At 36.1% G+C, this 144,179-nt stretch overlaps 3 protein-coding genes and 1 pseudogene across 3 annotated transcripts; 3 read left to right on the forward strand and 1 right to left on the reverse strand.

The window, feature by feature from the left end:
- Positions 1-25,383: 25,383 nt before the first annotated feature.
- Positions 25,384-26,566, reverse strand: LOC131166968 (metalloendoproteinase 4-MMP). Its single transcript, XM_058125667.1, has one exon. The coding sequence runs from the start codon at positions 26,476-26,478 to the stop codon at positions 25,579-25,581; it is 900 nt and encodes a 299-aa protein (XP_057981650.1). The 5' UTR covers positions 26,479-26,566; the 3' UTR covers positions 25,384-25,578.
- Positions 26,567-45,717: 19,151 nt separating this feature from the next.
- On the forward strand, positions 45,718-46,172 carry LOC131166969 (histone H2AX-like; annotated as a pseudogene).
- Positions 46,173-54,613: 8,441 nt separating this feature from the next.
- On the forward strand, positions 54,614-80,622 carry LOC131166632 (uncharacterized). The gene is made up of 2 exons (XM_058125214.1): positions 54,614-54,785; positions 80,393-80,622. The coding sequence occupies exons 1-2, from the start codon at positions 54,614-54,616 to the stop codon at positions 80,620-80,622; spliced, it is 402 nt and encodes a 133-aa protein (XP_057981197.1).
- Positions 80,623-81,248: 626 nt separating this feature from the next.
- Positions 81,249-109,263, forward strand: LOC131166970 (prohibitin-1, mitochondrial). Its single transcript, XM_058125668.1, has 6 exons — positions 81,249-81,521; positions 81,933-82,142; positions 103,691-103,807; positions 107,478-107,648; positions 108,036-108,248; positions 108,820-109,263. The coding sequence occupies exons 2-6, from the start codon at positions 81,966-81,968 to the stop codon at positions 109,018-109,020; spliced, it is 879 nt and encodes a 292-aa protein (XP_057981651.1). The 5' UTR covers positions 81,249-81,521; positions 81,933-81,965; the 3' UTR covers positions 109,021-109,263.
- The last annotated feature ends 34,916 nt before the right edge of the window (positions 109,264-144,179 follow it).

A 144,179-nucleotide genomic window follows, 5' to 3' on the forward strand; every position in this document is an offset into this window, starting at 1 on the left:
AGAAACACAGGTTGGTCTTTGATTTAGTCTCTACGCTTTGAATTTCCCAAAGTTGCTGATTATATGATATTCATAAACACAAAGTCTCTCAAGTACTGAAGACAGAAGGGGTCTTCATTTACTCTTAAACAGAGCAGCTCACTTATAACTGTATAAAATGATTTGTTGGCAAACAATATACTTTGTGATTTGGTATTTTGACTGGCAGAGCAATTTGTCATTTACACAGAATAAAGCAAATTCTAACACAAACCATTGAACCTAACACCTCATTTGGCATTGAAAGCATAATCAGAGAAGGAATCTTGGACTTCTTGAGAAAAATAACTTGTTGGCTTTCCCATTCTTTGTCATTTTTTAATGAAAAAAAATATAAACACAGTAGCAGACTTGATCTTCCCATAATCAAAATCTGGTTCAAACATTTAAATTTAAACGCATTAGCTTACGTTGAAAGCAGAGTACTACTTATAGCATTCAATTTTTGTTTTAATATGTGGAGAAAGTTCATTTTCTAGATCATATGCATATAATTTTTCTGGTATTATGATTCTATTTGCAGTGTTTTTATCTGCTTGCCAATCCTTCATAATGTTTTTGGATCATCAAGGGTGGAAAATAAGTACTCAGTGTTCAGTTAACCATTAAAAGCTATATAAAATTCAGAAAGAACCATTAAAAACTTTATAGAATTCATATGGTTCATTTCTACCTTGGGCCTCAGGATTTACAGATGTTGTAGAATTGTTTAGTAGTGAGGAAGCAACAAACACTAAGCTAAACCCTCTGAATGTGAGGAAATAGGCCAAGGACAAAAAGAAGAGGGTATATGCATTATAGGCAGCAATGCTTCTATAATCTGCTTCTATATAATCGAAGCATTATCTTGATATCACGTGTGTGTGTCCCATTATCTAAATTTCTTTAATGCTTCTAATAGTTGCAGGAATTAGAACAATGAACAAGTGAAAAAAAAAAAAAAACAATTGCAAACTATAGTGATGCTCCCTCCAAATACTTACATGAAAAAATTTAAAGCATTGGGAATGATCTTTTATGGTGTATATTTTAAATATTTTTGAAGATTTCATTTTCATTTCAGTGAAATTAGAGATTTTCCATGCTTAGCAGTTCTCTTTGTCTCTTTTGTGAAAAGGCTCCTAATTTCTAAACCCCAGTCCTGGGCTGGGCATATGTAGTTATCTAAGACCTGCAATAGTTCGAAGAATGGATCCGGTGCCTTCTCGTCTACTCCTCGGCTTGTAGTTGCAATTCAATTAATTAAATTCGTATATAACTCAAAAATTTTCTATCTAGTTCCATGAACTTTTGTATTTAGTTCCATGGCATGTTGCTGTGCTATCAGCTCATTCTCTATCTCCTCCCTTTGTCAGTTCTAGTTAACAGTCGAAGCATATATGTAGATTTTCCCTGAAGAAGTAAATGGCATATGAAGTAAAATGCAAAATTAATTACTACCATTTCATGTATTCATTGAAGCTTAGACACGTCCAAGAACGGTTACTATACATTCATTCCTAATCGTACATGTGAGACAAATCAATTGTTATATTTCAATTGATTATTAGTCATACTATGTTGACTAATAATCACTTGAACATGTTAATTATTTGTTTCACTTACGATTAGTAATGTGAGTATTTCCACCATTCTTGAATTGTCCAATGTGGACAGTTCAGGAAGTTGTATTTACATTGTTGTCATCGTTCACGCTTTGTCAATTATCATTATATATTTCGAGCGCGTCTCTACTTGTGTTTTCTGGGTGCATAGTGGGGTGTCGTGACAATTTGTTAGTGATGGAATACTAGCCAAATTTTCAGTTCCCCCATATCGTGTACTCGTAGAGCCATGGGGAGATGCTGCCAAAATTTATAATGACTACAACGAAGGAATTTAAGCGATTGATCGCAATGTAAATGCAACATTCCTGAATGGGATAGGATCTGTACCCTTTAGAGTATGATGGTTGATTATAGGATTCACGATGCATGCATGATATCCAGTATGAGAATATAATGAACACCATTTACTTGAACATATTATAGGGTAATTAATGAACATGGATAAGAGTTGGATGAATACTCGGGGTAGGTTTTTGCCAGAATACGTGAAAGGGGTACATGATTTCATAGAGTTCGTGCGTCCTCGTGCAGACAGAGCCAGTAGAATAAGGTGTCCTTGCAAGAAATGTCAAAACATAACATTCAAACACATTAATCTGGTCCATTCACATTTGTTAGACTTTGGAATGGAGAAAAGGTACACAAGATGGGTGTTCCACGGTGAAGATTATGTAGTTCAGACCGATAATTTAAATGACACTGAAGATGAGGGGGTGAATATAGTAGGTGGTGATACACGTTCTGAAAGGTTAATCGAAATGTTAGGTGAATTGCAATGGGGGATTGCAGTGGACACGAGTGATGTCAGTGTGTCGCGTACTGGTGATGAAACTACTTCAGCGGGTACCATATCTTACAATCCTAGTACGTTGAATCAACTCGGTAAACCATTTGTTAATCTCATGAGCGATGCAAGGGTGCCCCTATATCCAAACTGTAAAAAGTTCTCAAAATTAGAGTTTCTGATAAAGTTGCTTCATGCAAGGACAATACATGGGTTATCTTAGAGTGCATTCAACATGCATTTAAGCCTCATTAAGGCAGCACTGCCAGAGGGTGAAACACTTCCCAAGTCTTTTTATGAGGCGAAGACCTACATACGTGAATTGGGTCTCGATTACACTCTAATACATGCGTGTAGGTATGATTGTGTACTCTTTTATGGTGAACATGAAAATGCGAACGAGTGCCCAAAATGTGGTGAACCGAGGTATAGAACTAATCAGAAGAAGGGTAAAAAGATTCCCAAAAAAGTTTTGCGATATTGTCCATTAATCCTGCGGCTGCAACGATTGTATATGTGCAAAAAGACTGCTACAGATATGAGATGGCATCAAGAGAAACATCTTCAAGATGGAGACACCCTTAGCCATCCAGCGGATTCCGAAGCTTGGGCCGAATTTGATAAAATGCATCCGTGGTTTGCTAGTGATCCTCGCAACATCAGACTTGACCTTGCTTAAGATGGGTTCAATCCTTTCGGTCACATGACCAACCCATATAGCATGTGGCCAGTTATGATAATGCCATACAATATGTCGTCATGGCGATGTATGAAAGAACCTTTCATTTATATGTCTCTGCTGATTCCAAGACCGAGAGCACTTGGTAATGATATTGATGTTTACCTGCGTCCGTTAATTGACGAATTGAAAGAATTGTGGGAAAAAGGAGTGGAGACATTCGATGTGCAAACCGGAACAACATTTCGGATGCATGCTGCAATCTTGTGGACAATTAATGATTTTCCCACATATGGCAACCTGTCAGGTTGTAGCACAAAAGGTTACTTAGCATGCCCAGTCTGTAATAAGGATGTTAGGTCCTTATCCTTAAAGCATGGACGCAAGTTATGTTTTATGTGTCATCGCCGTTTTCTACGAACTGGACATCCTTGGAGGACTCGTGGCGTTAGAAGCTTCAATGGAAAACCTGAACAAAGGTCACCGCCAAAGTGGCTAAGTAGGGAAGAGATATTAAACCATCTAAGGTTGATCGGAGATGTGAAATTTGGGAAACCACCAACCAGTAGATAAAGAAAACGCGCTGAGTGGGAGTTGAATTGGACAAAAAGAAGCATCTTCTTCAAGTTGCCATATTGGAAAGATCTTCTACTATGCCACAACTTGGATGTCATGCACATTGAAAAGAACATTTGTGAGAATGTCATTGGTACATTGCTTGATATAAATGGGAAGACAAAGGACATTGCAAATGCTCGCCGAGATATGGAAGACATGGGAATGCAACTTGAGCTACACCTGTTTCGTGATGGGGACAAAATTCTGATGCCATCAGCTTGTTACACATTCTCGAAGGATGAGAAGAATAAATTCTTCGACTGGTTGAAATCAGTGAAGTTCCCCGATGGATATGCATCGAACATAACTCGGTGCATAAACACGAAGGAATGGAAGATGCTAGGAATGAAAAGTCATGGCTGTTGCGTCCTTCTACAACGAGTTCTACCCGTTTTCCTTCGTGGACACTTGACTGAAGATGTTCGCTCGGTTCTGATTGAATTGGGAATCTTTTTTCGGCAGTCGTGCTAAAAAAAATTGAGCCTAAACGTACTTGAATGGTTAAAGGATGACATCATGATCATACTATGCAAGCTAGAGAAAATTTTTCCTCCAACATTCTTCGATGTGATGGTCCACCTAGTTGTCCATTTACCAAGGGAGGCCATAATTGGAGGACTGGTTCAATATCGTTGGATGTATCCTATTTGGAGGTAAAGTATAAAGTCCTTGTATAATGGTGATGTGATTTGGGAGTTTGAATTTTTTTTTTTCTTCATTGTGTCTACAAGTCTATAATGCTATGTAAAATGCATAGGTTCTTGGCAACTTTGAAGGGGTTCGTGCGCAATAAGGCACGACCGGAAAGTTCAATCATTGAGGCGTACATTGACAGTGAATGTCTTGCATTTTGCTCAGTGTATCTACATGATAGTGACACAATGTTCACTCGTGATAAGCAAAATGCAGACGTTCATGCTAATAATGTCGAAGATGAAGAATCGAGGAGCTTTATATTTCGAGAAAATGTTCGCCCTCTCGGTGCACGAGTTTACGATTTCATTGACATGGACAACCTAGAAAAGGCTCATTTTTACGTCCTCAACAATTGTGATGAAACTGTTCCATATATCGAGTACGTTGTTCCAAACTCCTTACTTTGCATTGTATTTACATATGCATATTTATATACTTTCTTGACATTAACATGTACTACTGTTGCATACAGCGAACATAAAGCTGAACTCCTGGCCCAAAATGAACGGAATGTTGACGAAAGACATAAGAAGGAGTTTATCAATCGGTTTGGGAGTCGTGTAAGTAACAAAAAATGCTTCAGTTAGAAGCAATGTATGATTTCATTATTGACGGTATTCTTCTAAACTCTTGTTTATTTTATAGATGAAAGTCATGTTTTACAATAAGGAACCAACGGCAAGTAAAGATTTGTACGCGTTGGCATGTGGCCCCGATCAACGAGTTAACCGCTACAATGGTTGCATTGTTAATGGGTTACGATTTCATACAAACTCCCTCGAACTGCATAGAAGAATCCAAAATTCTAGGGTTACGGTGCTAGGCACTGAAGGAGATGAAGATATTGACTACTTCGGTGTGTTGGACGACATTATAGAGCTTAGTTATGGAGCAAACAGTGTCGTCCACCTATTCAAGTGTACCTGGTGGGACATCGGCAATAAAAAGACTGGGATAAACACCGAAGCCTACTTCACCAGTGTCAATTTTAGCAAAACCTGGTATCAAAATGACCCTTTCGTGCTTGCGACGTAGGCAGAACAAGTGTTTTACCTTAAACACCAAATTGAAGGGTGAATGGCATGTGGCCCAAAAGATTCCTCCTCGAAGTTTGTACGCAATTGCAGCAGTGGCAGATAGTGAGATGAGTGGCAGTGAGGTTGCATTCCAAGAAGATGAGCCATCTGTCCACGTAGCAGCGCAAGCTAAAACAGATGTTGTCAAAGAAGGCGCTGATCCTATACCATTGCATAGGGATGGTGCTAGGGCAGAACACGTAGGAGCTGCTGACATTACAATTGAACCTTCTATAGACGTTCACTTCATCGATGATGAGGAAACTAATGGGGAAGATGAAATAGGAATTGAGTACTGTAGTGAAGAGGAAGACACTTTAAAAGTGAGGATGATACGGATATTGAGGACGTATAAGGGTGGTAAGCATGTCATTTTTGTCACTATGTATCTGACATGTGTAAATAACTTAAGAGTTCATGTCTGCTGCATCCATCTAATATTCGTACTTCATATATGTACTTGTCTATTTTTGTCACTATGTATCTGACATGTGTAAATAATTAAAAATTCATTCTTCTTATATTGACTTGTATAATTATTTGCAGATATGGCACCAGGAGGTCGACATTGGAGACTTTCTTTCAGGCCCACTACTACATCGCATGAGGATGATCTGACATCCTCGAGACCGGCGGAGCCCGTCGGTACTAATATGGCTACACCATTGTCTGAGCCATTGGCACCTCGGCCAGACATGAATACCACTGATGCGACTGACACGCAAGGTGAGTTTCCAACCGTCATGAGCAATGTTGGTATGGATACGATTCATTTATTTACATATCAACTGTTGATGATAGTTATTCACATGTACGATTATAATGTTGTTTTTAAATTAACTATACTTTCAGCATCTACGTCCACGGTCAGGTCAGGTCGTGGTGCAGCAAAGAACATGTTGTTGAAGAAGCACCTGGATAGGACTAAATAGCGGATTCGGATCGACATTCCTCCAAGATACACCGCCCTGCTAAGGAGCAGCACATGGTCCTTTACATGCGTATTTTGGTAAGTTCCCTAACCTTATATAGCTGTTTTTAATTTCAATTTTTTTTTACTTTTAATATACTAGCCAATTAACAACTGTCTAACATTGTAATTGTATTACCTATATATGCAGGAGGAGTTTGATATGGACACCCTCGAGGATGACCATGTGTGGAGGGCGGTCGACGTCCAATTGTGTAATAAATTTAAGAGCTATCACTCGAAAATGCACTCCCATTTTCAAGCGATAGGAGATGAAGTTGAAGCGCGGCCATACGATAAGATATCCCAAGAAGATTGGGACGTGGTCTGTCGCCATTTCCGCGACCCGCGCTATCAAGTGATGTGTTTGTATTCTAATCACTAATTTTTCAGAATGATGTCCCTAATATGTCAGCATGACATCTTCCCTGTAGGCCATATGTGAAATAAATGCTGCGAACCGCAGCAAACTCCCTACGACGCATTGCGGTGGATCGAGGCTATTTGTAAATCATCGCCACGTAATTACTATATATAAAATTATCTGACCATTACATGACATAATAGTAATGATGACTTATATGATAATGCAGTGTGATCCCGAGACTAGCACAGAGGAGTTGCTGCCAGATTTGTATTAAAGAGCACACCAACGGTGATCGGGGGAGTGGTGCGAGGGTGCGCAGGATCGACATGTAAGTGAAGCAAAAGATTTAGTTTATTACTTTATTCAAAACATCAAAGTTGTACTCTTACTTATTCCTTTTTATCATTTTCATGATTGAAATTAGGCACGGATGGTTGAGGTGAGGGATGCACCTATTTCAGAGGGGAGTCCGCACATGACAAATTTCGAGATCACTTCCCAGGTGCTTGCGCAACGAGGGGGGACTGGGTGAAAGGTCTTGGAAGTGGATACATCGCCCCAACAGCATCATCATCCATGGGTCCGGCGGCTCGTGCAAAGATGGAATGACAGCGTCGAGAGGCTGAGTGTGATAAGCAGGAGATGGCTCAATAGATGCAGAGGATCAATATGGAGAATGCGGAACTGAGATCGGACCTCTCCACTGTTCGAGCCCAGATGCAAGCCATGATGGATAGGCAGGCGCGGTTAGAGGAAAGGATGCGCCGATCTAGAAAAGATGATGCAGGTGGCTCCTCTGATTGATTATAAGGTATTATGATCACAAATTGAGTTTCATGTTAAATCATGCTAGTCTAGAATGCCTCCTGCATGGCGGATGTAGTTGATGTGTATTGCATGCTGGTAGTTGATATACTTTCTCGTGTGCTTTCAACTTCTTATAAATGCTCTATTTGAACTTATCAACTCATTATATGCTATGCTCATTTGGCAGGCACTTACGTGTGGGAATATATGAAGTTTGAAGATGCTTAAGTTTCCATTTGTTGGATGAGGAGAAGATAAGGCAGTGTAATCAATGAGGAAGGAGAGAATGAAGTGGAATTGGGCTTGTGGGTTAATGGGTATTTCTGAAAATGTGACAGATTTGAATTCAGCTTATGTAAAAACGTCTTTTTTTGTCAACTCATGATATGCTATGGTCATTAATTTGGCAGTCACTCAGGTGGGACAATTCATGAAGTTTGAAGAAGCATCGGAAACATCTTCGAGACATGGTGGGATGACAACTGCAGGGGCAATTCCTGTCCCTCAGTTGCCAAAATTATAAGAAAATGTGTGCAACTTCATCTTTTTGGGGGGGGGGGGTGTTGGGGGTTAAACTAACTGAGCACAACCTGCATGGCTTCTGTATAGTTGCTGGATTTTGTTCCATGTGTTGGACAAGTTGAATATTTAGAAGTAATAGTCAAGGTAGTAGTGGTGATAAACAGTAAAATCTTAATTATGTTCAGTTTTTCCAAAACAACTTACTATAACTAAGATTTTACTACTTATCACCACTACTACCTCGACTATTACTTCTAAGGATTCAAGTTGTCCAACACACGGAACAAAATCCAACAACTATACAGAAGCCATGTAGGCTATGCTCAGTTAGTTTAACCCCCAACCCCCCCCCCCCCCCCCAAAAAAAGATGAAGTTGCACACATTTTCTTATAATTTTGGCAACTGAGGGATAGGAACTGCCCCTGCAGTTGTCATCCCACCAAGTCTCGAAGATGTTTTCGATGCTTCTTCAAACTTCATGAATTGTCCCACCTGAGTGACTACCAAATTAATGACCATAGCATATCATGAGTTGACAAAAAAAGACGTTTTTACATAAGCTGAATTCAAACCTGTCACATTTTCAGAAATACCCAATAACCCACAAGTCCAATTCCACTCCATTCTCTCCTTCCCCATTGATTACACTGCCTTATCTTCTCTTCGTCCAATAAATGGAAACTTAAGCACTGTTCTCTACTATTTAATTATATGCTGAATTTAAGATATGGTTGGCATGTATTACTATTGTGAATATGATAGATGGTTGCATGCTAGTCTAGAATGCCTCCTGCATGGCGGATGCAGTTGATGTGTATTGCATGCTGGTAGTGGATATAGGTTCTCGTGTGCCTTGAACTTGTTATAAATGCTCTATTTGAACCTATCAGGTGCAGGTTTTATGGGAAACCGTCCAATTTACAGACGGCATGCTACCGAAATTGCGTTAAAATTTGACCAAACAAAAAGAAAAGATAGGCTTAGTCGTTTAATGTTAAAATATTTTTGAAATGATGAGTGAATCTTAGGAATCATAATAAATAAGGCAACGTAGACTTAGTTAATTTAGAATGGACATTCATTAGATATTGCAATCCATATTAGTGGTTCACAAAAGCATTAGATAAACAGCCCTCTGTCCAATTCCTCCACGTAACACCTGACCCCCTTCCTCAAAGGCACTCTATCCAAGAACTCACAACTAGCTCAATTACACGCCTTCTCAAAATCAAAAAATCTAATTTGAACACAATGCCCTTTTTCTCTGTACGACGAACATCCTACCACTTAAATGTCTACTAAAAATAACATACACAATCTGCCTCTCTTCAACAAAAAACACTTTGTGCAAAAGAAATAGTATTAGTAAGGAGGAGGTTAGACTTCACGTTCAGACTCCAAAATCTGGCATCACATTTTTTAACTCATCAAAAATCTCCTCAACATCATTTGGGAACACAAATTGCATCTTACACTCCTTTTGAAGAAGGATGTAACCCAACCCACTTTCATTTTTTCAGCAAAACCCTTCTTATTTAGGAGCAGGTGAATAGCCATTTTCTCACCGTCCTTAATAAAAAAATGAATAAGTGTTCTTGATACCATCATGGATTGTGCCTCTATCATATTGCCAAGGCCACTCAAGAAGAATACGACATGCATCCATAGGAGCCACAACACAATAAACAGATTTCATCAAGGAACCGATTGAGAAATTGACAAGGCATCTCAAAGAGACAATTGCCTCATTTCCTTTGTTGAACCATAGAATGTGGTATGGCTGTTGATGTCTCTCTTTTTTCAATCCCAGCTTGTCTACCTTCTCTTGACAAACCATGTTCTCACTGCTCTCACTATCAATTATCAAGTTACAAAGCTTTCCACCCGTTGTGCCTCTAGTTCAAATGATATTTTTATGTTGCCATGTGTCGCTACTGGCTAGAGGAGAAAGTAATGACCTTCAAATGACTAAAGACTCACCAAGGACATCACCCTCAATCTCTTATTTTGCCACATCATTTTCAGCTTGTAGTTGCTGCTTTTGGTCCTTAAGAATTGCAGTTTTTTCTTCACAGGCAGCCTCTTGATCCTCATCAAGGCTAACTCTGCCTTCAGCCTTCTTTGGACACTCATTGGACTCGTGGCCCATATTGAAGCATCTATAGCATTTCAGGTTTACTTGGGGCTATTTTACCCTTCTTATCGCTAGCTGGTTGGTTAGCACGCAGAAGGGCTGCTGTCCTAGTTGGTGCACCACTGTTGTGTTCTTCAAAATGGAACAATGGTCTCATCAACATATAGGTGAACAAGTTCTGTCCTCTGAGGTAGGGCATGATTTGTGCCTTCCATAAAAGATAACTTTCATGGTTTAATTTGACAGTAATGAAGTTTGTGGGGGAATAATTTGTTCAGGATTTTTAGCCATGGAAGAAAAGTTTAATAAGCTTTGGACTGAAAGACCTGGAACGATGGACTGTCCTAGCTAGCTTTGATACCATGACAAAAACAGAGAAAATAAAATAACATTGAGAGGAATTGTATCATTCTCATATATGTAATATTTGATACAGACATGGTATTTATATACATCAAGAAGGAATATTTTGTAGCATATCTCAGTATTTAACTGAAAATTATTTTGGAGGATTCTGGCTGTAACAAAAAATATTTGATGATGAGCTGTCATTTGAGGTCTGATCATGTGTGGCACCCTTATTGCTAATAAAGTGTAATAGAATTGAACTCATTCCATTTTAAAATCCAATATGGTTACTTGGCATGAATAGAAGTGTAAGTGAATCTAATATTTTCTTATTTTAATCAATTGTTCGTATTTAAATGAAAAATTATAAACAAAGGGCAATAACAGTACTTCTTTCCAAATGCTTATAGATTCTCACCAAATTTGACAACCACCTTTGGTACAAAATGTATTTTTATTTTTATTTTTAAAATTGTGAATCTGGTTAATCCTATTTCTTTGTATATTTTTCCAAGTATAATATTTAAACTAAAAATAGAACTACAAAAATGTGATTTACAAATCCCTCTACCAGGCACTGCCTCTATGCATTTCTAAAAAAATCAATTTAGAATTTTTTTCTTAAAGCATATAATAATCTAGTTTACAATGTGCTGAAGAAGGATACATATTTGAGGCAAACAAGTGATTCAAGTAAAGGATCAGAGCAAAACAAACAGTAATTATTAATCAGTTCAGCTGTTCAAAATTTTATTTATTTAGTATTATTAATCAGAAACTGTATTGATGCTGCCTAAAATAAAATAAATAAGGCCCATCTCTTTGGGGAGAGATCCATTAATTATTAAGGAGATGGAAGGGCAAACACAATATGTGTGTCTCCCCATCCCAATAATCCTAGTGATGTGATTTATTTTTTATGCCTGTATATGTGGTAGGTAGTGATTTATTTTCAAAAACCGTATACTAATTTTTTCAACTTTCTTATTTTGTAGAGTTTGTAACTATGACAATGTTAGGACGATGTCATGCAGCTCGAATGCAGCTTTCCACTTTTTTTTTTATCTGAACAAATAAAATGTATTTAAATTTGAATTTTTATAATGTATTTGTATTTAAATTTGAATTTGTATAATATATTTGAATTTGAATTTGAATTTGAATTTGAATTTTTATAATAAATGTATTTAAATTTGAATTAGAATTTTGAATAATTTAAGAATTTTATTGCAATTATGGTTTAATGTAAATGTAATTTAATTATAGATTTTTACAGGAATTAATCATTGGAAAAAAAAAATTAACATCACTATTAATTGTGCAATCTAAGTATTAGTGACGATTTCAAAATTGTCACTAATACACTTTAGTGACGGTTTAAAACCGTCACTAAATCCTAAGGCAGAGCAATAGTGACGGTTCTAAAATCGTCACTACTAATAGACCAATAATGACGGTTTTAAAAATCGTCACTAACAATAAATCAATAGTGACGATTTTGAAATTGTCACTATTAATGAGTAATTGTGACGGTTTCAAAATCGTCACTAATAGTTGAGCAATAATGACGAATTTAGCACCGTCACTAATAATGGATAATTAGTGACGGTTTTGAAACCGTCACTAATACTATGACTTTAGTGACAATTTTTGTCGATCTGGTGCAGAATCTATAGTGACGAACCTAGATCTTTAGTGACGGTTTTATTCCGTCACTAATACTCCATTATTAGTGACGATTTTAATCCGTCACTAATACTCTTTTATCAGTGACGGTTTGAAAAATTCGTCACTAATATGTATTAGTAACGGTAGGCATAGCGACAAATTGAAAACCATCACTAACACTCACAGAACCGTTACTAATACTAATAGTGACGGTTTTGTGAGTATTAGTGACAGTTTAAAACCGTCACTACTAACCTTATTTTTGGTAGTGACAACACTATTAGTGACGGTTTATGTAGTAACCCAGGAAAAAAAATTTATTAATTAAATAATAAATTAAAAATTATTAAATTAAATTAACTAAATAAATAATATGATGGATATAAAAGTATACATGTATATATATATATATATATATATATATATATATATATAATGGTAATATAATATAATAAAGTAAAGTAATAAGTATTATATATATTTATAAGCTTAACACTTAAGCTTTGCTGGGGATTGAAATCTGATTCAATCCAGGGAGCCATCTGCCCCTCTCTGTCCTCGTCTTCCCTCTTTCTCTCATCGATTTCCACGGCCAAACGTGCGCTGATCAAAGAACGAAAAATACCCTTGAATTCCAAATTCGGCCACCAACATTTTAATCGAAATGGATTTGTCATAGGAACGTTGTAGGCACCACTTCTGGGATAAGGTAAACTCTCTCTCTCTCTCTCTCTCTCTCTCTCTCTCTCTCTCTCTCTCACTTCAATTTTTCCCAAATCTTCAACCAAATTGACGATCGGACACAACCACAGGGTCTCAGCTTCAATTCTGAGTAAGTTAATCGGAGTAAATTTTTTATTTGGGAATCTTAGGCACCACTCCAAGGTTAAGGTGAGGAGTACAAAATATGTTTGTTGTTTTAAAAATTTAACCGATTAAATTGTAGTATTTGATTATATTAGATTTTTGAAAATATTCTTGAGATTAAATTAAACTACATAATTGGATTATATTAGATTTTTGGAAATATTCCTGGGATTAAATTAAACTGCATAATTGGATTATATTAGATTTTCAAAAATATTCCTGTGATTAAATTAAACTGCAAAGATTTGATTAAATTAGATTTCTGAAAATATTTTGGAATTAGATTAAACTGCATGGATTTGATCATATTGGTGTTTTTAAATATGTTAGAAATTAAATTTAAATATGGAAAGTGGATCATACATGTGTTTTTAAAATTTAATCGATTAGTGGGAGCATATGAGTGATAGTAATTATTCCAGAATTTAGCTGACTAAGCTAAAATATATGAATATAAGGATTTGTGCGAATGCCACAGGCACTGCCTTAGGATCTATGCAGGTATTTCTCTAGGAATCAGGTAAGGGAAATATATTATGTCAACTTTTTAAAGATTTTGATCTGGTTAAATTTAAGTATTATACATATTTGGGAATAACCCAGAGGGTGGTCTGTGTGCCTCCATTTTAGGAAAAGTTGCAAGTTTAAAATTAAATAGAATTTTTGGAAAACAATCAGACTAGATTTTAGAAATACACACTTTTTCCCGGTAGATTTCTTAAATTAAAATTTTAATGTATAACCGTGTGGCATGAGATTAATTAACAAATAATTTTATATGAATTTGTTGAAATTGTTATGGTATGATATTGAGTATGTTGTGTAATACTAGTTTATGGATATATGTATATAGTGGGATTACTGTGAAATTTTAAAATGACAGGTTTAATATAGATATGGAGATATGACAGTTTAATTCCATTAATCATGAAATAGTAAGTTAGATTTGCGTTTGATTGAAAAATATGAAGTGGTGATGCTCAGTATAGAAACTCTGTGTGAAGTCTATACTGATGTTGAAGGTCTGTGTGGCGTATAAATTGAAGTGGTGATGCTCAGTATAGATGTAGAGACCCGAAGAATTATAATAATTAAATAATAAAATAAAGGAGAGGAAAGGAATTTTAAAAAGGGGTTTCATTAGGGTCTCGTCGACGACTGCAGAGTGCTTATCAACGAGCATCAATGGGGACGCGTGTGTACTGGAAATGATGAAACATGTGATATGTAATACATTTTCATACATACATTCATATATATATGCATATTACTATGAAATGAAACTGGAATTGAAATACTGAGAATTTATCATTAGACAAATGTGAAAAATCTGGGAATATTGATTGGTAAATACTGAATTGTGAATGGTGATTGTGAATATTGGGAATGTGAACATTGCAACTAACAACTGCAATCAATATTGAATTTGGAAATGTTGATGTGGAAAAGTAAAATAGTGGAAAAGAAAACCCTGATGGAATGGATTATGTAAACCCCAATGATGGGTTGTGATATCGAGCACGACACTGATGCTAGCGGATGCAAAGTACAACCACATGGACTCGTGGAGCGTGTGGCGAGGTAGTACGAATAGACTAGAGAAGGGTTGTATATTGCCCCTAGAATTCAAAATTAGGGTATTTGTAGGCCATTCGTTACTATAGACAGGTATATGGTATTATTTGATCTAATAGGGTCGGCCAATCACAGTTAGATCTAACCTTTGGGCCGCACAACCCTGACAATGGGGGGAAGCATAGCATGAAGAAAGATCCTCAGGGCAGCCATGAGTTACGGACATAGGTGTGTGTGGGTTACCGAGGATACTCATGTGCTAGATATGGAAATGGAAATGGAAAATGGAAAGGAAGTGGGAATATGGAAACGAAATGAAAACGACAAATGATATTGTGTGAGTTAATAATTAATTAAAGCGAAGTAAGACACACCATCTGAGGGCTTACTGAGTAAGGTGAGTGCTCTGATAAGTATCAGATGTAGCTGAACCTGGGTTAATTGGGTTAAGCTGCAAACGATTTCAGGGCAGAAGGAAGCTGCTAGTGTGGGCGCGTAAGTTTCCCTATTCTCTGGAACTTCACGGGAAAACTTGGATTGTGAATGAATGATTTTGGAAATGGGAGTAAAAGCTTATGAAAGCTTGTGTTATATATCTCTATGATTATGATTATGGAAATGAAATATTTTCTCAAAAGATACTATCACTGATATGTTATATGCTACAAAACAATGAATCTCATATTGTCACACACTATAAATAATTTATTCCATCTTACTAAGATGTGTCTCACTTAATCATTTAAATATTTCAGGAAACCGAGATCGAGCTAGTGATAGAGCTCCCAGATATGGTGGAGCTGGTATCCTGATATACAGGGCGAGTGAGTAAACTAGGGATGGATGATTCCCCTAGAGTTTTTGTTATTTTGGGATGTATGTTGATGTATAAACTTCTAGTTAGTTGACACTCTGGTATGTGCATTCACTGTGATGTATATATATATTGTGACTCTCGCTTATAGGAATACTGGTATGACCGTTTTATTCGGTACCCACCCCAGGCCGGGTTATGTTTAAATGATATCAGGGTGGTGACGTGGTCGATATGTTTTGTATGCTAATATGTGAAAAAAAAAAATTGTAAGAAAAATTGGGGCATCACATTTTCCCATTAGTTTGATTCTTTAAGTTGACATCAAGGTTGTGCGACGTCAGAGCACCAGTAAAGTCATCTCTTGTTAAGAAAACACAAAAACCATAAAAATAGACAGGTTTTAGTATTTCATGAGATTGTGTTATCTATTTGCATATTTATTTATTTAGCTTCAAAGTGACTTAAATATTAAGAGTATAGTTTTTAAAGCAGTGTCGTAGGTCAAGCTGCAAACTTGAGTAACTTGGTCCCAAATGGCCTAGGGCAAATGTCATGCCAACCTTCGACATACTTGTAAAAACCAAGAGTTAGAGGTAGTGAATCAGACAATATTGGTTTCCTTGAAAGTTGTTAATAGGGGTTTTATTAGCAAATCATGAACCCTCTTCCCCATAGATTGGAATTTGAAAACTGTTAAAGTGAAGATATGGCAAATATTGGTTTCAGAATCTAATTTGTTGATTGGATATACATTCTTCCACAAGCACAGTTGAAGAGGATATTTGTGCATATTCATGCATTGCATGCATAGAATCAATAGTGATAAGAAGAATTCCATATGCATTCTGTAAAGTTTTATCATTGCATAAGTTAAGATTTATCCTCATGTCATGCATCATAATGTTTATATCATACAATTTTCTTTCATAAATTGTGTGAATAGTGTTCATTCCACTTCTCACACCTTTAATTTATTGCCTTTCGTAGATCATAATGGTCTATGATCTACTTTGGGTATAGGGATTGATTCTCCTCAATCCAAGTAGTTATTTTCTCAAATTTTATTTGTCTATCTCAGAAATCTAGGCAATCGATTTTCAAGTTGTGATTTCTACCTTGGAGATCCAGGTAGTCACTTTTCAAGTTGTGATATTTTGTAGAGGCATATGTCATAGTTCCCAAATCCGAGTAGTCGCTTTTAGGTTGTGATATTTTTTCTACCTTGGAGGCATGTGACATTATTTCCCAAATTTGGGTGGTCTTTTTCAAGTTGTGAAGGGGACTAATAGCCAATTTTCTACAATTATTCAAACACTTGGAATGTGACCTTCATCAACTATTACATTTTTATCTGGGTATTTGATCAATGGATATAAGTTTCAACCAGAATCACTTGATAGAGGAAAAGCATATCAGAATAATGGGGTAGTTGTGGTTGCAAATACACCTTCATATGAAAATGTAAGGATAGAAATTGAGTAAGAGGGGATGTCCAATATTATGGGAGAACTAAGCAAATCGTTCAAATTAAGTATGCAAAGGAATTGAATTTTGTAGTATTTCGTTGTCATTGGTTAGAGCCACAGGTTGGTGTTAAGAAAGAGAATTATGGATATACTCTCATTATTTCTAACAAAGCATGTGATACAAGAGAGAAAGATGAGGACAAGCTATTTGTACTTGCTAACCAAGTCCAACAAGTATTTTTTATACTCCTGATGATTTAAACCCTAGATGGCATATAGGGCATTGCTTAAGGCCTCGTGATTTATATGATGTTGGAGTTGATCAATCTGAAGAGGGAGGAGTTTATCGAGATGGTGCACCAGTTTTCTCCATCTTTACAAGGGAGAACATCTCCTTCAAGGAAAGTATTGATTGGGTTAGAGAACATAGGTGTAGTGATCCCAAAAAATAAATAAATAAAAATTTAAAAAATTAATTAAAAAATTATTATTATTTAAATTATATAATATAATATATTATATTATAATATAAGAATATATATATAGTTAGGTAAACTTCTTTCAGCTTAAGGAAGAAGAAATTTTTTTTAAACAGAAGCCCCCCCCCCCACTGCGCTTTCGTCTCTCCATCTCTGTCCTTCTCTCTCTCTCTCCTAGTTTCTCAACGGATATTCGGCTGATCGAGAAATGGAAGGTACTGTTGAGTTCCTAACTCCACCACCGACATTTCTATCAGAGCGAAGCGTAGGCACCATTCTTGGGTAAGGTAACTTTTCCTTATTTTCTCAATTTCTCTTTAAATCTGTCGCTAAATCAACGATCGGGTACCACCAGGGGGTCCTAGTCGTGATCGACTTCATTTTGGTTGGAGTAAATTTCCAATTTGGGTTTCCTAAGCCCCACTCTAAAGTGAGAGTGAGATTTGGAGAATTAAGTAAATTGGTTATATTTGAGGGTATAATTATTTATTTGGAATTTAAAAGCCTAGGAAATATTAAAATATTATTTTATTTATGGTTGATTTAATGGAACTGAGATTTTTTTTTCAGGGCTCAGGTGAGCGCCACAAGTATCTTTTCGAGGTCCCTGTTGGTGTAGTTCAAGAAATCAGATAAGGGGAAAAATATATATTAAACCAGAATTTTTATGAATTCAATGGAAAATGAATTGTGTTATATATACAAGTATATGTTTCGGTATGGGTTTTAAATGTCAACTATTTAAATTATGTTTTTCGAGCTTAGGGCTGTTTATTTGATATGTATATGCGAAAATGAACTGATAAAAGTGAAAGATATTTTTAGGATAATTATGTAAGATAAAAAAGGTATATTTTGAGTATATGAATGTTAAATGCAGGTTGGCTTATTTTATGGGGATATATATATGAATTTTACTGCTAAATAGTGTGGTATGAGTAAATTGAACCTTGTATGGGATTAGGTTATATGTATGACATGCATGTTATGCAGGAAATGCACTAAAATGAAATGTTATATGGAATATGATGCATGTGTTTGTTAATGTAAATCAAGTTTACGACAACCAAAAGGGAGTTTTGGATCACATTTATGACAGTCAAAAGGGTGCTATGGATCATGCTCATGATAGCCAAAAGGGAGTTGTAGATCATGTTAATGACAGCCAAAAGGGCGTTGTAGAAATAATAGTCAAAAGGGAGCTGTGGTAATTAAAAGACAATGCGAATGATAAGGAAATATGAAATGCGAACAATGTGAAATGGAATGAGAGCCACGTAAAGTGAAATGCTATGAAATGGTTAAGGTAAGAATATGAACAATTAAGAATTACAGGATAACAACTGGCAGAATAATGTATTATGATATTATCAATATGTATGCTAGTAGAACGTGTTACATTTGGGTAGGGCAAACTCTTCGATGGAGGGCTTGCTGAGAAAAGCGAGTGCTCTAATAAGTATCAAATATGACACTAGATTGCATAACGTGTTAAGGCAGAGGGAAACTATTTGTATGGGCGGGTAGATTTCCTTATTCTCGGGGTCTTCGCTGGTAAACCTTTGTGTGAATTGTGTGAGCATGAGATTACATCACCACCTAGGGGCTTACTGAGCAAGGTGAGTGTTTTGGTATGCTTCAGTTGTGACATTTGAGTTACCTAAAGTATCATAGTAGAGGGGTGCTACTTGTATGGGGAGAAATCACCCTTATCTTTGGGTAATCTCGTGGGAAAATGTCTTGCATGTGTTTGATTAGGAACATGAAATGATTTCAGAAATTATGCTAATGATTTGCAAATGATGAAAATGTATACTTATGTTATTTTTAAACCTCATGTTAGCCACACACTGTTTTAATATATTGTTTCTTCCCATACTAAGATGTGTCTCACCCGAATATGAACTTATCTTTTTCAGGACCTCCATAAGATTGAGCTTAGAGAGCTCGAGGTGTTTGTAGCATTTTTGGGATATAGAAAAGAAAGGGTATATACTTAACTGATATTTAGGGTTGTATGTAAGTTATGTATTATGCTTTATGTTTTAAGTCTTCTGAGATATGGATGACTGTGAAATATACTGGTGTTTGTGACTACTGAATGTTTTTGGAGATATGTGTACATATAAGAATACAGGTGATGAATAGTTATTCTGGATTATAGATAGAAATAGTAAACTCTGGTATTATATTTGTGGAGATTATATTTATGTTTTTTGCTGCGTACATGATATTAGAATGTTGATTATCAGGCAAATGAATGGGTTAGTAGCACTCCGGGCCCACGTAGAGTGTTAGGTCGTTACAATAGGGATGCAGAGGTGGTTGATATTCCTAATGAGATCACACATTTGAGTGATTCAGTAGAAGAGGAAGAGGAATTCATAAATGATCTATTTAATGAAGAGGAAGCACATGAATGTAAAGATTTTGATGAGAGTAAGGAGTAAAACTTTATATTTTATCATACAAGTGATGTAATTCAGTTGTCATATTGTTTCTCCTTGATTCTTAGTTTAATATTGTTAACATGCTATTAAACTTGAATTGAGTTGATGTAGGACATGGTATCATGAATGCAATGCAGTTGACTTTTGTTATACAACTAACTTTATGCAGAGAGACTGTGAGTATATATTTTTCTATAAGTTCACTTTCTAAAAAATAGGTTTTTTTTTTTTAATTTTAAAACAATGATTATATATATATATATATATATATATTCCTTTTTTTATTAAGGATAAGTGGCGAATGCTTCCCTCAGATTCCGTGTAAGAATCTGAACCGTAATATGTGGATTAAATATTCGAAAGAAGGGTAAGTGGTAATTTGGGCAAACTTCGTTGACGAAGCAGAGTTCGTCAACAAATTCCCTTTTGTTCTCGGCAATGAAATTCAGTGTCTCGTCGACGAGGAGATCCCAAGGGATTTTAGAAAATCTGGAACCTCGGGCTCGTCGACGAGGCCACCGTCTCATCGACGAAAGTAATGGCGGACTCATCGACGAGGACGCCAATTCGTCGACGAATCCACTTGAGTCAAAGGGCTATAAATATCCAAACAAGTTGCTTCCAAGCTAAGTTAGCTTAATATCTTCTCTCTCTCTCTCTCTCTCTCTCTCTCTCTCTCTCTCTCTCTCTCTCTCTCTCTCTCTCTTTTGATTTTTTCGCCATTCGTCGCCTGATTCATAAATTTGATGTTACCGCGAGGATCAGGGAAGGATTCTCTACATTTCTAAAGGATCGAAATCTCGTTTCGAGCAGTTTCGGGTTTCGAACTAAAATTGAGGTAAGGCTTAGTTTTCCTTTCTGATTTGAAATATGTGTAGTGGTATGAGTTGTAAGGAAGTATTGTACTGTGATTTATAGGTTTTGGAGTCTCGGTTAGTAGTTTTGGAGACTGTAGAGTTCGTAATTGAAATTCAGGTTAAGGTAAGGGAATTCAGTTTATATCAGTTATTTTTTAAGTTGAGATTGGTAAGCTTGTTGGTTACGATCATATGTATGTTTTAGTAACTTATTTGGGGAAATCTATTAGGTAAAGTACGGAATTTTCGAGTTACAGTTTTTGAGAAAATTGGGGATTTCGGGTATCATCTCTGCTTTGTTTGGAAAATCGTTTATTTTGTTTAAACTGTATTATTGAGATGACTGATATCCATATTTGTATAAAACTGTATATTTGAATTGGAAAATGATATGATTTGTTGTAAACCAAATATGTGTGGAATGTATGGTCGTATGTAATTATTCCAGGTATTTTGTAAAACAGTTATGTGGCGGCTAATTACCGTACGTTGATGAGTATAGAAACATGAGTTTCAAAATGATTCCAAGTTTTGTGAAATCGGCTAGGGGTGGTTAATTACCGTACGCCGAAACAACTATGTGGCGGCTAATTATCGTACGCTGCACCATGTACCAGTGTCAAAATCGTGGACGAGAGTGTCCGACTCTATATCCGAGGGTGTGAAATATCACCTGTGTGTTCCGACTGGTCACCGAGGGGTGCGAGCTACACTGTATTGGCAATGTAATCGCTGTGAAGCTTTGGGTTTCATAAAGTAGTTGCGTATTAGTGTGAACTACACTATATTGGCAACGTAATCGCTGTGAAGTTTCGGGTTTCATAGAATAGTTGCGTGTTAGTGTGACGACACTGACCGTATGTTTGGGTATCGTATGTACTGGAATGGATTTGTGAAAATACTAGAACTGTATGGACATGTTTTTGAATTGTATCGTATTATATAGGGTTATATTTTACATGAAATAACATTAGTATGTAACATACTGATATAACTTGTTTTCTTCCTTACTAAGAGGTATCTCACCCTGAATGTACATACAAATTTTTTTAGGTCCTTCAGGTAGCCGTAATTAGCATCCTAGCAATCGGAAGAGGGGGTGTCGTTAGCTACTTTTAGTGCCTGTTTAGGTACAAGTTTTTGTAACCGGGTTGTCGTGATGGTTTTTGTAGACACTCGGGGTATGCTTTGTAATTATAGGAATGTATATCCTAACTTTGTATAGACTCGGGTATGGTATTGTACATGTATAGAAAGACTGTATTTCACTGTGTATTTGATGAGTATAAATGTATATATGTTTGTGTATAGGGCATCCGTATACCCCACGGGGTCGGACCCTCTTATTGTATTGTATCATGTATGTTTTAATTGATACAAAGACATGTCAGGTTACTATATTCACACCTGGGGCCCATCTGCAGGTTCAGGGCGTGACATCCCGATTATAGCATGTAGTAGAAGAAATTATATGCATTTAGTTTTTGAAAAACAATTTGATCATGTATGGTATATTTACATTATTATGGATAATGAAAAAAATGTTAGTTATAAATGATATTATTTACTCTATAGGTAGTTAATTTTATAAGTATAATAATTTATTTAAAATTTTTGGATTTTAATTTGAGTTTTGGATGATCAATTTTGTAGATATCCAATAGGTTTAATTTTTAATTGAAAAATTAGCTTGAAATAAAGATATTATTAAAAATGGGAACATGCTTTTTAGTAACATCACCAGTATGGTGTTACCAAATTATTTTATTGTAAACAGTTTATCGTTACATCAAGTATTTTTAGTAACATCACTACGACATTACCAAAATTGTTTTCCACCGTTACCGAACCTATTCCAAAATCCCATAGTGCTGCTGAAATGTGGACCTACTCTAAAGTCACCCGGATGTAACCATGTTCTCACATTTAATATTATCAAAAGATACGGTTAGATATACATTATTTATATCATAAATATTATGATTAAATGGTATTTGCTCATATGTTAGACATTTACATATTGTTGTGGTCACATGTTGTGTAATTATAATCCAAACAAATCACTTTACCTAAGTAGTCCAAGTAAGAAAATTAAAATTTTATGAACTAGCATATATAAATTATATTATAAAATTTGAGTTACAATAAAATCGGACCCTTTTAATTAAAGTACCAAAATAAAATATTAGTGATGGTGATTAAGTAACTATGTACCATATTTTCTATTGGGCCATTTGCGCTGTAATGCATAGAATTAAATTAATTGGGGTAGGCCTCGCATGTCTTCAATCAGGCCGTGTGGAAAGGGTTTATTTGCCTAGAACATAATAAAGAGGTCCTTTGCTCACTTGTCTGCATTTGAATTGTTCCACATCAAGAACTGATTTAAGGAATAAAAAAAGGTATTCAATGTCTACGCATGTACACAAACATAACATCCCACGTCTTGAATACAAATTGTTTTATTATACAAAGTGTCCTGTCATAATTTTATTTGTAAAAATTCTATTGGGATGTTTGTTTTTCTTTAGGATAAAAGATATTCATCTTTTCTTTTCTTGAGGTATGACAAAAGAAATAATAATAAAGATTTTTTTATGAACTTTTAAAAATGCCACAAATTTTCAATGAGATTTTAAAAATATTATAAATTTTTTTTTGAGATTTATCAAAAAGAAACAAACGTTCTCTAAAAAAAAATTTACCTTTTTATAAAATATAATAAAAGTTATGTGTCTTTTTAATAAATCTCAAAGAAATATCTAAATCTTTTAAAATTTTAGGAAAGATTATTGTCGGAGGTTAATGCCTTTTATCTTATTATTAATTATTACGGGTAGACGCATGAATTAGAGGGTGTGCAAAATATGATCCTTTTTTTTCTAATAATAATAATAAATTATCAGCTTTCGATTAGATCAAATAAAGCTAGGGATTTGAAGGAGTTTTTTCCCATTTGGGAAAAAAATTTTCGTTTTGAGACTTACGTAAATATTATAGTAAATAAAGCCAGGGATTTGAAGAAGAAGAGTTATTTTGATTAATTAATTAATTAATTACCTTTCCAAAATAAAACTTCCTCTCCGAACCAAACTACTCCCCAACACAAAGACAGTGCACCACCAATGCCTCTCACTCTCACACATCACATCACTTCAGGGTTTATATCCTAAATCACTGGGGGAGCTGTCAATTTAAGGTGCCAGACCCAAATCCCAGCCGTCCAAGAAGTCAAACAAGTAATAGAAATCGAGGGCGGAGGCAACCCATATTGATCACCAACCGGTGGGCGCGTTGACTGGTATGCATGTAATGCATATATAGAATCAACTCCGGTGTCTCTGACCGATGTTGACCGCCCTAATTAGTTACCATACGTTGCATGACTTTCTTTGAAAGCAGTTGCATCGTATAAGGAACGTCGCAGTTCGGGGAATTCCACAAAGAAATTTTATCAGTAAAAATAACAAACCATGCACATATATATGTACATATAAGAGAGATGAATGATTAAGGTTGGTGCTCCGTGGCCTTCTATTCTACCTACCCAGCTTGTCATTGGTAGTGTTCGATGGTTGTAGGAGGCTAGGGCTCTGGGTTCTGCATCCATATTTGTCCCACAACCACCCCTGGCAGCCCCTCATCCATGACCCATCCTACCAACTCCGTGCCATAGTTAGTTACTCTCCTTAGAAAATTCTTTATGTGTGATTATATCCTAGCAAATCATCAACCACCTATTTTGTTGGTTTCACCATAAAAAATAAGACTCAAATATATTAGGCATATATATGTGTGTGCTTGTGTGTGTGTGTGTGTGCATGCACACTCGTGCGTGCGTGCGCATCAATTGTTTGAAGTGAGACACCTAGTAAATAGGTCCTGCTCATGATTACGGGTGACAAAACGGATCGAAACCTAATAGGTGTCCCATTACCCTCCCATTTAATTGTTTGATGTGAGACATCTAGTAAATAGGTCTTGCTCATGATTACGGGTGACAAAACGAATCGAAACTTGACGGGTGTCCCATTACCCACCCGTTTAAACCGAGTTTGGGTTTAATACAAGTTGACTGGTTTATAAATTGATCAACTTAAGTCTGACCCATTTATTTAATTGGTTAGGCGGGTTCGGATTGGGTCACCTGATTTATGACTTGTTCAAAAATAAAATGAAGAAGTTTTTTTTTTAATATCATTTTATATTAAATATTTAAAAAAATTAAAATAAATAAATTATATATTTTAAACGGATAACCCATTTATTAAACAAACATATTTAAATTTACATAATAATCACACATTAATAAACGGGTACAATCCTATTTATTGTTACAATTTTGTGGGCAAGCACCATCCAATTTATCGTTACAATTTTTTTATGAGGAGCATACATCATTGGTCCCAATTTGGTTTGGGTCAAATCGTTTGGTTTGGCTTGCCAAAGCTGACACAAGGTTGACCCAGTCAATATTATTGTAATTAGTATTGCATATGTGGATTTGAAAGCAAAATAAAGTTAATCAAGTCCATCCATGCAATAGATATCACAAATTTAATTAGTAAACAAAGTTAATTAATTTAAGAATTCCTGCACACTTCCTTTGCATGAGTTTTAAACATCATATCTCTATACACGTAATTTTAAAATTTCAAAATGCACGTGAAGTTGAACCAAAAAAAAATGACCACAAATTTATAATACAATTAATCTTAATTTCTAAAAATTGTACGTCCATGCATGTAAAATTACATGCACATACGCAATATCAAAAGCAGAATCGATGCGACGCCCCATTGACACGATCTGATCCTTAAATCAACGGCACGACTGGAAGAAAGATCAGACTCCATGGAAGAACCCAGCTTGAAATTAGGGTTTGATCCATACAGAGCCTGCACCCCTTCAATGTCATCAACCGCCAGCTCCACCTTCCTCGTCCTGGGCTTCAAGCTAGGGTACATAATCGCCCCTTTCACCGGCGTGTGCCACAACCCTAGCACGTGCCCAATTTCGTGCGTCGCCACCGACTCCAAGTCCACGGCCACCTTTGACTTCTCCGACTCGAAGTCCACGGCCCACCTCTCCGCCGCGTCCAGGTGGAACCTCCCGCTCTCCGGCGAGAACGCGTGGGCCAGCACCCCCAGCACCCCATCGAACGGCTGTCCGTCGCCGTGATCTCCGTTATAGAACCCTATTTTGATATCGGCGTACCCGTAATCTTCTGTCTCCGAGAATGTCACCGGAATAACCGCCGCCCACCTCTCGAAAGACCGCCTGAAGGCGCCTCTAATCTCCGGCGAGCTCAAGTACCCAACCGTGTGCTCCGGAGAGAACGCATACGTGAGAGTCATGGGCGAGTCGCGGGCCCACCTGGGCCTCCCGGAAAAGTACACGTAATGCATCGACGAAGACGACGACGACGCTGCCTGCATTTGTTTCGGGACGACGTCCGGTGCGCCGCATCGCGGCGACAGTATCTGAGATATGGTGTCGACATCGAGCCTGCGGGTGACTGGGAGGCCTAGCCGTGCTTGGTACCGGGCGACGGCGGACTCGAACCTGGCGTCGAATTTATCGGTGAAATTATCGGGTTGTGTCATTGGGATATAACCGAAACGATGAAAGTACTTCTTCAGCTCCGACATGCCGTCGATGCGGCTGCCTCGTGTGGCTCCGACAAACCTCTCGAGCGTGGGCCATTTATCGTTGTAGTTTTGGACTGGAATCCCTTTCGAGTTTCGCTCCGGGGTCGTTTTTGCGGGAACGCGGGGAGGGGAGAGGAGGAAGAGGAAGAAGAAGGGAAGAAGGTAAGTGGAATTAGAAGGAAGCATTGTAGTTAGGGTTGAATAGTGAGGGTAGAGGCATGGGAGGGAAGCTAGCTTTGCTATAAAGGAATTGAATGGTGGGATTTGAGAGAAATACCGTGTTAAATAAATAAAAGTGTTACATAGGATGGATTATGGAGGCCTGAAAATGGTAAAGCATGCAGAGTATATGATTAGGGTAAGACCGATGACGTTGATATGATGGTTGGGATGGATGGAGAGGAATGAAGTGATGGGAGGATTGGAAGAATGTTCATTTATATATAATAAGCTAGGCGTATGGTATGGAGGAGTAGAGAGGGTATAGGTAGCAAGCAGGCGATGGTCTTTTTCGTTGGTCGATTCTGACTTTCCATGGATTTGAAATATTAATTAACGGTGGGGTTTTACTTATAAACCTCTTTAATTAATTATTTTAGTTAACTTGTTGCGTGTTTCGTTTGGTGTAGGCTGCTAAAAATGGTGCACAATTAGGTTTCAATTAATTTGTTGCTGTCTATTAAGCCGGCTAGATCCCACCAAAAAAGGTCACCTCGCTGCATAAGTACTGGCACGAGGTCAAATCAAATGTAAAGAAATTCTTCAATACTTTCAACAGTTTTATTATTTAGAAGTTGATTTGGATAGTCATGTCCTTCATATAACACATGCAACACATGCAAGCACATAATTAATATATACATTTTTTGAGAAAACTATCTTTAATTATGTGTTAATGAAAAAAATTAGGCCAACTGGGTGCACATTTAATTGAAACTATAAATACATATGTATAAATAAAACTAAAGAGAGGAGTATAAATTAGCTAATCTCCTGTTTTACATATTTTTTTAATTCGCTGTTAAGGTTTGAATTTGAAATTTCAAAGTTAACTAAATGGGATCATGTGTCTAGCAGATTAATAAAAGAGAAGAAAGAAATGGTGTGATCGTGTCAATTAATTGTGAAAGGAGAATGAGTATAAGTCTGCTGTCTGGTGCATAATGAAATGGGGGAAGTTGCGTAAATATTGAATCTGCGTTTGGCGGCGGCTGAAAAAGCAATGCACAGCACTATTGCTGGCGACAGGCGTAACAACTAAAAAAGTTAAACATAGTTTCTTTCTTTCTTAGAAAAACAGAGGATGAGTGGTTTCTGCTTGAAGCAAGTACAGCTACTTGGTGGTTAGATGTCATGATTGCTGTTCTGGTTAGCGATGTGAGGACCTAATATTTTCATAGCATCCAATGAAAGTATATGGAATTGCAAATGAAGTCTGAATATATTTTATTGGATAAAATGAGAAGACCTAATATTTTCTTCAAGACTCCAAGTGTCATATGTTTAGCAGCTTCTCTCACTCTCATAACTCAAATCTAATCTATTTATTTAATTAGTTAAGTGGGCATGAGTTGTGGAGTACCTATTTAACCATAGATGTTATTCTTTTAAAATAATAATAATAATAATAATAATAATTTATATATGTTAAAACTTCAAGGACAAAAAATATAAACAATTTGTCAAAATATGTGTCGTTACATAATATTTTAATACAAATTTGTTGAAATATTAATTAGAAAATTTGAAAGTACCTGATACTTTTTAAAATATTTTAACTCATATTCGTTGAAATAATAAAAAAATATTTAAATAAAAATATTATATATTTAGTAAAAGATACTTTTTAACAATCTACTAACTAATTCGGCTTATTCATGTTTTTATTTTATACACCTATTAATAGACGGGTTAATTCGAATCCAATCCGCTAAGTCTCACCCATTAATGATCAAATCGAATCCAAACCATTGACCCGTCTTGTCACCCTTAAGAGCACATAATCAGAGATTTAATCTTAATAGTTGGATCCACTAAAATAATGTGGGATAAACACCAAATTATATCTTTTACTTGTATGAGTTCAAGTGTTAATGTGACATAATGTAATATTTGACTTTCAAACAACGCATAAAAGAACTGTTCATTTCAAATATTCTTAGCATAAGATATTGATTTTGTTAGCTATATTATTTTCTTTCTATTGGAAATTAAGTCACACTAATACGTATGTAGACACCCCAATTTTAGTCAGGAATAAAAGTCGACTTTAAATCCCAGGAATGGGAGGATCCGATTGACTCCCAATTTATTTCAAAATTGAGTCATATTATTTCAAATATTTAGTCCTGGTTATCCTTAATTTCGAGTCTCAGATGTTTTAAAAAAAATGGGTTATGGTCAAGTTAAAATTTAAGTCTAAGCTATTTTCATTTTTAAATTTGAGTCATTTAATTTTTAAAATGAGTCTTTCAATTTTTAAATTGAGTCTTTTAATTTTTAGATTGAGTCTTTCAATTTTTAAATTGAGTCTTTCAATTTTTAAATTGAATCTTTTAATTTTTAGATTGAGTCTTTCAATTAAGTATTTTATTGAGTCGTTTTTATCGAGTCCGGGTTCGTTTGTTTCCAGGAATTAAAGTTCACTTTCTTTTTACCGGGCCTCTCAGCTATTGAGCATTTAAATACATGGGCCATTACAAATTAAAGCCCATGCAAATGCATAAGAGAGGAGGGGCAGCACACTAGGGTTTCATTTAGATCTTTAGGGGTCTTATAAGTTACAAGGAGGTGCTCCTTGTGGTATTTATGGGATTTTTGGGAGCAGTTGATTGGTTTATTGGAGGGAGTAGACTTTTCAATTAAACATTGGTATAGAGAAGGAAATAAAGTGGCAGATGCCTTGGCTCGTTAAGGTGCTAGGGGGAGGAATAGGTTGTTTACAAATAGTAGTCATCTTCCTAGAGTTATCAAGGGGTTATATAAATTGAAGAAGATGGGTACGGCTTATTTGAGGTATGTTTAGCTGATTTCCTGTTGGTTTTGGTCTATACTTTATGTTATTTATCTTTTGTTTGTTTTGTTGAATGATATTTGGCTTGTAGGTCCTTATTTTGTTTTTGTTTTGTAATCTTTTTTTTTTTTTGGCTGGATGTTGATGTTGTTTTTGAGAGGCCTTTAAAGGTTTGTCTTTTGTCTCTCCCTTTAAATATCTTATAACCACGGTTCTCTTCCGCCAAAAGTGAGAATTTATCAATAAATAAATGAAGGTCCCGCCCTTCTTAGAAAAAAAAACCCAAAGGACGGCCGCACAGCCTCCATTCCCTCTCTTCTCTCCACTCTCCCTCTCTTTCTCTCTCTCTCAGTTTCACGAAAAGAACAGCGGCAACCCTTGTTCCTCTCCATTTTTCCATTGTTCATATAGCCTGCTCACAAATCATTCTCACGCTCCCTTTCCATCTTAGCTTCTCATTGTCCTGTAGGATTTATATCCTAAAGGATATGTCCCACATGAATGATATGGGTCCCACATAAAGGTATATGTCTCATATGATAAGGATATGAATGGTTATATGAGTTAACTAAAGGGTTAGCTTATTTAATATAAGAAATGAATTGTGGAAGTTTGAAGAGATTCTTATACATAAATTAGCTACTATTATATTATAGGGAGTAGCTGAAAGGGTATGCTAACATTAGGCTAAATAAAAAAAAAAGAGCTAAAAGAGAAAGAAGGGAAGAACTCAAAAAAGTTAGTTGTATGGTAACTTCTCACATGCTTTAACTATATGTGATGTTAGCTGCAAAGAAAAGATAGGAAGAAAGGAATTGTCTTCTCTCTGTCTTTACTTCTCTAATCATCAGGAGATCACATAGATCTGGTGAAGGAAGGAAAGAGATGGAGGAAAAATGGGAGAAACAATTTCTTCGACTTTTCCGAGTGTTCTTCTTCATAGGTTTGATATAGCTGATTCCGGTATGTAAAGTTTATAATTTATGATTTGTTTATTTTTCCGCATAAAGTTATTGACATGAAATTCATGATAATCGAAGATTTGTTGGCTATTATTCATAAGAAAAAAAAAATCTTTCATGTGGTATCAGAGCCAAGTTGAAATTATCATGAACTTCCTTCAAAACAAAGATCGTTTATGGTAATATTTTTCTGATCTGATTACGGTCTTATGGGTAAAATTTATGGTTATGTTGGTTTTTTGGAATCAAACTGAAAATATATGTGTAATTTGCTAGATTTTTGGGATAGTAGTGACTAAAAATTATGTTTCTAAAATACTAAGGTTGTTGTTCGAACAAAACCGTTGACAATTTTGTTGAACTCTCAGAAAACCATCGACGAATTGAAATACCGAAAGCAGATTTTTTGAGCTTCAGAAAACCGTCGACGGTCTGTTTGAAGCAGCTTGTGTAGAGACTCAAAGAATTTTAGTAATTAAATAATAAAAGAAAGGAGAGAAAAGAGATTTTAGCAGGGTCTTGTCGACGAGTGAAGAAGTGCTCGTCGACGAGCAGGGCAATGGGGCTCGTTGACGGGGACGCGCGTCTCGTCGATAAGAGATTACCGAGAGGACTATTTACCGAACCTAAAACTTGTCGACGAGGAGAAGGTGTTCGTCAACGAGCTCCCTACATTGACCCGTCAACAGGGTGACATATCTCGTTGACGAGGCCACACTGACAAGCTTTCTATATAAGCTCAAGAACTCATTTTTCCTGCGAAAAACTTTTAGAAACCCTCTCTCTCTCTCTCTCTCTCTCTCTCTCTCTCTCTCTCTCTCTCTCTCTCTCTCTCTCTCTCTCTCTCTCTCTCTCTCCTATGACTCTCTCTCCTTCTCTTTAGAAATTCGGCCTCATTTCACATTGGTTCGATGATCTGAAGCCGCCACGTTACTCCTAGGAAGATTCTCTACAAATCTGTTTGAGTAATTTGTTGGTTAGGCCAACTTGGGCATCATCTCAAAATTTGGATAAGTTAGTTATTTTAATATTTATTAAGATATTTGGTATTTTTGAGTTGAGAAAAGGTATTAGATGAGTTTATACTGAAGTTTTGTTTAGAGAAATATATTGAGCTAGGAACACCATGGGTGTAATTTTGGAGTAATTTGTTGGTTTTTCCATAAGTCAGGTAAAGGGGTGAACTAAGTCAGTATTTTTCATGAAATTATTTACCATATTACAGTATTTAATTTTAGAAATTATGTATATATTAGCACAGTATTTGGAAATACTGCATGTCACACCCCGAACCCAAAAATGGGACCTAGGGGTGAAAAAGTAATCTAACATGTCTCTATATCATACAAAACATCCAAAGATACAGGACAAAGGATGAGGGTCTGACTCTGTGGGGTTCCCTGTCACCCTAATCACATCCAAACATAATTGAATATACGCAGTAGAAAAAGGTCTTTCTATATATACACAGTACCATACCAGAGTCTATACAAGAGCAGAATCAAGGTTCCATCAAAAACATACAACTAGGTGCCCAACACATCTCAAAACGGCAACCCACCAAAACACAGTCCTAACACTTACCTAAGCGCTAATCGCAGTACACCGGCTACTACGCTCCCTACACCAGGACGCTAGTTTCGGTTACTCGAAGGACCTGTAAAAATGTATGTACAATAGGGGTGAGACACCTCTCAGTAAGGAAGAAAAAAGGTTATATCGGTGTGTGGCATTTGAGTGTTATCATGATGCAATATACACGCAGTTAAATGCAGTCCAGTACTAATTTTACACAGTGCATACACGTACACGCACGCATACACACACCCATGATCTACCCGGTGTCGTCACACCCCTCGGCCCGAAGCCAGTGCACGACAATTCGGTGTTGGCCCATAGCCAACCCGCGAAGCACGGCGCCATCGGCACATGGCTAGTCCCAGACTCCCATGACATCGTACCGGCGCTAACTGGTGGATCCACACCCTTTGGTGATCAGCCAGTATAGGCTCACGCCCTCAGATATAGAGCCGGACACTCTTGCATATATGGCAAGTGATAAACACACACCCTCGAATATAGAACAGGACACTGTCAGTACCTGGAACAAGTTTGGAACCCCGTTCCTACTAGCAATTTGACCAATCATACACACATGCATGTTCATATAACAAAGCAAGTCACACCCATTTGGTAATCTTAAATCATGGTTTTCCAAACAAATGCAGTCTAGACAAGTCAAGGCACGGCCATCCCAATAACAAAGTATAAATCAACATATATGCTCAGTTTTCAACAAAACTAGGGATGCAGCCCGTCGCCTCCTTTTTCCCGAAAACTGTAATCATGAAAAACCCATAGTTTTTCCCGTTAGATCCCCCCAAATGAGTAGCCAAAACACACACAGGACCGTGAACTACAGTTCTACCGAGTCCGATTTCAAAAATGACCAATATAAACACAGTTCCCCTTACCTTTTCCCCAAATAACAAATCCCAAACTCCAAGGCCCCTAAACAGCGAACCGAGTTCCAAAACCTACAATCAACGGTATAAAATATACTTACAACACTGTTCCCTACAAAACTACCAAATCAGAATTGAAAATCGAGCCTTACCTCGATTTTACGCCAAAACCCAAAAATCTCTGAAACAAGATTCTGATCCATAGAAATTGTAAAGAATCCTTCCATGATCCTCGTGGTAACTTCAGATTTATGATTCTAACGACGATCGGCGAAGAAATCTAGAGAGAGGAAGTGTAGGGAGAGTTCTAGAGAGAGAGAGAGAGAGATAGGATTTGAGTTTCTTAATGGTTAGGCAATGAAAAATGATATTTATAGCCCTTTGACTTGGGCAAACTTGTCGATGAAATGGTGTCCTTGTCGATAAGGCTCAATAGACTTCTCGTCGACGAGACGATGGATTCGTCGACGAATCCTGATATCACCGGTTTCTCGAAACCCCTCGTCGACGAGCCTCTGAACTTCATCGACGAGAGATGCATGGCCTTCGTCGACGAACTCTGGCTTCGTCATCGAAGCCTGTTCAAATTCTAATTTTACCCCTCTCTTATTTATTTAACCCATTTATCGCAGTTCGGGTTCTTACAATCTCTCATCCTTACAAAAATTTCGTCCTCAAAATTTGTCATCTCTCATTCACAACTCACACTTACAGTTGAATACATATACACAACTCCATAGTAAACAGGCGACTACTACAGCGTAGCCCCTTCATACACATACACAAACATACCCTCACTTGTGGCGGAGGAATACCGTGGTTACATATACAATTGTCTCAGGAGTTCACAATATACATACACACTCTCGACGACTAATCACCTATCCCAACCAAAAGTAGGATAATATACAAATACTTAAAACAACTGTGGATACTTTCGACATATCTCCATTTCTAGTTCCCAAGAAGCTTCCTCAATCTCGTGGTTTCGCCACAATACCTTCACTAATGGTATATCTTTAGTACGAAGCTTCTGAACTTTACGGTCCAGAACCTGAACAGGTTTCTCCTCATATGTTATAGTATCCCCAATTTCCAATTCATCATAACTGATAACATGTGATGGATCCAGCACATACCTCCTCAACATGGATACGTGAAACACATCAAGGACCCCCGAAAGTGCTGGAGGTAATGCAATCTTGTAGGCTACTGAACCCACTCGCTCAAGAACCTCAAATGGTCGAATATACCTCGGGCTTAGTTTGCCCTTGCTCCCAAATCTCATCACCCCTTTCATTGGATCGATACACAGAAATACCTTACCCCCCACCTCGAATTCTAAATCACGGTGGCGAACATCTGCATAACTCTTCTGCCGACTCTGAGCCGATCTAATCCTCTCCCGGATTAAACCTACCTTCTCAGACGCCTGCTGCACGAGTTCAAGTCCTAAAACATGACGTTCACCGACCTCATTCCAATACAAAGGAGATCGACACCTCCGACCATGCAAAGCCTCGAACGGTGCCATCCCTATACTAACTTGAAAGCTATTGTTATAGGCAAATTCCACTAGTGGCAAAAACTTAATCCAACTACCACTGAAGTCTAATACACAAGCCCATAACGTATCTTCCAATATCTGTATCGTCCTCTCCGACTGTCCACCAGTCTAGGGGTGGAACAATGTACTGAAAGTAAGCTTCGTCCCCAATGCCTCTTGTAAGCTCATCCAAAATCGAGAAGTAAACCTCAAATCCCGATCTAAAACAATTGACACCGGTACTCCGTGCATTTTCACAACCTCATGCACATACAAATCGGCTAACCTATTCAAAGGATAACCAACCTTAATCGATATGAAATGAGCAGATTTCGTCAATCTATCCACGATCACCCAAATAGCATTCTGCTCGTGAAGCGCTGGTGGCAATTTGGTCATAAAATCCATGGAAATATACTCCCATTTCCACACCGGAATAGGCAAAGGCTGCAACGGCCCTGCCAGCCTCTAATGTTCGGCTTTCACTTGCTAACACGTCAGACATTGCTCCATGAATTAAGCAATCTGCCTCTTCATACCAAACCACCAGAAGGACTCGCGCAAATCCTGATTCATCTTTGTACTACTTGGATGTACCATATACAAAGAACGATGCACTTCCTCCAAAATTGTCCTTCTGATTTCGTCGTCATTCGAAACACACAGCCTGGTCCCAAACCTCAACACACCCCTATTAGAGATGTTAAACTCTATAGCCAGTCCCTGTTGTACCTTCTCCCTAACCTCTATCAACTCTGCATCACTAATCTGCGCAGCCTTTATACGCTCAAACAAAGTCAGCTGGACCACCAAACTAGCATGATAAGCCTGATGATCACCAACTACCAACTCTATACCCAAGCTCTCCAAATCTCATCTAGTATGACGCTGAGTTACAACCACAGATACAGCCGCAGGCTCCGACTTCCGAATCAACGCATCAGCCACCACATTGGCTTTCCCAGAGTGATAATTGATCGTCCAATCGTAGTCCTTAATCAACTTAAGCCACCATCTCTGCCTCATGTTCAACTCCTTCTGTGTGAAGAAATACCTGAGGCTCTTATGGTCAGTAAAGATCTCACACTGCATACCATACAAATAGTGTCGCCAGATCTTCAGTGCGTATACAACAACAGCTAACTCCAAATCGTGCGTAGGGTAATTCTTCTCGTATTCTTTCTATTGTCGAGAAGCATAAGCTACTACCTTACCTTGCTGCATAAGCACACACCCTAGACCTTTCAAAGAAGCGTCACTATAAATCACCAACCACCATCTCCCGAAGGAATGGTCAACACTAGAGTAGTAACCAACCAGTGCTTTAATTCCTGAAAACACTGCTCGCAATCACTAGTCCAGTCAAACTACACCCCCTCTTTGATCAATCGAGTCAAAGGCCCAGACAGTTTAGAGAACCCCTCTACGAACCGACGATAATAACCCGCCAGTCCTAGAAAACTCCGAACCTCCTGCACATTCTTCGGCCTCACCTAGTCAACCATAGCTTCAATCTTGCTAGGATCATCCCCCGTAACCACATGGCCTAAGAACGCAATCTGACTCAACCAGAATTCACACTTCTTCAGTTTAGCATACAACTTCTTTTCCCACAGAATCTGTAATACTAACCTCAAATGTTCCACGTGCTTTTCCATACTCCTCGAGTATACCAGAATGTCGTCAATGAATACCACCACGAACCGATCTAGGTATTTATGGAAAACTCTGTTCATAAGGTCCATAAATACCACCAAAGCATTCGTCAACCCAAAAGGCATGACTAAAAACTCGTAGTGGCCATATCTAGTTCAGAAAGCCATCTTCACCACATCCTCAGCTCTAACTCTTACCTGATGATATTCTGACTGCAAGTCGATCTTCGAAAAGACTCGCATCCCCTGCAACTGGTCAAAAAGATCATCGATACGAGGTAAAGGATAGCGATTTTTCACAGTTACCTTGTTAATCTCACGGTAATCAATGCACATCCGCATCGACCCGTCCTTCTTCTTCACAAACAATACGGGAGCTCCCAGGGCGAAACACTAGGTCGAATGAAGTAATTCCTGCAATTGCTCCTTCAACTCTCGAAGTTCCACTAGAGCCATCTGGTACAGAGCTTTAAAGATTGGTGCCTTGCCAAGCAGCAACTCTATCGCAAACTCCACCTCACGATCCGGAGGTAAACTAGGTAAATCATCTGGAAACACATACAGGAACTCGCTGACTACCCGAATATCCTCGAGTCTCAACTCATCCCACGGCGGTTCCTTCATACAAGCTAGGTACTCCTGACATCCATCCAAGAGTAGCCTCCTCGCATGCAATGCCGATAGAATCTGTGGCGTCAAACGCACACACGATCCCACGAATTCATATTCCTGCTTCCCAAGAGGTCCAAACACCACTACCTTCCTACGATAGTTGATCACAGCGTAACTAGAGAACAACAAATCCGTCCCCAGAATAACTTCGAACCCCAACATGTCGTATACAACAAGATTCGCCGGTAGCAGCTTCCCCTGAATTACCACTGGACAGTCTTTCAACATCTTCCTATAAAAAGATACACTCCTAGATGGCATAGTAACAAATAACACCTCATTCATAACTTAGGTCTCAACCCCACATCGTTGCACAAAACTCACAGATACAAAAGAATGGGTTGCACCAGAATCAAATAAAACAGAAGCCTTATTCAAAAGCAAAAATAAGGTACCTGTCACCACGTTCTCTGTATGCTCAGCGTCCGCTAAAGTAAGAGAGTATACTCTGGATGGAGCTGTATTCATCTGAACGATTCACCGAGGTATCTGATTGCTCCCTCAGTTCCTAGTGGATGCAGGCACGTCTCGCTTCAGTGCACGACAATCACGAGCCATGTGACCTGGTTGGCCACAGTTGTAGCAGTTACCCTCAAAAGATCGGCACTCACCCTCGTGTCGTCTCTGGCATCTGACACAACGATCCCTAGTTTGGCTCCCCTGGGAACTCTGGCGCTTAATATTCTGACGATAACCCAAGCCCTTGTTCCTCTTCTTCCATGATCCCTAACAAGATCCTATCTGAGAACCATAAGGTACTGTCCTCTTTCTTGATTCTTGATCCACCTCATTCTCTCTGATACTGGTCTCAATCACCGTGGCTTTATCCACCAACAGCGAGAACTCGCAAATCTTAAGCATACCCACCAGTCTGCGGATATCCTTCCTCAAGCTCTTCTCAAACCTCCGAGTCTTCTCATACTCGCTCGAGATCAAACAAGGTGCAAACAGAGACAGCTCTATGTACCTAGCCGCATACCCCTGCACCATTATACCCTCCTGAGTCAGAGTAGAAAACTCATCTGCCTTTGCATCATGTACTGAAGCCGAGAAGTATCTGTCGAAGAACACCTCCTTGAAACAGCTCCATGACATCTCCTCAGAACCGCCCCTCTGCTTTTCCAGCAGATTCACTGCAGTCCACCACCGACCCGCCTCCCCAGATAGCTGGAAGCTGGCATAAAGAACTCGCTGCCTATCCGTGCAGTACAGGATCTCCAAGATCCTCTCAGTCTTTTCCACCCAATCCTCTACCATCGTCGGGTTAGGTCCTCCAGAGAACGTCGGAGGATGCATGCGTGTGAACCTTTCAATGGTGCACCCCGCAGCAATAGGAGAGCACTCGCGTCTCCTCACACTCCACCCGATCTCCCGTAATACCTGCCTCGTCAAACCTTGAAGCATAGAGGGAGACTCATCACTCGCAGTCTCCTCGGAGCCACTTCCCAGGTCATTATCCTTGGGCTCCATTCTGCAACATAATAGGAATCTAGCAGTATCCCTACAACACATACAGTTAACATAATGATCTACACTAATCGTGTTAACTACTCCCTGCCAGGTCCAGGTCTGTCCTATCACACCGACACAAAAGTCATTAATAATCTACCCTACTTTTACTAGAATTGTCATCCCAGGAAACACACGGAATACCATCGACAATTCTTGGTCTAGCAACCGAACAATCATCAACCAACTCTACCCATATCCAACATCCTATACTCTGATATGTACTCACAGCTAAGCCTAACCAAATCTACAAAACCTAACAACCTGGTTAGCTCTGATACCAAGTTGTCATGCCCTGAACTCGAAAATGGGACCCAAGGGTGAAAAAGTAATCTAACCTGTCCCTGTATCATACAAAACATCCAAAGATACAGGACAAAGGATGAGGGTCCAACCCCGTGGGGTTCCTAGGCAGCCTAATCACATCCAAACATAACAGAATATACGCATTGGAAAAAGGTATTTCTATATATATATAGTACCATACTAGAGTCTATACAATAGCAGAATCAAGGTTCCATAAAAAATGTACAACTGGGTGCCCAACACATCTCAAAACGAAAACCCACCAAACACAATCCTAGCACTTACCCAAGCGCTAACCGTAGTACACCGACCACTACGCTCCCTACACCAAGATGCTAGTTCTGGTTACTCAAAGGACCTGTAAAAATGTACGTACAATAGGGGTGAGACACCTCTCAGTAAAGAAGAACTCAGGTTATATCAGTGTGTGGCATTTGACTGTTATCATGATGCAACATACACGCAGTTAAATGCAGTCTAGTACTAATTTTACAAAGTGCATACACGCACACGCACGCATACGCACACCCACGATCTACCCAGTGTCGTCACACCCCTCGGCCTGAAGCCGGTCCGCGACAATTCAGCATTGGCCCATAGCCAACCCACGAAGCACGGCGCCACCGGCACATGGCTAGTCTCAGACTCACATGGCATCGTACCGGCGCTAACTAGTGGATCCACACCCTTCGATGATCAGCCGGTATAGGCTCACGCCCTCGAATATAGAGCCGAATACTCTTGCCTACATGGCAGGCGATAAACACACGCCCTCGAATATAGAGTCGGACACCCTCAGTACCTGGAACAAGTTCTGAACCCTATTCCTACTAGTAATTTAACCAATCACACACACATGCATGTTCATATAACCAAACAAACCACACCCATTTGGTAATCTAAAATCATGGTTTTCCAAACAAATACAGTCTAAACAAGTCAGGGCCGGTCATCCCAATAACAAAGTATAAATCAACATATACGCTCGATTTTCAACAAAACCAGAAATGCAACCCGTCGCCTCCTTTTTCCCAAAACTGTAATCATGAAAAACCCATAGTTTTTCCCATTAAATTCCCCCAAATGAGTAACCAAAACACACATAGGACCGTAAACTACAGTTCTACCGAGTCCAATTTCAAAAATAACCAATATAAACATAGTTCCCCTTACCTTTTCCCCAAATAACAAATCCTGAACTCCAAGGCCCCTAAACAACGAACTGAGTTCCAAAACCTACAATCAACAGTATAGAATATACTCACAACACTATTCTCTATAAAACTACCGGATCAGAATTTAAAACTGAGTCTTACCTCGATTTTACGTCAAAACCCAAAAATCTCCGAAACAATATTAGGATCCATAGAAATTGTAGAGAATCCTTCCACAATCCTCATGGTAACTTCAAATTTATGATTCTAACGACGATCAGCGAAGAAATCTAAAGAGAGGAAGTGTAGGGAGAGTTCTAGAAAGAGAGAGAGATAGGATTTGAGTTTCTTAATGGTTAAGCAATGAAAAAAATGATATTTATAGCCCTTTGACCCAGGAAAACTCATCGACGAAATGGTGTCCTCGTCGACGAGGCTTTATAGTCTTCTCGTCGCCGAGACTATGGATTCGTTGACGAATCCTAATATCACTGGTTTCCCAAAACTCATCGGCTTCTCCTCGTCAACGAGCCTCTAAACTTCATCGACGAGAGATGCATGGCCTTCATCAACGAACTCTGGCTTCATCGACGAAGCCTATTCAAATTCCAATTTTACCCCTCTCTCATTTATTTAACCAATTTATCGTAGTTCGGGTTCTTACACTGCAGTTGAACAAGAAAATGGATTTAATGTTGTTTATCAGGAAATATGCTTTCAGATCAGGTTTTATAGTTGAAATATTATTCATATTTGTGTGGCATGAGTATAATTTTCATGGAATTATGTTATATCAAAATATTATAATTTCCCCATAATAAGTATGTTTTTCTCAATTTTCAGGAAAATTATTAAACAGTATAGAAACTATGTTTTACAGGTATTATATAAAACAGTACAAGAATTCCATGTTCAGTATATTATGATACGCCGGTGTAGATGCCGTGATTTTCATGTTATGATATGCTGACACAGATGTCGTTATTCATGCTGGCTCAAATGCCGTTATTATGTATGATATGCAATATTTCATGAAATATTAACATGTCAGATATTATTATGATTATGAAACAGTCATGTAGAAGTATATGAAACATACATATGTTATTAGAATCCGGATGTCTTAGTTTAGTTTCACGATGCACGGTACCTAGTTATTATATTAAGTGTATTGAAACTAAACTGCACAATAGTCATCTCCTATTTTGTAATCATTTATATCTCTTCCATAATATTTAGTACTTGAAACATCTAATATGAAACTTGAAACTAGGTACATCATAATGATGTATCACTTTGTAATGAAAAATATCACCATTGAGCCAATTGCAAAACAATCACAAGAAATAGTATTAAGGAGATCTCAAAGAGTAAGGAAACCATCTATTTCTGATGATTATCTAATATATATGCAAGAGGCTGATTATGATTTAGGAACATGTAAGGATCTAGTTACGTTTTCACAAGCCATTAAAAGTGATGATTTTTAAAAGTGGATCAATGCCATAAATGATGAGTTGAAATCTATGGAACAAAATAAAGTCTGAGACATCGTTGATTTTCCTGAAGGGTTTAACATAGTGGTCTTTAAGACCAAACACGACTATAATGGCAACATTGAATGATATAAAGGTAGACTTGTGGTAAAGGGTTTCACTCAGAGGGAAGGTATTGATTCTAAAGAGACGTATTTTCCTATGTCTGAAAAGGACTCTCTTAGAATCATAATGGCTTTAGTGGCTCATTTTGATTTAGAGTTGCACCAAATGGATGTGAAAACTACTTTTTTAAATGGGAATTTAGATGAAGAGGTATATATGGATCTTCCCGAAGGTTTGACGATTGAACGAAAGCAGCATATGGTTTGAAAATTAAAGAAATCAATATATGAACTTTAACAAGCTTCCAGGCAATGGTATTTTAAGTTTCATGATACCATCATGACTTTTGGTTTTAAGGAAGATGCCGTTAATCGGTGTATATACCTAAAGGTCAGTGGGAGCAAGTTTATCTTTCTGATTCTATATGTTAATGATATTTTACTTGCCAATAATGATCTTGGCTTATTAAAGGATACCAAGAGATTTCTTTTGATGAACTTTGAAATGAAAGATATGAGTAAGGCAATTTATGATATTGGAATTGAAATATTCCGGGACAGATAACTTGGACTGTTAAGGTTGTCTTATAAAGGATATATCAATAAAGTTTTAGAAAGATTTCATATGACTAATTGTAAACCAACTCCTACTCCTATTTGTAAAGGGGACTAGTTCAGTGCAAAGGATTATCCACAGAATGAATTAGAAAAGAAAAGTATGAAAAATATTCTTTTTGCGTCTATTGTTGGGAGTTTGATGTATGTGTAGACTTGTACGAGACCAGATATTATTTTTGCAGTTGGGATGCTCGGGAGGTACCAAAGTAATCCCGGAATAGAGCACTAGAAAGCTACAAAGAAAGTCTTGAGGTACTTAAAAGGAACCAGACATTGTATGTTCACATATACGAGAACAGATCAGTTGGAGGTGGTTGGAGACTCTTACTCAGATTTTTCTAGATGCGTTGATTGTCGAAAGTCAACGTATGGTTATTTGTTCCTATAAGATGAAGGAGCAATATCACGGACGAGCTCCAAACAGACTATCATAGCAGCATCTACTATGGAAGCTGAATTTGTGGCGTGCTTTGAGGCCACGATTTAAGCTTTGTGGTTGTGGAACTTTATCTCAGGACTTGGGATTGTCGACAGTATAGCCAAGCCACTGAGAATTTATTGTGATAATTCCACAACAGTCTTTTTCTCCAAAAACGAAAAATACTCTAATGGCGCTAAGCATAGGGAGTTCAAGTATTTGGTCGTTAAGGAGGAAGCTCGGAAACAAACAGTGCTTATAAAACATATAAAAATTGAGCTCATGATAGCAGATCCTTTAACGAAGGGATTGACACCAAAGGCATTTAAAGAACATGCTGATCACATAGGTCTTTGTTGTAATCCTTGATGTATGACAGTGGATCTTTATAGTTTGTTCTATAGCATGTATAATGATATCAATAAAAGTGTTTTTAAACATTATTTATGTTCACCATCAATCACGTGATTATAGAGATGATTTACTGTTAAATAGATATGGTCCCTGACAAAGGCATTACAGGGACAATATGGTAACTTCCTATTATGGATCATGGTTAAGTAGTTTATTAGTATTGTCGTACATAGAAGGGAAGATGCCGCTCTAATGATATTTACCGCCATGACTCATGCTAATGGGTTGCTTAATTATGATATTATGGTAATCTCATTGAAAAGTATAACCCAACTAATGTTTTGTACACATTATGGTTATTTTTTAATCCATATTAATATCATTCATATGGGTCAAGTGGGAGAATGTAGGATTTATATCCCAAAGGATATGTCCCACATGAATGATATGGATCTCACATGAAGGGTATATGTCCCATATAATAAGGATATGAATGGTTATAAGGGTTAACTAAAGGGTTAGTATATTTAATATGATAAATTAATAGTGGAAGTTTGAAGAAATTTCTATACATAAATTAGCTACTATTGTGGGGAGTAGCTGAAAAGGTATGCTAACATTAGGCTAAAGAAAGAAAATAGAGCTAAGAGAGAAAGAAAGGAAAAACTCAAAAGAGTTAGTTGTATTGTAACTTCTTATATGTTCTAACTGTATGTGATGTTAGCTGCAAAGAAAAGATAGGAAGAAATGAATTGTCCTCTTTTTGCCTCTATTTCTTTAATAATCGGGAGATTCGATAGATCTGGTGAAGGAAGAAAAATGGGAGAAACAATTTCTTTGATTTTTCCGGGTGTTCTTCTTGATAGGTTTGATATTGCTGATTTTGGTATGTAAAGTTTATAGTTTATGATTTGTTTATTTTTCTGCATAAAATTATTAACGTGAAGTTCATGATAATCGAAGATCGGTTGGCTGTTATTCATAAGAAAAAAAAATTTTCTTTCATGTCTCTCTTGCCCTTGTTCCTCCATCTCCGCACCGGTGTTAAGTCGAACCAGCAAATCCCCATCCCATCACCATCGCAGCCACGATCACACCATATCACGCCCAGCCCGGGCGACGCTCCAACGAGGAGCTCACACGCATAGCAGCAGAACACACACAGCAGCCCCGGCATTAACGATGCTACCAGATAGCCGCGAACTCTATTCGCGACCAATTCCATCAGACCTCTGCCAACAGACTCTCCTCCATCATCAAACCACCATTCGTTGTTGTCGCTCACACCGTCGTTCATGCTCCTCACCTTCGACATCTCCCTTGTCTCACTCTCTCGTCGGCAAACACCACCATTATTATCACCATTGCCGCCTCCACCCTCAGCATCTCCCATCTCTCCATCTTCGGCCACCCAGCATCACCAGTTTCGGCGACAACTCGTGGTTAGCTCCTCACATGCATGCCACACTCTCACACATGCATGTGTTGGTTGTTTTCTATTTCCTTTTATTATCATTACTTGCTTAGTATTGTTTTATAGTGTTTATGATTTTTCTTTTTATTTATTATTTATTGTTATAAATTATTTTTTTATTATTGCCATGAAATATATGTGTTTAAATTTTTATTTACTTCAATAGTTAATATTCATATTTTCTTGTTGTTATTGTTGTATTGTAATTAATATTCGTGTTGTATGATCTCTAATGCTAGAATATTTGTTTTAAATGTTGATCTTCATTATAACATATTTGTTGTATTTATTGCCAAATGATTATTATTATTATTGTTGAATTTTTGCCGTTTTAATATTTAAAGTTTGAACTTTTGTTGTTATTGTTGTAAATATTAAATGATATGGTAGGATTTTTATCATATGATGTACTTATTCAATATCTAATGTTTAAGGGTTTTCGTAATTATCGTTTAATACTCATATTGTAAGGAATGTTTTTGCTCACTTCTTCATCCCAAAGAAATTCAAAAACAAAAACCTCCCAAGTTTCCTTCAAAATATATTTTTCCTTACTTAGAAAAATCCTACAAATTTTAAAAGACCTAGGAGCTATTTTTGTAAAAACATATTTTTCCGTTTTTCCATCCTTATGATTGTAACAAAAAAGGTACGGGCTTTTTAAGCCTTACCCCCAGTTCTGATGGAATATATATATATATATATATATATATATATTGTACATTTTTGTGTGATTTATTTCTTTACATGTGCATTTCATGAATTCACGAAAGGGAGTAATTTTAAAGACTTATTAAATTTAATTGGTGAGATAATTTTCAATTAATTAGGTATCATTTTTAGAATGGATGCGTCAGAGATGCTAATACCTTCCCCTTGCGTAACCGAACTCTCGATCCCTACTTTGGTAACACAGACCAATTCTACCCTTAATTGGGTAGTAACCAAGTGTTATAACTACACTAAAAGGTTAGTAATGACTTCATTATAACATTTTGCCCGAAAATTCAAAATTTATTTTTATTTCGCCACCCCGGGGCACCCTCACTCACAGGACGTCGCGACAATGTACATGAGTTGCTTCTATACATACACATACGCGCGCGTGCACACACACATAGATATATATATATATATATATATATATATATATATATATATATATATATATATAGAGGCGAGCATAATTCAGGGAAACCCAAATTAACTGATTTAACCAACATAAATTGGTCAGTTCGGTTCGGATAAAAAAATCGGTTCGGTCAGTTCGGTTAAGCTTCACCAAAATTCGGTGAATCGGTTTTCGGTTCGGTGAATAGGAAATAAAAATTCGATTAACCGATTAACCAATTTAATAATTAATTAAATTTAAAATATAAATTAATATATGTTAAATAATTAAGCTTCACCACCATCATTCGACACTGCTCCCTCCAAATTTCTGTTTAATTTTGATTCTCTATCAACTTCGAATCTCTCCGAACCAGACAGCCATGGATGTCCAAGCTTCATCCAAGGGTGGCCGAGGCCGAACCAAGTCTTCCAAGACCGTCTCAAGGTCTCAGAAAGCCGGTCTACAGTTTCCCGTCGGCCGAGTCGCCCGGTACCTGAAAGTCTGAAACTCGGTCGGTACGCTCAGAGGGTCGGCTCCGGTTCGCCCGTCTACCTCTCCGCGGTTCTCGAATACCTCGCTGCTGAGGTTTTGGAGCTCGCTGGGAACGCTGCGAGGGACAATAAGAAGACCAGGATTGTTCCGAGGCACATACAGCTAGCAGTGAGGAATGATGACGAGTTTAGCAAGCTTTTGGGGTCGGTTACGATTGCAAATGGTGGAGTTTTGCCGAACATTCATCAGAATCTGTTGCCGAAGAAGCATGGGAAGGGAAAGGGCGAGATTGGAACCGTATCTCAGGAGTTTTAGGGGTTTTGCGTTAGGTTTTCTGGCAAGATAGGCAATAGGGATAGGGGCTTTCCCGATCTTGTTCGTTTGTGTTGAACCATGACGTTAATAGCATATGATGAAGTTGGGTTTTGACATGTAAATCTTCGCATTTCGGAAACATCCAGTTTTCTTTTCAGATCAGAACACTCTGTTTTGAGTTCTGTAATGGGTTTCCCTGAGCTCTTTTAATGGAACATGGATTTTTTTTTCCCTCGGCAAGGGAAAAAAAAAATGTTTTACCTAAAATTTTTTTTTAATAATTAGTTTTAAATATTTTCAGTTAAATTCGGTCGGTGAGGTTCGGTTAATACCCCTTCTTCGGTCGATTTGATTAATAGAAATGATTAATCGAAATTTTAAATTAATTCAGTTAATTAATCGAATTTCATTGAACCGACCGTTTGCTCACCCCTATATATATATATATATATATATATATATATATATATAAAACGATGTGTGTGCTCTGTGTTTAGATATTTGTTTTTATTAAAAATTAAAATCAGAAGTTAAAAAAAACCAAAGGATATGGGACTGGTCAGACTGGAGGATTTTATAGTTGCAAGGACCGAGGTAACAACATTTATGTTATAGTAATGATAAATAGAAAATAAAGATAAAAAAAATGACCTAAGATATTTAACTAACTATTGCATATTTGATTTTTGTTTTAGAATGATTTTGAAGTAAGTAGAAGGAGTTAATTTTGAGGCTTCACCGGACTCCACACTCCAGATCGCCTTCGCCTTCGCCTTCACGGTTTTAAGGGTTGAAGCTTCACCAGTAATCACCGAAGAGTTTTCCACTTTGGCTGTTTGTTGTTCGCAACCTCGTGTCTTCGTCGATCTTCGTCTACTGCACAGTAGGCCTACAACTACCCCCGCTCAACAAAGGCGGCAGACCGCCAGTCGCCTGATCGCAGTGCCGCAGCCACCGCACCACTTATTCCGATGAAGAGGTGTGTCTCGTGACCTTTAAAATTTGATTTCAACTCATATATTTTGAATTTAGGGATTTATTTTGTAAATTAATGATTGTTTGTGTCTTTCCAGTTTGATTTTTTAAAAATAATAAGAATACTAATAAAATAATATTAGTATATATAACCTAATATAACCTAAATCTACTACATAGCCCAAAACATATTCGCAACCACAAAAAATGTTCCAAAACCACAAACCAGATTTTCAACTCAAACTATGAACCTGACTTTCTCGTCGTGCACACTTGGTTTTCATCCTTACCCTTCATGGGCTCCCTCTAGTGACCCTTGTTCCCTTCTATCTCACAAATAATATCAGATCAGGGTTTCAAATATGTTAAGTAAGATAAATCAAACAAACACAATAGGATATTTCAATGTATAAAGTACAATGGAGTTGTTTGAAAGACTAACTTTTTGAGAAAAGAATTTTGCACACAAAATCTAGGTTTAGATAACTTGTAATAATAATGCAAGAACCAAAAACCCTCAAAGTCTTTCCACACTAGATTTATCAAATGAAATCGGTGGAAGAACTTTATAGGTTATACTCTCAAGTAAAATCAATTAATCAATATATCAAGAAAGAGTATTAGCTAGAGAAGTTTAAGTACAATAGCCTTAAAGAAATACTCACAATACTTAGAGAAAGAGAATGAGGAGTATATGAGTGTTTGCAAGAAATATTTGGCTAATATAGGGTTTTTAGTGTTTTGAGAGTTGAGAGAATTTTTACCCTAATCAAGTTTGTTAATTAAGACAAATGAACTGGTATATATAGGCAAGGAGGATTTTTTTGACCGTTGGGGATACAATGGGTATAATTAGAATTGTTTAAAATATCATTAAGAAAAATAACCTAGTTTACCCTATTTAAAAATCAGTAAAAATTATTTTAACCTGCAAGGTTCGAGTGCCCGGCCTGAGGTTCAAGTGGCCGAACAAACACAGTCAAAAATTCAATTTTAAGAGGTTCAGGTGCCCGAGTTGAGGACCGGTTGGCTGAAACAAAGTCAGTAGTCAAATGTCCGAGGTTCCGGTGCCCGAAGCTGAGTTCGGTTAACCGAACCAGGCAGTTCGGTCGCCCGAGTTGAGGACCGGTTGGCTGAAACAAAGTCAGTAGTCAAATGTTCGAGGTTCCGGTGCCAGAAGCTGAGTTTGGTTAACCGAACCAGGCAGTTCGGTCGCCCGAGCCTCTATTTAAACGTAAACATACGGTCGCCCGAGTAGTTGAAAAGTGCTCTGAAGAGCATTCAGGTGCCCGAGGAAGATACGTTCAAAAGAGGTTCGGTCGCCCGAAGCTAAGTCAACATGTTGACTTGTTCGGTCGCTCGAGCCGCTTTACACGGCATTGGTTCAGTCGCTCGAACCCTCTCAACCTTTTCAATTTTCAATCCAATTTTAACCAATTGTAATTCCCTTGATATGAAGATGATAATAGGGACTTTTTGTACATTTGTTTAGAGACCTAAGGACTTTCTATCCTAACGGGAAAAATCCCTAAGGTCTATGTAGGTACCTAAAGTCCAACTATGGTCGTTTTGAGCATACCTACCTACCATGCATGATGCAAATTATTACAAGTCATACACGCACACAGTTCATAATAAATTACATTCCAGAATGAAGGGATAATCAAGTGAATACAAAATACAACATATATATCTTCATTCTTTGGCATGAACACCTCACGCCATCATGATATGTCTTTCAGTCCTAAAGTGCGCACAAGATGAACCTGCATGCAATTCTCAGTACAACCATAAGTACCAAGAGTATTTGTCATAATCAAAACTGGGTGTGACCAACAAGGTCAACACTCTCTAAACAATCTACTAGAGCATTACCTTATTTAAGCTAGCTTATTTCTAAGGAGATATCAAACGAAGAAAATGATAAATTGGTCAAAGATCTTTCGGAAATGGAGCTTAAAATAGCTCTAAATTCTATCCCAAAAGATAGTAGTCCAGGATCTGATGGTTTTGGTTTAGGATTTTAAAAATCTTGTTGGGACTTTGTTAAAGATGATTTGTTCCAAGTTGCCAAGGAATTTTTTAGTGTAGTGCCTCTCCCCAGATTTTTCACTTCTTCTTGTTTTGTTAATATCCCTAAAATGAAGGATCCAAGAAGCTTTGAAAAGTTTAGACCAATTACCATGTGTTTTGTCGCCTACAAATTTTTTTTCAAAGATTATTGTAGGTCGATTGACGTGATGTCTGAATAGAATTATCTTTCCAGAGCAAGGAGCTTTTCTCCCCAGTAGAAGTATTTTTGAAAATATCACTCTAGCGCAGAAAATGGTTCACTCAATAAAAAGAAAGAGTAAAGTGGGAAATGTAGTATTACAAGTGGATATGGCAAAGGTTTATGATCGGGTTGGCTAGAGATTTTTTATTTGGGTCTTGAAGGGTTTTGGCTTTTCTAGTCAAGTTTGTAACTTAATAGAAAAATGTATTAAGATCCCATGGTTTTCAATCATGATGAATGGTACGTATAGGGGTTTTTTCAAGTTCCAACGGGGCCTTCGGCAAGGTGATCCACTATCTCCATATTTATTTATTTTGATGAAAGAGATTCTTTCTAGATTATTAAAAATAAATAAATTGAGGAAGGCATGATTTGAAATTTTTATCTTCCAAAGGAAGCTCCTTTAATTACCCATTTATTATATGTAGATGACTTGCTTGTCTTTGCTAAAGGAGAAATGAGATCTTTAAAGATACTTTTGAAGACAGTGGATTTGTATAAAAGTTGGTTTGGCCAATTAATCAACAAGGAAAAATCAGCTCTCTTTTTGTCCAATAAGATCAACATTTCCAAAACAAGGGGGCTATTTCGATTGATAGGTTTTGCGGAAGAAAAATTTCCAACAATGTACCTTGGGGCACCTTTGATTTCTGGATGCCTTACAGCTAGAATGCTTGAACATCGGGTCTCAAAAATTTGAAATAAGGTGGCGAGTTGGAAGATGAGGTTGCTGTCTCAAGGAGGTCGTCTCATCCTTATTCGACATGTTTTATCATGCATGGTGACACATACGCTAGTGGTTCTCCAGTTCCTTTGGTGGTGATCAGAAATATTAATTTCATTCTCTCTTCTTTTCTCTAGAGGGGGAGAGTAATGGTAGGGCGAAAATGAAATGATGTGCTTGGTCAAAGGTTTGTAAACCCTTAGATGAAGGGGGTGGTGGCGTAAAGGACCTTAATGACGTTCAAAGATCTATTCACATGAGGTTTGCTTGGAGACTTATGACGTTAGATAATCTTAAGACCCACTTCTTTAAGTCTAAATATGTTAAATCAGGTCACATGGCTTTAAATAATTCTACTCCTGTGGGCTCTCGGTTTTGGAAGACAATCTTAAAGGTTTTTCTAGAGGTTTATGAGAATCTTTATGTGAAGGTTAGAGAAGGAAAAACTTATTTTTGGTTTGACAAGTGGTTGAGTAGTGGTCCCCTTGTTGAGTGTTCTTACACGGTTCATCATCCTGAGTTAAAGATTCAAGATGGCTGGGAGTATGAGAATTGGGATACTGATATGCTAAAAGAATTGGTAGGGGTTTCCAAAACGAATGAGATTTTTTTATCATCTATAAAGAACAAAGCGGGGTCTGATGTGTTTATTTGGAAGCTTTCCATAAATGGAAAATCTTCAATCGCCTCGGCTTGGGAGGTGATAAGAATTAAAGAAGAGTAGTGCCCATGGATAAAGTGGGTCTGGCTTAAACTACTTCCTAAGAAAATATTGTTGTGTATGTGGAAAGTCATGTTCTAATGTCTTCGTGTAGATGGGAGAGTGCAGAACTAGGATTTGATATGGTCTCATGCTGCAACTGTTGTGTGGATAAAAAAGAGGAGTCTCTCGATCATGTTCAGAGTTCGGGATCCATCGCAAGTATGGTATGAAAAAGAGCATCGTCTATCTTGGGGATTCTAAATTTTGATGCTAAACTATGGAGGGTGAAAATTAGTAGATGGTTTACATGTGCCAAAAATCAACCCCAAAAGTTACAATCATTGGTTCGTTACCTACTATAATTTCTTGGAGACTATGGCTTGGATGTTGTAAAGCCCGCATGAAAGATAAGTATGATTCGGGGAATGCAGTTTGGTTATCTGTGAGGTTTTGGCTCGAAAAAATTGCAGAATGTGTGAAGGGTTCTCTACCCTCTATAGATAAGAATTTATTGGAAGAGTTTCAAGTTAAAATAAAAATTCCGAAGTTTAGAACTCCTCGAAAAGTAGTCTGAGAAAAGCCTCCAATAGGTTGGTTGAAGTTAAATGTATTTATGGTTCTTGTAGAGGAAATTCGGGTTCTTGTGGTAGTGGTGGTGTAGAGACCCAAAGAATAATATTATTTAAATAAAGATGAGGGAGATAAATGGAAACAAAAACAAAAGGAGGCAGTAGACGAATACAGGGGTTCGCCAACGAGTGCATAAGGAAACTCGTCGACGAATACAGGGGTTCGTCGACGATTGCATAAGGAAATTTGTCGACGAAGATATGTCTCGTCGATGAGAAAATACCGAGAGACGGATTTGGGCTACTCTGAATTTCGTCAATGAATACAGGGGTTCGTCGACGAATTTACTGAAGGACTCATCGATGAGGTGATGTGTCTTGTCGACGAATCTGGGCCTATAAATAGAGAAAACTTGGATTTTTATTCAAATTTCAGTCTCCTCTCTCTCTCTCTCTCCTACGGATTCTCTTAATTCTCTCTTCGATTTCGGCCCCACCAGTCGCCGGATCGACAATCCAAAGTCACCACGGCACTCTTGGCGAAGTTCTCTATAAGTCTGCCGAAGCGGATCATTGGTAAAATGAAATTGGATTTCATTCCAAATTCAGGGTAAGGTCTTTTATCCTATTTTTGGCCTTCTGACAGTTATAGGAAATGATGTAGGCGAAGAAATAGTGATATTCTATTCTGAAAAATGTTGTTTTCAGGGTGTTATGTAGAAGGCCCTGCGGGTGTTAGGCTAGTAAACCATAGGGGCTTTCTAGTAGTCAGGTAAAGGAAATATGCTAGGCTAGTTAATTTTAAAATATTATACAGTTTATTAAATTATGAATATTATGTATTAAAGCGTGGTGTGGCTTGAGAATATGTATATAGTATGAGATATATTTTACGAATTTCAGTACCATGATTTTATGAATTTCAGTATCATGATTATATGAATCTTAGTACCATAATTATACGAATCTTAGTACCATGATTATACGAATTCCAGTACAATGATTATGCAGTTATCAGTGTTATGATTATACAGTTCTCAGTACCATGACGTATGTATTACAGTTATAGTTTATTTAGTATCATGGTTATTACAATTATTTCAGAATCATGGTAAATCAGATAGTGGTATATAGAGATATATTGTATGGTATCAGACCCTATTAGACTATGCAGTTACAGAGCACGGTACCATAGCTACAGATATTTATGTTATGAGTGCAACCACCTATTTAGATAATACGTGGTAGTAGGTCGATCACCCTACCCTTGACGTGGACAAGCTCCCCATCAGATATGGGTTGAGGTGGGCAAATCAAACAGATGAAGTATAGTGATTTATTCCTGATTGGCCAGTGAGGGTAAATCCTGCCTACGGGCTGCACAACCCTGTCATGAGGGGTTAAATCATGACACACAGTTATCTATAGGAAAAATTTTCAATTACTATTACGTACGTACAGATTTATAGAAACAGGGAACATACTTACGTATAATAGAAGTATCTTGAATAGCAACTTATAATACTATTATGTTAAGCAATATGAAAAGGGGGTGAATTTTATTACTTATACTGCATTTACATATTCAATTATACATGTTTATATGAAAACGGGTTTTTATGATATTGTAGCTCAATTGCCACACACTAGTAATAGCATATTTCATCTTACTGAACGTTGGCTCATCCTAGTGTTGAATCATTTTTCCAGTGATCCAAGTAGGCGAGCAGACCAGACTGGCAGATAGAAAGGCTTCAGTACTGCCTTGACAGTAAAGTGAGTATTGTGGGAGTATTTTTGTATAACCCTAGCTAGTTGAGGGTATTATTTTGGGGATACCGTTATATTTGTATATTTTGGGAAACATTTCAGAACTCGGGTATTGTATAAAATGATTTATGGTTATGTTTATATGATTTATACTTCTTGCTGCTTAGGTTGAGGATTCAATTTGGTATCAGAGCATTTTGAAAGAAAAAATGAAATTAAGCAGGTCGTTATAGTTTGGTATCAGAGCTTAGGTTGTTAGGTTCTGTAGACTTTAGAGTGTAGCAGAAGCAATACCAGAGTATAGGAAAAGGATTTGGAGTTTGTTCTATGTCTGGGTACAGGACTTCCGTGGTGGTTTTTATGTTTTTCCTAGGGTGACGATTTTAGGAAAACCATAGTAAACTATTGTCGGGTCATATGTCTTGATGACAGAACTGGATATAGGGTACGGTTAGGGAAGGTAATTAATTTTGAGTTAGTATAGTATAGGTTCGTATAGGAGATAAGTTGCTTAAGTATGTTTCTTATTTTCAGGATGGACCTAGGAAGCAGTGGCACGAATGTTGGGGAGGATAGGCCAGGACCTTCCAGCATAGGTGGAGGAGACACTGATGTTGTACTGCGTAGCATCACTCAGCAGGTGATGGTTGAGATGGCTAGGAGTTCTAGGGAGCGTGGCTATTCGATCGAGCAGTTTACGAGGATGAAGCCCCCATCTTTTGTTGGAGGTGATGACCCGATTATAGCTGAGAATTGGATCCAGGATATCGAAGAAACGTTGGCAGTGCTTCCATGTATGGATGAACTGAAAGTAGCATTTGCAGCATTTAAGTTGACAGGGGAGGCGAAGCGCTGGTGGAGAGGAGCGCGTCTAATAGATGAGCAGAGGCCGGTTCTAGTTCCATTAATGTGGGACTGATTCAAGAATCTATTCTTCGAGCGATATTTTCCTGCTATCGTTCGAAGTGTGAAGGTAGTAGAGTTCCTACATTCGGCACAGGGGCAGATGACTGTATCCCAGTACGCGGCTCGGTTTGTCGAATTGTCACGTTTTGCTCCACATTTAGCACCCGATGAAGAGAAAAAGGCAAGGAAGTTTGAAGAAGGACTAAGGTAGAATCTGTTTGAGTAGGTGATTGGTTTTAGGGCTCAGACATTCACGGAGGTTGTAGACAGGGTTGCGATTATCGAGAGTGGCATTCAGAGGGGTGTAGCAGCTCAGAGTCAGAGGAAGAGGCCTGCACCTCAGGGTTTTCAGGCTAGCACCTGTAGGGGACCATAGAGAGGAGGTCGCGATAGGGGAGACTAGAGGCAGATTGCAGGACCTCGTGGGAACCAGGGTGTGCCGACCTACTCGGTGTGTCAGACGTGCGGGAGACATCATTTAGGGGAGTGTCGGGTAGGCAGGGGTGTGTGTTATCGTTGTGGGAGACTCGGTCACGTGGTATGTGAATGCCCAGGTCAATAGGATCAGGTCTTAGCACCCAAGCCTTATCAGGGAGGACATCAGCAGCTCGAGGAGGATACCAGGTGCCTTGTGGTGGCCAACAGAGGAATGTAGCCCCAGCACGAGTATACGCTCTGACGCCAGGAGACGCAAAGGCTGTTACGGATGTGGTGACAGGTACATTTACTGTTCTATCATATCCAGTTATTGTTCTTTTTGACTCGGGTGCTACTCATTCTTTCATTTCTGTATCTTATATTAAATTATTTGAGAGTGAGACTCAGTCATTAGATATAGCGCTATCAGTGGTTACATCATCAGGGTCAGTGATCAGAAGTCAGAGGGTACTTAGATACTATCCGATAGAAATTCAGGGGAAGGTGTTACCAGCTGACTTGATTGTATTTGATATGTGTGGATTTGATATAATACTGGGTATGGACTGGTTGGCTGCCAATCACACCAACATTGGTTGTCGTCAGAAAGAGGAAATTTTTAGACCTCCTAGAGTGCAAGAATTCAAATTCGTTGGTTCACGGGTACGTGCTCCAACGCAGTTTGTGTCAACCATGCAGGCGAGCAGATTACTCATAGACGAAGGTCAGGGGTTTATAGCATTTGTGAAAGATGTATCCGAAAATGAATTGAAGATTGACAGCACTCCAGTAGTACGAGAATTTCCAGATGTTTTTCCAGAGGAGTTACTTGGATTGCCTCCGGTGCGTGAAGTAGATTTTCCTATAGATTTACCTCTAGGGACTGCTCTGATTTCTAAGGTTCCCTACCGTATGGCTCCAGTTGAATTAGGAGAATTAAAGGAGCAGTTGCAAGACTTACTAAACAAGGGATTTATATGACCTAGTGTATCACCATAGGGAGTTCCAGTGTTATTTGTAAAGAAAAAAGATGGGTCCATGAGAATGTGTATTGATTACAGGGAGATAAACAAAGTTACCATTAAGAATAAATATCCTCTACCCCGTATAGACGATTTGTTTGATCAGCTTCAAGGTACACGAGTATATTCCAAAATCGACCTCAGATCCGGGTATCATCAAGTGAGAGTAAAAGCAGAGGACGTCGCTAAGACAACCTTCAAGACCAGGTATGGGCACTACGAGTTCCTCGTTATGTCGTTTGGTCTGACGAATGCCTCGTCCGTGTTCATAGACTTGATGAATAGAGTTTTTCACCAGTATCTAGATCAGTTTGTAGTAGTTTTCATTGATGACATACTGGTGTACTCGATGAGTTTTGAGGATCATGAGGTGCATTTGAGGCAAGTGTTACAGACACTCAGAGAGGAGAAGCTTTACGCCAAGTTTAGTAAGTGTGAGTTCTGGCTTGAGAAAATTACATTTTTAGGCCATGTGATCTCAGGAGACGGTATAGCAGTGGATCCCAGCAAGATCAATGCAGTGGTAAGTTGGGTTAGGTCGAGGAATGTGCACAAAGTCAGGAGCTTCTTAGGGCTGGCAAGTTATTACTGCCGATTTGTGGAAGGATTTTTAGTTTTTTCAGGACCTCTCACGCGGTTGACTAAGAAAAATGCCAAATTTGTGTGGGATGAAGAATGTGAGCAGAGCTTCCAAGAATTAAAGCAGCGGCTCGTCACTGCACCAATTCTGATGATTCCATCGGGAGGCGATGGTTATGTTATTTATAGTGACGCGTCTTTGAAAGGACTTAGCTGTGTGCTGATGCAGCATGGTAGGGTGATAGCATATGTGTCCAGGCAATTGAAAGAGTATGAAAAGAACTACCCTACTCACGATCTAGAATTGGTTGTGGTTGTACATGCACTGAAGATTTGGAGACATTATTTATATGGTGAGAGGTGTGGGATATTTTTTTTATCACAAGAGCCTAAAGTACTTCTTTACACAGAAAGAATTGAATATGTGGCAGAGGAGGTGGTTAGAACTCATTAAGGATTACGAATATACCATCAGTTACCACCCAAGTAAAGCAAATGTGGTGGCTGATGCTTTGAGCCGTAAATCAGGAGACACAGCACAGTTTGCAGCGATAGTTCAGCATCTGATTCAGATGGACTTAGAAAGACTCAGTGTGGAATTAGTGGAAGATAATCCTCAGTCGCTTATTGCCAGTTTGGTGGTACAGCCCACATTATATGAAAAGATTAAAGCTGTTCAGAGAGATGACCCAGAATTAGTGGAGGTATTTTTCAGAGTACAGGATGGTCAGGGGGAAGAGTTCAGTATTTCTGATGATGGGGTTTTGAGATTTCGCACCAGATTGTGTGTGCCTACAGATAATAGCATTAGGAGGATGATTTTAGAGGAGGCACTCAGATCTCTATACACTGTTCATCTTGGAAGTACGAAAATGTATAGGGATCTGCGGGATTATTTTTGGTGGAGTGGCATGAAGAGGGAGATAGCAGAGTTTGTACAGCAGTGTTTGACGTGCCAGCAGGTTAAGGCTGAACACTAGAGACCGGCTGGTCAGTTGTAGCCACTTTTCATTCCCGAGTGGAAGTGGGACCACGTATCCATGGATTTTGTTACTAGGCTGCCGCCAGCGTCGCATGGTCAGAATGTTATCTGGGTGATGGTTGATAAACTGATGAAGACAACGCACTTTCTACCCATGAAAGTCAGCTACCCTATGAACCGGTTAGCAGAGATATATATACAGGAGATTGTTCGACCCCATGGAGTTCTGGTATCTATAGTCTCGGACCGTAATCCACGTTTTACATCACGGTTCTTGAGGAGTTTGCAGGAGGCACTGGGGACTCAGTTAGCATTTAGCACTGCTTTTCACCCTCAGACCGATGGTTAAACTGAGAGAACAATCCAGGTATTAAAAGATAAGCTCAGTGCTTGTGTGCTAGACTTTGGAGGTAGCTGGATTCAGTTTTTGCCGCTAGTTGAATTTGCTTATAATAACAGTTATCAGACTAGCATTGACATGGCACCCTACGAGGCATTATATGGTAGGAGATGCCGATCTCCTCTGTTCTGGGATGAAGTAGGTGAAAGGCGAGTTTTGGGTCCAGAGATAATTCAGCAAGTGTGTGATAAAGTCCAACTTATTTGAGATAGGATCAATGCAGCGCAAAGTTGGCAGAAAAGCTACGCGGATACTCGCCGCCGGGAACTGGAATTTGGAGTAGGTAATCATGTATTTCTAAGAATAACTCCACTAAAAGGGATCTTGAGATTTGGGAAGAATGGTAAGTTGAGCCCTAGGTTTATTGGCCCCTTTGAGATACTTGAGAAGATTGGGTGAATAGCCTACCGGCTAGCTTTATCACCATTTCTATTTCGGGTTCATGACGTATTTCATGTTTCTATGTTAAGGAAATGCGTCCCAGATCCTTCCCATATTATCAGCCATGCAGAACTGGAAGTCAGTGAGGCTTTAGCATATGAAGAAGCTCCAGTACAGATTTTAGATAGAAAAGAACAAGAATTGCGCAGCAAGAAGATACCACTAGTGAAAGTTCTATAGAGAAACCACGCGATTGAAGAAGCCTCATGGGAGCTTGAAGATGAAATTAGACGGAAATATCCCTATTTATTTGATGAATTATAGTATTGATGTATATACTAAGATGGTAATTTTATTTTGTTGAGTTCAGTGTAATTGTAATATAGAGTATAGGTTAGGTAGTATTTTGATTTTGGGGGAAATTTTCTTTTATGGTTGTAATCTCCCAGAACTACCCATGTAACCACGGTATTCTTCCGCCATAAGTGAGGGTAGGTAATAAAATAAGTAGACCATTTGCCATTATGGGATGATAGAAGGAAATACAGATAGTAAATTTCAAGGACGAAATTTTATAAGGAGGGGAGAATGTAGTGACCCGAAGAATAATATTATTTAAATAAAGATGAGGGAGAGAAATGGAAACAAAAACAGAAGGAGGCAGTAGGCTTCATCAACGAACGCGAAGGCAGTAGGCTTCGTTGACGAATACAGGGGTTCATCGACGATTGCATAAGGAAATTCGTCGACGAAGATATGTCTCGTCGACGAGAAAATACCGAGAAATGGATTTGGGCTACTCTGAATTTTGTCGAAGAATACAGGGGTTCGTCGACGAATTCACCTGAAGGACTCGTCGACGAGGTGATGTGTCTCGTCGACGAATCTGGGCCTATAAATAGAGAAAACTTGGATTTTTATTCAAATTTCAGTCTCCTCTCTATCTCCTACAGATTCTCTCACTTCTCTCTTCGATTTTGGCCCCACCAATCGCTAGATCGACGATCCGAAGTCACCACGACACTCCTAGCGAAGTTCTCTGCAATTCTGCCAAAGCGGATCGTTGGTAAAACGAAGTTGGATTTCATCCCAAATTCAAGGTAAGACCTTTTAGCCCATTTTTGGCCTTCTAACAGTTATAAGAAATGATGTAAGCGAAGAAATGGTGATATTCTATTCTGGAAAATGTTGTTTTCAGGGTGTTATGTAGGAGGCCCTATAAGTGTTAGGCCAGTAAACCATAGGAGCTTTCTAGTAGTCAGGTAAGGAAAATATGCTATGATAGTTAATTTTAAAATATTATACAGTTTATTAAATTATGAATATTATGTATTAAAGTATGGTGTGGCTTGGTGTGGCTTGAGAATATGTATATAGTGTGAGATATATTTTGCGAATTTCAGTACCATGATATTACGAATTTCAGTATCATGATTATACAAATCTTAGTACCATGATTATATGAATCTAAGTACCATGATTATACGAATTCCAGTACTATGATTATGCAGTTATCATTGTTATGATTATACAGTTCTCAGTACCATGACGTATGTATTACAGTTACAGTTTATTCAGTATCATGGTTATTACAGTTATTTCAGAATCATAGTAAATCAGATATTGGTATATAGAGATATATTATATGGTATCAAACCCTGTTGGACTATGCAATTACATACCACGGTATCGTAGCTACAGATATTTATGTTATGAGTGCAACCACCTATTTAGATAATATGTGGCAGTAGGTTGATCACCTAGGCCCTTGACGTGGACAGGCTCCCCATCAGATATGGGTTGAGGTGGGCAGATCACACCGATGGAGTATAGTGATTTATTCCTGGTTGGCCAACTAGGGTAAATCTCGCCTACAAGCCGCACAACCCTGTCATGAGGGGTTAAATCATGACACACAGTTATCCACAGGGAAAATTTTCAGTTACTATTACGTATGTACAGATTTACAGAAACAGGGAACATACTTACGTATAATAAAAGTATCTTGAATAGCAACTTATAATACTATTATGTTAAGCAATATGAAAAGGGGGTGAATTTTATTACTTATACTGCATTTACATATTCAATTATACATGTTTATATGAAAACGAGTTTTTATGATATTGTAGCTCATTTGCCACACACTAGTAATAGTATAATTCATCTTACTAAGCGTTGGCTCATCCCAATGTTGAATCATTTTTTCGATGATCCAGGTAAGCGAGCAGACTAGGCTCGCAGATAGAAGGGCTTCAATACTGCCCTAACAGTAAAGTGAGTATTGTGGGAGTCTTTTTGTATAGCCTTAGCTAGTTGAGGGTATTATTTTGGGGATACCGTTATATTTGTATATTTTGGGAAACATTTCAGAACTCTGGTATTGTATAAAATGATTTATGGTTATGTTTATACGATTTATGCTTCTTGCTGGTTAGGTTGAGGATTCAATTTGGTATCAGAGCATTTTGAATGTTATGTTATAAAAAAAAAAAATGAAATTACGCAGGTCGTTACAGGTGGTATCATCCGCGACTCATCGGATAATATTAAGGCCGCTTTCTCTGAAAAATTTGAGTCGGATACTAACAATGGAGTGCAATTGTGGGCTTTTACTAGTGATGTTTGGTTCTGTAAAGAGTTGGGATATCAAAATATTTGTATTGAAATCGACTTGGAATTGGTGGTGGGATGACTCACATCTTGAATTTGTTCCTCCTGGTACTTATAGGACTTTTAGGAATTGTTAGAGGAGGAGTTATAAGGTCTTCAGGTCCCTATAAAGCACCAATTTAGAGAAGGTAATCAAGTGACAGATTTCTTGACTCGTCAAGGTGAGGGAGGCAACGCGAAAAGATATTTTGTAGGGGATGTGCTGCCAAGTAAAATGAGAGTTCTCATTCGTATGGATAAGATAAATATTCCAAGCCTTTGTCTTTAATTGTCATCATTTGGTTTTCTTCTGTTTTCTTTTGGTTCATGTTTGCAGGTAATTGACATCATTTTTTAGATAATTTGTTTATGTTTGTGTTTGTTTGGTTTTGATTACATATAGGCATGTTTAAATTATTTTAGTTGGATAATGATACTGGTTTTTTTTTTTTTTTAGTATTGGTTTTGATGCGTGAGATTATTCTGATATTTTTTTTGTAAATCTCATGTGTCTTACTTGTAACCACGGTATTCCTCCATTATAAGCGATGACTATCAATAAAATTTAAGTTTTCGTAAAGAAAAAAAAAATCAAGAGAAAAACATAGTAAAATTTTTTTTAAGAAACATGAAATAAAGTCATAACTATCAGCTTGACTAACATATATATATATATATATATATATATATATATATATTGTCTTTTGATGCGTACATATGTGTATGATTTTTTTTAACTGATGTATGCTCGATCAATTAATAAACTATTTGTATTTTTATCTTGTCTATTTTTATAATAATATTTTTAACTAAAAATATTTTTTATAATATTTACTTTCTAGCTCGATATGAATTGTTGTGAGTAAATAGCTAGTCAAAATTAAATTTATATTGAAATTTAAAATTTGTATAGAAATACCGTAGGATGTTAAAAACTAGCAAGGAATAAAACCCTTTTTATTTGTTGTTTTTTCAATTACCTTAGAAATGTGATTCTTTTTTTAAGAATCCTGTTGCATAAGTATGTCCTGCTCCAAAAGGAGATCCCTTGTTGCCCATCCTTTTTGCTATTTTAATTGAATCACTTGGGTTAATGATTAAAAAACCAAACTCCTTAAAGTTGATAAAGAGAGTCCAACTTTCTTAAAATAATGAATCTATTAACATATCTCATTTAGTTTTTTACTAATGACACAATTATGTTCTACAAGGACTTGCTTTTAGAAGCTCCATGGCTCAAAGTGATCTTGTTATGTTTCGAAGCAGTGGTCAGTTTGAAGATAATTTTTTCTAAGAGCAACCTAACCCCATTGAGCAAGTCTTAGACACGATTTGTATTTCAGAAACCTTGAACTACAATGTTAGTTCATTCCCAATAACTTATTTGGGCCTTCCTCTAAAGGCTAAAACATGCTCTATTAAGGCTTGAGATCCTGTCATTGAAAGAGTTGAAATGAAGTTAGCAAACTGGAAAGCTAAGTACCTATCATTGGGAGGTAAATTAGTCCTCATCAAAGTTTCTCTAGCAAACTTACCCACATACTATGCTTCCATTATCTCTATTCTAGATACAATGGCAAACAAAATTTAAAAAATCCAAAGAATTCCTCTAAAGAGGCAATTCAGATTCCTACAAGTATTCATTGGTTAGTTGGAGGCATCTTTACCCTTCAACTCACAATGGTGGGCTCGAAATAAAAAATCTTAGGCTACTAAATGGCATTAGAGATACAATACTGAAGTAAACAACTTTTGGAGAACAATGATTTGCTTCAAAGATGGTTGTAATATAAGTCGTTAGGAATCACAAATTAAAAATTCAAATACTCATACTATATGGAATGGCATTTATCAAAACAAGCATATATTCTGGGATCATGCATGCCTTCATCCGAGTGAGAAATGAACAGAAGACATCGTTTTGGCAGGATAGATGGATTGGAAAAATTCCTCTTTGTCAATTATTACTAAACCTTTTTCTTTTATCTATTCAACAAAAGGCTAAGGTGAGTAATTATTGATTAGCTATCTTGAGCAATATTTTTGGAAACTTAGGTTTAGTAGAAGACTAAGAGGATCAGAAGCCGAAGCGGTTCAAAGTTTGTCGAAGATCATATATGAGATTTGAACCCATCCCCTAGATGAAGATAAATGTCAATGCTCAATCACGAAAGATAGGCAATCCTCCAACAAAAGCCTCTTCAACAAATTAAATGTCAATAGCTTCAGTAAATTAAGAGAGGTTCAACACTCCTTATTTTGAAATCCAACAATCCCCACCAAAATCTCATTCTTTCTCTAGCTAGCAACAAAAAATTGAAATTCGTACAAATGACACAATAGCCTCCATTTGTGTCCTTTATCTTTTGCTACATTGGGGATTCAGCTCATGTTTTTGGAATTTCTAAATTTAAGTTGAACCACCCCGGCCATCTTCTTTGAGTAATCGGTTTATCTCATGGGGCCTTTCCAATACCAAGGGAACTTTCAAACACCTAGGTCATACCAATGCCAATTGTTTGGGAGATAATGGAAGGGGAGAAATTGAAGAGTGTTTCAAGACTTAGCGCAGCAAGCACAAAGCATTGGGAAAAGGATCCTTGGCAACCTTTTTCTATGGAGCAAATCCTGTAAAGTCTTAGACTTCATATCATTCCTACCTACCATGGGAAATAATGGTGTTAAGCTATGTTCTTCCTACTTTGCTATTTTTCTACTTACTTTCAGTTGTATCTTTTGATTGAACTTTCAATTTTTATATTTGATTGTTTGTACTTTGGGGCTCCAAGCTCCTTGCTTGAGCCCTGACTTTGGGCTGCTCAATGAATCTTACCTTTGAAAAAAAAAAATTGTAATGAATTAGTTATACATTGCTCAGATATATTTTTGGAAAATGCTAACTCCAAATTCATACTCCTTTATGTGGTACTTTATACATGTGTTGTACATGTTATACGAGTCTCAATCACTTAAAAGAAAAAAGAAGAGAGATTTCATATTTCATGATAAAATGTTACGTGAAGGAGCATAAAAATTCTTTGAAAAATGATCAGTTTTTATTTTCTTTTGCTCATAAAATTAATGAATTTTTTTTTACTATTTTAATTTTTATTATTTAATTAAAAATTTTCTTTGTTGGTCAAAATTATTCTTGTGATGTTAAAAAAGGGTAGATACCAACCAAAAAGTTATGGGTAATTATAAGTTAACTATATATATTTATGTGTTAAATATAAATATATAACTGTAAACTATTTGAAGGACATATAATATTTTCTTATATCATCTTATGTTTTTATATTTAATTAGTACTTTTATGTAAATAATTTAGGAAAATGAAGTGGGGGTTCAAAGCTAGTAGCAAAATGCATGTATTGAACTAAAACAATAACCATATATAAACATAACCACCTTCAACTATTCAAAGCGATTACAATGGTCCCCAAAGACTATAATGATGATCAAAATTTGAAGGACCACCAATCAAAAGCATTATTAATTACCTAATTAAGTTAAGAACAAAATATAAATTTAACTAAAGCATTATTATTTAAAATATGCACTCATTTGCAGCCCCGCCAAAAACATTAGGTTTACATTATGAAGATGTGGAGCATCAACACTATTGTCTACTTAGTTTGTGCGTGTATGCATTTTACTAATCTTCTCACATAAGACAACTTTGTCCACATATAAAAGCACTAGAGTATTTTTTTGAATTCAAAGCTTACTTAATTAAAATATTATGTCCATTAATCAAACAAAAGAGTAATATTATTGGGTACTATTATAAATATTTGAAAGTAGTTATATCGTGATTGTTTTAGTTCAAAAAGATGTTGTGCAACTAGCTTTTAGTATAAGAAAATTTTGTGTATTTTAGTCAGTATTAATAAAGTTCAAGATTCAAAGGGAGCTCACACCATTTAAAAAATATAAATATATGAATACACCCGTAACTCCATCGTTATCTAAGCTTCTCAAAATTAAGAATTTATGATGTTTTGATTATTTCAAGTGAACAAGAGGCTCAAAAATTGCCTCTATTGAAAGACATTAATTGTTAAGGAAGAGGGGATTATGGAGGTGATATCCAAAACCCCCTCTCCCCCCCCCCCCAACCAAAAAAAAAAAAACATTTTCCTAGTCCAATCAATACTAAGAAGAATAATTAATTATCCAAAAATAGAAATACATAATAACCAAACATACAAAATGATGTAGGACGGGAATGGTCGACCTATGTCCTACGATTCAACCCTCACACAAGCACATACACATAAACACTTTAATCTAAGAATTTAATTATTCAAACATAAATACAATAAATCATGTTTTATTTCACATGTTCAAGGATTTTCAAAAGGTGTATGACTTGTCCAGCAATTAAGTCACAACTGGTTCTTTCACAAAGGAATCAAGTTATATGCTGAAAAGTTGTTATTTCAAAGATTCAAGAATACAAGTTCTATGTTAGCAAACTAATATTCATACAATTAATTTTAACTAGCAAGTACCAATATTGCAATCTATGGAGCCATTCAAAGATGTGATTTTAATCTACTAGCAAGGGTCCACAAGATATAAAAAGGATTCAAACACAAGTACTGAAGTTACCAAGATATTGGTTTGGATGACTTGACGTTGTTCCACACGTAGTTAGGTCACACCGTTGGTCCTTCATACAAGCTTAGAATCACAAGATGAACACAAAAATGAAGTGTGGATGATGATCGTCGTGTGGGTGTATGAAGATGCTGGTCGTGTGGTGTTGATGGGGGTCGTGAGAGTATTAGATGGAGGAAGGGTTGATGGAGTTGTTGGATAGTTTAGTGGTCTCTCACCACTTGATCTCCGGAGAGAACGTTATAACCTCATACTACTCACTCACAAGGAGAGGAACAAGCTTTACAAGCTCAAGCAAAGAGATGCTTCTTCAATATTCAACTTCAACTTCATGTCTCTTGTTCTTACAATAAGAAGACTATTTATAGGCATAACTTAGGAGACAAAGCACTAAACACTCAACAACTCTCAACAACTTTCAACAACTATTAACCTAACACAATTAATACTTACTAAAAAACAAGGAACTCCAACTTATAAGCATACAAGTCAAGCTTAGTTGTTATGCATTATTACAATTCAAATTTGAAATTTAAACATATTCCAAAAGGAAGGCCAAAACCGTGTGGGATCCATTGGAGCCATGTGAAGCCCACATGGGTTTTGAGTTGACTTTGCTTCAATACTTCACTTGGGTCTTCAAGCATGGTCTTCAAGCACCTAATAATCTTGAAATAACATATCCACGAAAAATATAAATTAACACAATAGCAAAGTCTTCACATAAAAAAAAGTCTTCCATAAAAAAAGTAGAAGATCTTCAATTAATCTCATGTGTTCCTGCAAAATAGATATAAAAAATAGTGGACATCTGGAGGTCGTCCACGTGTCACCATGTCAGTAAAGGAGTGAACATCGGGAGGTTGTCCATGTATCATCATATCAGTAAAAGGGATACATAAGGTATATTGATCCCTATCACAAAACAAGCCACACAATCACAAAACAAGACTCTAGGTTACATCTATTTCCTGGGAAGCTGAAGTCCCAATAGGGTGGCCCGTACATCATTAAACATGTTCATCCTCACATCGCAGTGGACATTGTGGATTCAAAGAATGGTCACGATCAATGGACAACGACTCAAGCCTTTCATGACTCCCTTCGATCCAAATGAAGAGGTCTTGCTTCTACAAGACCCTATGAGAGTTTTCTAACCTTTCTCTCTTACTACTTTTCCTTTTCTTTTTGTTTTATTTGTTTCTTTATTTGCATTTTTCTTTTCTTTTTCTGTTGCATTAGTTGGTAGTGATTTTCTGTATTTTTTTCTATTAGCTAGTTTCCCCCGTGCACAGTTTTTCTATTTCCCCTATGCTTTCACATTGAGGACAATGTTCCACTTTAGTTGGGGGGGGGTGAGAATTTGTCTGTGACATTGTGCACGTCCACTTGCTGAGTTTTGTATTAATTATAAAAAAAAAGTAAAAAAGAAAGAAAAAAAAAAGAGTATTGAAGATGGATGATTATGCCATGATTAACACTGACTTATACCCTTCACACACTTGCATATAACCTAAGAGTTACACACTCGAGTCATTTATGTGTAATTTCTCTTTATATGACTTTGTAACTTCATGAAGGTTGATTGGTAGTTCATTCGTGTTAATATGACTTTATAAACTCTTGTATTTACATGGTATCTCATGAGACTGAATATTCATGTGATTCGTAACACTTAGGATTCCTTATGAGCACTGAGAGAATACTCATGGCGACTATGACACCTTGTGAGGTATTCTTGAGTTATTTATTGTCGTTTTGAGTGTTAACATCATATTAGAGTTCATGAAACTCAGTTCTCTTTTCTTTTGGACGATTCTTTGTACACTAGTCTTTGTTTTTGACTTGCTAGCCTAGAGGTAGCATCTAGTAGGGAGATAGAAACCTAGGTCTTATAGCCTACTCAAGATGTGAAGGCTAAGCCACCCCTAGAAATAGACTTAGTTCATGAACTACTATTTAAGATTAATTCACAAGGGTGGTATGAAGATAATAAAAGAAGTGTAACGATTGTCCTAATTGACCAAAAAAAGACAGAAATTGAAGAATGAGTAGAATAAAGAATAAGAAAAATAGAAATGCACATGAAGTGAAAAGTTAATACCTGCTCCACATAAATACCACAAAAAGTCAGGGACACAACACATGTTCTCCACATATGAAGACTCTTCAACCGCCTAATGTTTCAGAATTATTCACACCTGGTTTGTGAATAAGTTGATCTAGGGTGGCCTTGGTTGGATATGGCGAGTAGATGAGAAGATGTTAGGGTGAAGGATCCGACACCTTACAAATAGGTTAGATCCTTTTCAGACTAGTCCACTCCATACATTTAACGTTTGTTCCTTGCAATATGTGGGATGTTTGATCGTGACACTCCTCCACACATATGGTGAACCCATTTTTTTTAAGTGTTTTTGAGAGTATACTAGTTAGGCCAAGTCAAAACGACCGTTCTGTAGGTGTCCATTGGTATCCTTGGTGAAACGAGTCATACACACTACACATACCTCAAGATTTCGCCTATTGATACTTGAATTTATATGACTTCATTAACTCTGAATTATATTACTGGTTAACTTTATATGAGTATACTGATCTTAATGGCTACATAAGGATGAAACTTGCATGAATGACTTGCTTCGAAGTTGCGTGAATTGTATATGAATGGCCTTGTGTAATTTGGTTATATTCCTAAAGGTGAAATTGTAAGATTGTGTCACATGTGCATTTATTTCATGTTTTTTGGAATTAGTATTTGTGGGTACCGCCCTAGATTTCATTCACGTTATTTTCTAGAGACTAGCAAAACGTTAGTTGGGGGTGTGATTACGTGCCTAAATTGCGTAATTAGGTATTTAAATTCATGTATTAAGGATTATATTTTTAATTAAATGCCTAATTATGCTTAATAGTTTAACATTGCATTCTATTTATAATATTTGAGTTTTATTAAATAATTTATGAATTTTTGGTATTTTATTATTGGAGGGTAACTATTGGACATTAAAGCCGATATTGTTTCGTAATCTGAGCGTAACTTTTTTATTCGAACTCTGATCGAAATGATTCAAAATGCTATGGAAAGCCAAGAAAATTCTCTAATACTTTTGTGTTTTGAGTTTTGAGAGTTACGGGCTGTAGGAAGGTCAAAATTGGGCTTGTGAGATGGGAAACAAAAAAAAAAAACAAGAAAAGAAAAAAGAAAAAAAGACCTTTTTGGGTCGAGTTTATGTGACCCAACCATGCAGTCGGGTCCTTGTGCGATGGGTAGGGCTTTTGGCTCTCTTTTTATTTCCAGCGCCTCACTTCTCTCCCCCCTCCCTTCTGAGTTATCATCCTCCTCTCTTTTCTCTAACTTTTGGCTCCTCTCTTCCCTTCTCCACTCATCCTCTCCCTATTCTCTCGCCCCTCTCCTCTCTGCCTCACTTCTCTATCTCATTTTTCTCATCTTCTCTCCCTCTCTTCTCTTAGTACTCAGCTCTCTCTCCCTTTCTCTGTCAGTCTCTCCCTCTTTCTTTCTTTTTTCCCTCTCGGCTTATCTCTTGCTGCTGCTGCCCTTTCTTCTTCGTTGTGTACTGCCAACCCACAAATCTGAGTACTCCCTGTTGCCCACCTTGGTGTTGCTGCGTCAGTCTTCCTAACCGAAAGCCTTGCCAAAGCCTTCTCCTTGCTGTCTGCTGCTACTTGCTGAAGAGGAACCCGAAGCCTCTCCTTCCTCACGTGTGTTGCGGCTGTTGGAGGAAGACCCCAGTTCTCCCACACGGCCAGGTTCCCCACTAACATTCACGACCAACAATACTTCTCTCTCTCTCTCTCTCTCTCTCTCTCTCTCTCTCCTCTCCCCCTCTCTCTCTCTCTCTCTCTCTCTCTCTCTCTCTCTCTCTTCTTTCTTTTAAATACTTGATTGAATATTGTTATTTTTCATAGAATTTCAAATAAAGTTTTAAACTTTTAATTCTTTGTTGGGTTATTATTATTAAATTTAATTTATTTTCTTTCTCTTCTTAATTAATATTATCATTAGAGTTAATTATTTCTTGGGTTATTTTTTTTCGTTAAAGTTTGGTTTGATATCAAAAAAGAAAAAAAAAAAGAAAAAAAATCTTCTTTAGGATTTAAATTTTGTTGGGTTCTATTTAATTTAAGTTCATTTTAATTAAAGTTTGAATTTTTATCATGTTTTAATTTATTGGTAAAGTTGTTAAAGAGTTAATTTTGGTTTGCATTCTTGATTGCTTTAAAATTTAGTTTTTGTTTGGGTTTGTGTTTGATTGAGTTTTTTTTTTTTTTAGAATTTCATGGTTAAGTTATGTAGTAAAGTTATTGTCTTTAGTTTTTTTGTCTGAAATTCAACGTGGGATTTAATTCTTGCGTGGCTGATTAAACGTAGGATCGTTTCTAGTTGTTAATTTAGTGCAAGTTAGAATTCATAATTTAAATTTCACATTCTTTTAATTCGTTAAAAAAATCTCAAACATCCCAAAAAACCCGAATCTAAACTGTGTTTAGTAAACCTTTTGTTTTTTTTTTTTTTTTTTTTCTGTTGGAATTACGTGAAATTTGGAATTAGACTGCATTTCCTGAGGAGACGATTTAACCTTTGGACTAAGATTACATGATTGAACTCCTATACTTGAGATAGCTTTCAAGTTGCTCATTTTTCGAGTGAGTTAATAATCAAAGAGGGAGAAGATTTTTTGTGTCCTATATGTTAGGAACAAGATGTTTGGTATTATGTGTGGGGGAGAAGTAAAATGCATGTGAGGTAGAATGCATATGGTTGCATGAAAGTTCTTTCTACTTACTTGTTTCATCTTGCATGAACTTTTTATTTTATGAATTGCATGTTGAAGCTCCAATGGATATGAAATGTTTTTATGCCTTATATGCATAGAGTAAGGGGGAGCATATATGCTTATAGTAAGGGGGAGCAAATGTTAGTCTTATTTAAGAATATGCATAAATTGAGAGGAAGCTTTGAATCATACCCTAAAAAGAACACCAATGATTTGTCATCATAAAAAACGGGGAGAGTGTTAGCCGTGGTGGCTACATGAGCTTAATTGTCTTGTTTTGATGATAACAACTCATTAGTGGTTCTTGGTAAGCTTATCTTTGCATGTTAAGTTATCGTAAGTATAATCACAAACACAATTAAGTAAATTCTTAATAGGTTAGAAATCATCAAAAATGGAGAAAATATTAGCTCTGTTGGTTACACTATCATGGTTTATGTGTTTTGATGATATTAACCTATATGTTGTTCCTAGTGCATTCCATCTTTGCAGATCATGTTTAGTACATGTACAAGTGTCGAATACATGAAGTATTGGTCAAAAGGCAAATATCGATCCGAGTTGACGTTTGAATAGGAAGATCAAATGAACACATACTCAGAAGAACCTCAGCACAACCAAAGGAAGCTTAAATGTAGTCTTATATGCATTTGGGGAGTGTTTGAGGTAGTCTGTTTTGTAACTTTTGTTGGTTTTGTTTCATGCATGATTTCTGAGCAAGAGTTAAGCAAAATGCATGCATACTAGGATACTTGAGTTTATAGGATTTCACCTAAAGTCCAAACTCAATTTTCATAGTTTTGAAAGTCAAATCAAAGAGTTTGTCAAAAGAATCATAAACTCAAATATGTTTTTCAAATGGACAAGTTTTTATTATCTTGGTTTTATAAACATTTTCATACTTGGTCCCAGATTTTTCAAAATATGGTTAATGTCCCAAAACTTTAAAAAAGTCAAGTACATTTTCATAAAAGGATATACTTAGCATATAAGATATCCAAACAAGCTTCTAATGTCTTTTCATTAACAAGATATATTATATTCAAAGGGAAACTCACTTGGACAAGTTTTGAACTTCATTAGACTTAATATCTTTAATATACTTTTGTCCAAGAATGTGTTAAGTGATTAAAAGGCTTTTTGTTTGAGAAAAATAGAGCACTCGTCGACTAGTGGTACACGCTCATTGACTAGAGTTTCCAGCAGCCAACACAAGTTTTTTGCCCAGGTGACTCATCAATGAGAGGGCACATCTTATCAACTAATGGCAGGGACTCGTTGACGAGTGGGGTATACTTGTCGACTAGTGGTCTCGAGCCCAGCACAATAACGAGTAGAAAATATCTAGTTTCTTTTGGGACTTACTCCCAACGGTCCAATAACAACTAGTTCGTGGTTTTGGCTATATATACAAGTTCTTAGACTATTTTAGGAATGTTTTTTAGCATTATTGATCATACTTTTGAAAAATATCATTTTACCAAAACCTAGCACTTTGCATTTTAGTCATTCATTCACAAGTGCTCAATTCTCTCTTGTTATCTAATCTTGTGTGATTCAATCCTTGAGTAGTGTGAGGTTTGCATTGTATTTGATATCAACTCTATAAGGAACATTTTATTGTAATCATCTTCTTATTGTAAGGTTCTTTGTGAACTATTTGGTGAAGGTTCTTTGTGAACCGAAGGCTTTTGGTGAGCACGGTAGGGATTTATTCCCGAGTTTAGGGATTTGTTCTCGAGTTGTAAGGCTTCTCCACCAGTGAAGGAGTATCCTTAGTGGATTGTGGAATCTTTGGTTTGGCGCTAAGGCGTGGACATAGGCTTGGTGTTGAACCACGTTAAATACCGGTGTTAAGCTTTTATTTCCCTACTCTTGATTATTTATCTTGTGCATGATTTTATTTTATATATTGTGATATAATTGCTTGCATCTTTCCGAGATTTTTATTTTGTAGAGAAAGTCATAAATACGCAAAAAGAGTCCATTCCCCTCCTCTAACTCTATATATTCCCGGGTAGGACGCTTAATAATTATAATTTATTCTCTTTTTCTATGAGTACCCCTTTGCTACTAACCGTGCCTTTAATTTTTCTCCTTTATCTTCTAAAATTGCTTCCTTATTCCTATATACCCATTTGCAACATATCGCCCTTTTTCCCATTTGGAAGCTCCACCAACTCCCAAGTTTGATTCTTATGCATCGATTCCATTTCCTCAATCAGTGCTCCCATCCACCTAATTTTCTCGTGGTCGTGCACTGCCTCTTTGAAAAGTAGTTTGATCATTGCAACTGGTAATAAAAGCATAAGATACTAAATCTTCAAACCCATACCTTGGCGATGGTCTGATAGTGCGTCTGGATCTCCGTATAGGAATAGTATCGACTTGCTGTTTTCTCGAGTTAGAACCCCTTGCAATCGGGGGACCAAGATTATTATCATTGCCCTAAGTTTCTAACTCCACCTGCACAACATGTTAGTCTCTACTCTAGCTTTCTAGCTTCTATTTCTCTTCATCAAATTCTTGAGTACGCTTCACCATAGCTTTCTCATCAAAAACTACATCTCTACTGATCATCACCTTATTTGTCATTGGATCCCACAGCTTGAACCCCTTCACACCCTTTTGATATTCCAAAAAGATGCAATGTTTAGAATTTGGGTCAAGATTTGATATCTCCTAACTAGACACATGAATATAGGCTTCAATTCGAAATAGTCTACGGTATTTTCTGTCTATACCTCATCTGCCACTTTCCCCTCTAGTGATACCTTTGGTGATCAGTTTACCAAGAAAACAAGTCATACTAACTACTTCGACCCAGAAGTTCTTCTGTAGCCCTACATTAAGCCTGAGACACTGAGCTTTTTTAGCTAGAGTTCGGTTCATCCTTTCAGCCACACCATTTTGCTAAGGTGTCCAGTGAATAATGAAATGTCTCTTAATACCCTGTTGATCACAAAACTCTATGAACTTAGAATCAGCATACTCAGTCCCATTGTTTGACTTGAGGCATTTGATTCTCCTCCCAGTCTGGTTTTCCACTTTAGCTTTCCACAACTTAAACTTGACAAACGTATTAGACTTGTGCCACATGAAGTATACCCAGACTTTCCATGTGTTGTCTTTGACAAAACTCACAAAATAAACATGCCCTCCTTTTGATGCCACTCTAACAAACCCCCAAACATCAGAATGTATGTAATCAAGAATACCTTTCGTCTTGTGAATAGCTAATTTGAATTGCACCCTATTTTGTTTTCCAAGAACACAAAACTTGAAAAAATTCAGCTTACATGTTTTCATACCTTTCAAGAGTTTCCTCTTGTGAAGTTCTTTCATACCATGTTCACCCATATGCTCAAGTCGCATATGCCACAAAACAGTTTCATCAAATTCAGAATCTATAGTTGTAGCTCCACCTATAACAATAGTTCCCTTATAAATGTTTTTATCTAACTTTTGCCTTTTCATCATTGACAGATTACCTTTGCACACCTTTATAATCCCACTTTCGGACTTGTAATTGAATCCATTACAATCCAAAGTGTAAAGTGAAATGAGACTCTTCCATAGGTCCGGTATGTGTCTTACATTGCTCAAGGTTCTTACAGCACCATCAAATATTTTAATTTTAACACTTCCAATGCCAATGATTTTACAAGAGACATCATTGCCCATAAGAATTGAACCTGAATTTACCAATCTGTAAGTGTTGAACCACTCCTTATGGTAAAAACATGTTGAGTTTAGGATCCATGAGTCTGTGAGGCGATCCAACCCCGATGAAACTGAAAGTACATCACCATCACTACAAACTGAATTTTCTTCTTGGACTACATTTGCTGATTTTGAAGTCCCTTCATATTTTGCATCATTCTCTTTCTTCCACTCCGGACATTCTAGTTTAATGTGTCCCTTTTTACCGGACTTATAACAACCAAATATCCTTTTTCATCTTGGATTGAGTTCGAGATTTTTGATTCTATCCATTTACGAATTTTCCTTTCCCACGATCATGGTTACCTTACACCACAAGTCCTTCTCCGTCTGAATTTTCATTGTAGGATTTCATCCTTCGATGAAACCCCAATAACATACTTGTCACCTCTTCCAAGTTTAGGGTCTCTTTTCCTATGTAAGAGTAGTAACTAGGTTCTCATATGTGTGAGTCGCTGACGAGGAATTTTGTAGCATCAACGTCTTATCATCCTCTTCAAATTTCACATCAACTCATATTAAATCACTTATAATTTGATTAAATACGTTGATGTGTTGGTTCAAGTTTGAACCATCTACCATCTTAAGCCAATAAAGACGCTGCTTAAGAAAGAGTTTGTTAGTAAGGGATTTGGACATGTACCGGCTTTCAAAATTTTGCCAAACAGTCGCAGAAGAATCTTCCTCCATGACATGATAAAGCACTTCATCGACCAAACACAATCGTATTGTAGCAATAGTCTTTGCCTCTAATTCTTTCCAATTAGCCTCATCCATACCTTTCGGTTGAATACCATACAAGGCCTTCACTATCCTTTGCTAGCGCTGCACAAGAAAATCTTTCACTCTCCTCTGCCACAAACCGAAGTTTCCAATTCCATTAAATTTGACAACATCAAATTTCACAGATGAAGTGCCCGATGCCATAACAACAACGCTCTTGTACCAATTGTTGTGAATAAACTCGAATTTGCATAGCGAAATTTAAACACATCAATCAATGAAGAACAAATATGGAACACACACACGCAGTATATCTAAAAATAAAGAACAACGCAAAGATTTACGTGGTTCGGCAATGCCTATAACTACGAGAACAATCGACAAAGTTTCACTATGTAAGTGTCAAAGAACATACAATACAATCACTTTTATAATGATCTTCCTCTCAAAATACACTCAAACTAGTGTATAAATAAAGTTCCCTTTGGAGGTTTTTCCCCAAATACCAACCAACTTAACGTTCATATTCAAATTTTGAATTCAGCTTCACTACCCAAAATGAAACCATCGATGATTTTAGAGGCACATTGACAGTTTGCTTTGATGGAAAGATACCAAGAGCAGGATTTCTGAGATTTCAGTCAAACCATCGACGGTTTCCCCCAAATTGCTGATATTAACTACGTTCTCCTCCTTGTGTATGTCAACCACTTAAAAAATGAGCCACCAAACACAACAACTTCTTTATCATATACAATTTATTTCCTCCTGTTTTTCTAGTATAAAGCATAGCTAACTTTGTCCAAAGTGAGTGTGCATCAATTTCATCAGGCACATGGTTACGGACATTATCATCAACCCATTGTTGGATATAACCACATACTTGCCTATTTAACAATTTTCAATCATCATCAGTTCTATCATTTGGCTTGGCTGACTCACCAAGAATAAGAGCATGATAATTTTTGCAATAAAGTAGGTCTTTCATTTTTCCTTCCAAATGTGATAATTACTCCCATTCAAACTAATCATTGTACTAGTATTCACCTCATGGATACAAAGAAACCAAGCTTTGATACCACTGTTGTGGAAGAGGGGGTTATGGAGGTGATGCCCAAAACACAATGACTGAAAAAAACCTTCTCCTGGTTCAATCAACACTAAGCATAATAATTAATTACTCAAAAATAGAAATACATAGTAACCAAACACACAAAACTAGTCACACAATTACAAAGAGAACACCAAGATTTATGTGAAAAACTTTCGATGTGAAAGAAAAAACCACGGGACCAAAGTCCACTTCCAATCTTTCACGATTTCAAAAGAGTATTTTGCAATAGGTCTTTCCTAACTAAAACTAGAGATATACATCAATAAAAATTATCAAGAATCATAAATCCTTGCCATAGAAAAAAAATATATGAGTCATTACCATCAAGGTGGAATCAAACTTGAATAAGAAATGGAGAGGTCTCACATAAAATAGAGGTTGTTGTCCAAGCCACGAAACCAAAGTTACAAAACTCCAAACGACAATAAAATCAACTAGAATGAAGAAGGATGATTCACAAACAAAGTGTCAAAATTGCAGCACAATTGGACGAGAAATTACTATCCGATCGTCAAGACCAAGCTAACTGCGCAAGCATGTTCAATCCTGAAATTTCAGCAAACCGTTTTCTTCTCTCCCTCACTCTTTTCTTGGTTGTCCCAAGGAAATGCGAAGCTCCATTTCTTGCAGCAATAGCATCCCAAATTAAATGTTTTTGCTTCTCCAACGATGAACCCCCATGTTCCAAAGAAAGCCACAACCAACTAATTAATGAACCACTCCATTCCACGATAACAAGTGAGATACCACAAAACACAAATGTCTTCACTTCCACTTGGACATGGATTCCACTTGGGCATTGACCAAGACTTACAAGAGGATCATTTTATACATGTAAGTCATCCTACACATATATAGGAGGGAAACCCAACATTAATGTCCTCATTAGGAGATTGCATCCCCTTCACAACTTAGGATTGATCTCCAATGCCCCTTCCACTTATAACTAATTCGTCTTACTATTTTTCCTTATTTATCCTTCAATTCCATTAAAATATTTTTTTAGGGACAAATCAATTTGTCCTTAAAACTCTATTTCGTTGGTAAGGACCTTCTGGGATAAAAGCATTTTGCCATTGTTTTGTGGCTAAAGTCCGTCACTAAAGGTTTTGAGAGACAAATCTTCAATTCCTTCGCCAAAAAAAATACATTTTAGGGACAAAATATTTTCAATGTAATGAATCCAAGGACTAAATTTTCTTAATGTACATAAGAACCTAAAAATATTAAATTTTAACATTGAAACAAATTCATCTCCAAAAACCACAAGGATGAAACAAGTATCATTGGCATGACATCAAAGACAAAAAACATATAAGAAAGAAAGAAGTCCTAGAATCATTTAGCAATGGAAATTTTATTGGTCTTGAGAAATAAACTTTTCGGCACAGGGTTTAGAGATATAAGAATGTTGTCACTAAAAATTTGTTAGGAAAATTGATGCACTTTTAGTAACAACGTTTTCTCATCATCAAAACTAGTCCGTAGGTTTTTTTTTTTTGTAAAAAAAAATCCAAATCAAGTATAGTTTATGCACAATTTCTCTAATCAATAAGCTCAAATACGAAAAAAATCTGCTTTAAAATGACTAAAAATGCTTCAATATCCCATTCCAATATTCAATCAACAAAATAAGATTTAAATATCAAATAAAATATTTACAATGTTATTACATATAACAAAGCATTCACATTGTTAGTACAAATATCCAAACTTCTAAGTTCTTAATTAATATGTCAAAATAAGCTAAGGTCTATAGCTCTAAAATGAAATGACGCCGTCATATCTACAATGGAAAAAAACCAAATTGAAACAAAAAAAAAGTTGCATAATGAAAAATTAAAATCCTTAAAAAATGGTACCAAATATTAAGTCATTTTTGAGTTTTTTTTGTCTACCTTCCAACTTGGGAATTGTTGCCCTTTTCGTTTTTTTCACCCAAGTTGGTTATACACATCATTTTGCTCAAAGCGAAATTACTCCACTATATATGCAATGGAAAAAGAAACCCAAAAAAAAAAAAAAAAATGCTACATAATGAAAAACTAAAATCCTTAAAAAGCTGTAACCAGTAAATGAAACAATTCGAGTTGAATTAAACGAGTTTAAATATACTTGTTCAAATTTTTTTACTATGCAAATGAACAAATTCATGAGCCTACCAAACCAAGCTACCGTAATGCCCATGTCCAAATAGTCTTTCCCTTTAAGTCCATTATCTATAAACTCAAATTCAACCTTATTAAAATATTAGCCCATAAATTAATCTAATCCAAGTTTATTAAACGAGCCCAAACCGAGCTTATATCAAATCCATTCATGTTAAGGTTCAACTCATTTATTAAATGGTAGGGATGGGCAACAAAAACTAAAAAACCAAACCAAATTGCTTAACTGAACCAAAGCGAACCGAAAAATCGGTTAACCATTTTTTTTGGTTTGGTTTCGGTTAAGAATTTTTAATTTTTTCAATTATTGGTTTGATTTTAGTTCAACGCATTCAATGACCATAACTAACGGAAGCGAACCGATATACTATAAATACACATATAAAATACATATTATACATAATATCACATATATTTTTAATAATTTAAATTTAAAAATTTATATTAATCTAAAATTTATGCTTAAATTTTTATTTTAAATATTTTAATTTACATGTTGATTATTATGAAAGAAAAAAAAAACTATTTTTGGTGACTTTAAAATTTTAAATCATACTTAGTGGCTCGATTCAGTTAACCATTGGATATTGGTCTAAAAATCGGTAAACCAAATTTCAGTTAACCATTTCAAACGATTTGGTTTTGATTCACATTTTCTAGTGAATCGAACCGAAGTTTCGGTGAATGGTTCAGGGGTAGTGGTTTGGTTAACCGAACCATGCCTACCCCTATTAAATAGACTACAAAATTGGCCTTAAAAATCATTTATATAATCAACAAGCTAATCATAAGCCAAGGCTCTAAACTGCTCATGAACAGCTTGATTCATTTGCATTTTGCAGTCCTAAGTTGTACTATTCATTGTTATGGATTGCTCACAATTCAATATGCCTAACCAAATTTGGTACTCATTCTAACCATTTCAATAACAATGCATCTAGGAAAACATTTTTTTTCCATTTGGTATTATAATTAACACAATTGTAACTAGCAATATTGCATGCAAAACAACATGATGATAACGAGCAAAAAATATAGCTAAAATGTGTTTGCGTTGAGTATTTTTGGTACATTTGGAGGATTAATGTCAGAATCCCAAATTAACTTCAAGAATAGTTTTATTATAATATTCTAATATATATATATATATAACAAAATGGCAATAATATTTGAATATCGTGCAAGGAGTTTGATTATATTCCATAGTTTATGTTATTTAACACTCTATTTCTCCTTTTTTCCCCTTTGTTATTTTAATTTTAAGATCTTTCCAAGTCATAGTTGGTTCATAATAGCAAGTCATATAATTTGTGTGAATAGTAGGCTAGGCAAATAGAAGTTATTTAGAGAGAAAGCATCAATGGTATTTGTAATATGATAGATGAGTAAAGAACAATTCAGAGTATGGTTGATGCACCAAATTATGCAATATTTTGTCGACACTTTCGCCAAACTATTTTCCGATGACCAGAGGGATTCTCTTTGCTCGTCTACTACTTGCTTCAAAGCACATGAATAAAAAAGCTAACATAAAATATTAATTGAACGAACCATTGGCCTATAAACTTCAACCACGAAGCTACGTAATAACTTCTATATTTCAAATAGTCTATCATATATGGAATTTCATGTTATGTTAATTTTAAATTTTTAACACCACTAAATTCAAGAATATGTTTCTTTTTATTTTTTCTCTATGCCCATTTCTTTTTCCACCTTATTTTCATATGTAAGTGTACAAACACGTTTTTTCTTTTTGGTTTTTTTTTTTTTTCAAACTGATGTCAAACAGGGATTGATCTGCATATCCCTCTTCCAATTCTAAATTTTCGTTTAGTCAATATGGGTCTTCATGATTGCTGAGGTCCATAAATCAGCCCACATTTTGGCCCCGCTTTGAGGACAACGCCAACATTGCAAGAGTTTTTTTAACGAACATATTAAAAAAAAAAAAAAAAGCATAAATGTAGAGAAAATGAGGAAAAAAAATACAAAAATATACCTATCTGACTTTTGGAAAGCCGATTTAGGTTAAAAAAAAAAAAATTTGATAAAGGACGGGATGTCGCACGACCGTCGGCGCAGGGGGCGAGAGAGAGGAGGATGAGATATGAGATGTGATGCTTGTCATTATTTTCGAAAAAAAAAACAGAGGAGGATGGGACGGGCGGGAAGTGCGCCCCATGGAGAGGCGAGGAGGTGCTTGTGGCAGGAGGGGGACGAGAAGGTTGCATGTATGCATAAAAATATGAATTAAATTCTAATAATTAATAAATTTAATTGTTGTTATTATTTTTATACAAATAGTTATTTCTTTATTCAAAATCCGTAATACATAAATTTTCTTTTAATGTTTAATTGATAGTTTTAAATTTATTTAAAAAAATAAATAAACATAGGTCAAAAGCAATTTCAATAAAAAAAATGATTCAAAAACAAAAGAAATATAGATTATTCTTGTTTCATTTCGAATTCAAGTACAATGCACAACTTCAAAAAAATATTTTTAATTTATACATTAAGTATAGTTAATGTAATGAGTCAGTTCCATCATAGCCTCTTGTCCCCTTGAACACCGATTGGGGTTGTGACCTTCGTGCCAAAACCCACATCGCATCTTTCGACTGTCCTTTTGTACATCCATTTCGTTACACAATCTCTAACAATCCCTTTGAGTCTCGGCAAGCAAACCCAATGCTTCAATTTATGCATGAACGTGTCGGGCATTGCGAAACCAAGTCTGCCCTCGGTTGAGTTTTGAAATCGCCGGCAAGTCGATGTTGTCACCTCCGGCGAAGAACTACTTCATCAACACGGAACAAGACGTGAAGTGCCTGACGATTCAGTTGGTGAGCTCACTGTCGGGGGTTCTCGGTGATAGGAAATCTGATGCAACAGAGTTTTCCAGTTTGAGTTGTTTCCTGTTTGAGTTCGATACAGATCGGTCACGACTTGATTTTTCGCAGTAGGGTGTGGTCGACTAAGACGATGAACGAGTCTTTGAGTCATTGAGTTGAGTTTGAACCCACCTTGATTTTTTAAAATATATAATATTAATATTATTTTGCCTATGTAACGGAATGGATATATGAAAGGACAGTCGAAAGATGCGGTGGCGATTTTGCCACAAAGAAGGTCATAGTCGCAATCAGTGTCCAAGGAGGACTTGAGGTCATGACGGAGTTGGTCCATCACGTTAACTGTACTTAATGTGTAAATCTAAAATACTTTTTCTTTTAAAGTTTTGCGTTGTACTTGAATTTGAAGTGAAATAAGAATAATTTATATTTTTTTTAAATCATTTTTTTATTAAAATTACTTTTGATCTATGTTTATTTATTTTTTTAATAAATTTAAAACTATCAATAAAACATTAAAAGAAAATCTATGTATTACAAATTTTGAATAAAAAAATAACTAATTTTGTATAAAAATAATATTAATAATTAAATTTATTAGTTATTAGAATTTAATTCACATTTTTATGCATACATGGAACCTTTTTTTTTTTCCTTCTCAAAAATCAGTTGGATACATTTTTGTATATTTTTTCTATTTCGTCTATATTATTGTTTTTTGTTTTATTTTTTTAATATTTTCTTTTAAAAAACTCAAAATTATAACCTGGCCCACCGAAAGCCTAGCAGCCGGGTGGGCGAGCCGGGTTGCGCCCTCCCGGGGCTGGGGACTGGGAACTTGAAGCGGACGCACGGAGCGGCGCCGGTCTATCCACCCACAAATGGAATAACATAAGAAAACATTGGAAAAACCCTATAAACCCTAGACCTGTACATCCTCTGTCGCTTTCGATCTCTGTTTCTCTTCCTCTGTGGTTTTCATCTTTGTTTAAGCCCTCAGCTTTCATCAGGTATGTAGATCTTTCATTTCCTTTTTCAATCTCCTGCCTCTCGATTTGATGTTAGTCTGATGATGGCTAGTTTTTGTGCTGCTGGCTGAGCCATTCGGTTGCTTTGGACATGGAAGAAAACGAAACGAATCTCACGGTTTCTTTGCTTCAAATTTCCAGAAATGGAAACCCAAAACTAAATCCAGTAGTCGTATTGGCGTTAGCTGGGTGGGAGCTGTTTTTTTTAATAGCATAATTCTTTGTAGACAAAGTTCTATTTTTGTTACTCTCTCTTTCCCCCTCACGCTCACAGACAGTTGCAGGCTATATTGTGCTGCTTTTATAACTTATGCATTCATGTAAAGACTTGGTTAAAAAAGAAAATCTTTTTGTTTATTTTCTAATTTCTCTTTTCTTGTTAATTCGCCGCAGACATTTAAATTAGTAGTCTCAACATTTAGGAGCATGAATTTCAACAACGTTAAAGTTCCCAAGGTGCCGGGTGGCGGTGCAGCATCTGCCTTGCTCAAGGTTGGAATCATTGGTGGGCTTGGTCTCTATGGAGCTGCTAACAGTCTGTATAATGTTGAGGGAGGACACCGCGCCATTGTCTTCAATCGTTTAGTTGGCATCAAAGAAAAGGTTCTTATTTGCCTTTTTCATTTTTTGTATTTTGTGTTCATTTGGTGTAAGATATCATTCTTCCTTCAACATAAACAGTTATAGTCTTTTTTTTAATAGATATTAATGTTTTCATTTCCAGATCTGGTCAGTATCATAAGCACATCAATATTTTTTTTTGGAAGCAATTGAGCAACACAGTAATATTTCAACTATTTTTCATAGCTCTGTTACTCTGTCATTGTTTTCTTTTGCCTTCTGTAGATTCTAAATTCTCTAACGAACAACATTCAGCTAGTTAGTGTAATCTTTCATGAGAGAGATTTGAACTTAAAATGATTTAATCAATTTGACAGGTGAGTCTGTTTCCATCAATTTTCCTAGATTGATTTTGTGAGGAAAGGAAAAACACCTTTTTTACTACTTTCCTTCCTCATTTCTCCACTGTACTAAGTGAAGGAAGGACTTCTTGCTTTTCCTTCCTCCAATCCTCCCTTTGCCTTTTGTAATGCCCCCAACTCAAGAGCAGGCTAGGATTGTCAATGCCATCTCCTAGAAGGCAAGGCAAGCAACATGCTGAAACAAATGAGCAAGAGTTTGTAGAAATCTTTAAAATTGAAAAATTACGGGCTGCTAAAGCAATTCATTTTGATCCATTCTCCAAGTAAAATAAAATACAAGTGTCCAAATCCATAATCCAGTAATGTTAAATTATCAATAAACGAATCTTCCAAAGATTCAAGAATACTAAAATCCCAAACAGAAGAATAAACGGTACTACTAAAAAAATCATATAGTCCAAAGATTCCAAAGAACAAGAACAAACTAGAGATCCAAATAGCAAAGTTCATCTAAATGGTTACTCTCTAAAGTTCACACGTTAGTGCTCTGTCCTGAAATTTAAAATGTACGTAATAATGGTGACCACAACTGACAGAAAGTAATTAAACACCTCAAAGTGCTTTTAAAACAAATTTTCACGAAAAATAATGGTGGCATCATGTTCCATGTGAAATAAGCAAAGTTTTGAAATATAAGAAAGCTTGCAAGACATAAATCACAAATCTCATCTCAGAGATTTCATGAATGATTTTTGCTTGTGACTTGTGAGAATAAATATAAGGTCCGGGCTTATGCTACTCAGCTACTACCCTATCTTTTTTTTATAGCGCTCAGCTACTACCCTACCAATTCCCATGACAATGATCTATCACATAACCTAATGGGTGTAGAGTATGACAAATTGAAAAGGCCACAAATCACAAATCACATTAAAGGCTGCTATTTTTTTCGCGCTATGGCGTCAAAACCAGCTTCTAATGTATTACATGTTACAATGGACAAATGTAACTCCAATTGATGGGATCATGTTGTATCCATAGTAAGAAATAATCTATTCACAAACAGAGAATTTGTTTGTATTTGCAAAAAAAAAAAAAAGAAAAAGGAATAGAGGTCAAAATTTCCATCTTTTAAAGCAAAGAAACAACTAGTAATTTCTAGAACATATTTTCTGAAATTGATCCAATCAAGCAACACATAAAATCATGGTCAACCCAAATTTTTCAAAGAAAACTTAGATAAAAAAATTAATAAGTTTACATATATTTAAAATTTTAAGTTTTCAGCACAAAAATTTGGGGTTCGAAACCTTTAAGCTTTGTCTAGTGAGTTACCTCAAAGTGCAACTGACAAATATCAAAGCCTAGATCACTAGAATCCCTTAAACTGGTAAAAATGTCAAAAACCACAAGAAATACTGAGAAATGATTAAAAAGTGTGGTGCATGACGAACAAAGGTCCAAAGGGTCTCCAAGGTTGAAAACACCTCAAAAAAATTCCCAAAGAATTTGGAATGTAAACAGATTTTTCTCTAAGAATTGATAAGGGAATCAATATAGATGAATGATGAATCTAAGACTCTAAACACTACACTGCGTAAATATATTGATTCTTAACAAAATTACAAAATTCAAAAACTTGTAGGGCTAGAAACTGAATTGCATTTCCCCCACTCTTGATAACAATATTTTTTAGCAGTATTAATTTTGAATAAAAAATTTTGAGCATTTTTAGAATTCAAAAAATTATATAAAATTACTATAAATGTGAAGATTCAAAGCTTACAAAATTGGGGCATGGAACTCACTGGTGGACCCTCTGCCCTCCCTATCCTTCCTACTCGAGATTGGACCTGCACCAACCCTGTTCATATTCAATAAATGTCCAGGTTTAAGCTTGTCATAATGATCACTTTGAGCCTCCAGAGTGGAAGATTTAAGATGATATTTTTTAAGAACAATGTAAGAGGAGTTTATTGATCAATAGAAAGGGTACAGCAACAAATACACAGAGGCTAGATAAGCCTTACAAAGCAAAAAATTATCAAACACAGATAAACCAGTACACCTTCCTCTAACGTCATGGTCGATGTTTTGAGCAATGGATTCTACCATCGTAGGAGTATCTTCTAAAATTCTGGAGTTACTTGTTTTCTATATGTGCTATATTGAAGCATCCCAAGTGAGTTTGTAGATGGTTGTTGAAGGCAGGTTCCTTTTTGGACCAAGAGAGACAAACCGGTTGAGCTCTGAGTCATAGTTGAAGGAGGTTCTCTGGATTTTGGGAGCAGAGGCAGCCTTAGAGTAAATGCTCTGCAGTCAAAGAAGAGATGGTCCCTAGCATCATTTTCCTCTTTGAAAAGGATCGGAGAGAGGGAATTTTCTTGCCCCAAGAAGTGGTCTGTTAAAGGTTGTAATTCTGTTAAGCACAGACAGCCAACATATAAGAGAATGATTTGGAATGTGGAGCTTGAACCAAACAGAGGGGATCTGGCTTACTTTAGGTTTTTTATCCCTCAAGTAATTCCAAGCTTAGAGAAAGGAGAACTGCACATATATGTTTAAGTCCCAGATATGCTGGTCTTGAGTGGCATCATCAGGGAGGGCATGCAGGTGAGTTTTAATTTGAGCGATGTTCTATGCTTACTTCAACAATTGTTTCTAATTATCTCAGTAATTTGCAATGGTTGGAAGACTGAATTCAACAGGCAGATTAGTGCTATAGGTTTCCATTAGTGGGCTGGAGCAATGCCAATTATCATATAGCAGGAACGTGAATTGACCATCTCCATTCTCCAGCGGTGCTTTTGGGACAAGGAAAGAATTCAGGTTTGGCATGAGGATCCTTTTCCAAGTGCATTTGAGGGGCTTGTCTTGATGGCCCAAACACTTCTCCCTTTTAATTTGTAATCATGAACCCAATTAATTCAGAGATCAGTTTCAGATCAAGGTCCCCCTTCTTTTTTTTTTTTGGGCTTGCGAACGTCTTTCCCGTTGATTGACTTCGCAGTGGCTTGCCTTCCCAAAGGAAAGCATTGAATTTTTGCTCAAGGATGGCCATTTTTAATCAAGGATTCAATCAAGACAGTGGCTGGAGACATGTCTTCCGTGGGCCTGTGGCTCAAAGATGACCATTTTCCAATGTTAAAATCCTAAATTTCCAATCTTAATAATCCATAACTTCAACAGGAATCCAAGTGATATGACATTTTTTGAGGAGAAGATTCCTTTTTATCTTGTTTTGGTTGCCATGGTGGTGAAAGTGGTCGAAAAACGATTCTAACTTCTAAGGGGGCTGTTTGGTATTACTGTCAAAAATTACAGAAACGAAAACCATAAATGAAAATCAAAAACCTGAAACAGAAACTAGAAACCAAAAACTAGCAACCTATTGAATAATATTAATAAATTAAAAACTTAATTAAAAAATGCTCATTTTTGTCTTTAAATCAAATAATATTATAAAAATATGACTAAAATAATAAAAATACAAAATTCTACACATTAAACAAACTTATAAAAAATAAAAATTATTATAATTGTTTTACTTAATTGTTATACTTTCAAATTTTACTTTACAATAAAAATTTTATTGGATGTGAAAATTGAAAAATAGTATAAATATTTTGTAATTGGATTTATTATTATTTTTTGAAATTTATGTATATTTTTAGTTCAATTATATTTAAATTCATATGATCTTTTTGTTTCAATTTTAATTTAAAAGTGTATAAAATGAATGATTTAATCCAAAAGAACTGCTTTTAGATATTAAAATTTCTGGCAATAGGTTGTCAAAACAACTAAAAATCATAAAATACAGTTTTTAGATTTTTTGCAAACAGCAGAAAATTGACTATAGAAGCAGAAAATTGACAACATAAACAAACATGTTTCTATAATTTGTTTCTTCACTGTACATAAATAGAAACAAAAAATATAAAACAACAATGATACCAAACATGACCTAAGTTTCTGCCAAGCAAATATATCATATGAAAATATAACCATAAATGAATGAAAATAATAATCAAAGTAACCTTAATCAAGGCTTCAAATCTCAAACCTCCAAGATCAATCTTCTAGCGATGTTGCTCTCCTCTTGTGTTCTTTCTAGCAAGCCCTAGGAAATAATACATATACTCTAGGTTGCCAATAACAATCCCAAACGCCCTTATGCAATTAGAACATCACTAAAAACCTTATTAATAAAACCCCACCAAGGAAAGGCCTCCACGTTTTTTTACCTTATTTTTTGGCATTTATGTTTCCCTGCTGCTAAAAGCAGAGAGATCAACTTTATCTGACAATTGAAGGCTGCTTTATTTGGATTATATTTGCTGCACAATGTTTCTCTATTGTCAAAAGTGAAAGCATGAATTATTGTTATTTCCCTCAATAGCCATCATGATACTGCTTAAGAATTTCAAAGAACATAGTAGAGGGCAATTTAGGACAAGTTTTGGAATATTAAACAATATGTAGACAACTCTAGTCTCTTGCAACAAGGAGTATAGTCTTGATGTGTCAATATCATAACTTTTTTCATGTCATTTGTTTGGAAGGAATTGAGGCAGAATCACAACTATTGTGTGGCATTTGTTTGGGAGAAACTGGCCGGAGCAAAATCTTGATTCCATCCTCAGTTCCTTGCCATCATTCGATTGATTCAAAATTCATTTCCAATGTGGATTCTCCCATTTAGAGGCATAACCATTCTTTGTGCATTCTATTGGACTCAACATTCAATTGCTAGGTTCTTATATTTAAAGACCTATCAGTCGCTAGCAATTTCTTTATTCCTAAAAGCCTTATATATGATCAACCTATATAACAACCACTATGCCACTCCTCTATCTCACCACTCCACCTTTGACTTTGCCATTGCTGCTTCCGCTGGCTTCGCCATCACTACTATTGCTCTCATCTATCCTTTTTTCCTCTACCCAATTTGAAAAAGTATCACCTGTATCATTCCCTTCAATGAGGAGAGAGACTTCTTTACTACAAATGCATCCTTTGTTCTCTTCGAAAATTAAGGGGGAAAGTCATTTTTATGGATTTTGCGTGTATTTTGCTCAAAAGATTTAGGGCTTCTATTTTGCTCTCTCTCTCTCTCTCTCTATATATATATATATATATATATATATATATACACTTTCCATTGTTTAGATTCTATAAACCCTCTTGGATGTAGGGTTTTAAAATTGGGATCCTTCATGGGATTGCTGGTAGGTTTAGCAAGATCTAATTTTAGGATTGGATTGAGGAACATAAATTATCCTAGGTGAAAGTTTGACTACACAACATAAGTCCTAGTATTAGATATATGTACTTAAAAATGGAAGAGAAAGAGCAACATAAATCAATGCAAGAGGACTTAGTGGTGAAGCTTGAAGGGAGAAAATATCGTAAAATTTAAAGATAAAATGATTGAAGAAAGTGATTGGACAATAGGTGATAAGTTAGATGCGAACATATATGGAATATAATGACTAACTCTATCATAAAGACAGCAAAAAGGGTTTTAGGTGAATCTAGAGGAAGATACTCGGGCAATGAAGAAAGTTGATGGTGGGATCAAGCTGTCTAAAAAGCCATATATATAAAACATGACAAAGTTGTAGAAATATAGAAAATATTGAAAAGTATAAAGTGGCAAGAAAAAATGCAAAAAAGTCCATTAGTGAAGCTAAACATACAGCTTATGATATTTTATGTACTAGACTAGATGCAAAAGATGAAGAAAGAGACATTTACAAACTTGTGAAATGATTTAGGTAATGTAAAATGTATAAAGGGTGAGAAAGATAATGTCTTAATCAAAGAAAAAGACGAGAGGTGGCGGAGATACTTTACTAAGTTGTTTAATGGAAACCAAATTGAATGCTTGAGCTTGGAAGTGACAAATGAGGAAAAGACTAAAAGTAGGAGATTTATTTGCAAAATTAGAGTCCTTGAAGTTAAGATGACTGTAAAAAAGATGAAAAATGTGAAATCTATAGGACCAGATGACATACCAATTGAAATTTGGAAAAATTTAGGGATAAAGGAAGTTTATGGTTAACTAATCTTTTCAACACTATAATAAAAACCAAGAAAATGCCAAGGAATGAAGGAAAAGCACATTAATACCTTTATACAAAAACAAAGGCAATATTCAAAATTGTAATAACTGTAGCAGAATTAAGATTATGAGTCATATGATGAAACTATGGGAAAGGGTAATTGAATGAAGAATAAAAGTAGAAATGATGGTTTCAAAGAATCAATTCGGTTTTATGCCTACGAAGAGGGACTTGCATATGGTTTTTATTGACCTAGAGAAAGCCTATAATAGAGTACCTTGGGAAGTTCTTTGGCGGGTGTTAGAAAAGAAGGGAATATATAGTAGATATATTGAGGACATTAAGTCTATGTATGATAGAGTAACAACTAGTGTTGGGACTGTAAGAGGGGAATTTAGTGAATTACCAATCTCAATATGTGTACATCATGGTTCTACATTGAGTCCATATCTTTTTGCTTTAGTGATTGATGAACTCACTAGGAATATGCAAAACGAGATCCCTTGGTGTATGTTGTCTGCGAATGATATTGTCTTGATTGATGAAAGGAGTGGAGTGGAGTCTAAGTTAGAACTTAGGGAACCCCTTTAGAGTCTAAATGTTTTAGGATAAGTAGGAATAAGATAGAATATATGTAATGTAATTTCAGTAATGTAAAAGGAGTATCAGAGAGAAGACTAAACTTGATAATCAATAAATTAGTAGCACTAGTAGATTTCGATGTCTTGGATCTATCATGCAAGTGGAAGGGGAAATTGAAGAGAATGTAATACATAGAGTTAAAGCATGTTTGGTAAAATAGAGGAGTGTGTCAAGCATGTTGTGTGATCATAGAATACCTTTAAAAGGAAAGTTCTATAAGACATATAGAAGGCCTGTTATGCTTTATGAATTAGAATGTTGGGCAACTAAGAAACAACATGTACAAAAGTAAAAGTTGCGAAAATGCAAATATTAAGGTGGATGAGTGGTATAAGATTAATTGAACTGAGGAACGAACATATACGTGATCAACTAGGCATAGTACTGAGTCTACTGACCGAAGACAAGATAAGGGAGGGGTAGGTTAAATGGTCTGAACATTTGAAATGTAGACCTAGTAGCGCGTCTGTGAGGAGTGAGTTAGTTATTGTTTTTGGTATTAAAAGGGGTAGGGGTAGGTCTAAGATAATCTAAAATGAGGTATTGAGGAAGGATTTAATTGCGTTTAAGTTAGCGGAGAAAAATGTTCTTGATTGAGTGAATTGGCAGAAAAGGATTCATGTAGTTGACCCCACTTAGTGGGATGTAAGGATTGCTGTTGTTGTTGTTGTTGTTATTAAGGAACACAAGATTCTACTAATGATATAAATAAATATAAAAATACATTTTTTTTATGTTATTTCCATAAATTTAAATATTATGACAACAACAACAACAACAACAATAAAACCAAGCCTTAGTCCCACTAGGTGGGGTCGGTTATATGAATTCTTTTCCGCCAATTTATGCGATCATGGACCATTTCTTTTGATTGATTCAAGGATATTAAATTCTTACTCACTATCTCCTCCCAAGGTATTTTAGGTCTACCCTTACCCCTTCTATTGCCCCTCCACAGTAACTAAGTCACTCTTCCTCACAGGTGCACTATGTGGCCTATGTTGCAAGTGTCCATACAATCTGAGTCGTCCTTCCCTTATCTTATCTTCTATAGGAGCTACACCTAACTTACCACGAATATGTTCATTCCTTAATTTATCTTTCAATGTTATACCACTTATCCATCTAAGCATTCTCATCTCAGCAACTTTTACTTTTTGGATATTATGTTTCTTTATCGCCCAACATTTCGATCCATATAGCATTGTTGGTCTTATAGCTGTCGTATAAAATTTCCCTTTCAATTTTAAGGGTATTCTACGATCACAAAACACACTTGAAACACTTCTCCATTTTACCCAACCTGCTTTAACTCTATGCATTACATCATCTTCAATTTCTCCTTCAGCATGCATAATATATCAAGTTATCGAAATCTACAAGTGCTATTTATTTCTTCATCATCAAGTTTAATTTTGTCCCCAATATTCCTCCTATCATTACTAAAATTACATTTCATATATTTTGTCTTATTTTTACTTATTTTAAAGCCTCTAGATTCCAAAGCTTCTCTCCATAATTCTAACTCAGCCTTTACTCCGTTCCTAGTTTCATCAAGTAATACAATATCATCTGCAAATAACATACACCATGGAACCTCTTTTTGAATACTCTCAGTCAATTGGTCCATCACTAAAGCAAAAAGATAAGGACTCAAAGCAGATCCTTGATGCACGCCTATGGTGATTGGAAATTCTCTAGTTTCTCCATCTATAGTCCTTACACTAGTCATTACTCCATCGTACATATCCTTAATGACATCGGTATACCTACTACATAGACCCTTTTTTTCTAAAACACACCATAAAACTTCCCTAGGTATCCTATCATATGCTTTCTTAAGGTCAATAAAAATCATATGCAAGTCTCTCTTCTTTTCCCTAAACTTTTCCATTAATCTTCTTAAAAGATAAATAGCTTTTGTGGTAGATCTCCCAAGCATAAAACCAAATTGATTTTCTGAGACTTTCATTTCTAACCTTAATCTTTGTTCAACTACCCTTTCCCATAGTTTCATCGTATGACTTATAAGTTTAATTCCACGATAGTTATTACAATTTGAATATCTCCTTTATTTTTGTATATAGGTATTAAAGTGTTTTTCCTTCATTCATATTACATTTTCTTAGTTTTTACAATTGTATTAAATAAATTAGTTAACTATATAATTTTGTTATCACGTAAGGATTTCCAAACTTCAATTGGGATGTTATATGGTCCCATAGCTTTCCCATTTTTCATCTTTTTTAGTGTGAACTTAACTTCGTTAACTCTAATTTTGCGAATAAATCTCATATTTTTAGTCTTTTGCTTATTTGACAATTCTAAGTTTAAGCCTTCCATTTGGTTTTCATTAGACAACTTACTAAAGTAACTTCGTCGTCTTTCTTTAATGTCTTCGTCTCCTCACTTTTTATACATTTTACATTTCCTAAGTCCTTACTCTTCCTTTCTCTAACTTTAGCAAGTTCAAATATATCTCTTTTCCTTTCTTTTGTACCTAATCTATCATACAAACTATTAAATGATCTATATTTAGCTTCACCAACGGCCTTTTTTGCATATTTTCTTGTCTCCTTATATTTTTCATAGTTATCTCCGTTTCTACATTTTTGTCACGTTTTATATCAAATTCTTTTTGTCTTTATGATTTTTTGTACATCTTTATCCCTTCACCAACTCTCTTTGCTATTCGAGAATGTTCCCTTTGATTCACCTAAAATATCTTTTGCTATCTTTTTAATAGAGTTAGCTAATCTATTCCAAAAAGTATTTGTATCTATCCCATCCTCTATGGTCTAATCCCAATTTTATCTTTAAATTTTATTATATTTTCTCTTTTTAGGTTCCACCATCTAGTTTTCTTACATTAGTTTATTTTATCTTTCTTTTTCCATTTTTTAATACATATATCTAACACTAAGACTCTATGCTGTGTGATTAGGCTTTCACCTGGAATAATTTTACAATCCTTGCATGATAAACGATCTACCCTCCTAGCTAAAAAAAAATTTATTTGACTTCTATTTTGTCCACTTTTAAAGGTTATTAAGTGTTCTTCTCTCTTTTTAAAGCAAGTATTCATTATACTAAAATCATATGACATAGCAAAGTGTAAGATTATCTCCCTAGACTCATTTTTGTCTCCATATCCATGTCCTTTATGTATCCTCTCATAATTTTTATTATCTCTTCCAATGTGTCCATTCAGATCTCCTCCTATAAATATTTTCTCAGTTCTTGGTATGCCTTGTATAATACTATCCATATCTTCCCAAAATTGTCTCTTAAGATTTTTTGCTAAGCCGACTTGAGGAGCATAAGCACTAATGATATTTATTATCTCTTGTCCTAATACCATCTTGATTTTTTATAATTCTATCCCCTACTCTAGTTACATCCACAACACTATCGTTTAAGTTTTTGTCTATAATAATGTCTACTCCATTCTTATGTTTTTCTTTTCCGGTGTACGAAAGTTTAAATCTTGATTTATCAATTTCTCTAGCTTTTCCCCCACCCACTTAGTTTCTTGAAGGCAAATTATATTAAGTCTTCTTCTGATCATTGTATCCACAATTTCCATGCTTTTACCTGTAAGTGTCCCTATATTCCAAGTTGCTAATCTAATCCTAGTTTCCTGAACTAACGTCTTTACCTGCCTACGTCCAGAATGATGCAGGAACCCTCGCATATTTGACATTGTACTCGGGCGTCGACACAGCGCGTCGCTTTAGGGCGATGACCTAGCCCACCCTCGTACGCTTTTCGCTACACCCGGGTGGTTCAAGTGCAATACGTCGCTTGTAGGGGACGCTCCAGCAAGTATTCAGTGAGGATTCATATCATAGTGATCTGACAAATTTTACGCTGACTGTCAGCTACCTAACACAACCCTCCTCCTTTACCCGTGTCTACATAAGTGTTTAAAAAGAACAAGTAGCTATTATGGTAGGGCTCTTGTATAGCAGAGAGATCAAATCTTCAAATTATTGCATTCCTAAGTTCTTAATGAACTTATAGGAAAAGGGGATAATTTTTACACAAATAAGTCAACAAGTAACTATATAACATGAACATTTAATGTGTTTGTGTTTTTGTTTATGTGTATAAATAAAGAAAACAAATATGAAGGACAAGTTTGGTCATTAACATTAGTGTCAATACCCAAGCCATTATTTGCTTCGTCAATATCACCAAGATCATTATGGGTGACTTCATCAAACACCTCATTAGAATCATTGTGAATCTCATCATTTTTTTGTCGTCAAATGCATTAGTGTATTAAATAACTACTTGCATCTTCAACCTAAATATTTATGTTTGAAGTTTGAACCACTTACGAATATCAATCAGAAAAAAAAAAGAAGAAGAAAATGCTGGTCCATAATTTTGTAAATGATAAACCAAGTGACTTCGTAAGTTATCCATTCCTTGCAGAAGTTATATGGGATGAACACCAAGCCTATGATACAAGTACAACAACAACAACAACAACAACAAGCCTTAAGACCCACTAGGTGGGGTTAGCTACATGAATCCCATTTCGTCAATTCACACGATTGAAGGCATTTTCCTCGGACAGTTTAAGAGCTGCTGATTCCTGCCTCATTTTCTCATTTCATGTTATTTTAGGTCTACCCCTACTCCTACTGTTAGTAATAGTAACTAGTTTACTTTTCCTCATTGGTGCACTATTTGGTCTGCATTTTAGATGCTCACACCATCTAAACCATCCATCCCTTATCTTCTACCGGTGCTATGTCTAACTTATTGTGAATATGTTCGTTCTTCAATTTATCTTGTAATGTTTTACTACTCATTCACCTTAGCATTTATATTTTGGCAACTTAATTTTTTGGATATGTTTTTTCTTAGCTGCCCAACATTGTAATCCATATAGCATGGCTGGTTATCTTTGATGGAGGTAAAATACAACATGGTGAGTCAAGAGTCAAAGTGGGGATCCATATGGAGGGGTGTAATCCCTCACACAAAGCTAATAATCCCTCAATTAAGTATGGAGGGCATTTATGCTAGGGGAATCTCACCTATATAAAGGAGAGGCCAAGGTTGAGGTAGAGGGCACTCTAAGACAGTCTCTAAAATACTATTATTACAAATACATTTACTCTAAGCCCCTTGGAGGCCATGCGTGGTCTCCTAAGCTATTTCTTTTCCACTAGTCGTAGATGATCACCTTGTTCTATGGATGTGGATATTGGGGTTTGATTTCTGGTGTTAGTAATGACATGCCAGATAGGGGAAGAGTGTTTCCAAATGAGACCATGGCGATCCTTGTAACTAAGAAATATTCCCATAAAAGAAAGGGTAATTGTCCATTGGTACTCAGTTAATTTATGATAGGGGGTTAGATTAACCCCAAAAAATGTGGTCATTGGGAAGAAACCCCACATTGATGAAACTAAAGGAAATTATAGCGCAGGAGAACCTCGCTGCACCCCTTGACTCTCCTCGGCTCAAAGAAATTATGGAAAAGCACGTGAAGTCATAGACCTTTGACCTCTAGCTCCGTTACGCCTTCAAGATCCTTGACAAAGACTCCATTGGCTTTGTGGCCATCTCTGACATCCTCTACATCCTCACCAGCGTTGGTGAGAAGCTTAGGCAGTTTGATGAGTGAATCCATGGAGCTAATGTTAGACTTGATGCTAATTGTGTGCAGGGTGAGCCAAGGTGTGTTTCGGTTTATCTAGGATTTATAAGACGAATCAAACCCAAGAAGGCAAGGAAAAAAGAAAAAATAGAAGTGTGGGAAGTAGGGGGGCACCTTGGCTCCAAAGCCTGAGGGAAAAAAAGAAATCCCAAGAGGTGAAGATTGCCTCAGCTTAAGAGAAAGAAAAAAGAAAAAGAAAAAAGGAAAAGGGACAGAGAGAGAGAGAGAGAGAGGAGGTGGATCTCAGCTCCAGCCTCCAAGGCCTAAGGAGGCCAGCCAAAAAAAAAAAGAGAGAAAAAACAAAAAAAGAAGAAAAAAATAAAAATGAAATGCCAAGAGGTGGAGAGGTAGAGAGCTCCTTGGCCAAAAAAAGGAGCTCCTAGCCTTATTGAGTTGTATATTTAATTTTTTATTAGCCATAAAAGAACAAACTTTAGTAAATTTTTATTAGCCCCAATAGAACATGATTTTGGGTTTCTATTAGCCTAAGTGGTGGAAGAAAAGGTCAAAAGGCCAAGTAGGTCCACTTGAAGATAATAAGGTAGAATGGCTAGGACCAACAAGCCAAATAGGCTTTCACTGCCTTGGTCTAAAGACCTGAGGTGCTAACCTTGGAAATGCCCTTGATGAGCAAGTTTCCACCACCATTAAGCCGGGAGGGGATAATCTTGGAAAATACCCTTGAAAAAGGCCCAAAGTCCACCTCAATCCAAGCATTGAGGTATAAAAAAAATGGTCCAAGGGCCACCCTAGTCCAAGCATTCAAGGAACCATTAAAAAAACAAGTGCCCGAAGGCCACCTTGGTCCAAGCATCCGAAAAACTTGGGAAAAAAGAAACTATAAAAAAAATGCGATGTTACATGAGTTAAGTTTTGGAAAAAGACTCCCAAACCTAAGATGCTTTCCAAGGCTTGAGAGTGAGGCGTCTCTGAAGGAGGTAAAATACACCATGGCAAGTCAAGATTCAAAAAGGGGGATCCATTATCCATATAAAGATCAAGGGTCACCCCAAAATTAAGGGGGGAAATACAATCACAAGGGAAGTAAAAACCTTGAGGGGGGGGGGGTGGCGGCAATGGAGACCCATAGGGTGTAACTCTTCACATAAAACCAATAACACCCCCTCCCCCTCCACAACAAAAAAAGAAAGAAAAAGAAAGGAAGAAAGATTGGTGGACATTCATGCAAGGGGAATATCACATATATAAAGGAGAAGCCAAGGTCGATGACACTCTAAGACAAGCTCCAAAAAACTATGATTACAATTACATTTACTCTATCCCAGTTTTGACTGAAGCGTCAAAGAAGGCCTTCAGAGGTCACTAGGGGTTCCCCAAGCTCATTTTCCCCCTTGATTGGAGGTGATCGCCACAGTTTGTGGATGTGGAGATCGAGGTTCGATTTATGGCATCAACAACGTTCAATATCCAACAAAAGTCATATTGCGAAAACATTTTGCAGTGAACACCCACATGGACGCTAAAGACACAATCCTGTTCCAAATCAAATCCAAAAATGACCCACGATCTTGAAAATTTTGGGCAGTCCTTTCCAGTCAAATAACCCAAATAACAAAAAAAAAAATGTAACACCACTGCAAAATCCTAACATTTTTATGCCTTCCAAAACCTGTAAAAAATTAACCATCTAGAAATCCTCTGATGAATAAGGACACCCTACTCTCTCCTAACAAACTGTATAGTTTGTTCGTGAATGTCAAGCTGTGGCAGTGCAGAAATAAATGAGCATGATCCTCATTACTAACACATAAGTTGCATAACACACTCGTCTAGAAATAGAGCCATGTATGGCCTTTGAACCTAAATGGATCAATTGTACTAACTGTATCAAGAATGGCAATCAACACAAAAGTCTTTACTGTTGAAGAAACTTTTTAGCTCCCCATATTCTATTGTAAGAGTTAAAAGACATGTTTAGATGAGTATACGATGATTCACAAGAGAAAAATATAATGTATTTTAGGATTTTGCAGGTCCTCCTTTGATCCTGCCAATACTACTCCAACCCCACCAATTTGCTATTGGATCAAGATCATTTTTTATTGTAAGGTAACAACCATGCTTTGATGTATGGACATGGATACCCAGATTGAATGATCAGTGGGAAATACATTGACCCTATGCTGAAATTTCAAATGCTTTATCCTTGTTTTCTCTCGTTCTCTTTCTTCACCAAACTCTTCCTTAACTTTTTAAACATTTTTTTACCATTAAGGCCAAATAATTGAGGTTTTACAATGGAGTTTCAAATGGGGAAAAGGATGATCAATTACAACTCATTTAGGGTGAGTTTGGCACTCTTTTTCTGGATTAACTTCTCTTAAAAAAAGTAAAAGTTGGTTGTAATATGCTTGGTAAACATTTTTTCAGCTTTTTAAAAAGCAAAATTTTGGAGGTGAGTTCAGCACCTTTTTTTTTTTTTTTTGTGCCCCAACTTCTCCTTTTAAAAGGAAAAGCTTCATCTAACGTGTTTGGTAAACATCTTTTCCATCTTTTAGAAGCCAGCTTTTAGCTTTTTAAAAGTTAAAAGCTAGCTTTCTCTCCAAGGAATTATTCTATTCCATTATTGTCCTTAATGTATGGTCTTTTAAAAACTAACAATGCATTAATTATATTTCCTAAAAATAAATATCCATTTTAGTCATTTTAAATACTTTTAGACACCTTGCAATTTTTTAACCAAACATTAAAAGCCAACTTTTTCTTTCTAATTGCTCCTTTTTCACAAGAGGGCCAAACATTTTTAAAAAAATATGAATAAGCTCCTCTCTATCTGCTCCTTGTTAAAAGGTTCTTTTAAAAGGCCATAGGGGAACCAAACTAAGCTTTAGAAGTTACAGATTTGGAGCTTTTGAAAACTAAAAGCTGGTTTTTTTCCCCCCCTACCAATTTCATGAAGCCTCTTTTTTTTTTTTTTAATTAATTTTAAAAAATTATTCATGCATTGTTTATGTTTCTTGAAATGATATATCCATTTTGGTCTTTAATAACATGAAGAGGCATTGCCATTCCTTTGCACTTATTCCTTTCCCTCCACACAAACAACAAATGGGAATGAGGAACAAGTCTTTCTTTCTCTCCTTGCTAGCACGGAAACCCATAACTTTCCTTCCACCTTTCTGGCAATAATGCACTGATGCCTTATTAAGGAAATGGCCAAATCCCAAGTTCTGGTCAGGAGCTGTGCAACAGGATGTGATCAATGATTTTCGCACTATCGAGACACAAGAAGCACCTGTTTACAAGGAGCAGCCCCCTTTTTCAAGGTTGTCTAGAATGAGAATTTTCCTGAGAGTTGCCTCCCATTGCAAAGGAAACAGATCTTGTTTTTATTTGCAGATGAGCTTCCAAGGAAAGTTATTGATAGTTCCTTTTGATCAGCCACAGGGGACCAACTGAAGCCTCAGGCTTTTAGACTCCCTCTCATCTTTGAGGGGCAGCCATTGCCAGTCATACTCTCCCAAGGAACCTGAGAGGGGTGTGGCAAGTGGTGATGGATGGTAACCATTCTTGTTAAATTTATTTTAAATCTTGTTATATAAAAATATTAAATGTCTGTTATCAATGTCATGCACCACTTTCTAGTCTTGATTTTGTGCTCCTAGCCAAGTACAAGAATCATTTTTCCTTTCGTGCTTTGATTCCGTTCAAACCTTTATTTATTCTTGCGTCAATTCTATTCCACCAAATGAGTTCCTCCATAACCATTCTTATATATAATATTGATCTAATGAAGAAAATGAGAAGCACCTTGTACTTCCACAAAGGTTATTAATTTAAGATACCAATTAATTTTTAAATTTTAATAATTCATTGTGGATCAATTTCACATGACTGCGATTGTATTGATGGCTAAGGCTTAACTGTGGTGCTTGTGGTGATTAACTTTTGCATCATGCATGTTGAGAGAGAGTGCTAGTGCAGCTATTTTTTTTAAGTTCATAGATGAGTACCATTTTCTGTTTAACAAAGTGTGGTGTTTGAAAGACATCCCATGGACATGAACAGGACATTTGGCAGGTTGGATTCGTGTGCCCTGCTTTGGAATGAGGATGTCCTTACTTTTGGTAGAGTTGTAAGATATCTTCATATGTAAGATATCTTCATATCATAGGGGTATGTCAGATAGGATTCGTGCATGTAATTTCTTTTGAAAATGGAATGGAAACTAACGTGAGAAACCCTGAGTGACTAATAATGTAGGCACTTGTATAAAATAAATAAATAATAACAATATTTTGTCAATCTATGAATCTCAATTACCCTAGGGAACACTAATCAACATCCTTTATCATATTTTAGCATTATATGTGGCTATGTCCCTTGTTCAAATGTGGGTGGATATGTCATTTCTTCCTGCCTTGAGCCATGTTTTTTGCTCTCTCATGGATCAAACTACTTTTGCCTTCAAATAGCTACTAAATCGTTCTTCAATCTAATTCAACTTGGGTCTGGTTTGAATTATGCTAGATGACATGCCTAGTTTTATGTGTTGTACTTCATTTGCACCACCACTAGCTTCTAGAAAATTCAATCTTTTGTTGCCACTCCAAAGTTCACATGTTGGTTATGCTTATTGTTGGCCTGAGAGTAGAGTCTAGAGAAGAGAGGGGGGGGGGGGGGGGGGAGTGGTGAATGGATTCTTTCGCGTATTTTCGCTTTTTCTCTACAAAATAAAATTCCTGGCAAGATACAAGCAATTATATCACAATATATAAAATGTAAATTATGCACAAGATGTAAAATAAAGAGTAAAGAGTAGAGAAGCTTAACACCGGCATTTTTACGTGGTTTGGCACCAAGCCTACGTCCACGCCTTGAGACCAATTCAAGGATTCCACAATCCATTATCAAACTCCTTCACCAGTGGAGAAACCTTACAATGAGGGAACAAATCCCTCAACGCTCACCCAGAGCCTTCACGCGGGAACAAATCCCACAACGCTCACAAAGAGCCGCAAGGTTCACTAAGAAGCCTTGCAATTTGGTTCACAAAGAACCTTCACCACTTGATTCACAAAAAACCCTCTTACAACAAGTAGATGGATTACAAAATGATGCTCTTTTAAATGAGCTGATATCAAATACAATACAACCTCACACTAATTTCTCAAGTAATGAATCAAATGAGATTAGAGAGCAAGAGAGAAATTGAGCACTTGATATGAAGAACTAAAATGCAAAGTGGTTAGGTTTTGTATTCAAAAGATGTAAATCACTAAACTCATGTAAGAATCATCAAAACCATATTTAATCATCAAGTCTATGGACTTGAATTTATAGTCAAAGTGCCAAGCTAGCCGTTATCTGATCGTTGGGAGTGAATCCCATTTGATTGGCTCGAGAACTAGCCGTTTTCTGCCTGTTGGTGTTCAGGTCTCGATGCAAGTCATCGATGGTTTGACCCTAATTGTCGACGAGTTACCCCTATTCGTTGACGAGTCACCTGTGCTGAAAACTCGTTTAGTTACTGTAAAAATTTGTCAATGATTCATACCAATTCGTTGATGAGTTCCCCCAATTCATCGACGATTTACCCCCGTTCGTCAACGGTTTGTCTGGGCTGAAACACATTAATTATGATTAAGTAGCCACCAAGGCTAACACTTGCTATAGAATGGTGGTGTTAATTGTTTCAACTCTAGTCCATAAATCATAGCTTACGTGTGGCCGTAAATCATAAGTTGGTTGCAATGTTTCAAAAGGCTTAATTGAGGCTCGCCTCGAGGCAAAGCGTGCCTAAAATGCCTTGAGGCTCAATCCAAAATACCAAATTCCAAAAAGGCTAATGCATTCCACACCAAGGCTTATGCATTTGTACAAAATGCATTCCTTTCATGCCTATTTAATTAAGGCTTATGCATTTTGGTTGTGATTCTCAAGTTAGATTTGCTTAGAAAATTTTAACTATGGGGCCGTTTGGTATTACTGTTAAAAATTCGAGAAACGAAAACTAAAAACGAAAACCAAACCAGAAACGTAAACTAAAAACTAGAAACCAGCAAGGCAGCAACCTATTTGGTTAACATTTATACAACTAATAGAAATTAAAATTTTAATTAAAAAAATGTTAATTTTCATCTTTAAATAAAAAATGATTAAAATAATAAAATTACAAATAATACACATTAAAAAATTATTATAAATATTTTATTTAATTGTTCTACTTTCAAAATTTACTTTACAATAAAATTTTATTGAACATGGCAATTGAAAAATAGTAAAAGTATTTTGTAATTGGCTTTATTATTATTTTTTGAAATTTATGTATATTTTTCTTTTAATTATATTTAAATTCATATGATCATTTAATTTTGATTTTAATTTAAAAATGTATAAAATGAATAATTTAATCCAAAAATACTATTATTGGATGTTAAATTTCTAGGAATAGGTTGTCAAAACAACTGAAAATCATAAAATTTGGTTTTCAGTTTTTTGACTAACAGTTGAAAACCAGAAATAGATATAGAAAATTGACAATAAAAACAAGCACGTTTTTATAATATGTTTTTTTGCTGTAGAAAAATAGAAACAGAAGACAGAAAACAACAAACGACAACAATACCAGACAAACCCTACATTTTATATAAACAAATGTCATAAAATGAGTTGGTTTCTAAAACTCTTGAACCTACACCTCCAAAATAACTGAGTTGTATCTTAGATCACAGAAGTAATTTGAACTTTGTAATTGTATAGCTATTTTTTGTCATGATTTACGTCATGAATTCAAGTTAGCAAATTTTGAGTGGCTAACAATTTTTTTTGCAAAGTATGTTTAATTTTCTTTACATTATATGCGTTTTTTTCTTAATTTTTAAAATATATGTAATTCATTTACATATTTTTGATACAACAACAAAACCAAGCTTTAAGTCCCACTAGGTGGGGTCGGCTATATGAATACTTATCCGCCAATTTATGTATTTACATATTTTTTTTATCTAAAAATAAAATTCTCAAAAGGCTTACACACCAGCGCCTTAAGGCTTACGCCTCGCTTCTTAATAATTAAAATGTCTCACCTTATGCCTTCGCCTTTTAAAACATTGGTTGATTGTATTCTACTCTATGGAAATGCCTTCTCGAGTACTCCTAATGTTGTTTTAGCCATGTCTTAAATTTTCTTGAAGTTGTTGAAATTTCTGCTTTCCACCACCATCAAATCAAAATGGCAGTCAGCTTCCATTTTTTCAAGATCTCCATCAAATTCTCACAAATTATTCAAAATTTATTGAAATCTCAAAATTTTAGGGAAATATATCGAAAATTTAACTTTAAAGTGAAATTTCTAGAAATTCAAATCTGAGATTCAAAACCCAAATCGAAATTTCTCACTTATTATCTTGTTTTTTTTAGTTGTAACTAAAGAATATAACAAAAAGGTTATGAGTTATTATTTTATACTTTAAATTATATGAAAAATTAAACTTATATATTAGCTACAGCATTTTATTTGGCCATTAATTTCTAAATTATCTATATTTGTAGAATTATGATAGAAAAATGATTTATGATTTTCATTTATATTAATTGAATATGTTGATTATGATTAGTATATTACTCTTTGCACCTTATACACCACATACTGTCCTTATGTATCTTATTTATAATATTCTAGTTCTAAACCTTGCATGATGTCTATTAATAGTCTCTAAAGTTTCATAAGAGAATTCATGTCTTACTACTAATTTCCATCATTTTTTAAAATAAAAATTGAAATTGACATCAACATTGAAATTTCCATCTACATTTCCATGTTTTTTACTCAAAATTTAGTCGATATCGAAATTTAAGACCTTGTTTTAAGTTCACCATATTTCATTATTTTTATCTAGTGGTCTTGAGCCTAGATAAGGATTCATATCATAGTTACACTCCGTGGAGGTTTAAGAAAGATATAGTTACGCTCCATGGTCATAATAACTTACTAATATCTTGCTGTATTTTTTTAAAAAAACTTATGGAACCATCTTCCAAAGTTTTTTTGGGCATATAAAAGTGAAAATGTATGATAATATGCTTCTTACGGCTTGTTTGGTTTGATGGAATAGCTATTCATTAGAATAAGATGGAAAATAGTTTAAATTTTGCAAATCAAGGGAATAATTATTCCTTATATATTCCTAATTATTTCATTCAACATGCAATAAAGAAGGAATTTATATCCCCATGATGAAATTTGGATGTAGTAATTCTTTGTCTATTCCTCATTATGGACTCATAAAATGTTTTTCATTGTTATTTGCTTTATATTAACAACATAATTTATTGAATAACTAAATGTAACTGACCTATTTAAACTAATCTATTCCTGAGAATAGGCATTCCGCAAACCAAAGTAACTTTAATTTTTTCAGCATATATGCTTTTGAGTTTACAATATTATCTGTTGCACAGCTGGTCTTGGGCCTAGAGAAAAGGATGTATTTGGTAGGTGTCTGACAGCATGCATAAAAAACATAGTCATGACTAATAGGCACATCAGCTTCTTATTAACATATTCCCAAAAGTTTTTTCGGACATATATTATTTTGTTACACACACATTTATGCTTATTCTTGAATATTTGTTAACAGCATCAATGAGATCATCCAAATTTGGAGCTACTGCAAAGTCATACTCTCTTTAAATGAATTGACCATGACAAAACTTAAATGACAAACTGCTGACCTTGTAATGTCATTGCTTTGGGTACCTTAGATCTTCAAGTTTTCCCCTGCATTTCCTTTATAGTATAAATATATGTTTCCTTTTCTTGTAATCTGGATTTGCTTTGGAAAATGGTTGCAAAGACTTTACATATTGGATTTGCAGGTTTATCCTGAAGGAACACATCTGATGATCCCATGGTTTGAAAGGCCAGTCATATATGATGTCCGTGCACGACCCCATCTAGTGGAGAGCACTTCAGGAAGCCGTGACCTTCAGATGGTAAATTAGTTTTTATCTTTAATTCTGCTTTCATTTTAGAGACTGCAGTAATCATGTTATTGGTCATTTATGTACCAATGATTTACTTCCAAGTTATGGGTCTAATTTTGAACCTTATTTTAAACAATTCTAACAAAGCATTTTGAAATCTATTTATTGGTTCAATGCCTTTTGTTAGTGTTAGCTTCTCTCTTTTAAAAATTTTGGACACGATAAAATGCACAAAGAGAGATTCTGCAAGTGTGATTTAGTGAATAGTGTTCCCCCGAATGGCCCTTGGATGTACCTTTTCATCTCAGGTTTGTTCCATTTGTCTTGTCTCATCCTTAAAATAGTGATGTGCTGATATGTGGGCCTACCACTTTGAGGCAGAGTTCCATTCTAAGTAAAGGGCTTAAAGTTGTAGTTTGGAAAATCTTTGGATTGTCTCCTTATTAATCCTGGAGTGGGTTGGATGGTTTCTTATTACATGTATGCACCCTTTATTAGAGTGCTGGGGAATTGCAGATGGTTAAGTCTGGTCGTGTGCTTTCGAATTGCATAACCTTTAGGGTATTCCTTCCTGCTCACCAGCTGCCCTCAGTCAATATTTGTTGCAAGCTCCTCTCTTGCTGCGTGTATACCTTTATAGGTATATTGTATTATCAACTCACAGAGCCCTGATGTCTTTGGTTGTTTTTATCTTTACTTATGATATTATGCACCATTTGATATTTCTTGATTTTTTTTTGCTATACCCAGAAAGTATGTCTAGAATGATCTTTCAAGGAGATTCTGTAAAATATAATTCAGCAGGGCTACTGTCACAGTGTTATTTTACCATTCCTTAGAGATATCTTTGCATCTCGTGCTGAGGTTTTAATTTCATCCTGTGTCTAAAAACATGCAAATGTTGTTTGTTTTAGTCTACTAGCTAGCAGACTGCCCTGCAAAGATGAAATCTGGTTCTGGAATAGTTTGCACTATATAGGATATTACCTGTTATGCTTATTTTTTTGATAGAATTGGATTGTGTATCCATTGTCATTTATGATTATTGGGCGAGCAGCTACTATTTTTTATTTTTGTAGTTGTAGAATGAATTGTTTTTTGGAGGCAAAGCCAATTTGAAAATTCAAGAATGTAGGTTTTTTTTTATTTTTATTTTTCCAAATTGAGGGAAAAAAAACCCACACCGGGTGGGTGGATAGGTCAGAATAACCCTTTTGAAAGACCCGATATGAAGCTTTTTTGATTTCTCAAGTGAAAAAAAAGAAGATTTTTTATGGGAAATTAATGATAATTTTAAATTTTCATCTAATATTATGTCACTTAAAATGAAAGAGTTTATTTTGCTCTTGACATCCAGCGTGGTAACTACGTTTTCTCAGTCATGTGTATACAAAATATGATGCATTTAGATATTTTAAACAAATAAGAATTTCATTTAAAAGATAAGGAATGGAAGTTCTGCTCTAGTTTAATCTCATTGTCATATATTGTGGAACAAAATAAAAATAAACAGGTGTAAAATATAATTTTGTGCATATAATCAGGCCTGTGCAGTGTGGGAAAGTGGAGAATTGTGTGGGTCATGGTAGCCAGTTGGCTCTTTCACGTGTCCAATATAGTGTCATGACTGGCTGCACTCTAAGCACAGTTATGGATGTGGGATAAACGTGAGATGATACCATGTGGCTATGCTGCAAGTTGTGAAAAATACTAGGAAACGGTGCAGCGATGACATGTTTATAAATTAATACTTTTATTAAATTATTAGGCATCTATACTTAAAAAAAATTTGATAGATATCGAGGCAGGCATTCTTAGTTAATAAAAATTAGTTAGAAAAAACATATCATGTAATGTTGACATGTTACTACTAGTTATATTGTTGTAATTTCTAAAAAAAGGATGGCATGATAAACATGTGCGGTTTACTAGCTACATGTTCAATAGCAGTTGATTCATTTTTCAGAGTCAAAATGTTCATATTCAAGCATTACATGTGGCATCGATGCATTTTTAAATTATATGACAGGTATCTGGAGCTGGAAGCATCTTAGTATTAGTATCCAATGGAAGTTGTATTATATGTGGTGTCGATGCATTTTTAAATTATGTGATAGGTATCTGGAACTAGAAGCATCTTAGTATTAGTACCCGATAGAAGTATATGCAAATAAAGCTATGTTTAAAGGCATCATGCTTTATAAATTTTACTTCATAAGATAGTTGTCGCATGATTGGTGTTTATTATTTGATTAAAGACTCTGGGAAAAATAAAATATGCTTTAATGATGGTGGTCATTTAATGTTTCCTGCTACATTTTAGTTAAAAATGAAAATTATTTTGCTGAATTCACGCTTAAAGGAGCACCCTTTGCTGTATTTAGGAACCAAATTGATGACCAATTATTTTCTCTGTGAAACTTTTTAGGAGGAAAATTTTGCTTTTATGTTGGGAAAGCATGGAAAGACCATATGGCCAAACTTATGCATCTTGCTTTTATTTATTTTTGTTTTTGGTTATAATTTGCATTCTTTAATGGAGTCTTTTCAAATGCCGAGCATTGTGATTCTTTACATACACACCACAAGCAACGGTTGAAAATGTAAATGGCTCCATGGGGTTGATGGGAGAAATGGTATGGCTCATGAGCATTTGGTTGATATTTTTATTTTTATTTTTTTTATTACAAGAATTTCACACTACTCTATTTTCATGTATGATATAGATGTAGAAGTTTTCTATTGTCATGTTTCAATTTTTATTACACGTCAACAATAATTTGTGATCATTATGATACCTGTTTTGTTCATTATGTTGAATTTTCATATTGAATCTATTTCTGTAGATTTTATTTACAAATTTACATTCTTGTTACATGTTGTGCTTTTACTGATAGTGAAAGCCTGAAACCTATGCACATATCCAATGGCTTTGAAAATTGTGTTCAACATCCTAGTCAGGCGCTTGGTGTAAGGTGGTATCTTATGTCTTGTTTCTTATTTTGCCTCCTGAGCTGCTGTTTGGTTGATTTTTTATTTTTTATTTTTTTTATAACAAGAATTTCACGCTACCCTACTTTCATGTATAATATAGATGTAGATGTTTTCTGTTATGTTTCAATTTTTATTACATGTCTGCAATAATTTGTGATCATTATGATACCTGTTTTGTTCATTATGTTGAGTTTTCATCTTGAATCTATTTCTGTAGATTTTATTTACAAATTTACATTCTTGTTACATGTTGTGCTTTTACTGATAGTGAAAGTCTGAAACCTATGCACATATCCAATGGCTTTGAAAATTGTGTTCAACATCCTAGTCAGGCGCTTGGTGTACGGTGGTATCTTATGTCTTGTTTCTTATTTTTCCTCCTGAGCTGCAGTTTGGTGGTTGGAGTATTTTGAAAGTTTTTACAAATTTCCAATGTTTATTTTTCTCCTTTTCCTTTTTAATTCCTGTCTCTGACCTCATGCCTGTGCATAGCATGTGCTTTTACTAGAAACGAGTAAATGGTTCTAGTTACTAGAATCATGGAAGTTACAGTTTGACTGGTGGAATCTGGATACTGTTTTGATTTTGATCCAGGGTTCATTGGTTCAAGGCTTCAAGCTTTTTCTTAATGATCATTCTAAACTTCACTGCTCTATGAACATGGGCTCTTGGTTTTCCTATCCAGGTAAAGATTGGGCTTCGAGTTCTCACACGCCCTTTGCCGGATCAGTTACCTGCAATTTATCGAACCCTTGGGGAGAACTATAATGAGAGAGTCCTGCCTTCAATAATCCATGAAACTTTGAAAGCTGTAGTTGCTCAGTATAACGCCAGCCAGCTTATTACTCAGAGAGAGGTAGGCAGATGGCCGCATTTTATTTTTCCTGACAGTTTTCTTTTTGGGTAAATCCACAGTTTTGTATGTTATCAGTTATATTGATGATTGGTTATGGTTAGGACTAATAGTGCAAATTAAGCGTTCATTTCCTATTTCACATCCAGAGTTAAGTTCAAGCTCGTTAGATGAAGGAAAGCACATTTCATTATTGAAATGTTTTTGCCTCTGGAGATTTTTCACTAATTCTCAGTTGACTAAATTAATGAGCTCCAAGAATGTACACGATCTCTGTTTTGGGGTCCTGGTTTAAATACCCATTTGAGGGTTTCTTGATACAATAAATTTGAAAGTTTCACTTCTTCTGAGCGCTTTTTTTTTTCCATATATATATATATATCTTTGTAGGCTGTTAGCAGGGAAATACGAAGGATACTGACAGAAAGGGCAGCGTATTTCAACATTGCACTGGATGATGTCTCCATTACAAGCCTGACTTTTGGAAAAGAGTTTACGGCTGCTATTGAAGCGAAGCAGGTAGCTGCACAAGAAGCTGAGAGGGCGAAATTTGTTGTGGAAAAAGCTGAGCAAGACAAGAGAAGTGCTATTATCAGAGCTCAGGTGAGAGAATATTTCAACCTCTGATTCTCCTGATTTTCATGCAAGTTGCTACAACATCCTTTGGCTTTAAAATGGTTTTGTTCTGCTTGTTTGAAGTGCTGGCTTCACCCATTGTCCAATGTTGCAGCAGTTCAAACATGTATTTTAAAATTGAGAAGTAGGAAGGTTTGGAATAAAAATAGGATTCTAAAGTAGAATTATATTTGCTGCAGTTTCTGAATTGCAATATATGCCCCCTCTAGAAAATATCATCTCCTTTTTGGAGTCGGAAGGTACATTTGTGCTTGGTTGTCTTCAATGGATTGGTTCTTTATCATGGGGAGCTGGTTTGGAAACATTTAGTGGCTTCTGAGAAGAGCTTCTTAGTCTCAGAATTCCCCTACATAGAATCCAGTTAAAAATGACAATAGCTTCGCACACCTATTTTTGTTTATAAGAGAGACCAACTTTAATCTTTAATTGCAGTTTGCATTTTTCATGTTAATCTGGCAGTTTCCTGTTCGCTCCACTTTCATATATTAAGCAGTTAAACTAACTTATCCCCTTTTCTGTCTCTGGTTCTGATATCCAGGGTGAGGCCAAGAGTGCCCAACTAATAGGTCAAGCCATTGCCAACAACCCAGCATTCATCACGCTGAGGAAAATTGAAGCTGCAAGAGAAATTGCACAGACAATGTCGCATGCATCTAATAAGGTTTTCTTGAATTCAGATGATCTGTTGTTGAACCTTCAGGAAATGAGTTTGGAGAGCACCACCAATGGGAAGAAATAAGCTCCACTTCCTCAACTCGAGTAATTTACCCCCTTTTTGTTTCTGTGATCAATTGTGGGTCATAGACAAATGAAATCTGGGATCGAAATGGACAATGGAATCCTTGAATGACAGATCCTAGTTTCTTTCTGGGCCTATTTTCCAAACTGTAGTCGATGTTCAGTGGGACTAATCAAAATGTTCAGATTTTGGATCAACTGAGACCAACAAATGCAATAACATTCCAACAAGACTTTCATTTTATTGGCTTGTTGCCCCTGTTAGAAGAATTGTTGTGCAGATGCGGGCATATGTATGAAATTCTTTTTGCTTCATTTTCACACCTTTCTTGATTTAGAATGACGATTGTAACCGTCCTATTATCTCTAGAAGAGAACCCTATCACAAATCCTTTTTTGTACGTTCATGATGAAGCCTATTGAGTTGATCTGTCCTAATAATGAAATGAAGGAAAAGCAGAGACTCCACCCATTGTAAACCACAGAGGCCATTTTCAAAATGCACTTCAATCCAAATCTTATCTTCTGTGGAACTTTGGAAGGTACTTCTAAACTATCTCTGCTGCTAGTCGCATTATTTGCATTAGCAAGGGCAATGAGGGTAAAATAAAGTTACAGTGCACCTCTCTCTCTCTCTCTCTCTCTCTCTCTCTCTCTCTCTCTCTCTACGTGTTAAAGTTAATGGAAGAAAATTTCTCCGGTTGCTTAAATTTTGATTGAAGCAATAAATAAAAAACTAGTACGCACATATGTGCGTACGCATGTACTGATATGCACTTGCCTTCGGTTAAAGAGCTAATTCACTCACGAGTTTAAGCTCATTAGGCATGCGTTTAAAATCTAGCAACACATTTTGGATAATAAAAGCTCAATAGGCTTGAAAAATGGGTAAAATAGAAGTTCACTGCATGTTAAAATTCTAACTTTTTAATTGGAAGAGGTTTCGAGCTCTACACTTGTAGGTTAAAGAGGCTATGACTGAGAAAAATTACAGTAACTAGATTGCACTGTTAATTTTAAATACAAATCTTGTTAAGTTATTGCACTGTTAATTTTAAATACAAATCTTGTTAAGTTTGTGTTTATAAGAGGTCTTGGATTTGGATTTTTCTGAGTATTTTAAAAAAAAATATAGGGTGAAGTACACTCGCTTCTCGTAAAAAGACAAAGACTTTCTTTGAAACTTAAAAAATGTTACAGACTTCACTCCTCCTGATATTTTAAAAATAGCACAAACCTCCCCTAAGGTTTGTCAAACATAATAGAAGGTTTGTGTCTTTTTGACAAATCCCATGGAAAGTCCTTAAAATTCTTCAACCCTTCATAAAATTTTAGGGAAGGTCAGCGTATTTTGTCCAAAAATATAATACAAAATTATATAAAATTTGTGTTCAAATTGATCTAAATTCAAACCTAAAACTTGAAATTCATACTTGTAAATGCAGTGTTTTTAAAATCATGAATTAATGAATTTCTAAGATTAAAAGGGGCAATTATGATATTACAAAAATGCTTCTGCGTGGACAGTAGTTTTGCTCTGTGGCTGATAATATTTGTGAAATAATTGAGGATCCTTGGAAAAAAAAAAAAAAAAAAAAACGAGGAAGGCAGGGAGTAGGGGTAGGGGTGGGGCGAGGCGTAGGGCGTGGGACCTTGGTTCTTATCCCCTTGTGCAGGAAAATTGGTACGCAGTTTGCTTTAGAGTTCAGGGAGACACTGATGCCTCCAGTGAGAAAGGGCCCCTATCCTCACTCACCATTCATTCATTCAACATCTCCTGCCACTCTCAGGACCCATCTCACCCTTTTCCACTTTTCTTTAGGCCTCTTTTTATTTATTTATTATTTTTTGGAAGAATCTATAGCATGAATGTTTATGTAGATTTAAGTGAAAATCAAATGTTTAATTAGCCCTCACGGGTAAAAGATTGAGGGGTAACTTACTCTCATCCACAATGGTAAAAGATTGAGGAGTAACTTACTCTCATCCACAATGGTAATCCTCGTGAATTTTGATTCAATTCATTTCTACTCTTTAGACATTATTTTATATATATATATATTTGTTGTAGTCTAGAAGACATTAACGAAAAAGTTCTCATTTTAAAAAGAGAAAATTTTTAAAAGTTGAAAGAACCCAAATTGTTGGTAAAGTGCTCGAATAGAATATTTATGAGCATTTGTCTTCAATTCTTTTTCATTGCCTTACCACTTTTTTCAGCAATACTATTTTTTTTATTGCATGTAAAGTAGAAGAAAAAAAAACAGGAGAAGAAGAAGAAGAAAAGAAACAAAGTTCTCTTAGAGTAGAAAGTGCCATTATCTATTGAAAGTAGGTTTATCTCTCTTTTACCGTTTAGTTCAATTTTTGAACGTAGAGTTTAATTAAGGATTAATATGAATTGATGAGAAGTCCACTGCCAAATCAATAAATAATATAGACGTCGTACACTAGACTAATTACGCATGCAGCTGAATGTTCAACTATTCAGCAGTACATGCAGTATATGTGTCAATTCATATTTCGTTTAATATTTTTTCATTCTCGTTTGTCTTTATCATATTAAAAATTTAGTAAATAATATCTGTCTATTATGAATAGTCACTGCAGTTTTTCTTGATGAACTTGGTAGAACGTTACATCAATGCGATAGAAATTTTTTTTTCTTTCTTCTCTCCGAATTTGCTCAATCATGAAAACTTAGAACTATTCCCATGTGTTAAAAAAAAAAAAAAAAAAAAACACTTCTTCACCAAAATTTGTGGCCTAAAATTGGATCTAACAAATAATGTACATATGGTCCCCTCTCAAACCATCCAAAAAAGATACAGCAAACAAGCATTTCCCCCCTAGCCCAAAAAGAAAAAGAAAAAGAAAAGAAAAGAAAAGAAAATGGTCCCCCAATCTTCACATAACCCTTTTTCTTCAATTTGTATTCTTATATTATGTGTTTCATTAAAAGGAACAATGTAATTTCAGAGTGTGTATGTCTCTCAGCTGCCCAACTGTGCTGGGTACTGTGGAATTTGGAGCCAAGTCTGTTGGCGTACACTTGTCAACAGCCCATTTCACTAAGTACAAAGTGAGAGCTTTTCTGCTCAATTTCTATCCTAATTTTATTTCAATTTAAATTCAATTTAATAATAATAATAATAATAATAAAAAGGTTTCTGCAGTGCAGCAGAGATGCCTGCACGGTGGTGGGCTATAAGAACCGTACACGTGGCTCAGTGCAGAGTCTCAGCTCTTGATTGACATGGGCACCACATCTTAGCATGCCACATGCCAAAACAGGATTGATGTAGAGCCAGTCTTTACCATATTAACTCCTATACCATTTATTATTGTTATTATTGATAACTTTTAATAATAAATTTCCGTTTTTAGTAATATTTAGTATAAAAAGAAACTATTGTAGAAAATAAATTTTCTTCTTATTTTTTTTTTCTTATTAGAATTATTGATCCAAGCATACGCTTAAGTTGTTTTGATTATCTGGGACATCCATGGATATTTTTGGGTTAAGCTGATTTGTATTTGGGCATTTGTTCTTATTATTTCGGATGGTTAGATAAAGATTATGACCCTACTCCTGTTGAGACTTTGTATAAATTCACCTTGAAAAAAAGGGCAAATGCAGATCTTATACTTTATTTGTTGTCGAATTTTGTGCATATTTGCAAACCACTATCAAAAGAAATACAGTGTAAAGTTTGATATTTGTCAACGACTATAAATGAAAGATGATTTGCGCATATATAGACTATGCATTTATCAAATGTAATACAGTGTAAAATAGAGTAGTTGTCAGCAATAACAAATGTGAGTTGGGAAATTAAATTATTTTAATTATTACAATTATCATGAATGTAATGAAGAAAACTAGTTGAAAATTAAATAAACAAAATGTTTGTACCATGTTTAAAATTTCAAAAAAGGTTCATGTTTTTTTTTTTCTTTCCTAAATCTCAAATAAAGTTAATGTCTTTAATACTTGTTGTTGTTGTTATTAATGCAAAAGACACTAATCTCCCTAAAAAGATAAGGATTTCTTTTAAAATTTCAAAATCTTACAAATCTTTTTTGATATTCCAAAAATCTTACAGACCTCTCTTGATATTTGAAAATTTTGAAATCATGATGATGATCCCTAAATTTTTTTTGAAACATCAGAGGAGGTCCTTATTATTATTATTATTATTATTATTATTATTATTATTATTATTATTATTTTCCACACCTTAAGGAAACTAAGTTTCTTTTACCCTTATTATTATTATTATTATTATTATTAGATAAATTTTCTGGGTACATCTCTTATAAAAAATATTTGGATGTATATGATATAATAGTTCAAATGCAGGTCTCATACTTTATCTATTCTTGGATTATGTGCATTTTTACAAAGCAAATTTTTTTTTAAAAAAAAAAAAAAACACAGTATAAGATCTAGCAAACTACAATTATAATTGATAGATGAACTGTTTTCATATTCACTGAACAATTATCAAATGTAGTATAATATAAAATATAGTAGTTGTCAACAACAAGTGGAAATATTGTTTAAGTAAATCATTTTAACTACAATGGTCACCATGAACCTAATTAGAACAAACTTTTCAAAAATAAATAATCAGTAAAGTTTGTGTGATTTTGAAAGTTTTGAGAGAAGTTCGTGTCTTTTCTCTTGCATGTGTTAATATTAATATTAGTGTTAATATTAATACTATTATTATTGTTACTTGATATTCTTTTCTAGATACATCCCTAAAAAAAATTTGGATTTGTATGATATATTAGTACAAATGTAGGCTTTATACTTCATCTATTGTTGGATTATCAACACAATGGTAAAGATTTTATCAAAAGAATTAGAATATAAGCATTTATCAAAAATAATACAGTCGAAAATGGTAGTATTGTCAACAACATAAATGAAAATTAAAAAAAAAAAAAAAAAAAAATTTAACTGCCTTGATCACTTGAATGTATTTTGGAGTAAATTGGTCAAAATGAAATAATTGAGAAGGTTTTGTAATTTTTGAAAATTTTAAGAAAGGTTTCCGCCTTTGTTTTGAATTTAAGTACTATTAAGTGGTGGAAAATAATTTCCATTTTTCATCTTAATTAAAAAAAAATCAACTAATTTTTCATTTTTACAACATTTTTATGAAATGAATGAATAACAATAAATAATTTTGACACCATTTAGTCGTGGAAATAGTTTTACTTTTCATTTATAATTTTTCAAATAATTTACAAAAGTGCATCTTGTTTTCAATTTTTCAAATTTATGTAGAAAAGTTGGAAAACAACTTTTTATTATTTTCTAGATTTTAAATTCTTACTTTACATATGAGAGCATGAAATTCAGATCTAAAACTTTAATTTGTATGAATTGTGCATAATTTTTTTTTTCTAAATCCACACAAATTTAAAAGGCAAGTCCCAAAATCCATGATCTCATGTGTTGCCTTTTATAATTTTTAGGAAATTAGGAAACGAGTTGTTTTATTTGTAATTATTTTGAAATCTAGAAATAAAAAAAAAAAAATTAGTTTGCACATCTAAACAAGCTATTTATTTTCTATCTTTTTAATATGGATCTTAAAAAATAGAAAAAATAAACTAAAATTTTTTTAATTTTTGGAAAACTAACAAAATAGAAAAAAAAAATGTTTCCACAACTAAATGAGACCTTGGTGTCTTTTACATTTATTATTATTATTATTATTATTATTGCTAGCCGTGGGCACGCATGATATGCATGCTCCACATTTTTTGAATTATAATTGTATCAAAGTAAATTACTTAATAAATATATTTAAGTAAACTTATTATTTTAGAAATAGTTATGGGGTATTTTTGAAATATTTGTGGGTAGTTATAAGGACGTTTTGGAATGTTAAAAATTAGATCACAAAAGGGGGAATCCTGTTTCTAATGGTAGAGATTATTGTTGTTGTTATTATTGTTGCTATTATTTAATAAGTTTTTTTTCTAGATATACATCTCTTGTAAAAATGTTTTATGATATGGTGCAAATGCAGGTCTCATACTTCATCTACTGTGGCATTATGTGCGTATTTACAGAGCACTTATCAAAAGAAATCTAGTACAAAGTTTAGTAATTGTTAACAACTAAAAATGACAAATGAATTACGTAAACATTCACCGTACATTTATTAAAAGAATAAATAAAATAATATAAAATATAGTAAAATAGTGTTTCGGAGCACGGATTCGAACCTTAGACTTGAATTTGTGTGGATTTAGATAAATTTCAATACAATTTTATATTACATTTTATCTAAATCCTGTACAACTCTAAATGGAAGGCCTCTTCAAATATAGGGTAATTGTCGACGACGACGACGATAACAACTACAACATGCAAATGAAGATTAATGTGAATTTGTCAAAAGAAGATGTTAGTAATTAACAAAAAAAATCCAATGCCAATTCAGAAAAGAGAATAGTTGGTGGCAATTGTTTTGTTTTTTTGACTTTGTTTGGAGCCTAAGGGCCTAATGGCATCATTGAAAGGGACAACTTCACCCTTAGGGTTAAGACCCTTCTGCAAGCTGAATTTGTGGGGTTGTTACACCCTATGCTTTAGGCTTTGGGTCAGCCATTATCTTTAAAGAGAAACATATGGAGAAAACTATATTGTGTTTCTTACATTGATTAACTTATGGAATCAAAATAAGATTGAATATTATTTTCCTTTTTAGAAAATGAAATGAAATGAAATTGTTCAAGGCCACATGTACACATGCACAAGTCAACCTGGCTATTATTGTACAACCCATTACCTTTTTAGGTTCAAATAAATTATAATTATTGCTTTGTTTATTCTTTTATAGCATTACAAGTCATACATATTAAATTTATTTAATTTGGTGTTTAAAGCATATGGGATTGGACTTGGATTAAGCTGAACTGCTTGGTTCCTCTGTGAGTTGGACTTTTCGTTACCTCATTTTTTCTCATGGACTCGAGGGGGAGTTTTCGTGTACATCTAGTCTTACATCGCCTCTGTGGGCAGTTCTAAAGTCACTATAAGATCATCTTTGCCCTCTCTCCTTGATACTGAGGTTAAAAATAAAAAACAAAACTCACATAAATAATCTTTTTAATGCTATGCACATTATTATGTTTCACAAAACTTTGACAATCACATTCTTTGATATATATATATATATATATATATATATATATTTGGTACTTTATTTTTATTAATTTTAAATAAACTGTAAACTTGACTGAGTCATGCGGATAATAATAATCAAACCGAGTCACAACCTGAATAGGATCTTCTGATTCAAGATTGGACTCATGTCCGCATGCAAAGCGTAGCTTCCAACCGAAGCAAACCCGAGTTGAAATTTTAGGATCCGGGTTAGTGGGGGCCCACCCACATGTCCGGCGTAAGGTTGAAGACAAAGCCTCCGGGCACGAAATTACGATGCTGTCCTCGTGGTGTTGACAAGTGCCCATCAGTGTCAGGCAAGCCAAAGGGAAGGGAAGTCACTTTTTTGTATTTGCGTATTTGCGGTGTGATGAGCGGCCTGTCTCCCCTTTTCCCATCAGAATCCATAATGAGGGAGCGCGCCCTCAGCTTAGGTAATGGCACCCCATGTTGCACTTATCTACCACATTGCCACTCCCCCACCTTTTATTTATTTTTCTAAAAAAGAAAAAAGAAAAAAGAAAAAAGGGAAATTGGTTGGGCTGGATTGGGGCGCGTGTGATTTTGTGTGGATTGGAAAAGGAAAGTGGGGCCGCGTGGACGTGTGGTCACGACTCACGACCAGCCAACCTGGTCAATCTTTCCTGCATGGGGATGTGAGAGATCTTTGGTGGGACCTACGCCCTCCTCTCTGGACACGTGTGTGGCCTTCCCTCATTACAGTCTGTGTTCCCACTTCCCACTTCCATCCTTTCACAAAACATAATGGCGCTCCAAGTTCTTGTCACATTTCATTTTCGTATCGGTTGTTAGGTCGTCTGTAGACCCGTAAAACTGATCGGGTTGGAAGATCCATGGCAAGTAAGACGAAGAAATCATAACTCATATTTGATTAAAGTAAATCTTCAGTCTGCAATTTGAACCTGCAAAGTGAGAAAGCAGAAAATAATCATGTGCAAAAAATAGAAATAAAAGGTGATTTGCACTTTCTGGACCCCTTTCTCGGGGACGTTACGACATTATGAACTTATTTGGTTCGTTTCAATCACGTTCTCTGTATAAAAAAAAAAAAAGAAAAAGAAAAAAAGCTTGTTTTTCTTAGATTTTTTTTTTCTCATACAATCAATTTGCACAACCTTGGTTTATATGGTGTGCTTAGAATATGTGTCGTATTGGAATTTGTGTATTTTCAAGAGGGGAAGTGAATTGGGTACTTAAAATTTTATGTCTAAGTTCAATTCAAATTCACAATCAGTATCACTCAACTTAGGATCTGTCTAAGCAAATACCAATAATCTAGTAATATAAAATTGAGCAGATAAATAAAACAAATACAACAAGTTCAATATTTCTCAATCATTCACAATAATAAGAGCATAAACATTCAAGTGTAGAAATTAAAATTGCAGAAATTAAAATCAGACATAAGAAATGTTATCGGGGTTCGGCCAAACTTACCTACGTCCCTGTCTCAAGCTCACAAACAAGAAGATTCACTACTTTTGCTCACTTACGGGTGGAGCGACATCGTTTACAACACTCTCTCCTTATTGGGTGAGGGAAACCCCATGTCACATTCACAAGGTTGACCCCAACCTTTACAACCACACCTTACAGGATGGTACACCTAATTCTCCTAATCGGGTTTGAACCAATTCAGAACTTTCCTAACAGGGTCTAAGTCTATCCGGTGCTCTCCTAATCGAGTCTGAGTAAATTTGGTGCACGTTACAGACCAGTGCAATCCTCTTCCGATTACACGTTGGGAACATGACAATTTGTGTACAAAAATAATACTTCTATGTTAAGCAGATGATGTATAACAATAAGCACAAAATGCATTCACGTATGATATAAGGTAAGACTCAACGTGAGTATAGGTATTTTCTCAAATGTAATTTTTGAATAAAATATATATGATCAATGCTCAAAGATTTAAATCCTAACAAAAATTTTCTCCAAAAAGTTTTTCAATCAAGATGTAGGAGAATCTAGAGTTTTTCTTTCAAATAATTTTGCACAAGCAAATATAAGCTTTTAAAACCTATGCGCAAAAAGATTACCAAACCAAAATGTGTTTTTCCAAAAATATTTATCAATAAAATATGTGGAAAAACCTTTAAGCTTACTCTCAAAAGGATTTTCAAACTTAAGATGTAAGTGAGAGTATATGCCTTTCAAAGAATGAATGCCCAAATAAATGGTTCCTCCAACAACCCTAAAATGCAATCAATTTGCAAATGAAAGAGGTTTAGGAAACTCTAAAGCTCTCTTAAAAATATATATATTTTTTCAAATGAAAACAAAGAGAGTATGAATTAAAACCTTTGGGGATGAAGAAATAGCAAAAATATTTTGAGAGGGTTTTTGGCTAATCTTCTTGCTAATCTTGCTTATGAAGGGGGCATATATAGAGTTTGGGAGATTTTTTACTATTAGGGACAAAATAGGAATAATTAAAATTATTTAAATAAAAATTAAACTTGTTTATCGCAGTAAAATTTTTTTTTTTCCCAAGAGGTTCAGTTTGCCAAGCATAATGTCGATCAATTGAGCCCTCTAAGATATTAATATATATATATATATATATATATATAGAGCTCGGTCGGCTGAACATAGGGCCGATCGGCCGTGCTAAGGGCGATTTTCCAACCCTTCGTAAGTTTGGTCGCCCAAGGCTATCTTTAGTTCATTTGGTTGGTCAGTCGAGGAAGGTAGAAAGTCCAAATTCTATGGTTAGTCGACTGTGGAAGCTTAGTTCATAATAGGGTTAGTCGGCCGAGGCTTTAGTCAACTATTTGACTTGTGGCCTACGGTGTGATCGGTCGACTGAGGTGATTTGAACCATAAGGGTTTGGTCGACCGATGCTTTTTAATTAAGCGTAAAAATGCAACGTCGGTCGGGCGAAAGTCGACTGAAGTATTTGTAACATAAATTATGGCCTATTTTTTACCTTAAATAATTTTCCTGAAAATTTGTTTGTCCTAGGGTTTGTCTATGGTCATCATTGAGCTTCCATCCATATCATGCATGGAATGCATGATTACAGACCAAATCAGAAACAAAATGCATTTACAACTTTAAAATAAATGTCGTCTTCTTCTTCTTCTTCTTTGCTCTTCTATTTTCTATAGAATGCGCTAGATGCTGGCTTCCATTTTCCAATATCTTATGTCTGTGTTAAAATGAAAATCTGTTCACATACTAAATACACACATAAGATACTAATGCTTTGTCAGTGTCAAAACAAGGATCAGACTTAAAAAGTCAACATGTCGAACATTACATATATCCTAATGAGTCTGAAAATTTCACATTTCACTGTAGGATGAATAAAAATTAGATGTTATGATTAAGTTTATCAATATAATAAGATACTTTTTTAAAAAGAAAAAAAATACATAAATGATTAGCAAGAAGCTCATTACATTATGTCACTATTATTAAAAACACACAATGCAAGATACTAATACGGTTCTTAATTTTTTTTCTTTTAAGACTTATTTTTTTTTTAAATTTTTTTGACCCTTTGAAACTCATAATGGGCTAAAAAATTTATGAAAAAAAATAGAAAGATAATAGATTAATGATTTAAAAGAAAATTTGATGTTTAATATTTTTAAATAAAAATAAAAAAAATAATCAAGTGCATCCTTATATTCCACCTAAATATGTAAGAAAAAATTAATAAATTTTTTTAAAAAGTATTATAATTATTTAACTAGTGCCTATGAAAAAAAATATTAATTAAAAAGAATGAACATGAATTTTTGTTTAATTCAAATTTGTTGAAACCAACTAACGCATTATCTTAATTGTTATCTGGAATTGCTTTGACTGTCTTCATATCTCTTTGAATACATTTTTATTGAACTAAATTGATGAGAAATTTGATACTCTTTTGAGCAAAAGATAACTCTTTTTTCACATGTAGGTGTGTGTGTGTGTGTGAGAGAACCCGACCTATGAGATATGACATAAATAAATAAGAAAAGGGTAAAATAGTAAATTGAGCAGGCTTCGTTGACGAAGCCAGAGTTTCGTTGACGAAGGCCCTTCTATTGTTTGACGACGAAATTCATAGGTTCATCGACAAGGAGAAGCCGATGGGTTTTGGGAAATTTAGAAATCTTAAGCTAGTTGACTAGCCCACTACTACGTCGACGAATTTCCTTCGCTGGATCGTCGACGAAGATGCCGCCTTGTCGACGAGGTTGGTCAAGTCAAAGGCTCTATAAGTATCCATTTATTTGCTTAGAAGCTAAGTTATCAAGGTTTCTCTCTCTCTCTCTCTCTCTCTCTCTCTCTCTCTCTCTCCCTCCCTCTAGAATTCGAAGCCACACACACTCTCTCTCTAGAATTCTTTGCCATTCGTTGTTAGAATTGACAAACCAACGTTACTACGAGGATTAGGGAAGAAATCTCTACGTGTTTTATGGAATAGATCTTCGTTTTGAGGTCTTCAGGTTTTTGACCCAAAAATCAAGGTAGGGTTTGGTTTTCATTTCTGTTTCAGTAGAACTATAGGGAGTAAGATTGTAAGTAATTATTGTACTGTGGTTTATAGGTTTTGAGAACTCGGTTCACTGTTTAGGAGCCATAGAGTTTGGGTTGGATTTTTGAGGAAAGGTAAGAGGATTCTGTTTATATCAGTTATTTTCGAAATTGGATTCAGTAGAATTGTGATTCACGATCCTGTGTGTGTTTTGGATACTTATTTGGGGAAATATAACGGGTAAAATTACGGGATTTTCATGTTACAGTTTTGGGGAAAAAAAGGGTATCGGGTTACATCTTTGGTTTCATTGGAAAACCGTGGATATATTATGTTACATATTGTATTATGGAAATGGCCGTGTCTTGACTTGTTTTTAAACTGTATTTTGAAAATCATGATTTTGAGATTACTAAATAAGTGTGGAATGAACTGTTATATGAATATGCATAAGTTGTGATTTTCTGAAATGAGATATAGGAACGTGTGTTCCGAATTGTTCCAGGTTATGAAAGAGTGTCCGACTCTATATCCGAGGGCGTGAAATATTGCCTCTTATCGGCTGATCATCGAAGGGTGTGAATTCACCAGATGTACCAGTACAATGCCATGGGAGCCTGGGGTTACGCCATGTGCAGGGGACGCAATGTAATGCGGACCGGATTCTTGTCGAAGGGTGTGACGACACTGGCTTACTTGATCATGTGTGTGTTAGGAACTGTTTTGTGAAAATATTGGAACTAAACTGTGTATATTTTTATATGTCATGATAACACTTATATGCCACACACCGATATAACTTGTATTTGCCTTACTGAGAGGTGTCTCACCCCTATTATACATGTTTTCCGGTTCTTCGAGTAACCGGAACTAGCGTCCTCATGTTGGGAGCGTGGTGGTCGGTTTACTGCGTAGGGTACTAGTGTAAGTACTTGGATTGTAACAAGGTTTTTGTTTTGGGTATTTGCTGGCACCCTGGGTTATGTTTTGTATTATGAAGCTTAGACTTATGTATGGAATAAATTTTTCCGCTGCGTATATGTTGTGTATGTGAATGTGTATAGGGTGTACGGGAACCCCATTGGGTCAACCCCTCATTCAATATAGTATCATTTGTGTTTTGTATGATACAGAGACATGTTAGGTTACTACATCACACCCTGGGTCCCAATGTCGGGTTCGAGGTGTGACGGCTTGGTATTAGAGCTAACCAGGTTGCTAGGTCTTGTAGACTTGTGTTGACCTTATAGGTCACGCCTGGTTTTGATAATGACAAATACTCTTGTATTTAATAAATATCTAGTTCATGCGCAGGTTCATACTAGTATATCATCAATGGCATGTGAAAGCTTAAAAGCTTGAAGACAAACTCTTGATCCTAATTGTAATAATCTTAGTGAAATTTGTCTGTAATAGTAATTAGGGTATTCGGTTTGTAATAAGCACACACATCACATGCATGATTTATTTTGTAAGCTCAAACCAAACCATGAATGAGAAAGAACCATAGAAAGACCTTAGGGTGGTCGACCGACACCGGACTTTTTTCGGTGTCTTCAAAATTGGACCCCAAATGCCTCTAGGACACTCACACTTTCACATATATGTGGTAGACACTTACATAGGGCTTTATTGTATCAATACGGGACCGAAATGCACACTTGGTGCACTTTCGATCGACCGGCCAACGCAGTTCACTTTGGCCTGGTCGACCGAACCGGCCCTGGGTCAACCGTTTGACCAAGGCCCGGTCGACCGAGCCCTTACAGTTCATTTGACCCCGATTGACCGAACCACCTGGGAGTCAACATTTTGACCTCCCGGTTGACCGACTAACTTTGTACTCCAACAACCTGATCGATCGAAGGGTCTCGGGAGAATTCCCAGCGGTCTGGTCGACCGAACCACACAGTGCAAAAAGGCCTGGTCGACCGAACCTCGAAAAATTTAGAAAATCGCCTTGCCTCGGTCGACCGACCACTCAGTTCGAAATACCCTTGGTCGACCGAGCTACTTGAGTCCTGGTCGACCGAACCATTTCTGGTCGACCGGACCTCTCGGGTTGCTCCTATTTTTTTACCGCAGTTAAATAATTTTAAACAGGGTTAAATTAATTCAAATATCATTAATCTTTTCCAATAATCCCTAATAGGTCCCCAAAGGTCAAAATTTTCAGTATGTCTATATATACTCTTTCATTTGGTGGATTAAGCATCAATTAGCAAAAAGGATTAAGAAAATCTCTCTCAAGCAAAAATAATTTCTTTTGATTCCCATTTGCTCATACCTTTCCTAAAAACACTTTAGTTTACTTCTTCAAGTTCAAAATCATTGGTAAGTGCTTTGAGTGCATAGTCTAATAGGTTTTGCTCTCATTGTTTAAAGTGTTTGAATCAATTTTTCTCCCGAGAGCATAACCTAAGTTTTCTTAGGAGGCTTTGCTAATAAGCCTACTCTAAGAAGACTTGTGGTAAACTTCTGAGTGTTGCATTATCATTGCAATATCTTTGGAAGTTTATATTTGTTTTTGGTTTGCAAAAACATATTTCAAGCTTACTTAAATATCTTGTGGAATTTATTGAACTCTTTGTAAAAAGATATTTGTGCTTGTTACACTAATCTTTGTGGTAATATTTATACAAGTATTTATATCATTTGCCGAAAACAAAGATTAACTATTTTGCAATCCAAGCATATACACATTTGTGTGATTAAGATATTCTCTGATTGATATTCTTGAGGCTTATTTGGTGGTATGTGTAAATGTGTTTGATTGAATATTTTGAGATACACAGATTATTATTGACACTCTCACGTACTCACTACATTGATAGAAAACATCTTTGAGAGTTAAACTGCTTAGACCACATTAAGCTTACATTATTAAATCATCTATGGTGTTTGTGCTTGTGCGCATTTGTGGTACAAATCTGCTTTACGTGAAAGCGCTCTTGTATTGTACCTTTTGATTGTATATCTGAGAGATTCCAGGCGTGGCCTGAGGGGGCGGTAATCGAGCCCAGTAAGGATTGATGTAAAGGTTGAGGTCAGCCCTGTGGTAATTTGACCTGTCTTGTATAGGTGCCACTCCACCCGTTTAAGTGAGCAAGTTATTGTGATAATCCTTGTGCTGGTTAGCCAAGGCAAGGACGTAGGTAGTTGGCCGAACCTCAATAACGTATCTTCTTGTCATCCTCTCCTTATTGCTTTCTAGTGCTTGTATGACTGGTTAAACTGCTTTATTTAATTTCTGGTATATTTACATTATTTGCACTAGATTGACCCTAGGCTTGTGAACATACTGCTGTTAGGAGGAATACCTAGGAGATAAATTTTAAAAATACCAATTCACCCGCCCTCTTGGGATCATGGTAAAGCTAACAACTTGGGTAGGCATAGCTATGTGTACATACTAGAGTATATGATGTAGGAAATGTGTAGAATAGGTCGAGGGTTGTTTTTTTGCTAGATAGGGACTCTTTGGTGGTGTTCTATGTTTTTCCTGGAATAACGATTTTAGTAAAATCACGGAAAACTATTGATGGTTTCGTGTCGGTGTGATAGGACAGACCTGGACCCATGAGAGTGGTAGTTAGCATGGTTTGATGTCAATGATTGTGTAAATTGTATATGACATAGGAATTCTAACCGATTCCTACTCTATTTTCAAAATGGAGTCCAAGGATAACAACCTAGATAGTGGCTTTAAGGAGACTACGAGTGATGAGTCTCCTTCTATGCCTCGAGGGTTGACGAGGCAGGTTATGTGAGAGATCGGGAAGAGTGTTAGGAGACGTGAACATTCTCCTATTGTTGTGGGGTGTACCATCGAGAGGTTCACACGTGTGCACCCTTCGACATTTTAGGAGGACCTGATCCGATGATAGCAGAGGACTGGGTTGAGAAGACCAGAAGGATTCTAGAGGTCCTACACTGCACAGATAAGCAGAGGGTCCTTTACGCTACCTTCCAACTGTCTGGGGAGGCTGAACAATGGTGGAGTGCGGTGAGTTTACCGGAGAAGAAGAGAGCTGGTCCTACATGGATGACATGGAGTTGCTTCAAGGAAGTGTTCTTTGATAAATACTTCCCGGCCTCCACATGCGATGCTAAAGCGGATAAGTTCTCTGTTCTGACATAGGGAGATATGACGATGTAGGGGTATGCTGCTCTATATATAAAGCTATCTCGTTTTGCTCCGTGCTTGGTCTCGAACGAGTACGAGAAGGCTTGGAGGTTCAAGAAGGGTTTGAGGAAAGACATCTATAGATTAGTGGGTATACTGCAGATTCGCGAGTTTTCAGTTTTGGTGGATAAGGCCACTGTGATCGACACTTGCATCCGAGAGGATGAGGTGGATCAGGAATCAAATAAGAGGCCATTGCCATCAGGTTCTAGTCAGGGATCATGGAAGAAGAAGAACAAGGGCTCGGGTTACCGCCAAAATACCGAGCGTCGGGGTGCTCAGGTGGATCAGTCGTGCAATCGTTGTATTAGGAGCCACAAATGGCATGAAGGTGAGTGCCAGTCATTTGGGGGTAACTGTTATAGTTGTGGCAAACTAGGTCACATGACTCGTGACTGCTGTGCACCGAAGAGAGACATGCCTACATCTAATGTGAACCGAGGTAACAATCAGATACCTCAAGGAACCAGCTAGGTGAACACAACTCTGGCGAGGGTATATTCTCTTACTCTAGCGGATGCTAACCATGCAGGGAATGTAGTGACAGGTACCATGTTATTGCTTTCAAATAGAGCTGTTGTTTTATTTGATTCAGGGGCAACCCATTCTTTTGTATCTGTGAAATTCGTAAAGCTGTGTGGGGTTGAGACCCAAGTTATGAATAGGGGGCTATCTATAGCTACACCATTTGGGATTGTAACGTCCTGTGGGAGGATTTAGGAGACTGTCAAATGGAAATTCAGGGAAGGTTGCTACTGGTGAATCTTGTAGTGTACGATATGTTTGGTTTTGACATCATACTAGGGATGAATTGGTTATCCTTTAGCTATGCTGTGATCGACTGTCATGGAAAGGTGGTAGTGTTCAAACCTCCTAGGGAGTCGGAGCATGAGTTTGTAGGATCGTGTGTGCGTTCGACGCCACAGATTCTATCGGCATTACAGGCAAGGAGGCACCTACTGGACAAATGTTAGGGGTACATAGCTTGCATGAAGGAACCACCGTGGGATGAATTGAAGCTCGAGGATATTCAGGTGGTTAACGAGTTCCCGGATGTGTTTCTAGAATACTTACCCAGTTTACCTCCGGATCGTGAGGTGGAGTTTGCGATAGAGTTGCTGCTCCGATCTCTAAATCTCCATACTGGATGGTTCCAACGGAACTTCAGGAGTTGAAGGAGTAGTTGTAGGAATTATTGGACATGGGCTTTATTCGACCTTGTGTTTTTCCCTAGGGAGCTCTAGTTTTTTTTGTGAAGAAGAAGGACGAGTTGATACGCATGTGCATTGATTACCATGAGATCAACAAGGTGACTATGAAGAATTGTTACCCGTTGTCTCATATCGATGATCACTTTAACCAACTACAGGGGATGCAGGTCTTTTCAAAGATCGACTTATGGTTAGGTTATCATCAAGTGAGGGTTAGATCTGAGAATGTGGCGAAGACTGCTTTTCGAACCAAATACGGCCACTACGAGTTCTTAATCATGCCTTTTCGGTTGACAAATGCTCCGACAGTGTTCATGGATCTAATGAACAGGGTTTTCCATGAGTACCTGGACCAGTGTGTAGTGGTGTTTATCGATGAAATTCTGGTATACTCGAGGAGTCTGGAAGAGCATGAAAATCATCTGAGGTTGGTGCTACAGATTCTGCGAGAGAGGAAGTTGTATGCCAAGCTGAAGAAATGTGAGTTCTAGTTGAATCAGGTCGAATTTTTAGGCTATGTGGTGTCTAAGGGCGGGATCTCAGTTGATCCTAGTAAGATTGACGCTGTGGTTGACTGGGTAAGACCAAAGAGTGTGCAGGAAGTTCGGAGTTTTCTGGGACTGGCAGGTTATTATTGTCAAGTCATGGAGGGATTCTTTAAGTTGTCTGGGCCTCTGACATGATTAATCAGGAAGGGGGTGAACTTTGATTGGACCGAAGATTGCGAGCGGTATTTCCAGGAGTTGAAATAGCGATTGGTTACTGCTTCGGTCTTGACCATTCCTTCTAGGGATGACAGTTTTGTGATCTATAGCGACGCATCTCTGAAGTGTTTGGGATGTGTGCTTATGCTACAAGGTAAGGTAATAGCTTATGCTTCTCGAAAACTCACGGAATACGAGAAGAATTACCCTACGCATAATCTGAAATTGGTTGCTATAGTTTATGCACTGAAGATCTGGCGACACTACTTGTATGGTGTTCAGTGTTATATTTTTACTGACCACAAAAGCCTCGAGTACTTTTTCACGCAAAAGGGATTGAACATGAGGCAGAGACGGTGGCTTGAGCTGATCAAAGACTACGATTGTACCATCAGTTATCACCTGGGGAAAGCTAACGTGGTAGCTAATGCATTGAGTCAGAAGTCAGAGCATGTAGTAGTATCTGCAGTTGAAACTCAGCATCATATCAAATGGAATTCGGAAAGCTTTGGTATAGAGTTGGTGGCCAGTGATCATCAGGATCTCATTGCTAGCTTGGTTATCCAACCGACTTTGTTTGAGCATATTAAAACCACGCAGGCTAGTGATGCGGAGTTGGTTAGGACTGTGGAAAAAGTGCAGCGGGGATTGGCTGCAGATTTTAACATCTATGAGGGAGGTGTGTTGAGGTTTGGAACCAGGCTGTGTGTTCCAAATGACGATGAGATTAGAAATACGATCCTGGAAGAAGCGCATCGTTCTTTGTATACGGTACATCATTGTAGCGCGAAGATGTATCAGGATTTGGACCTTCTGGTGGAGTGGTATGAAAAGGGAGATTGCTCGGTTCGTGGAGTAGTTTCTGACGTGTCAGCAGGTGAAAGCTTTTGGCTAGCACTGATTTGATTAATTTACGGAAAAAAAAAACAATCACAGAACTAGTTTTTCCTCAACTAATACCATTATATATATTTTTGACTTGTATAATTAGAACGCTTTGAAATATAAGCAATTACATGTTTAAGAAAAGCAACTCACTTCGGTCACAATTACTCATAGAAGATGATAAGGTTTTTTGAAATTTTGTATTATTATGGCATGTTTAAAAAATTTTATGGATTGAAGACTCCACAAAAAGTGTATCCTGGAAGCCCCATTTGTGCGAGACAAGAACTCATAATTGAAAAACTTGGACCATTCAGGCTTTTAAGATCGAATTATTGCCAAAAAGAGAATAAAGCACACACATAAAATTGGGTTCGTCATTAATTACTACCGTGCATATATGAAATATACACGAGAGAGAGAGAGAGAGAGAGAGAGAGAGAGAGAGAGAGAGAGAGAGAGAGAGAGAGAGAGAGAGAGAGAGAGAGAGAGAGAGAGAGAGAGAGAGAGAGAGGTACCTTCTGATGGGTCTATGGTGGAGTTTGAGCATTAGAACGTTGGGGAAACAGAGAGAAGAGGAGGCAGATGCAGCAGAAGATGGCAACAACAACAGCACCAACTGATGAAGGACGATGTAATTTCAACACCAAATTCATCCTTTACTTAATTGATTACTACGCCATACGATGAGAAGCAATTTCAAGCGCAGACGTAGGCACAGGCACATGAGAGAGAGAGAGAGAGAGAGAGAGAGAGAGAGAGAGAGAGAGAGAGAGAGAGAGAGAGAGAGAGAGAGAGAGAGAGAGAGAGAGAGAGAGAGGATAGAACTTGGCCTTTTGAAATGGCCACCTACTTGCTTTTATAATTTAAATTCCTTACGAGATGCATAAGCTATGAGCATCCTAATTGTTTCCATTCTAGTTACAGAAGCAAATGTTTCATCATAATCTATTCCTTCTTTTTGGTTATATCCTTTAACTACAAGTCTAAGTTTATTCCTAACCACTTCCATTTTCATCATTTTTATTTCTAAATACCCATTTAGTTCCTATGATTGAATGGTTATTTGGTTTGAGAACTAATTTCCATGCTTTACTTTTTTCAAATTAATTTAACTCCTCTTGCATGACAATTATCCATGAGTCATCATTGAGAGCTTCTTCAACATTTTTTGGTTCATCTAGAGACAAGAAAGCATAGTGATTGCATATATTTTTCAAAGAGGATCTTGTTGCCTTTTGATGGTTCTCCTATTATTTGATCTTTTAGATGATTTCTTATATATTTCCATTCTTTTGGTAATTCAGTATTTTCAACAGCAACATTATTTGATTTTTCTTCATTTTCTTCTTCTTTTGTTTCTACCATGTCTAAGTCTTCTTGTTTTTCGAGTAGTTTGTACTTCTTCAATTTTTATTGGTTTATTGAAAGGATTTTCTTCATAAAATGTTAAATATATTCATTCCAAGATTGTAAGAGTTCTATTATTGTATATTCTATATGCTTTGCTTTTTAATGAATATCCTAGGAATATCCCTTCATCAACTTTTGCATCAAATTTGCCTAAATCATCTTTATCATTTAATATATAACATTTACATCCAAAGACATGGAAGTAAGAGATGTTAGGCTTTCTGCCTTTCCAAAGATCATAGGGAGTTTTATTCAAATTTGATTTAATAGAAACTCTATTTCTTACATAGCATCTGGTGTTTACTGCTTCAGCCCAAAAGTATTTTGGTAGATTGTGTTCATTTAAAATTGTTCTTGCCATTTCTTGAAGTGTTTTATTCTTTCTTTCAATCACTCCATTTTGCTGTGGAGTTCTAGGTGCTGAAAAATTATGATTAATCTCATTTTCATTGCAAAATTTATTAACTTCTTTGTTGTTGAATTCTCTTCCACTACAAAAAATCAGGGTATTAGTGACGGATTTTATCCGTCACTAATAGTCATAAATTTGTCACTAATAGTATTAGTGACGAATTTATGAGTAGTAGTGACGGTTTTCAAATAGTTACTATATGTGCCGTTACTACTAACTTTTAGTGATGAATATAATTTTTGTCACTAATAATGGAGTATTAGTGACAGATTTAATCCGTCACTAAAACCCTAACACCATCATTATATAGTATATAACGACTCAACTCAAATTCGTCACTACTAGTAGGGGTATTAGTGACGAATTATATATTCGTCACTACTAGTAGGGGCATTAGTGACAAATTATAAATTCGTTACTACTAGTAGGGCATTAGTGACAACGTAGATATTCGTCACTACTAGTATGGTATTATTGACGAATTAGAAATTCGTGACTGCTAGTATAGTATTAGTGACGAATTTGAATCCTTCACTAATAATTAGAAAAATTAAGCAACCTTTTAAACTAATTTTATTTAATCATGAATTCTTATACAAAAATCTATAATTACATTTTCGAATATATAAACTAAAACCATAATTACTACAAAATTCGTAAATCATTCAAAATTTTGAATTTAAATACAAATTCAATTAAAATGAAGAAATAGCATATGTTCAAATAACAAAAATTATTTAAAATTATTCAAAATTCAAATACTAATACTAATACAAATTCAAATTAAAATACAAAAACTCCATTTGTTCAAATAACAGTAAAAATTATAAAGCAATAGTCAAAAGTTGCGTTTGACGACTGTAGTGCATGCATGCATGGCATCATGCTGATGTTATGACAGCCGCGAATCATACAAATTAAGAGGCATTAAAAAAAAAATTTAGTATACAAAATCGAGGAGAGTTGATGCTAAGTATAATTAGGAAAAATAATTATATGATATAACAAATTGGCAAAAATTTCATAATCATGTAAATTACATAATTTGTACGGTAGTAATATCAATAATGAAAAATATAACGTTGCGTTCGAGAGCATAGATTTCAAACATTTGAATGGATTTGGACAGATTTTAATACAATTTAATATTATATTTTATTTAAATTCGATGTAAATTCAAGTCCAAAGTGTCTTGAAATACGAGGAGCATAAAATTATATTGAAATTTATTAAAGTTTATTTAAATTTAAACTTAAGATGTAAAATGCATGCTCATCAAACTTCAGCATGAGTTTAGTTTATGGGGGATTTGCACAATGACTTAATGATGTATTAGCATTGCGTGGGGAAGGGGATGTAGCGAATAAATTCAACCGAGGACACGTGTCCAATTAGCATGCTTTACTGTTTCATAGACAAGCATTATTCCACTTTTTTTTGGTTCTTTTTTACAGTGACATTGCAACTCATATGTCCAGACGAATCCCTAATTATGTATTTTTAAAATATTTATGAAAGTGATGCTCCCTATGAGTTATGTATATATTCAACTTATGCGTTTTTAAAATTTTCAAATCCTTAGCCAAGTGTATATAATATTTTCAATGATTTCAGCACGACAATGAATGCTTTAAGCTTGTCGGACCAAAAACATGTAAATGAATGTCCATTCTAAATGAATTAAGTCTACATTGCCTCATTTATTATGATTCCTAAGTTTCACTCATCCTTTCAAAAATAGTTTAACATTAAACTAAGCCTATCTTTTGTTTAGGACTTTGAAAAATTTTAAGGAAATTTTGGTAGCATGCCGTCTGTAAATTGGACGTTTTCCTATAAAACCTACACCTGAGAGGTTCAAATAGATCATTTATAAGAAGTTGAAGGCACATGAGAACCTATATCCACTACCAGTATGCAATACACATCAACTGCATCCGCCATGCAGGAGACATTCTAGACTAGCATGAAATCATGTAGCATATTCATGACAGTAATCCATGTAACCATATATTAAATTCAAAATACGAACAGCAGAGAACAATGGATAGTATTGAGTTCAGTGTAGTATTGTTATTCATCCAGGCATTTGGACATGAACGTTATGAGATGATGAGAGCATTTAATTTAAATGATTATGAAAGTGATGCTCCCTGTGAGTTATGTATATATTCAACTTATGCATTTTTTAAAATTTTCAAATCCTCAGCCAAGTGTATATAATATTTTCAATGATTTCGGCATGGCAATGAATGCTTTAAGCTTACTGGGCAAAAAACATGTAAATGAATATCCGTTCTAAATGAACTAAGTCTACATTGCCTTATTTATTATGATTCCTAAGTTTCACTCATCCTTTCAAAAATAGTTTATCATTAAACGACTAAGCCTATCTTTTGTTTAGGACTTTGGAAAATTTTAACGAAATTTTGGCAGCATGCCGTCTATAAATTGGACGTTTTCCTATAAAACCTGCACCTGATAGGTTCAAATAAAGTATTTATAAGAAGTTGAAGGCACATAAGAACCTATATCCACTACCAGCATGCAATACACATCAACTACATCTGCCATGCAGGAGGCATTTTAGACTAGCATGAAATCATGTAGCATATTCACGACAGTAATCCATGTAACCTTATATTAAATTCAGAATTCGAACAGCAGAGAACATTGGATAGTATTGAGTTCAGTATAGTATTGTTATTCATCTAGGCATTTGGACATGAACGTTATGAGATGATGAGAGCATTTAATTTAAATGATTATGAAAGTGATGCTCCCTGGGAGTTATGTATATATTCAACTTTTGCGTTTTTAAAATTTTCAAATCCTCAGCCAAGTGTATATAATATTTTCAATGATTTTGGCACGACAATGAATGCTTTAAGCTTACCGGACCAAAAACATGTAAATGGATGTCCATTCTAAATGAACTAAGTCTACATTGCCTCATTTATTATGATTCCTAAGTTTCACTCATCCGTTCAAAAATATTTTAACATTAAATGACTAAGCCTATCTTTTCTTTTTGTTTGGGAAAATTTTAATGCAATTTCGGCAGCATGCTGTTTGTAAATTGGACGTTTTCCCATAAAACTTGCACCTGATAGGTTCAAATAGAGCATTTATAAGAATTTGAAGGCACACGAGAACCTATATCCACTACTAGCATGCAATGCACATCAACTACATCCGCCATGCAGGAGGCATTCTAGACTAGCATGCAATCATGTAGCATATTCATGACAGTATTACATGTAACCATATCTTAAATTCAGAATATAAATAGTAGAGAAGATGCTTAAGTTTCCATTTGTTGGACAAGGAGAAGATAAGGCAGTGTAATCAATGGGGAAGGAGAGAATGAAGTGGAATTGGACTTGTGGGTTAATGGGTATGTCTAAAAATGTGACATGTTTGAACTGAGCTCCTGTAAAAATGTCTATTTTTGTCAACTCATGATATGCTATGCTCATTTGGCAGTCACTCAGGTGGGACAATTCATGAAGTTTGAAGAAGCATCCGAAACATCTTCGAGCCATGGTGAGATGACAACTGCAGGGGCAATTCCTGTCCCTCAGTTGCCAAAATTACAAGAAAAATGTGTGCAACTCCATGTTATTCTGTTGAATGGCTTGGATAAACTTCTTTTTTTTAAGGGGGGGGGGGGGGTTAAAATGACTGAGCACAGCATGCATGGCTTCTGTATTGTTTCTGGATTTTGTTCCGTGTGTTGGACAACTTGAATCTTTAGAAGTAATAGTAGAGGTAGTAGTGGTGATAAGCAGTAAAAAATCTTTATGCAAAGTTGTTTTGGAAAAACTGAACATAATTAATATTTTACTGCTTATCACCACTACTACCTCTACTATTACATCTAAAGATTCAAGTTGTCCAACACACGGAACAAAATTCAGAAACTATATAGAAGCCATCATGCTATGCTCAGTCATTTTAACCCCCTCCTCCAAAAAGAAATTTATCCAAGCCATTCAACACAAGAACATGGAGTTGCACACATTTTCTTGTAATTTTGGCAACTGAGGGACAGGAACTGCCCTTGCAGTTGTCATCCCACCATGGCTCAAAGATGTTTCAGATGCTTCTTCAAACTTCATGAATTGTCCCACCTGAGTGGCTGCCAAATGAGCATAGCATATCATCAGTTAATAGGTTCAAATAGATCATTTATAAGAAGCTGAAGGCACACGAGAACCTATATCCACTACCAGCATGCAATACACATCAACTGCATCCGCCATGCAGGAGGCATTCTAGACTAGCATGATTTAACATGAAACTCAATTTGTGATCATAATACCTTATAATCAATCAGAGGAGCCAGCCGCATCATCTTGTCCAGATTGGTGCATCCTTTCCTCTAATTGTGCGGCCCTATCCATCATGGCTTGCATTTGGGCTTGAAAGCTGGAGACCTTCGATCTCAATTCCGTGTTCTCCATAGCGATCATTTGCATCTGTCAAGCCATCTCCTGCTTATCAACCTCGGCCTCTCGACACTGTCATTCCATCTCTGCACAAGCCGCCACACCCATGAATGATGATGTTGTTGGGGCGATGTAACCACTTCCAAGACCATTCACCAAACCTCCCGCTCATTGCCCAAGAACCTGGGAAGTGATCTCGAAATTTGTTATATGCAGACAGACTCCCCTCTGAAACAGGTGCATCCCTCAACTCGACCATCCATGCCTAATTTCAATCATGAAAATGATAAAAAGGAATAAGTAAGACTATAACTTTGATGTTTTGAATAAAGTAATAAACTAAATCTTTTGCTTCACTTACATGTTGATCCTGCGCACCCTCGCACCACTCCCCCGATCGCTGTTGGTGTGTTCTCTGATACAGATTCGGCAGCAGCTCCTCTGTGCCAGTCTCGGGATCACGCTATATTATCATATAAGTCATCATTAGTATTATGTCATGTAATGGTTAGATAATTTTATATATAGTAATTACCTGGTGATGATTTATGAATAGCCTCGATCCACCGCAATGCGTTGTAGGGAGTTTGCTGCGGTTCGCAGCATTTGTTTCACATATGGCCTACAAGGAAGATGTAATGACGAAATATTAGTGACATCATTGTGAAAAATTAGTAATTATAATACAAACACATCACCTGATAGCGCGGGTTGCAAAAATGACGACACATCACGTCCCAATCTTGTTGGGATATCTTATCGTATGGTCACGCTTTTGCTTCATCTCCCATCGCTCGAAAATGGGAGCGCATTTTCGAGTGATAACTCCTAAATTTATTACACAATTGGACGTCGACCGCCCTCCTCACATGGTCATCCTCAAGGATGTCCATATCAAACTCCTCCTGCATATATAGGTAATACAATTACAATGTTAGACAGTTGTTAATTGGCTAGTATATTAAGAGTAAAAAAAGATTTAAATTAAAAGCAGCTATATAGGGTTAGGGAACTTACCAAAATGCGCATGTAAAGAAACATGCGCTACTCCTGAGTCACCTGGGGCTAGCTGAATGCGGTGACTGGAGCATACTGTCGGCATATAATGCCGAGCTCCCTCGTCCACACGGTGCACCAATCGTTTAGCGGGGCGGTGTATCCTGGAGGAATGTCGATCTGAATCCGCTGTTTAGTCCTATCCAGGTGCTTCTTCAGCGACATGTTCTTTGCTACACCACGGCCTGACCTGATTGTGGACGTAGATGCTGAAAGTAGAGTTAATTTAAGAACAATATTATAATCATACACGTGAGTAACTATCATTAACAGTTGACACGTAAATAAATTAATTGTATCCATACGAACACTGCCCATGACGGTCGGCAACTCACCTTGCGTGTCAGTCACATAAGTGGTATCCATGTCTGGCCGAGGGGCAGATGGCTCAGACAATGGTGCCGCCACATTAGGACCGACGGGGTCCGTCGATCCGGTGTATGTCGGATCTTCCTCATGCGATGTACTCATGTTCCTGAAAGGATTTATCCAACGTCGGCCTCCTGGTGCTATATCTGCAAATTAATAGACAAGTAAATATAAGAAGTATGAATTTTTAAGTTATTTACACATGTCAGGTACATAGTGACAAAAATAGACAAGTACATATATGAAGTACGAATATTAGATGGATGCAGCATACATCTATTTTTAAGTTATTTACACATGTCAGATACATAGTGATAAAAATAACATGCTTACCCCCTATACGTCCTCAATATCTATATCATCCTCACTTTCTAAAGTGTCTTCCTCTTCACTACAGCACTCGACCCTTGTTTAATCTTCCCCATCTGTTTCCTTATCGTCGATTAAGTGAATGTCTACAGAAGGTTCAATTGTAATGTCAGTAGTCCCTACATGTTCTGCCCTGGCACCATCCCTATGTAATGGTATAGGATCAGCACTTTCTTCGACAACATCTGTATCAGATTGCGCTGCTGTATGGACAGATGGTTCATTTTCTTGGAATGCAGTCTCACTGGCACTTATCTTACTATCTGCCACCTCTGCAGTAGCGTACAAACTTCGGGGAGTAATCTTTTGGGTCACATGCCATTCACCCTTTAATTTGGTGTCTTTAAGGTAAAACACTTGTTCTGCCTGCGTCGCAAGCACGAAAGGGTCATTTTGATACTAGGTCTTGCTAAAATTGACACTAGTGAAGTAGGCATCGGTGTTTATCCCAATCTTTTTATTGCCAATCTCCCACCAGGTACACTTGAACAGGTGGACGACTCTGTTTGCTCCATAGCTAAGCTCTATAATGTCATCCAACACACCAAAGCAGTCAATATCTTCATCTCCTTCTGTGCCTAGCACCGCAACCCCACAATTTTGGGTTCTTCTATGCAGTTCAAGGGACTTTGTATGAAATCGTAACTCGTTAACAATGCAACCGCTGTAGCGGTTAACTCGTTAATCGGGGCCATATGCAACATGTACAAATCTTTACTTGCCGTTGTTTCCTTATTGTAAAACATGACTTTCATCTATTAAATAAACAGGAGTTTAGAAGAATACCGTCAATAGTGAAAACATACATTGCTTCTCACTAAAGCAGTTTTTGTTACTTACATGACTCCCAAACCAATTGATAAATTCTTTCTTATGTCTTTCGTCAACATTCCGTTCATTTTGGGCCAGGAGTTCAGCTTTATGTTCGCTATATGCAGCAGTAGTACATGTTAATGTCAAGTAAGTATATAATTATGCATATGTAAATTCAATGCAAAGTAAGGAGTTTGGAACCACGTACTCGATATATGGAATGGTTTCATCACAATTGTTGAGGACGTAAAAATGAGCCTTTTCTAGGTCGTCCATATCAATGAAATCATAAACTCGTGCACCAAGAGGCCGAACATTTTCTCAAAATATAGAGCTCCTGGGTTCTTCATCTTCGACATTAATAGCATGAACGTCTGCATTTCGTTCATCACGAGTGAACATTGTGTCAATATCATGTAGATACATTAAGCAAAATGCAAGACATTCATTGTTAATGTACACCTTAATGATTGAACCTTCTGGCCATGCCTTATTGTGCACGTACCCCTTCAAAGTGGATAAGAACCTGTGCATTTTACGTAACATTATAGACTTGTAGACACAATAAAGAATAACAAATTCAAACAGGGAAATCACGTAACCATTATATAAGGACTTTATACTTTACCTCTTAATAGGATACATCCAATGATATTGAACCGGTCCTCCAATTATGGCCTCCCTTGGAAATAGACAATTAGGTGGACCATCACATCGAAGAATGCTGGCGAAAAAAATTTCTCCAGCTTGCATAGTATGATCACGATGTCATCCTCTAACCGTTCAAGTACGTTTACGCTCAATTTTTTTGAGCACAACTGCCCAAAAAAGAATCCCAGCTCAATTAGCACCGAGCGAACATCTTTAGTCAAGTGTCCATGAAGGAAAATGGGTAGAACCTGCTGTAGAAGAACGTGACAGTCATGACTTTTCATTCCTAGCATCTTCCCTTCCTTCGTGTTTATGCATCAAGCTATGTTCGATGCATATCTATTGGGGAACTTTACTGATTTCAACCATTCGAAGAATTTATTCTTCTAATCCTTCAAAAATGTGTAACAAGCTGATGGCATGAGAATTTTGTCCCCATCATGAAACAGGTGCAGCTTAGGTCGTATTCCCATGTCTTCCATATCTCGGCGAGCATTTGCGGTGTCCTTTGTCTTCCCATTTATATCAAGCAATGTACCAATGACATTCTTCCAAATGTTCTTTTCGATGTGCATGACATCCAAATTGTGGCGTAGTAGAAGATCTTTCCAGTATGGCAACTCGAAGAAGATGCTTCTCTTTGTCCAATTCAACTCCCACTCAGCATGTTTTCTTTTTCTACTAGTCGTTGGTTTCCTAAATTTCACATCTCTGATCAACCTTAACTGGTTTAATATTTCTTCCCCACTTAGCCGCTTTGGCGGCGACCTTCATTCAGGTTTTCCATTGAAGCTTCTGACACCACGAGTCCTCCAAGGATGTCTAGTTCGTAGAAAACGACGATGACACATAAAGCATAACTTGCGACCATGTTTTAAGGATAAGGACCCAACATCCTTATTACATACTGGGCATGCTAAGTAACCTTTTGTGCTCCAACCTGACAGGTTGCCGTATGAAGGGAAATCATTAATTGTCGACAAGATTGCAGCATGCATCTGAAATGGTTTCACGGTTTCCACATCGAATGTCTCCACTCCTTTTTCCTATAATTCTTTCAACTCGTCAATTAACGGACGCAGGTAAACATTAATATCATTACCAGGTGCTCTCGGTCTGGGAATTAGTAGAGACATATAAATGAAAGGTTCTTTCATACATCGCCATGGCGGCATATTGTATGGCATCATCATAACTGGCCATATGCTATATGGGTTGGTCATGTTACCGAAAGGATTGAACCCATCTGAAGCAAGGCCAAGTCTGATGTTGCGAGGATCACTAGCAAACCACGGATGCATTTTATCAAATTCGGCCCAAGCTTCGGAGTCCGTTGCATGGCTAAGGGTGTTTCCATTTTGAATATGTTTCTGTTGATGCTATCTCATATCTGCAGCAGTTTTTTTACACATATACAATTGTTGCAGCTGTGGGATTAATGGACAATATCACAAAACTTTTTTGGGGATCTTTTTACCCTTCTTCTGATTAGTTGTATACCTCGGTTCACCACATTCTAGGCACTCGTTCGCATTTTCATGTTCACCATAAAAGAGTGTACAATCATACCTATACACATGTATTAGAGTGTAATCGAGACCCAATTCATGCATGTATGTCTTCGCCTCATAAAAGACTTGGGAAGTGTTTCACCCTCTGACAGTGCTGCCTTAATGAGGCTTAAATGCATGTTGAATGCGCTCTGAGATAACCCATGCATTGTCCTTGCATGAAGCAACCTTATCAGAAACTCTAATTTTGAGAACTTTTTATAGTTTGGATATAGGGGCACCCGCGCATCCCTTATGAGATTAGCAAATGGTTTACTGAGTCGATTCAACGTACTAGGATCGCAAGGTATGGTACTTGTTGAAGTAGTTTCATCACCAATATGCGACACACTGACATCATCCGTGTCCACTGCAATCCCCCTTTGCAATTTACCTAACATTTCGATTAACCCTTTCGAACGTGTATCACCACCTACTATATTTGCCCCCTCATCTTCATCATTATCATTATCGCTCTGAATTGCATAATCTTCACCGTGCAACACCCATCTTGTGTACCTTTTCTCCATTCCAAAGTCTAACAAATGTGAATGGACCAGATCAATGTGTTTGAATGTTATGTTTTGGAATTTCTTGTAAGGACACCTTATTCTACTGGCTCTGTCTGCACGAGGACGCGCGAACTTTATGAAATCATGTACCCCTTTCACGTATTCTGGAAAAAACCTACCTGGAGCGTTCATCCAACTCTTATCCATGTTCATTAATTACCCTATAATATGTTCACGTAAATGGTGTTCATTATTTTCTTATAATGTTTATCAGGCATGCATCGTGAATCCTCTAATCAACCATCATACTCTAAAGGGTACGAATCCTATCCCATTCAGGAATGTTGCATTTACATTGCGATCAATCGCTCAAATTCCTTTGTCGTAGTCATTATAAATTTCGGCAGCATCTCTCCATGGCTCTCCAAGTACACGAGATGGGAGAAGTGAAAATTTTGCTAGTTTTCCATCACTAACAAATTGTCACGACACCACACTATGCACCCAGAGAACACAAGTAGAGACGCGCTCGAAATATATAATGACAATTGACAAAGCGTGAATGATGACAACAATGTAAATACAACTTCCAGAGCTGTCCACATTGGACAATCCAAGAATGGTTGAAATACAAACATTACTAATCGTAAGTGAAACAAATAATTAACATGTTCAATTGATTATTAGTCAACATAGTATGACTAATAATCAATTGAAATATTGTTTGATTTGTCTCACATGTACGATTATGAATGAATGTATAGTAATCGTTCTTGGACGAGTCTATGTTTCAATGAATGCATGAAGTTGAAAAAAAAAAAAAAAAAATGCAAGGGGCTACGATTTCAGGCTTTGGTTTTGAGGAATATAAGACTTATCTATGCATTGCATGTACGCATTTGTTTTTTAATAATATGTATAAGGATGATCAATTTTATGTAATGCAATGGATGACTTAAAATGACATTTTTTTTCAAAGTGGTGTAAACTCGTTTCCTTTTTTAAGGATTTTTGATATAAAATAGTTAGAATGGAGAATAGCTTTCATTTTTACTAAATCGAAAAAGGGAATATCGCACCAAAGTGAAATGCCAAACTACTAAAAACTAGTAGAATTGCACAAGAAATATAAATATAAATAGAGGAATAGCAGAATTTCACAAGCCAATAAGTCAGGCGATGAACTCTCACATGCACACACAAGCATCCACACACACACACACACACATATACAAGTATTAATGGTGCAAATCATCATGTAAATATGAATATGGTAACTTATTATTCAACCAAAATACACTTATTGTATGTTTTCAAATGCTTTGAATTCAGAATTGTATTAAATTTGAATAAAATGTAGTATAAAATTGTATTCAAATTTGTCCAAATCCACCCAAATCTAAATCCAACATCTAAAATTCTTACTCTCAAGCAAGTATTAATAGTGCAAATCATTGTGTAAATATGATTATGGTAACTTATTATTCAACCAAAATACACTTATTGTATGTTTTCAAATGCAATGAATTTGTAGTTGTATTGAATTTAAATAAAAAAATAGTATAAAATTGTATTGAAATTTATCCAAATCCACCCAAATCTAAATCCAGGATATAAAATCCTTACTCCCAAACACTACTTTAATTTTGTCATAAAGGAAACACAACTTTTTTATAAGTTAACTTATTTTTTAACTTTTATTCACTCCACATATGGCCTAGTGGAAATAAGTATGAATAGTGCAAATTATCATATGAATTTCATTTTATAAGAAACACATTTCTTTTTGGATATAATATTTGCCATACCATACTGCCACACACAAGTATGAATAGTGTAAATTATCATATAAATATGAAAATAGGATAAATGAGAGTTCAATTAAATTAGTTTCCCCATCCTATGAGACTTCCCTGGACAAAGTGATAGTTTTCCAAACTTGCAAATTCATTTAGAACTAATTTTAGGGCTATTGTAAAGATACCTATTAAATTTGGGATAGGATATTAAATGCCCGGCTTCCTAAATTTTGATATATTGTCGAATTGTCATCAAGTGATGGGTGTATAATTCTAAAAAATAATCAATATGCTTAGATAAGCTTACAAGATTTGAACCCCAAACAATACACATTGATTCCCATATCAATATGCAAAACACCTAGAGGAGCTGCTTTTCCACCAAGAGGAGCTAGCACGATCAATGCTGGTCACACTAAAGAACAACTTTGCCAATCTAATTGAAACCCTCTCAAGCCTTAATAAATATATCTAATCAACCACAGTACAAATGAATTCATCACCATGTGGCAAGCCAAGGTTTTGAACTCCACCTACACAAAACTATGTAAAATTATAACCACCTGTTGGTCGCAAATTTCCTCACCAGCTAGCTTTGCAGCAATTGAGTCATACATTCACAACTCCATCCCCAACACTGCTCATGTCATGTACAATAGTTCCTTTATTGATGTCATCTATAGTTGGTCAGCTCTAGGTTAGTATTCAGAAGGATGGAATTCAGGATTTGGAGTTGGATGCGTGACTTAAAGTAAACTCAACACAATATTACATAGCATTTCCTTCAAATCCACAAAAATTCAAATCTAATTCGCAAAATCTACTCCCAAACACAGGGTTAAGGCATGAGTCATTATTAATCAGTAAAGATACAAAGTTATTAGTGTCATACTAGCACTACCCTAACACATTGTATATTGAACTCACACTAGTGTTCGATACCCAAACTTTAGTTAAGTTCATTGGGGAGTCTCTTAATAATATCCCTAATTGTTTATAAATTGCATCGAAATGACATTCCTGCATATAATCTTGATTAAAAAAACAGAGGCATCAAGGCAATGCAACCCACACACATGAAAAATTCAGGTGGCGAATGAATTAACAGTGGCCAAAAATAAAATAAAAACTTCAAAAATGGTTTCTGCACCTAAATTTGTTGGATTCCACACTATAAATACCAAGTGCTAGTTTGTAACCCTTAGTGCTGATAAGAAATCACTAACCAGTTCTACCCCATTGGACACAAACCACTGAACAAAATAGTACCTAATAATAGAAGACAAACACATCCATGCAATGTAAGAAAAGAACCATTCAAGCAATACAACAGAAACCATCAAAATCGAACATAAATAATGCATCAAATCAATTCATCAAATTACGGCCTAATTCTTTCCATGCTAATTATTGATTCAACCCCCATTGAGTAAAGTCAGCTTAACAAGATAGTTGGCGATCATGGGGCATGCCCAAACTTTGTACTCAATAAACACAAACAAATATTATTCTTGTATTTGAACAATTAGTCAACAAAAAATAAGTAATACCAACAAATTAAATCAAGTTTGAATTTTCAGCTACAACAGCGTTTGATCTCAATAGAAGTTTAAATCATTCAATTCATTCACAAATCAATTTTGATCATTCACAGCATTCCCAAATCAGATTTAAATATTCATAGTAGATAAAATCAAGAAATATATGCTTGAAAGTAAAAAGATAAAGCGAAAGAAGAACCTCGAGATTTTTTACAAGTTTTGACAACGTGCCTATGTCCTTGCAATGGCCACGATGACTTGCAGGTGGTGGCTTGCGGCCGAGAGTAGGGGGAGACTGGGAGAGAGGATCGTTGGAGCAAGAGGGGTGGCTTGCGGATGAGAGTAGGGGGAGACTGGGAGAGAGGATCGCCGGAGCAGGATGGGTGGCTTGCGGCTGAGAGCAAGGAGAGACTGGGAGAGAGGATCGCCGGAGTAGGAGGTGTGGCTTGCGGCCGAGAGCAGGGGGATACTGGAAGAGAGGATCGCTGGAGCAGGATGAAGCTAGGGAAGAGGAGGAGCTGGAGCAGTGGCTTGCGGCCAATCGAGAGCAGGGGGAGACTGGGAGAGAGGATCACCGGAGCAGGAGGGGAAGAGGAGGAGCTGGCACGGTGGCTTGCGGCGGAGAGCAGCGGGAGATTGACTGGGAGCAAGAGAGGTTCGCGGGAGCAGGTGGAGGTGAAGGGGAAGAAGCCAACTAGAGAAGGAGGGAAAATATCCCGCCGAAAGCAATAAGGGTTTTTGGGCATTAGTGATGGTTTCAAAACCGTCACCACTACTATCCGTTTATTTTTTTTTTATAAATAACAAAGCATTAATGACGGTCTAAATTCGTCACTAATATAGAACTTCGTCACTAATAAGACAACAATGGTGACGACTTTATAAATTCGCCACTAATATTCTATACTTAAATTTTTTTATATTTTTTTTAAAAAGGAAGTATTAGTGACGAATTTTTAGATTCGTCACTATTAGTCTTTTATTAGTGACGAATATACAACATCGTCACTAATACTCTGAATTGAAATTTTTTTATTTGTTTTGAAAAAAGGAATTATTAGTGACGATTCCCAAATCCGTCACTAATACCATTAACCAAATTTATTTTATATTTTTTAAATAAAAACTAGTAGTGATAGTTTCAAAACCGTCACTAATATCCTCTTATTAGTGGCGGATCTCTCAATTCGTCACTAATACCCTTTACTTAATTTTTTTATATTTTTTTAAATAAAAAAACTAGTAATGACGGTTTCAAAACTGTCACTAATACACCATTATTAGTGATGGATATCCCAATTTGTCACTAATACCATTAACTAAATGTTTTTAATATATTCATAACTATTAGTAGTGACGGTTTGTTAATTGTCACTAATAAGTGACTTTTAGTGACAGATTAAATTTGTCACTAATACCAGAGAATCGTAACTAATATTTTCCCGGAAAAAGTTTCGCGCGAAAATTGTTTACCGCGCAGTTTTTAGTGACGAAAGTATTAGTGACGGTTTTAAAACCGTCACTAATAGTTTTTTTATTAGAACCGGCTG

This window comes from Malania oleifera, chromosome 10, assembly GCF_029873635.1.
Source record: "Malania oleifera isolate guangnan ecotype guangnan chromosome 10, ASM2987363v1, whole genome shotgun sequence".
Taxonomy (NCBI): Eukaryota; Viridiplantae; Streptophyta; class Magnoliopsida; order Santalales; family Ximeniaceae; genus Malania; species Malania oleifera.

Excerpts from the sequence above, each read along its gene's own strand:
- LOC131166968 (XM_058125667.1), bottom strand. The coding sequence starts at position 26,478 with ATGTCGGAGCTGAAGAAGTACTTTCATCGTTTCGGTTATATCCCAATG.
- LOC131166632 (XM_058125214.1), top strand. The coding sequence starts at position 54,614 with ATGCCCAGGTCAATAGGATCAGGTCTTAGCACCCAAGCCTTATCAGGG. Across the intron at positions 54,786-80,392 it reads TGTTACGGATGTGGTGACAG|TCTGCCCTCGGTTGAGTTTT; the intron begins GTACATTTACTG and ends TGCGAAACCAAG.
- LOC131166970 (XM_058125668.1), top strand. The coding sequence starts at position 81,966 with ATGAATTTCAACAACGTTAAAGTTCCCAAGGTGCCGGGTGGCGGTGCA. Across the intron at positions 107,649-108,035 it reads AGCTTATTACTCAGAGAGAG|GCTGTTAGCAGGGAAATACG; the intron begins GTAGGCAGATGG and ends ATATCTTTGTAG. Across the intron at positions 108,249-108,819 it reads GTGCTATTATCAGAGCTCAG|GGTGAGGCCAAGAGTGCCCA; the intron begins GTGAGAGAATAT and ends TCTGATATCCAG.